Raw genomic sequence first — 138,968 nt, 5'->3', positions numbered from 1 at the left:
CTTACTCTGAGTCACCTGCTCTTCTCCAGCTCCCTGATACATGGCTGTCGAGCTGCTCTGGGAGAAAAGGACCGGGGTGCCTGACTTCTATCGGAGTCTTCTCATTATTTGGATGCTCCCTTTCCCTCTCTGTTTTTCCTTCTGAGCCCTTCCAGTATCCACCACGGACTTAGGGGAAAACCCTCTAGTTCCCTACATCCCACCACTTCCACCACTTAGGCAGCTCAAGCCCCACACCTGCTGGCTTGTCTCCATCTAATCTCTCAAGGCTGCTACTGTGGCTGCCCTCCTGATCAACCCGTCTTTAGCTCCTCCTGCGATCGTGATTGGTGTCATTTTAATAACATCAGACCTGGGGTTTCCCCTTCTCCTTCTCCTTCTCCATTGGCGGTTTCCTCCTCCTCGATACTGCCCTTCTTTGTCTACCTCCTCTCTCCCTTGATTCCATTTCCTCAGGCTTACATTGCTACATTCCATTTGTTTGTTTATCTATCTAACGTGTGTGTTTGTGTCTGTGTTTCTGTGTCTATGTGTCTGTGTTTATGTCTGTGTGTCCATGTGTCTGTGTCTATGTCTGTGTCTGTGTTTCTGTGTGTCTATGTGTTTGTGTGTGTGTCTGTGTTTCTGTGTCTATGTGTCTGTGTGTGTGTTTCTGTGTCTATGTGTCTGTGTGTATGTCTATGTGTCTGTATCTATGTCTGTGTGTCCATGTGTGTCTGTGTGTGTGTTTCTGTATGTCTTTGTGTTTGTGTGTCTGTGTGTCTGTGTTTCTATGTGTCTATGTATCTGTGTATGTGTGTCCGTGTGTGTCTGTGTCTGTGTTTCTGTGTGTCTATGTGTCTGTGTCTGTCTGTTTCTGTGTGTTTCTGTGTTTGTGTGTGTCTATGTGTCGTGTCTGTTTATCTGTCCGCGTGTGTCTGTCTATTGCAGTGTTGCAGTTTGCATGTGGAGATCAGAGGACGGCTTGCATCTCTCCCTCCACACATGAGTCCAGGAGATTGAGCTGACATCAACCGTCTTTGCCAGCCGAGCCATACATCTGGTACCTCTCCATGCTGGCTCTAAATGCCTGGTTGCTCTATGCCACTCATATCACCTCAAGCAGGGACTCGTTTTTTTTTGTTTGTTGGTTTGTTTGTTTGTTTAATTGGTTGGTTCTGTTTTGTTTTGAGACAGCATTTTACTGTGTATCTCCGGCTGGCCTAGAACTATGAAGACCAGGCTGTCCTCGAGCTCACAGAGATCTGCCTACTTCTGCCTCCTGAGTGCTGGAGTCAAAGGTGTGTGCCACTACATCCTGCTTGTTTTTGTTGTTGTTGTTTTGATTTGTTTAGAGTAAGGATCTCCTGTAGCCCAAGCTGAGAACTTACCAAAAAGTGGAGAACGACTTTGAACCCTTGACTCTCTGCTTCTACCTCCCTCCCAGTGCTGCTCTATGACAAAGTGGGGGTGATCTAGCCAGGCCTGGCTTTGTGCATATCAGATAAGCACGTGCCCAGTTCTCCAGCTGAGGACTTGATAATGCCTCTCTACCTGCCCTGGCAGGAGCCCAGGCTCCCTCTACAGGGAGGGTCCAAGAAGTGGAGATGCCCAGGATGCCGGCTCTGAGAGAACTGATGGACTTGACCTAGGAAGAAAGGTTCCTTAGTGACCCCTAAGTCTGCCCTAGGAGCTGTAGACAAAGAACAGTGACCAAGGAGCCTAGCCACTCTTGCCACCTGGACCAACAGGTGATCACCTGTAGTGGGAGAAGAAGATACCTTTGCCTTGTAAGCGGGGATTCTCTGAGATAGTTGTTATAATTTTGCTGGCCTTCCCTGTCAGTACCTTGTGCCTGTAAGAGACAAGCTCCTCCCACTCCAAGTCTCTCCTGCAAGCTGGTCTCCTGCTCTTCCTCCCCCTCTTGCTCCTCTCCTCTCCTGAGGAGGCAGCTTTCTGTCTTTCTCCCCTTCTCTTCTCTCTCCTCTTCCCTCTCTCCCTCTATTTCTCTCTCTTTCTCTTTCTTCCCCCATACCCTCCCATCCTTATACCTTCCCAGTACTCACTAAATACACTCTCCATACCCAAGCTCTTTCTGCATGGCACATCTGTCTGTCCCTTACCCACCACAGTCCCCACACCAGCAGTGGGACCTGCCAGGGTCACTTGCGCCCTTCATCTTAACAATAGCCACCTGCACAGTAAAGACGAGAAGTCGCTGCCGCCACGTGCAAAGTGCTGAAAGGACAAGAAGGAAAAGAGAAAGAAAGGGAATCTCACCCCAACGTGGGGCCTGGGCCACCCTCTACACACACACACACACACACACACACACACGCACGCACATGCACGCACTCACGCACGCATCTCCACATGCTCTCATGCAAAGCCTACAGTTCCCTAAAGCCTCTTGGCATTTTCTTTCTTTCTTTCTTTCTTTCTTTCTTTCTTTCTTTCTTTCTTTTCTTTTCTCTCTCTTTTTTTTTTTTGAGGCAGGGTTTCTCTGTGTAGCCCTGGCTATCCTGGAACTCACTCTGTAGACTAGGCTAACCTTGAACTCACAGAGATCCTCCTGCTTCTGCCTCCCTAGTGCTGGGATTAAAGGCATCCGCCATCATCACCCGACACCTCTTGGCATTTTCTGTGCTCCAGTACTTACAAGAAAAGCCAGAGAGAACTCTGGTCAGACATCCCAGCTTAAGAAAGTCCAAGAACTCATTAGCCTCAAAGTTTTTAAATGATGCAAAATACAGAGAATCCTCAGTTTCTCGCTACCTGGGGAACAAGCACCCCCCTCTCCCGAGAGGGCATGAATGCCCCCATGTCCTCTATCAGGGGCTGCTGGTTCTTAACCAGAAACAAGATGTGTGTCCTCTCACCTCTTCTGCCGTAGAAGAGACTTCACAGCCTGTTGACACCTGGATGTGAGCCCTGCAGCCGAACCAGGCAGACCAGGCTAGACCAGCGGACATGTAGGGAAGGCAGTAGAGTGGGGTAGTAGTTGCTCAGGTTTGTGGGTGAACCCTCCCTGGGAACATTACTAGGACCCCGCTGAGTCCAAGTGGACAGGCCCTTGGGTGTCTGAATCTTGGTACTGTCGGGGCTCCAGACAGGCTGCCTCCTGGTTACAGGGGCTGTCTAATCACCTCACTGGCTTGCAGTGTCCTGGATAGAGGCCAGAGTCCAGCTAATACATCAGAAAGAAAGGCTTTGTGTCCTTATATTCCCACAATGTAAGAGCTCTCTCTTCCACCCCTTGTCCTTACGTCCCCATGATGAAACAGCTCTCTCTTCTACCCCTTGTTGCATGCCACACACTTTCTTGGTACAAGGCTGTGGTGTCCTCAGAGCCAGGTGTGATGGTTTCAAAGAAAATGGCCAGCAGAGGGAGTGGTACTACTAGGAGGTGTGGCCTTGTTGATGAAAGAGTGTCACAGTAGGGTGGGCTTCAAGGTCTCATTTGTTCAAGCTTCTCTCAGAGTGACAGTCAGTTGACTTCCTGTTGCTTCTGAGTCAAGATGCAGGACTCTCAGCTCCAGCACCACGTCTGCCTGCACGCCACCATGCTCCTGTCATGATGATAAGGGACTGAACCTCTGAAACTGTGAGCCCCCTCAATTAAATGTTTTCCTTCATAATAGTTGCCATGGTCATGGTGCCTCTTTACAACAATAAAAACCCAAACTAAGACAGAAGTTGGTACCAGGGACTGGGGTATTGTGATAGTCCAGACCATGCTTCTGTTTGGGGTAATATGGACCTTGGGGCTGTGGATTAGAAAAGCCGTTGCTTGTATTAGGTGCTGCCTGGTTGCTGTCCTAGGATAGCATGGAAGAGAGCGATGCTGAGCAAGGGCTGATGAACTGGGGGGTGGGGGGGCACTGCCTCAAGATGATTCAGAGGAGAATTTTAGTATGCTGCTTAGAGATCATTCTTATGATATTTTGGTGAAAATAGTGGCTGCCTTTGTCTTTGTCCAAAGAGTCTGTCTGAGACTAAAGTGAAGAATTTTGGATTAATTTCATTGGCAGAAGAAATCTCAAAACAGCCTAGTATAGACTCTGTCCTGTGGTTTTTGGCGGCAACTCTAATGAAGATTTATAATGAAAAGGAACTAAAGAAAAGTTAGAGCCAGATGTAATGGTGCGTGCATTCGGAGGCAGAGGCAGGCGTATCTGTTGGTGGCCCTATCAGAGGAGCATCAGGTGGCAACTGAGGTTCAAGGAGTCAGCTCACCAGGGGGTCAATCCCTGAGGACTGAATCTCTGCTCAGCAAGGCCCCAGAACACAGACTCCAGAACGTCTTTGCTTCTGCTGTGCCATTGTTCCATGGTATCTGGCATGGTGTGGATGGGTGTGGAGAGATCCCCACTGTCTGTAATATAGCATGTTTATCTCGTGGAATCATCCAGTTCTACTGGGCATTTTTACCTGTGGATTATTATGAAGATGATTTCTTCTTAAGATGTACTGTCTAATTGATCATGAAAATGTCAGTTTAAGTAGAGTTTTGGTGATAAAAAAATGAAACAAGAAAGTGTCACACGGCTAGAACTCAGGAGTTTCTATTGAAGGGTCATATAGACTGTGGCTTAGGTTAATGATTGAGAAAAACGTTGAGTCCCGGTAGCACAGACAGTTTAAATTCTTGTAATCGTCATGTTGGGAGATGTGTTCACAGGTTTCAGAGTGCATCATAGCTGCACCAAAGCTTTGAAAATAACTTAGACTAATATGTTTTTGTCAGATAGCTTTGAGGTGAAAATCCCAACAAGACAATCTAAAGTTTGAGAAAGGCACATGGTTGAGTGGGGGACTCGTTAAGGTCAGGGGACAAGAACAAAGCAGCCCAATTATTAGTGACTGATGTGCCTCTCTTGCTAGGATTGGTTGATGACCAAACATGATGATTAATTCCTTATACCCAGTTTTGTCCTCAATCTCTTGATGACTGGGTATGCACCCTAAAGAATTAAGGTAGAGCTCACTGATTGTTTTCCATATCTAAAAGTTTATATTCATGATTCTTTTTAGATTCCTTCTAAGCTGACCTTTCAGGATAAGTAATAAAGTGATTGGTCCTTTCTTTGTAACCACAGGATGAAGCCTGCAGGTAAAAGAATACCTTGCTTGTTTACACGCTGTTAATCTATAACAAGTTGCTTGGAATAATGTGTTTTTCTCCTGTAAAATGTTTGCACATGTAAGGGAAATGGAAAACATAATGGTTTTTACTTTTATTCATTGTAATCATTCACTTGAAAAACAGAATGTACCCACATTGTAATTTTTATATTGGCTGAAAGAATGTTCTGGGGTATATAAGCTGTAAGGGAAAGAATAAATATAGAGTTAAAGTGAGTTAGGAGGAAAAGATAAAGAATAAGTTAGAAAGAATTAGAAGGAAACATAAAGAATAAAGATAGAATTTGAAGAAAAACATCAATAATGAGAAGGAAATCTCTAGCAAAATAAATAATAGAGAATATGGGAAAAGAATAAAGAAGAGGTCTGAAGAAACCCATCAAGAGAGTGTGTATGTGCGATACCTGCTGAGGAGAGCTCCTGGGAGGGAGTGGAACCAGCCCAGGAGAAAGAAGTGTGTTACAGTCAACAAAGCTGAACAGAGCTGGAGATTGGAGAGCTTTTCAGCGCAGTTTGGAGTTTGCCCAGCTGGTTTTCAGTCTTACTTTGGTCTAGTATTTCCTCACTATGCTCCCTTCCCTGTGTTTTGGAATGGTACTGTATATCCTGTGACATTATATGTTGGAAGTATGTAGTCTGCTTTTTGATTTTGATTTTTACAGGGGGTTATAGGTAAGAGACTGCCATGAGTCTCAGAAGAGACTTTGGACTTTGAAACAAGTTTAAGAATGTTATAGACTATTGGGACTTTTGAAGTTAAACTGAATGCATATTTTTTTACATTATGATATGGCTATAAGCCTTTGTGGGGGCAGGGAGTGGGATGTGGTGGTTTGAAAGAAAATGACCCCTAGAGGAAGTGGCAGTATTAGGAGGTGTGGCCTTGTTGGAGGAAGTGTATCACAGTGGAGGCTGGCTTTGGTACCCTTCTGCACGTTTCTCTCAGTATGACAGTCAGTCAACTTCCATTTGCCTCTGAGTTGAGATGTGGACTCTCAGCTCCAGCACCATGTCTGCCTGCAGGCCACCATGCTCCCCATCATGATGATAATGGACTGAACCTCATGGCAACCCATGGTCATGGCATCTCTTCATAGAAATAAAAACCCCAAGTAAGACAGCACGCAGTCTCAAGTTGCCACTGAAGCTTGAGGAATGACAGTTTGGGGCCAGCCAAGGGCACTGTGGCTAGTCTGCCATGTTCCCGGAACTCATCAAGTTCAAGCACACTAGAGAGCTGAGTTGCAAGAAGAGCACAGTTCTGGGATTGCTGTATGTAGACAGAGACATGAGGCCTCCAAAAAAGAATGTGCCAGATCTTGTTCTGGGTCATCTCTCCACTGTGGCATGGGACAGCCACGTGACTCCTTCAGCAGCAGGAAGTTCCCATATCATGACCTACACAACATCAGACATGGGGCTTCAAAATCAGAACTGCCAGCTACTGGATGACACCTGAAAAAATATTCCCCAAACTGACAATAGTAAAATCGGGGTTCATCCAATTATATACCAAGCAGGATCAGGGCTCACCAAAAAGGACAAAGTAGGCAATGCACTTTCCTGAATAGAGGCTGTGAAGAACAGTAACTGTTACACAGAATGGTTTTTTCAATTAGTAAAACTCCTTTGATAATAATCAAAATATATTGTATAAAAATCTATTTTCAGTAAGAGAAAGATAGAAAAAAATGTTAGGGGCGTTTGCTATGTATGTGTGATGTGGGATTCCCCTCTGTATCCTATGAATACCATTGGTTAATAAAGAAGCTACTTTTGGCCTCTTGCAGCGAAGAATAGGGCAAGGTGGGAATTCTGAGCAGAAGATGTAGAGAAAGAGTAGAGTCAATGAGACACCATGTAGCTGTTCTGCAGGAGACAGACACCAAATGGAACTTTACCCAGTAAGCCACAGTCACATGGTGACGCACAGATAATAGGAATGGGTTAATTTAAGAAATACGAGTTAGCCAAAAAATATGCCTAAGCTAATAGGCCAAGCAGTGTTTTAAGTAATACAGTTTCTGTGTGATTATGTAGGTCTGGGCAGCTGGGAACAAATGAGCAGTCTCTACCTACATATGTGTGCACAGCAATTTGGGGGGACTTTTGTTCAAATTGTATATAAAGAATTCTTCCAAGTCAGGCATGGTGGTCAACTCCTTTAACTCCAGCACTCAGGAAGCAGAGGCAGGCAGATCTCTGTGAGTTTGAGGCCTGGTTTACATAGAGAATTTCAGGTTAGTCAGAGCTACATAGTGAGATCCTACCTCAAAATAAACAAACAGCAAAAAATGGAGCTCTTTCAAATCAATAAGAAAAGGGCAGACATTCAAAGAGAAATGGACTCAAGAACAAGAAAAACTGTATGAGGACAGCTCGGAGGTCAGTGGACATACGGGAAGGCACCATGGAATGTGAATTAGAACCACAGTGTGATCTCAACTGGACTGGTTAGTATGGAGAAAGGGTTAATTTTGGCTATTACAAGGACACAAAAGAACAGGGCTCCTTGTGTTGCTGGTGACTAACAGTGTAACCACAATGATAAAGTACTAGATCATACCCATTAAAGTTGAGCAAATGCAGATCCACTCCTAAGAAGCACCCAATAAAAATGTATTCAGAGCCAGTCAGACACACATTTTTTGACCACCCATGAAGTACTATGCAACAGAGCCCCTATAGGCTTCATAGCTATTTTAGTCTGTATGTCAGATGACCATAAATTTCCCTAAGAACACAGTCCTCAGAATGCAGCCAGTGGTTCAGTGACACAAAACTGTAACAGGTCTCTCTTTGGACTGCTGCTCTCAAAAAATGCCATGGAGATGTTTTATTAAGTATGAAAGCCTGCCCTTGTCTTAGGCTCATTCCCAACTGGCTCTTAAAACTTAAATTAAGGGGCTGGAGAGATGGCTCAGCGGTTAAGAGCACTGACTGCTCTTCCAGAGGACCCGGGTTCAATTCCCAGAACCCACATGGCAGCTCACAACTGTCTGAAAATGCAGTTCCATGAGATCTGACACCTTCACACCAATACACATAAAATAAAGTTAAATAAATCATTAAAAAATTATAAAAAAAAATTTAAATTAACCAGTTTATATTAATCTACATCTTGCCATGTGGCTTGTTACCTCACCTCAGTACCACACATCTGACTTCATGTCTGACTGACAAACCTCCTTTCCCAGAGTTCCTATCTCTGCTTGGAAGTCCCACCTATCCTGTCCTTCCTAGCTATTGACTGTTCAACCCTTTATTAAAGCAATCAGGTACCTTAGGAAGGTGAGGTAAAAGAGAGACACATCATTACACAGTATACAAAACGATTATTCCAACATAATCCCCTTAGTCCAACAAAAGGCTCTTTCTCTAACATTAATAAACTTTATACAATAAAACAATCATCAGGTAAGAATTACATCCACAATGTCCAGTCTATTTGTATTGGCAACTTTGGAGAAAGCACACTATTATCTGTCCTATCTTAGTGAGTCCAAGGTTTTGTTATCTAAATCACTTTCTTTCATAACTTGCATTACCAGCCTAAAAATATATTCCCTAAAACATTTCTTAAATAACTTAAACTTTTATGTCTCTCGGCCTTTATAAAATTTGCATCTCTTTTGTGAGTTTCTTTTCTGAATTTAGTAATGTGAAAAATGGTAAATCTATAACTATCTAATCTTCAACCCCATCAGAAACCTGAGGAGGATAAAGTATTATCTGAGTAAACAGGAAGTCCAAAACTATAGAAGTGTCAGAGAGACCTGACGGTCACTCAAGATTCCCCTGTAACATTGAGGCATCCATCTTTGGCCTGCCTACAGGCCCAGAATCTCTGACAGACTTTTCTGTGAAGTAGGAATTTTGAAGGACTGGCCTACCTTAAATGCATCCTGCTTGTCCAATTTGGAAGGCATACAGTCAGCAGTTGAGACAGGGGAAGTTTCTTCCCAGTGGCTAGATTTTCCACATCGAAAGCAAACTCCATATGGAGGTTCTTCACTGCTCATCATCTTCTCTGAAGTAGATTGGTTCTGCAGGAGCAGATGTTTCTCACTGTCATGAAAAGCCTTATGTTATGAAAACATCTTAAATGTTATATTCTTTAGATCTCTGAAGTGTTTGAAGACCACTTATCTATCTAAAATATATTTTTGTTTAACCTTGAAGACATACCTACCAAGACTACAAGTTTGATTGTTATAGATGATTGAACTACTAGCCTGCCCCTCTTAATTATTCTAAACAGTTTGTAATAATACCTTTCAAGGACTAGAACTTTACATTTCAAATAAACTGCACATCTATAATACCTGAAATAAGAGTAGAAATATATATATGGTATATTATAACAAAAATAATCTTTGAAATTTGTATCAATATACAAAAATCCATACTAATGAAAAATATTTGAAACTAGTAGTTGATTTTTAGCTTAGAAGTAGATATTTAAACTAAAAAAATAAGTATATTTTTAAACTTCTATCCTATCATTCCTATATTCCTGCCTTTTTAACTAGGTAAGAGAGAAAAGATAGAGGAAACAAAAAGTAGAAAAGAGAGAGAAAGAAAGAAAGAAAGAAAAGAAAAGAAGAAAAAAAGAAAAGAAATCTCTTAATCTAACTTCCTTTGTTTAGTTTCTTCCCTGACCATGACTGACAACTTGCAACTAACCTCCCTAAATGATGACAAACATCCATAAACCACCGAACCACCCATCCCACCTCTTGGGAATGTGGGCATAGTGTTTTTCAAGTTACTTCCTGTTGTCTGGGGGTGATGGCATCTCTAGGGGACCCTGAGAAAATGGAGATAATGGTCAAGTCCTGTACCATTTGTTGTACAGTCTCTGTGTGACAGGAAACTGAAGCCCTGGCTGGAGTAGCCTGTAAGGCTGGACCATCTTAGATAACCACTTTAAAGTTGTTTAGATGCAGATTTTTGAGAAAACTGTAACAGGGGCATTCTGAGAGGCAGGATTACCTAGGCTACTAGTCTTTATTGGTCCTGGACCTTTTTTCTAAAAACACACAAACTATTAAAGGTAACATATCTACATTAACATAAATATGGAGTTGCAGTGTACACAGATCAGCTAAAGCTCTTTGCTCTGTGTTCGAGCAGGTAAAACACATTTGTCAGCTTACTGTAATACAAGTCTCCATCCATGCCATACGGAAGGGTGGCATGTAATAAAAAGTCATGAGGACTCTGCAGCTGACAAGATTTATGGTGTCTCATCCAGTTCCAGGGCTGTCCCATGTCACCTGTGGTGCAGTCTTTCTTGGTTTCTTTCTTCATGTCTGCAGTCAAGATTTTCAAGAAGTCTCCCCAGTCAGATCTGATCTTTATTAATTTTGGAACAAGCCATAGCTTTTTGTTACCTGTGGAAACAAAGGCACAACCTCTCCCCCAACACAACACATTTTTCTGACCTCCATTCTGAAGTTAAGACATTCTTAAACTATATAGGCGAATTCAATTCAGCAAGTTTTTCTACTATCCAATGTCTCTCAGCAGTTGCTGCTTTTTGCTCATTAGTATTTTAAAAACCTAGTTAATAAAGCACTTTATAGGGTGCAAATGTCTTGTGTTATGGTATTTCCCATCCTCATGTGGTTTATTCTTTTTATATTATTTTAGTCTCTCCTTAAAGACTTAACTTCATTATTTTCAAACTCTTTATTTTTTTCATGACTGTGTATACCCTTTCTTCAGCACCTAAGCACATGTTCAAGCATACTGTACCTGTTCCAAGGTTTTATTGGTCTCGACCAGGCTTTTTGTGTGATGTGGCTCCAGGAAAATGTTGTAAAGCCCTTCTGTGTCTCTGCTTAGCACATGGTGCTGGTGACTGGCTCTGTCCCCCGCCCCCCTTCCTGGGTCCATGAGAGCTGAACCTCGTGCCTATCCTCTCCTGCCTAGCTAGGGCCATTCAGCTCTTTATTAAGCCAATCAGAAGGTGCCTTAACCACGTGAGGTAAAACAAAGACATTTTCACACAGTATACAAAAGGATTATCCCAACACAAACAATGCTAGAATGCTCAGGGTGGGGCTGGAAGCCACCAGCACACATATTGATGTACTACTTCTCTATTCCTGAAATATTAGCCACACCTGTTGACAACCTTGAGAGAGCTTAACTCTCTGATCTAAATCTAAGTGGGACCTTTGTTTGATGTAGAAACCCAATAACCTTGAAGGAACAGAGGTAAGTTCCAAGTCTCTGACCTTAGGTCAACGTGGAAATAGGCTCACATTTTTGGACCTCCACATGATACCCACTTATGAAAGCTTACAGGGCAGTCAGAGTGGTAATATTCTTTTGTCCTGGGAAGGAGTTGACAGGGAAGGATATAGAGTGTGTGTGGGCAATGACTGGTGCTAGACTGGATGCTAGCCCTTCCCCTGGGTGGGAATAGCTGGAGCTCACAGCTCTAACCTCGATGCACTTTTCTGTATCTTGAATAGACTTCAGAAGGAGGCTGAGCATAGTGACCCTACAGCAGCATGCTTGTGATCAGCAGACAGAGGGTACTTGGTGCTCTTCAGAGCAATTTACCTACACAAGTGAGACATCTTTAGAAACCAAAGCAACATTATAAAAATACAGAGAAAAGTAAAGAAACATGTGATGGTCTATCTTGATTGTCAACTTGACAGAACTTAGAACCATTACAGAAATACACGTGATGGCTAAAGTTATGGCCTAAGTTTAAATTACTGCACTTAAGAGTACTACAAAACAAAGCTTCTTAACCTGTAAGTTTCACCTGACCAAGGACAGATAACTTCGTGTAATGCTGGGGACTGCTATTCATGTAAGCCATGTGTTTTTGCTTTCTGGAAACAGCCTTGGTTGCCACAAGTGCATAGGATGTGCTTGATCACACATAGGCCGGATGTACAAAGTCAGGAAGTTCCTCAGGATGTGTGCTTGTCCCCAGTTGAATGAGGTGGGAAGTATGTACCCTTGAGGGTTTTGCCTTTATAAGCCTCTGACTAATGTAATTTGATGCCATATTCTGGAGATCCTGGATATGGACCTGTCCTGTGTCCATCATCCTGGCTAGCATTAAATAACATTTGCTTCAAATTTCACTCAAAAATTGTGGTAATAGCCGGGCGGTGGTGGCGCACGCCTTTAATCTCAGCACTCGGGAGGCAGAGGCAGGCGGATCTCTGTGAGTTCGAGGCCAGCCTGGTCTACAAGAGCTAGTTCCAGGACAGGAACCAAAAGCTATGGAGAAACCCTGTCTCGAAAAATCAAAAAAAAAAAAATGTGGTAATGGTCTTGTTCTTGCCTGGTGGGATTAACATTTTCTAGAGGCCCCAGCAAGATCAGACCATCCACCTAAATTCTAAACCTTCACTACAGGACAACAGAGATGAATTTTTTAGGCTCAAATTTAACAGAAATAAAGCTATAAAAGCCTAATCTTTTAAAAAGCTACTAACTTATTGTAAGCTGTTATGTAATTCATTTACAAACAGAAGCTTTATGTATCCTCCTGTATTTGTTTTCAAGGTCCTCAAACTCTTCAGAGAGCTGCTGGATATGGCATTTTAATTATTTAATGGAAAAAATTTCCACAATTGAAAGAAATGCTAGCATCTAGTGTTGATGCTAAGGTCTCCAAAGAAGACTATGGGGGAGAGACAACACCATCTTGACTGTGGCAATGCTAACCACTGGGTAAAACTGTACCATGACTCTTTCTCCACAAGAACCTGCCCAAACTGTAGACAAGCAGGACACTGGAAAGTTGATTGTTCCACTTTGCTCAGACAAGGTAGGCCAGTCACCCAGTTCCTCCTCCACAGGAAAGTGTCTCAGTTCTTCTAGACCTGGTGGCCAAAGACTGATGCTTCCCCATGATGTCTGCCCCCAGATAAGCCATGGAGACCATGGGGGCCTAGGGTAACCATGTAGGTAGTGAATAAGTCTCTGTCATTTTTTGTTTATTCATAGGTCATTTGTTTTATATGTTCTGCTATAATTTATCCTTCTCGGATCTCTGATGGTGTTTATGGCTGACTGTGGCTTTATATGAACAACTGTGAGCAAACCATCTCCTTTCCAAGGCTGCAGCCACCTTGTTAGTTCATCTCATATATAAAAATCGGGTCTTGTTTTTTTTCTAGAGTTACTAGGTCTCCTTCTGAGAGAGGCAGATAGATTTGCCTTGCTAACAGGATTCATATTAAAAGATAAACAGGTTTAAGATGTGAGTTTGTACTATTCCTCTACTTAAAAGAACTTGTTTTCAATGACTGCTCTCAGTAATAACTACTCATATGTCTGGTAAATGATTAGAGGGAAAGAAAAAGGCCTAAAGTTTATAAAGTTCAGAGGGTCCAAGGGAGTGTTGTAAGGTAAGTACAAACTGTCAAGTTCTGAGTCTGTGAAAGCTTAAACTGTGAGGGTATAAAATGTGCAAGTGTAAGTTATAAAGGTATAAGGAAGTGATCTAAGGGATATAAAAGATTCAGAGAGAGAGAGAGAGAGAGAGAACTGTTTCAGATTTCTTTCCCCCTCTGTGCTATTGTTATATACTAAGATTTCAAAGGATCAGACTTTTAACATTGATCGATGGAATTCTGACAAGCTGGGAAAGCTCTGACTATACCTTCAGTCACAAGTTCAAGATTTTAAATCCTTTGGCTGTCTTCTAAGTATAGACTTAAAGGTGCTTCTCATCAGGCTAAAGGCATCTCTGTCCAGTCTAAATATTCAGTTGTCTGGACAGAGAAATGAGTGTTCATGCTTTTTAACCTAGGGCCATAGTTTTTGTGATGACTCCAAGGTGTGAGTCTACTCCAGCTGTTTTACAGACACCTGTGAGCTGCTTTTTCTACAGTGTGGATTTCAGTGCAGAATACACGCCACGGTAATGCTAGTATAAATTTCTATAAACTAAATATTCATGTAAGCATCAAAGAGTCAAAGGGGTCTTAAGGCTTGAGTCTACCTGCCACTGGTCAAAGGGACTCCAGAGAAGTACGCCCGTCATGTCAACCAATGACCTACATTTCCCTGCTTATTGCCTATTCTGGAGGTGGGGGGAGCTCCAAATGTAAGATTTTCCTTTAAGTTTCTTAACTTTAACTTCTGTCCCTAGTCTATACCTGTCTTAGCAGACTTCCACTTGACTGACAGACACCATTCAGGAACCATCTACATATAAACGATTCCAAACAGCTACAAGCCCTGGATTTACTGATGTGAACCAGTCTAGCCAACGTGATCGCTACTGTCTCTTCAGCTGGGTCAGCCAACAGATGCTTCTGATGAATGTCCCATTGTCTGAATCCCCTCCTGGCCTTTGACTAGCCTTCCTGGGCCCTGACAATGGCATCCTAATTTTATCAGGAAGTAGTTACAGAAGAGAGTACATAACCCCTTATGTTATTTTGAAAGGAAACCCCCTGGCAAAGGGGATAAAATGACTACCTATAATGCCTACTGACATACCAGGAAAGGCACCTGTTAAAACTAAGTAGACCAAGATCTGCCAATGGTAGATCCATTAGCTGAAGTTCTACAGTGTGATAGGACACTCAACCTGTTCTGTGTAGAACTAGGGGGTTATTTATGGCTTTAAGAGAAAATTGTTGTTTCTATGCAAAACCACTCATGAACCCTTAGAGATAATCTGGCTGTCCTCAAAAAACAATCTCAAGGGCTGGAGAGATGGCTCAGCTGTTAAGAGCACTGACTCTTCTTTCAGAGGTCCTGAGTTCAATTTCCAGCAACCACATGGTGGCTCACAGCCATCTATAATGAGAGCTGATGCCCTCTTCTGGGGTGCGGGTACACATGCAGGCAGAATACTGTATGCATAATAAATAAATGAATAAATCTTTTTAAAAAAATCTCAGTGGGGGGAGGGGGAGAAGGGTGGGAGGAGGGGGAGGGAAATGGGAGGCTGGGAGGAGGTGGAAACTTGTTTTTTTTTTCTCCTTTTCTCAATAAAAAAAAAGAAAAAAAAACAAATAAATAAAATGAAAGGCTTTGGAACACCAAAAAAAAAATCTCAAGAAAGGTGGACTTGAAATGGAATAAATGACTGGTTCCCAGTCTTATTTTCACGTTCTTCCTAGACAGTAACTCTGACGTCAGCCATCTCAGGGCCTTTGGCTCTTCTGCTACTTCTAATTGCACTTGGCTCTTTATCATTAATGCCTTAACTAGATACATAACTTCCCATCCGGGTGCCATTAAGTTAATGGTTCCTAGATCTTGATATAAACAGTACCTACCACAGAGTCAAGGATTTGACTCAGAATACAACTCAAGGAGGGGGAGTGTGAGGGCTAAAGTTATGTTTTGAATTTAAATTACTGTGCTTACGAGATCTATAAAACAAATATGCCTCTAACCTGTAAGCCCCACTTGCCCAAGTACAGATAACTGGATTCTGTGGGGTGCTGTTCATGTTTTCACTTCTGTAAGCAAGCATGGTTGCCCCCACTGCACAGAATGTGCTTGACCACACATAGGCAGGAGATAGACAGGTAGGCAGGAGCATGTCAGGATGTGAGCTTGCCCCCTGTTGCACAAAGGCAGAAGTATATAGCTTATAAAGGGTTTTTTGCTTTTCTAAGTCTCTGACTAATGCAGTTCAGGACCATATTCTGGGAATCCCGGTTACGAATCTGACTAATATCCACTGTCCTGGCCACTATTTAATAAAACTTGCTTCAAATTTGACTAAAAATGTGGTAATGGTCTTTTTCTCTCCCGGTGGGATTAACATCCACTCCTGGGTATGTCTATGATGGTGTTTTCTGAGAGAGTTAGCTAAGCAGGGAACTCACCTGAATGTGGGTGGCACCACCAAATGGGCTGGGGTCCCAGCCTAAATAAATATCTGACTGCGGATACAACACAGCCATCTCTCCTGCTGCCGTGAATATCGCTGAAGTGATGGGCTGCATCATCAAACTGAGTCAAGATAAACCTCCCTTCCTTACACTTAGGGAAGTATACATACACTTCCTTATGCTTTTGTCGGGACAATGAGAAAAGTTACTAATATGTTCCGGGGTCCAGTTTGCTTTTCCTGATGAATGAGAGTCAGGAAATGTCTAATAAACTAAAAACTAATAAAACCAAAGTTGTCTTCAGAGGACTGGGGAGATATCTCTGTAAGTGAAGTGCTTGCTTCACCAGTGTGAGATCTGGAGTTTGCATCCCCAGAACCCATGTAAAGGGGTGCAATGACTGTGTGACTCTCTACAATACAGTTCTCACTACTGTACCTTTCGTGAGGCTGGGCAAGGCCTGGAGATTAAAGGAACACACAAGAAACATGGGTCATTCATGAGGAGAGAATGCCAAATGCCATTTATTCAAGCTTATAAAAACCTTATATACTTAGCTGTGCACAATGGAAATCCCCCCAGGCAGGTGGGAAATCACCAGGCTCAAGAGTAAACAAAACCCCTAAGCTAACTACCAATGGGGACAGAGGGAGCACAGGAACAAACAGAATGTTTAGCCGGAAACTGCAACAAGATGATTGACCAGAAACTGTCCTCAAGATGAACCCCGGGAGGAGGGGTAGCCCTGTGGGCCTTACAGGTCCTCCTTTTATATAAATTACATGACTAGGCCTGTCTTAGGTGGCATTGGACATGAGGCAACACCCCTTACCCATCATGGGAAAGCGTCCAGGTCAAAACACATTTCCTGTCTTAGGTTGGGGCAGCCCCCCAAAGACCTTTCCCGCCATTGGCTCACTAGTCACCCATCACCATGTTCAGCCAGATTTTCACCAAAAGATCCTATGAGGCAATAGCTAAGAGGACTCACCGAATGGCGACACAATCAATTGCAAATGTAACTGCAATATTCCTTTGTGAATATAGCTATTAATATCATTTTGAGTGGCCAAGCATTTGCAACCTGCCCTGAAGAGGTATCCATTGTGCTAGCAGAAGCAACTGAGTGATTAATGGCAATTCCAGCAGCCATAGCCGCTGTGGCAGCCACAGCAATGGACACCATTATGGCTGCTGTAATGCCAAAATTTCTTCTTGCTAGATGCAGGATGAGTTGATTGATAGGTAGAGGAACAATCCTCTGCACTCGGACCACCACAGCCAGATCCTCAGGACCCCAGCAACTCCTCAGTTGACAACCTGCTCAGAACATTTTAAAACTCCAGAAATATTAGCAGGATGATGAACAACAACAAGAAAAAAGAAAGGGGCAGTGACTCAAACTCCTGCCCGGAAAGTACAGATTTTTTGCTGAATGGGATTTAAGAGTCCAGGGGGAGGTGGTAACACACGGCCCAAAGTACAGAAAGACTCCAATTGTAACTCAAGGGCTCAGGCCAGCAGCGACTGCCTGGGCTGGGCAAATTCTGCTAACAGAAATATCTACAACTGAGGAATTTTCCAAAGCCCTGTGATAATGTTTTGGGTGGTATCCAAAGGCACAATGAGTTCACCTGTACTAAAATTGGTAGGTAAGAAATAGAGCCATACAGGGCTATCCAATCCCACCAGCATCAGAAACAGAAGATTCTTCCTTTTCCAGTATCCATTTGATCTCTTGGCTCTGTTCTGTCCTCAGGCTCCAGGGCAGGTACTCAGGTACCCCTACTGGACTGTCAGCATCTGGACCATACCAGGTGCCATCTGCTAGATTCTTCCATTTGACATGAAGCATCCCAGAGAAACTGGCCGCCAATGCCAGTCAGCAGCAGTACAAGATTGAACATCAACAGTCAAAAAATTTAAAATGTATAAAATAAAAGACAAATGGTCTCTGGGGGTGGAACCATATTCCCCCTTTTTTGTCTTATGCAAATAGGCTTTGAGCATACAATGTGCTCACTCCACTATAGCTTGTCCTTAAGGATTATAAGGTATTCCTGTTTTATGAGAAATTGAGAACTCAGAGCAAAATTTAGCAGAGCCAGTAGTGGTATAGGGTGGCCCATTATCAGTTTTTACAGTTTATGGAACTCCTATATAGGCAAAAGCTTGGAGACAGTGACTTTTAACATCCCGTCATTTTTCTCCTGTATGGGCTAAGGCAAAAATAAGATGAGAATACGTATCCAATGGTTATGTGAACATATTGCATACACCCAAAAGAAGGAACATGGGTAATATCCATTTGCCATATGTGATTAGGGGTAAGCCCCTACAGATTAACTCCCAAATGGGGAACAGCTAAAAGTTCTGTGCACAGAGTGCATTTTTTAAACAATATCAGTGGCCTGCTCTAGAGATATCTTAAAATAAAATCTTAAAGATCCAGCATTGAGGTGAAAACGATTATGAGTTCTTTCTGCAGCTTCATAAGATTCTTGACTAACTGCACAAATCTGGTGAGTAAGCTGATCAGCCAATGCATTCCCTTTGCTAAAGGGACCAGGGAGGTCAGTATGAGCCCGCAAATGCCCTACATAAATGGAAACAGATTCAAACACAGCAATGTTTGAATAGCCAATAACTGCATCTAGACTCAAGATATCGGAGCAATATAAGCTACAGTTTCCAAAGGTGTGAGAATTCTGCTTACATATTGACTGTCAGTAAAAAGTCTAAATGGAATATAATGAATATGAACAGAGGCAAGCTTTTCCTCAATTAAAGTAATACATTGCCTTGCCTGAGGTGTCAACTTACAGAAAGAGGTTGGATCTGGATTCCCCTGCAGAATGCCAAAAAGTGGTTTTAAGGCTCCTGTAAGAATTCCCAAACTGGGTCAGACCCACTTGAGATCTCCAAGCAATTTTTCAAAATCATTCAAAGTGTGTAGTTTATCTAAATGAAGAGTAATTTTCTGTGGCTTCACTCCTGTCTGCAACAAGTACTGGAAACTGTTGTCTTACCTTTTCAGAGGCAATCATCAATCCAACATGTGCTAGGCATTCCTGCAAGTCAGCAAAAGCCTCAAGAACCATATCTGGGTCCTGTCCAGCTAATAGGATGTCATCCATATAATGAAAGATATACAGTTGAGAATACTTATACTTATGGGGGCAATAACCCAGGCCACAAACATTTGGCAGATGATAGGACAATTAGCCATTCCTTGTGGTAGTGTCACCCATTGGTAGTGTCTATATGGTTCTTTGAAATTTATAGACAGTACACTGAAGGCAAATTTATCAGAATCTTTTTGATGCAGTGGAATGGTGAAAAAAAAAACAACTCTTCAGGTCAATAACTAAAAGATGGTATCCTGCAGGAATACCCACAGGATAAGGGAGCCCAGGTTGAGTTGCCCCCATTATTTCCATAAATCATTTACTGCTTTTTGATCTTGCAGCAGTCTCCATTTACCAGATTTTTCCTTAATAACAAAGATAGGAGTATTCCAGGGAGAAGTGGATGGCACTATGCGTCCTGCCTCTAGTTGTTCCTGGACCGGGGTATGAGCAGCCTGCAATTTTTCTTTACTTTGGGGCCATTGTTCTAACCATACAGATTTTTCAGTTTTCCATTTTATGAAAATACTTTCTGGCTACTCTGCAATGGCCCCTAGGAAAAATTTCCCAACCCTGCACGCTGTCCAGGTGACTGTTGTATTATTTTCTTGTCTGCTAAAATTTGTGGGTCTCCCTGCAGATTTTTGCCCAATCCCTGCCCAGGGACAAAGCTCTGGTCTGTTAACATGTGCTGCACAGGTTCAGTGGTCAGAACTGCTTCCATAATTTGCAAAACATCTCTTCCCCACAAATTGAGAGGAAGGTGGGTGTTCCAGGACAAATGATCTAAAAATGCCCTTATGGCCTTCTTCATCCTTCCAATCTAAATATTGGGTACTGCACTCTGGAGAACTGGCCATTCCTACCCCCTGCAATGCCATAGAAGCTGGCTGTAGAGGCCAGGCTGTGGGCCAATGTTTTTTTTTTAGCAATCACAGAAGAATCAGCCCCCATATCTGGAAGGCTTTGGAACCTTTTCCATTGATTGTTAATGTAAGCGTGGGGTGGTTCTCTATACTAGAGACCCAAAAAGATCCAGGGAGTCCGTTGGAGCCAAACCCCATACTTCCCAAGCTTGCTAATTGTAATGCCTGCACTACAGGATGGTTCACGAGCTGGTCAAGGGCCTGGAGATTAAGAAACCTGCAAGAGATGTGGGTTATCCATGAGGAGAGAACGCCAAATGCCATTTATTCAAGCTTAGAAAAAACCTTATATACCTAGCTGCTGCACAATGAAAACCCCCAGGCACGGGGGAAATTACCAGGCTCAAGAGTAAACAAAACCCCTAAGCTAACCACCAATGGGGAGAGAAGGGTCACAGGAACAAACAGGATTTTTAGCCGGAAACTGCAACAAGATGTTTGGACAGAAACTATCCTCAAGATGAACCCCTGGAGGAGGGGTAGCCCTGTGGGCCCTGCAAAGGGGGATTTGTACAGGTCACCTGTAATTCCAGCACTCAGAAGGGGATCCCTGGGACAAGCTGGATGACTAGACTAAACATATTTGCAAGCTCTGGGTTCAGCAAGAAACTCTGCCTCAGTAAATAGTAAAGAATGCTCAAAGAAGACACCCAACACTGGCTTTGAGTCTCTACACACTCACATACACCTGTGTACCACACCCACCTGAACACATATTTAAAAATTGCCTATAGAGAAAATTTTCCTAAAGACATCTCAAATGCTAAAAGCCATAAATGAGGGGGTTGAAAAGATGGCTCAGGAATTAGGAGCACCTACTGCTCGTGGGGAGTTCAGATCTCAGCACCCACTGGGTGGCTCACCATTGCCTTTAACTCAGCTCCAGGGGATCCAACACCCTCTTCTGGTTTTCTTTGGAACTGTATTCATACACATAGTCACATACAAGGACACATACAGATACACATTCGGAGGGTCTTTGTAGCTTTGGCTGTCCTGGAATCACTATATAGACAGGATACCCTTGAACTCACAGAGATGCACCTGCCTCCACTTCCCAAATGCTGGGATTAAAGGTGTGCACCATTATGCCCCAGCTTATATACACATAATTAAAAAATAAAAATATGATTCTTTAAATGAGGGCTGAGGATGTAGTTCAGTTGGTAGAGTGCTTGCCTAGCATGCACGAAGTCCTATGTTCTAATCCCCAGCTCTGCATAAACTGGGCCTGGTAGTACACACCTTTAATGCCAGCATTTGGGAGGTAGTGGCAGGAAAATCAGAAGTTCAAGGCCACCATCTTTGGCCACACAATGAGCTCAAGGCCAGCCTGGAATAAGACCCTGTCTCAAAAGACAGAAGGAGAGGCAGGGAGATGATAGCGTAGAGATAACCAGTGAGTGTTATTCTTGTAGAGAACCTGAGTTTGGTTTTCAGCACTCAGCTCAGGTGCCTCACAGCCATGTGTAACTCCAGCTCCAGAGGACCCGACACCCTTTTCCAGCCTCCGAAGGCACCTGCACGCAGGTGCACCTACACACATATACACATAATTTTAAAATAAAGACAAATACTTTTTAAAAAAAAGAACAAACAAGCAACAAGAAAAGAACTGTTCCTGATAAGACCCGGACATTGCCGTCCTGAGTCTCACTCTTTCGGTCCTCCTCCCAGGTCTACACAGTGGCCTCAACAGCCACCTGAGAAGGGCATTTACACAAGGAAATCTGTAAAACGAGAAAAATAAACAGCTCGTATGTCTTACTCAGACTTGAACTTTTTTGAAGTCTCAGCTATGCCTCACTTACAGCATTGTTGTAAAGACATTCTTTGAGAAATGTGACTTAAAATTCCACAGGCCCGGGTACAGCCCTGTGTCCCTCTATAGACCTCCACGGGAACTCCCACCAGGATTTCACACTGCTGTTTCCTACACGATGCTCCATTTAAATACTTAACCAACTCACGAAGTTAGCTGGAGCCAAGGATCCAGCTTCACCTGTGTGGGTGTCCCTAAGGGGACAGGGATGCTGGCGATTGAGGGCTGTCTCCTAGCCGCTGCTGACAGTCAGTGTCTTTGTTCCTGATAAGATATTTACCCAGAATCCAGCAGTTCCATCCACTTAAATGCAAATGAACTGCAATTTGATGTTCCCTTCCTACACATAGTATCTACAAAGTTCCCCTCTGCCGTTTCATTCTGTCCAGCCCGCCTCTCTCTAGACTAAGTCTCGGCAATTTACCTACGGTTATTTCTTAGTTGTAGGATTGAGTTGATGTTAAAGCAACTTCTAGAACTGCTTTATTACACTTTTTGTATTCACCAATGTTTTCAATCCATCAAGTTTTTGTTTGTTTGTTGTTTGTTTGAAAAGGGGTGTCTCTATTATGCATACCTGGCTGTTCTGGAATTCATTATGGAGACCAGGCTGGCCTCAAACTCACAGAGATCCTCGTGCCTCTGCTTCCCAAGTGCTGGGATTAAAAGAGTGTGCTCCCACCACCCAGCTGCAAATTTCGTAAACTGGATGTGGTGAAGCGTGCCTTTAATCCTAGCACTCGGGAAGCAGAGGCACAAGGATCTCCGAGCTTGAGGATGACCTCAATACATAGTGAGTTCCAGGACAGTCAGGGCTACGTAGAGGCCCTGTATCAAAAACTCAAAGTAATACATTGATAGAAACATCAGGTGGACAGGAACTGCAAGTGAGGCAGCCTCTGGGAGGTGGGTAGGGAGTGGTTGGGGTGGGTCAGAGGCTCTCTGCTGACAGTCATAGCTTTTAGGTTGGTGGCTGTTAACACATTCCCAAGGTCTTACCCAACGGCCCCAAGGGTATTAGGCCTTACACAGAGGTGGGTGAGAAGACGCGGCTGAGAGAGTAGAGATAATTTCCCGAGCATCAGCAGCATTCCAATTGTCTGCAGTCTCGAAGTTCTGCGCAGTCAGTCAGCCTTGTATAATCTTCAGCAAAGACTGTATCTGGCGGCTTCAGTTTACATTACACAGCCCCGGCTGACTTCCAGCTTGTGACAATCCCAGTGCCTCAGCCTCCTGAGTGCGGGATTGCACCAACTCCACACACCTGGCTGAGATTCTTAACCTGTCAACAGTAAGGAAAATTCTCACACAGACAGTGGCTATGTTAATGGTTGCAGGAGCGCAGGCGCACTGGAGAGAGAGCCAGAATACTGCGTGGCCACACCCTCAAGATCACGGTCTGAAGGACCCTGCCCCGCTCTGAAAAGACCCATCTGCACCCCACAGGATGGGAACTCCAGACTGCAGAGACTCCTGACACTGCCTGGCCCAAGGCACTTTGAGACAAGCATGCCTTTCGGGAAGAGGACAGCTGAGGTTGCAGGTGCTGCTGGGAGGGTGGAACCCGTAGTGGACTGAGTTCAGAGCCTCCTGGAGATTCTAGATGCCTTGAAGCGGGGCAAGAGAGAGCCCCAGGGGCAGTTCCAGAGAGATCCCAGGGACAGTCCCTGGAGTACCTTGGTTTAGGTGAGGGGTGAGGGAAACAGGAGCTAGCTAGGTGGGAAGCTGCAGTGGAGAACACATCTTATTAAGTAGCCAGGGAGCTTCCTGACCCTCCTTGATCCTCCCTCCTTCCCCTCCCGGCCCTCTGCCTGCTCTTCCTGTAGAGACAGCTGGTGGAAACTCCTCTTCCCTCATTTTCCGGAGCATGACTCAGCCAGGCAGCTTCTCCTCCCCCACTGCCACCCCCAGCTGGATCTCCCCCCTCACCCATCAATTTCATATGTGGAGCCCTGCTGAAAGTCCCTTCCCGACCTCAGCCTGGGAGGAAAGAGCCCCCTGGGGAGACGCCACCAGCCTCCTGAGGCAGCTGCCCAGATGTGTGGTAGATCTTCAGATGACCACCCTGGTTCAAGAGAATAAAAAAAGACAGTCAGGTCAAGAAAGGCGGGAGCTTGGGGAGGCGTTTCCAGGAAGCACAAGGAAGCTGGAAAACACTGGGAGTTTTTCAGAAGTAGGAGGTGAGGCCTTTGTGGAATGCGACAGGACGACAGACTAACCTCGACCCCAGCGCTGCAGTGAGAGCCTTCCTCACCCTTCACCTCCTGCCCCTCATTCCACCCAGACAGTCCGGAAAACAGCTGCAGAAACTGACCTACAGTCAAGTCCCTTCCCCTAGGCCCAGGGCTGAAGGTGCCAGGACCATAGAACCCAGCCCAAGGCACCCAGCCTGAGGCACCACCAGCCCAGTCCTGTGAAGTACACTTGTGGCAGGTCTCCAGAGGCCCAGCTAAGAGGCTTTCTGCCAGGAGACACTCACAAGCCCAGCTGTATCCTGTGGCCACACGAGTGCCCCACTCCGAAGAACGCCCCTTAGCAGCTACGCTTGCGGCTTGTGTCCAGCTGGGCACACTCAAGTTTGTTACCTTCAAGGTCTCCTCCCTACCAGCCTCTCCCGTCTTTAGCCTCAGTTTCTCTATTTGTAGTTGGGAATAACAAGATCCCTGCTGTCCTGACTGCTGAGAAGACCTGAGCCTTTGACGACAGGGCCTGTGTCACCAAAGCCCAGATCAGCGCGAACCAGATGTGGTTTCCACCATTGAGCCAGCTCTTAGCCTCCAGGACCTTGAGTTCACTTGTCCATGGAGAGGTGGCCACATCTGCTGGGCGAAGCCATTCCTGAGACCCAGTGTCTGTCACCGCATGCGGAAGACCTGCTACAAGTGTGTGCCACCAAACAGGGGGATGGAGTGCCTGCCCTTGATCTGGACTTGAGCCCTAGCCCATGACCAGGTAGGTGAGAGTGGACTACAAGGCGAGGTCTGCTGTGCCCTCTGGTGCTATCTTTTCAGAACCAGGTCCAACGAGGGCTGCAGGGGCAAAGTCACTCCCCAGGGACCCCAGCCACTGGGACTGTGCTTTAAGGCTCACAGACTAAGAGGCTGCACAGTGGGGACTCAGCTTTATGCTAAGACTCAAACTTACTCATGCCCAGGGATCTGCCATTTGACATCCCCAGCCCTGCTTCCTGCCTCTTTTCGTCCCACTTTAGCTTCTCATCAGCAGGTCACAAAGCAGGGCCTTCCCCTGCTTCTACTCTTGGAAGGAATCCACCCTTTTGCGTTGATTCAGCCCATGGCCTGTGCCTTCCATGAGCCCCAGCTGAAGAGTTCCAGCTACCTCCATGCTGGACCTCAGTCAAGTCCTTAGCTGGGCTCCTTGCCACTTCTCCTGTCTCTACCTGACCTTGACATCTTGGCCACATCTGGGTAGGACCTGAAAGACTTGACACACATCTCCAGGTGGCTCTCCAGCAGCCTTTGGAGACTAGGAGCTGGGTCTTTATCATCATGTTCCAAGGTCTAAGAGGTCATAGCCCAGCTCCCAGCATCCTAGGTACCTGCCCGAGGTCAAGCATCTCATCAGGGACAGAGAGAAGGCCTAGACCATCGGAAACACAACTAACGGGCACTTCCTGCCTCTGAGAATTCCCTTGACAGGCCAAACCCCGGGGGGCAGGAGCTTCTGTAGCCCAGCCAGGGCATGCCTTAGTGGTCAGTCTGTGCCTGCCCTCCCCCATCCCATGATCCAGCAAACCACGAGTGTGGCTGCAGCAGGGAGGTGGGAGATGACTCAGGCCCTGCCTGAGTCAGCAGCTTCCAGAAAAGGGGACAACCATCCCTTCAACACAGGAAGGGCCTCAGCTCTGTTAGCTGCGTCAGGGCTGCTCAACTACAAGCACAGGAGCCCTGGAACACACACATGCACGCGCGCGCACACACGTGGACATGCAAGTGCACATACACACGCATGCACACACACGCACACACACATGTGTACACTGCCCATTACCAGGGACTGGACAGTGTGGGAAGAAAAGTAAGGCTGTGAAGTGGGGTCTCTGGACTGAAGGCTTCCTCTTTGGCCTCCCTGACCACAGACTACCCAACAGCACCCAGCAACACTTGAGATGGCATGGAGGAGACATGAGAAGGGAAAGGCCCCGTGCTTTAATTCTTCGCCATTTACGGATTGACACTTACAAATTTTGATATAATCGAGCAGTCCACCTGCAAAAAAAGCCACCCTGTCCTTCCCAGAAACATCACAAAGCAGACTGTTAAAGCAGACGAGAAACTAGTCCTCAAGTCCGCCTTCCTTGTGTCCTAGGGAAGTAAGTGGCGTCTCTGATCCAGGGTTTAGCTCTCCTAGCACCCCCTTCTCCAGTGGCAAGAAAATCTCTTCAAAGACAGAATTCTGTGGAGAAGAAAAAAGAACGGCTCAGCAGGCAAAGATGCTGCCACCAAATGGACCTAAGGACCCTGGTGGATGGAGACAAGTGATTCTGCACATGGACCATGTCACGTGTGCTCACACGTGTATGTATGTGTGTGTGCATGGAGACATACACGCACACAAATAAATGTGAAAAAGTCTTTTAAGAAAAAAGAGGGCCTGGGAAGATGGCTCAGCAGCTAAGCATGTGTGTAGTGTTCCTCGAGAAGAACCACGATGGGTGGCTCACAGTAGCCTGGAACCGCAGGAATCCATGCTTCTGGCCTCTGCAGGCACATGCACATCCTGTCCTGCCCTCCCCACACAATATAATTTAAATAAAGTATTTTTTTAAAGATAGATCAGCACATACACTCCCAAACATGTACACTTGGCTGCAGATAAAGGGATTCACAGCCTTGAAGCACGCAGGCGGTCACGGAGGCGCTTGGATGCAGCCCTCTCCTGACGTCCACGTTTGACTCTCTTGAAGGGCCTCCTGTCCTTTTGCTTTGGCAATAACTTTACTAGCTTTGTTTTACTTTGACTCATCCTGAAAATATTCGCTGCGGCAGAGTCCAAGGAGCAGGGTGCCCCTAACGGGAGCCCCGGGCTCGAGGGGCTCAGGCTCTGCTGGCTGGCAGCACTCGCGGTCTCTGTTCCTGACAACACACTGACTCACTCGGCAAAAATCCTGACTCCTTGAACTGGGCGCTGGAGGGGCAAACATCATAAACTGCTGCCAGAGGTGGGAAGGGAAAGGGGAGTGTCCTCATCCCTACGGAAGGAAAGAGAGCTTATGAGGAGGGCCTAAGGGCTAGGCAGCCCTTCACACCCTGCTCCCGCAGGAACTTTCTGAGTGTCTATCTATTGGACAGAGAAGCATTATCACTCAAAGTGTAAAGAAGAAGTTCTAGAAGGAGTCAACCCTCAGGGCTTGGCATAGCTTTCCCCAACTCCCAGACAGTAGATAAGGCAGTGGCCCCATCACAACTGGGGTCTGGTGCTGGAAGTGGGGTGGGATGCCCAGGAAGGACTCGCTATGGAAGGGCTCAGTCTAGCATCCAGCACCTGCCCACATCACCCATGGGACCCTGGGGCACAGCACACTGATATCCTGAAGTCCAGCGAATAGCATTGGATCCACCACTGTCCCTCTCTAAACCCTGATATCACCGGTCATGAAAGAGAAGTTGATGTCAATTTCACTTGCAAATAAAGCCAAGCTAATAAGGAGTTATTTGAAGCTAGGAGTGAGCCACCAGCTAGAGAGGCAGCAGTGATGCCGTAAGTGGAGCAAGGGAGTGGTAGATATGTTCAGGCCCTAGAAGGGGACGTGAGAGGAGAACAAAGGGGAGGAGAGCAGCGACCCAGGCAGAGTGCTGCTGACTGCCTATAGCATAAGGGATGATCCTCCAATCCAAGTCTGAAAACTCTTCGTCCCTGCCTGGAGAACTGACATACAAAGGACTCTTTCCCCTGAAGTGATGGGGCAAAACAGGGGCAAGTCGGCTAGCTGATAAAGGTTAAACCAAAGGCAAGGCTTCTGGGTGTTATTGCTTTGTGAATAGAGTGGCTGGTTTTGCTGTAGATTTTCACTGTAGCTGACTCTCCTTCTGCTACATATTTGGGAGTTAATTTCCACAGTTGAGAGCTGTTTCCTACACCTTTGGGACTTACTGATCATATTCCCCAGCTACAGGTGAAAACAGTTTCCCACTTCCCAGCCTTTGTTCTTCTCTCCTAGGTAAACGCAGAGATCTGCCTTCCTGCAATTATCTTGGTCAGCAGGCATTTGGTCAGTGTTCAAAACTGATCACTTAGAGGCCTGGGTCTCCTCTTTTTTTGGATTTTTCGAGACAGGGTTTCTCCATAGCTTTTGGTTCCTGTCCTGGAATTAGCTCTTGTAGACCAGGCTGGCCTCGAACTCACAGAGATCCGCCTGCCTCTGCCTCCCGAGTGCTGGGGATTAAAGGTGTGTGCCACCACCGCCCGGCTTGGGTCTCCTCTTTGTTTCTACCACTTAGAGCAATAAGTGTAAACTTCAGACCTAGGCCCATAGAAATTGCAGTGTCTGGTGAATGTGCTAACCAGATCAGGAGCCATTAGGTCCCCTGACTGTTTACATCAAGGTTACCGGGTATCCTCCATGCATGCTGGGAGAAAAAAAAAAACGGCTCACTGATTTAAAAAACAATCTGTGCCCTGCTCATACTTTTACTGAAAATAAACCTTTTAGCTTTATCTAGACACCTAAAAGTATAGCGTAGCATACTAGCCTTCCCCTTTAGAATTCCCTGATGATTTAATTCCTTTCTTAACTAACTCTCTCACCAGACGTGCAGTAGCCACTCCCACCTTTGAGCAACACTCATGGATCTGTGTGCGAGTGAGTGTGTGTGTGTGTGTGTGTGCGAGTGAGTGTGTGTGTGTGTGTGTGTGTGAAAACTCTTATCTGATTTTTATGGGAAAAAGGAATTCCAGTCCTGGAACCGGCTAGGGCTGGGGAATTGCTGGTTATAAGGGTACATATGACTGGGAACGTTTGTAACAAAGAGAACACGAAGGAATAAGGAATGAGAAAGAAAAAGAAGAAGAATGAAAAAGCATGGATAGACAGATCCTCTTGTGAGTAGATTTCTTAACCCTCAGTCTTTGCTTCCTTTCACTTATTGTGGTGTCTTTGATTGAACCCTGGGAGGGATCCTCAGAAGCTGGACTTTTAAGGACCCCAACACAAGCCACGTGCTACCTGGGCATGAGCAGGTAGGTGGGGTGTACAGGGAGCTGGGGCAGGGCCTGGAGGTTCCTGCCAGGCAGGTAAAGAAAGCTCTAGATTAGCATTCGCCCATGAACAAGGCAATGGGTCCCATCAAGCTAGGAAGCATGAGGGGCAGCCATAGCTTATGTCTTATGGCCATAAGACTGGAGGGCAGATGTTATATAAGAACTGGATGTTCTTAACTCACTTAATTCAGGCTGTGTATTATGCAACCAGCTCAAGCCTCAGGGGAAGCCAGAGTGGCTACGGGCCCACACCCCAGGCACAGGGATATTAGAAGCTATGCAACATCACCCTTGCCTTTTCCCAGGCCCTCCTAGGATTGAATATGAAGAGGAAGTCAACAAACCCTGGGGTTATCTGGGACTCACTGGACTTTGTTTAGACGAAGGGTTATGTCCAGGGTGTCTCAGTGTCACTCAGGAAAGTTACTACAGCACTCAGCACCAGACCAAGAAGGGACCATCCCTCCCCTAGGTCTAAATGTCCTCTGTAAAGCAGGGATCTCGGTGATCTGAGGCTGAGAGGGTCAAAGGAGCTGGGATTCAGAGGAGTGACAGCCGGGTGCTTAGATGGGTGTGGCTGTTCCCTGAAGATTAATCACAGGTAATCAAGTAACCGACTTAGATCTCTGATTTAAAGGGAATGAAAGCATGAGTGTGCCATTGTAGACGATATTAAAGTTTTTGTTAAATTTGTTTATTTGTTTATCTGTTTATTTATTTACTGTGTGGTGTTGGTGTGTACTTTCCACAGTGTGTGTGGATGGAGTCAAAAGACAACTTTTGTGAGTAGCTTCTCTCCTTCCACCACGCAAGTTCCACTCATTAGGCTTGCTGGCAAGCACCTTTACCCACTGAGCCATCTCGGCGGCCTATAGCAGTTTTAATTTTTAAAATTTATCTTAGATTTATTTTTTATAGTTGTTAGTGTTTTGCGCGTGCTCGTGTGTGTGTGTGTGTGTGTGTGTGTGTGTGTGTGTGTGTGTGTACATTTTCGTGCCTGCCACTTGTGGAGGTCAGAACCTTTGTAGCTGGAGTTAAAGATGACATGAACCACCATGTAGGTGCCGCAAAAGCAACAAGCATTCTCGCCTACCAAGCCATCTTTGTAACTCCCCACAGTAGGACTCTTAAGGAACTTGAAGACCACTCTATTTGATGTCAAGTCTGATGCTTGGTGTTCTGGCAAGATAGATCACATGTATTTCAATCATAAATGCACCTGAAAATGGAAGTGAGGCCCTAGAGAGTGACTGATAGCGTTTACTGGGTTAGTAAGCAGAATAACAGGACTGGTCAATTAAAGAGCCATCATGTGACTCTGTGTGCTGTCATAAAGTAATTGTCAGCCTTAAAAACTCGTGGGTGAGGTAACCCTGAATCCTAAACCATACAGTAATCTGAGACAGGGAGCAAGAGCAGGGGTAGGGGCAGAATAGCTGGGGTGCTCCGTAACCATTGGTAACCTCTTGATATCCCCCTGGTAACCACACAGCATCGCTCTCTTCCTATCCTACACACTGGGGCACATGCCCTTGTTCACTGTTTTCTTCACCTGGATTCTCAGAGTTTCTGGACCATCAGCCAGACATGGCAGGGCAGAGTGGGTTGTCCATGGTGACCAGGGGACCTGAAGGCGAGTATGGTAAGTGGGGAGAGACATTCAGGGAGCCCCCAGAGACGTGGTCTGTGGAGAGCAAGTTGGAAGTGCTGGGGTGCATTGGGAAGGGCTGAGAACAGCAAGGTCGTTGGGAGCCAGCCCACAGTGGCGTCCCTTCGTTTCAGTTATCAATACTATCACACCCCTTGCTTCCCCAGCCCTAGGTCAGCCCATGGCCAAAGCCAGCAGAGAGGACATGTAGGCTCTGTTCATATCACTTGAAGAGCACAGATGTGATTCTTTGCTCCAGCCATCTCCCTGCCCGGCCCTGCCTCCTAAAAATCTAAAGGTTCAAGGCTACTAAGAATAAGACTACTTTCCTTCAGAGGCCAGGGTGGAATCCAAGCACCCTCCACTCAAAGCCTCAATGGGACACAGCAAGGGATTTCATCATGTGCACATGTTCCCTCCCCACCCTCCATTTCCTAGCACCTAGGCTTCAGGTCCAGTGATTTCTTACAGAATTAACTGCAGAACCATCCTATTAGCAAAAGATGACCCAACCCCATCAAAAAGTTAAAGCTAAGGGGCTTCCCACCCCCATTGCACTAAGCATGTCTTTGGGCTATGCTCTGTGGGGGGGGGGGTAACCAGAGTCTCAGACAGGAGAAGAGAGACATGTGTGTGTCTGTGTGGAGGGGTAGAGTTAGGGTTGGGCTCAATGAAGATCAGCAGAAAGGCCCAAATTATGCTCTGGACATGGTTCTAGGTATTACCATGGCTGGCCAGGGGTGTGGGATAAGGAAGGCCACCAAGCAGTTAGTGATTCATACACATCAGTCTAGCTCAGAGTCCAACCGTGAGGTGTCTGAGGTGTCACCTTTATAGCAGAGGAAGAAGCCAGGAGGAAGAATGACAACCCAGTGCTGGGTGTCCACCTAAGAGCTAAGCCGACCAGGAAGCATGTCCGGATGTGTAGATGCATAGCCTAATGGCTGACTGCACCAACCCCATTGACCACCAGCAGTCTAATGCCTGTATAGGTTGTGATGTGTTTAATGAGGGTATATTTCAAAGCAATGAAAAATAATGAGTCTAGGACTTTTACTCCTAGATAGTATCCGCTAGACATGACGGGGAGAGGTATTTGTGAACTCTTAACAATATGGTTGCTCAGCAAGACCAGCATAATGACAATAGCAGTTGGCATGCTGGCTTGGCCAGGAGTAAGACCATAAGGTCCTACACCTAAGCAAAGAACTACAGTCGGCCAATGGCTGCCGGAGGAGAATCTGTTTCTTCTGGCAAACACAGCTCCCACACAGGTTTCCAATCCTAAGTGGTCAGCCCTGGACACATGTATGTACAAGCAAAGCTAAATGGACTCAGTAGGGACTAAAGAGATGGCTCGGCAGTTAAGAACACTGGTTGAGGTTCCAGTGTGCACTGGTTCAAGTCTCAGCCCCCACGTGGCAGCTCACAACCGTCTGTAACTCCGGCAGGTGATCAGCTTCCCTCTTCATTCGCATGGTACACAGACATGCAGGGCAGGCAGCAATGCACATACATGGAAGTAAAATAAAATAAATGTGTTTTAAATGGACTCGGTAGGTTGTGTATACACATGTGAATATATATGTGCAACAATACTAATTAAAGAGATCATGAATTTGGGGTGAACATGAGGGAGGGGCAGAAGTGATATAGATTTAGTGTTTATGCGTAAAGTTCTCCATGGAGGGGAGAAGAAAGGATGGGTTAGAATTACAGGGAAGCATACAATGAGCCACAGGTTTCTGTAGAAAAAAAAAACAATTAAATGCAAGGGTGAACGTGCCATAAAATTCTAGTCCTGCCCCCCCCCACCAAAAAAATCTGAAAATGAAGAGGCAAGAAGATAAATAACCTCATCTCTGGAGGTACAAATTTGGGGTCAGAGGACACAGTGAAACTTCCCGGGGTCTAGGATGTTTCATGTCTGGTAGCTTCCGTGGGAACACAAGAATGAAAACACACCAAGGTATAAACCAAGATCTGATTACACATCAGCTAAATACATACACTGTTTTATCATTTGTTATGTCCCATAAAGCTGCCGACATAATAAGACTGATATGTCTCAGCTACAGGCCATCAGCCAGGTGTGGCTAACAAAGACTTCTGAGAAAATACAAGTGTAGGTGTCTCTGAGCTTCTGGGTCCCATCGTCCCGGCTCGCGGCTCAATACGCCATTGCTCAGCACTGACTCAGGACGGCAGCATGAGATCTCACACATGAGCCACTCACTCTTCCTGCAGAAGACACGGAACGGCCCTTTTGAGCTTATGCCTGGGGTCACTTTAACAGTAAGATCACCAATAAGAAGCACAAAAATGCATGATCATGCCCTAAATAGATGGAGGAAATTTCCACCTGTCCATTGGTGACCCTGACTTTCTCAACATGTGCATGTCTGTGAAGGACTGCCAATGTACTTCCAGTATTGATCTCAGGGCTAATTTCAGTGAGCAGGCATATTTACAAACACGGAGTCTGCAGTTCTGAGATGCTCTGATGCGGTGTGCAATATCCAGACCAGGAGGATAAAGGCCTTGCCAGAGCCAAGCCCCTGGCTAACCAACCTGCACTCTGTCCCTTTCCAAAGATGCTTAGTCCTTGTTCCAACCTGCCCCCTCCCGGGGGTCAGAGATGAGCTCTCTCCAGCGTCTGCCTCCTGCAGACAGGCACTTAGGGACACACAGGGGAAAGGGTGAATGCCAAGGGCCGCTGTGAGTGGTGTGGGGGCCTTCGAGCTGCACAGCAGAGCTTATTTCGAAAGTCTGGGCCTGGGGCCAGAACCCACGGCAGCCTTCTCACTAAAGCCAAGGTAACTGAACTGGTCTTGTCTCTGTCAGAACACCTGTCCAGGGTAGATGGGCGGATCGGAGGGGAGGTGGGTGTGAGTGGGTGTGCGGACGAGCTTTCACTTGCTTCGTTCTAGAACAGCATCAGAAGGCATCTCAGGGCACCCAGGAGGAAGGGAAAAGAAATGGTTTCAAAGGCAAAAGATAAAAAACATTCCAGGAGCAGAGATGACGGAGGAAATGAAACCCAAGCCTGGCTGCTGCTGCTGCTGCATGGGATCCTAGAGTCAAGTATCCCTTCTGGGCCTTTCAAGGGGTCACCTGCTACACCTGCTCTTTGACTGGGCCTTGTACACCATGCTAACCATCCCACCCAGCTGGAAGACTTCTCTTTTGGAAACACCCACGCCTGCTTGCTTTGTTCCTGTGAAGCTCAAGCTGGCAATGCTGAGGTCTGCTCCTCCCTGGTTCCAATCCCAGAGAGTCTCTGCTTCCGGGTGAGGCAGTGGTGAGCTCTCCTCAGGCAGTGGCCTTGGCATGTCAGCTTGGGGGCACTCGCAGTGTGGGCAGGTTTGTGGCGTCTGCTGGGTGTGCTGTTGGCCCAGGGCATGGATGGCAGGTGTCTATAGGAATCTAGTGTTGGGGTGTGAGGAAGTACTGTGCACTCCAGCTGCAAGGGCAAACTCCCAGGCCAGGATATGTGCTGTCCATAGCTATGGCTTCTAGAACGAAATTCCTATAGTTATGAAGGGCCCAGTGTGCTGAGCATGACCAGAGAAGCACACTTCTGAGGCCGCTTTGTTCTTTCCTCTTAACCCTTGGGTGCAGAAAGCTCAGGATGGGCTTGATGTGTCTGGTAATGCAGAAAGAGAGAGAGAGAGATCAAGTATTGTGACACAGCCTGTAATCCTATTACATCCCAAGAGCTGAGACAGGAGAATCAAGATTTCTAGACTACATGGAACAACAACTCAATAAAATGAAGAAAAAGGAAAATGGGAAGGGGCTGGGAATATCAGCAATCATAGCAAGTAGTGTTCCTGGAGCCGAGATTTCCCTGCTCTACCAGATCCCCAGCTGAGGGCCAAGGGAAAGTCCCAGTTCTCCAGAAGCCATAGCCAGATCTCTGACCCCTCACCCAAGCTACCCACTATCTACTTTGCCCTCTTCAGCCTGCTCTGGCCTCTTGTGACCTGGCCTGACCTTGAGGTACAGCTCCATAGGCCCCCAGCAGTGCCCATATGGTACCTGCAATGTAACCTGGTCCTTGGGTCCAGCCAACCCCACTCAGGGAAGAAAATCTCCAAGCAGAAGCGGCGGGGGGGGGGGGGATTGGGGAGAAGAATGGCTCTCCACCTCTATCAGGGATACTGAGGAAGCCAATGGGGAGGATTTGGGGGGAGTGGCTCTCCACCTCTAACAGGGCTACTGAGGGAGCCAATGGGGAGGATTGGGGGGAGTGGCTCTCCACCTCCATCAATCAGGGCTACTGAGGGCAGAGGCCCCTGGAAAGATGGCACAGCTCCCTCAGAGCCTCTCAGGGTGGCTCAGGTAGATGAGGGATGGTGGTCAAGCTGAGGCCAGCAGTCCTCCAGGGTGGGGCTGAAGTCACATTCTTTCTTATGGATAAAGAAACACACCACTGACCAAAGGAAGTCCAGGACAGAGGTGAGTTCATCTGATGTCCCCTTTCCCAAAGGTGCCAGACCTAGGTGATATTGGGTAATCAGAACTGCAGTTTGGAAAAGGCAGGAAGGTCTCTGTGTCGAGGGTTACTGGGGGCTGACTGGCTTCTTAGGTAGAGGCTACGGGGACTGTGCATTCTAAGAACAAGCCAGCCCCAGTCTGGGAATGACCACAACTTACATCCCAGGCTGGACGGTGTCCAACAGCCAGTCAGCACCTGCCTTGGCGGGCTCCCCAGTGCACACCCTGCACTCAAGACCATCCCAGCACTGGCTGTCTATCAAAGACTATTTCTGCTTGGGACCCAGCCAGGGTTTCCAGGGACTGAGATGATGGGGCCCCCAAGGGACACAGAAGCGGGAGATGACATTTACAGGCAACCAAGGGTGGGCTTAATCCCATGTGGCTGAGGAGAATCCTGAGCACCCCACATGAGGTTATGCCCAGAATAGAAGTGGCTACAAGGTTAGACAGAGACCCAAAGCCCTTCACTCTGCCCATCGGCCACACATCCTCCACTCAGCTTGGGGTACTCGAGACACAAGGGAGGGGAGAACCTTTGTTCATGCTCATAAATTTTTAGAGGTACTGCTTCAAGCCGGAGAAACTGAAGCTGCACAGGGTCACAGCCCAGACTCAGGCCAGGGATTGCACTTCAGGTCCTCAGGACAGAACTGGAAACTGAAAGAGCTATCTCCCATAAAGGGCGAGGGTGGGGTATCCATCAGAGGACCCACAACCAGCAGCCCAGAGCAGGCCTCCCGTGGAGGAGGCAGAATGAAACCAGAGTGGGTGGGGAACCTGAACAGGTGGCCAGCGTAGGGGGCAGACCAGGAACGTGCTAGAGAGCCTGGGAGGGAACTGACAGTGAGGTCACAGGCAAAGGGGTCACTCTCGTCGGGTCCCCAGCCTGGCCCGGAATGTACCACTCCTTCCCATCTCTCCGCCCTTGCTGAAAAGCCAAACCCGGCTGGGCAGGGCCTCCTTGGAGACCCCACCCCGCCCCGCCCCGGGCAGTACCGCCTCCCACGTGGCCGCCGCCAGGCGGGGCCGCACCTCCCCTTCCTCCCTCCCGCCCCACCCGGCCCGCGAGCGCGGTTAGGTTAGACCGTGCGGAAAGCAGCCGCGGGGCCGCCGCCCGCAGCACCAGACGCTCCGGCGCCTGGACAGAGGAACCTCTGCACTATCTCTCGCTGCGCCCCCACCCGGTAAGTCTGAGGCGTCGGGCTAGTCTGGAACCATAGGGAAACTGAGTCTGGGGACGGTGAGCAAAACGATTGAGATTGAGGAGAGGGCTTCGAGCTGCCGCGTAGGCACCAGTGTAGCCAAGATTCCGGTCCGCGCTCTAAGCGCTAGACTACCGGCAGGGGAACGTCGCTCACTACCTACAGGGTGTTTGCCCAGGGTCTGACTGGTGGAGGAGTTCCCCCACCTTGCGGCTACCACATCCTGACCATGAATCAGCCACAGTTGAGAAAATAAACTTCAACTAGAGGTCCGCCTACAGAGTAGCACAATGTGGGTTTGCGGCCCCGCCTTGACGGCTAGCTTCTAAAGATGCCCCTGCAGACTCTTGCACCCTACTGGCCGACCTGAGGGAGTGGCACAGGTCTACTTCTTGTGGCAACATCTGTCAACCACCATCCTGGGCAAGGATGCTAGGAATGAAGGTGATCTTAGAAGGAAAGCTGAGTGACCCCAGCTATGCCTTGGTGGACTCCCCAGAGGACTATGGGGTGGAGCGCGGTCTGTAGGCCTATCTATCCAGGCCTCTAACCATGCAGGGTCCCATGTCACACAGCGGCAGGTTGGGCACACCATGAGTCAATGGCAAAATGTCCCTTATCCTGCCTGAGCTCCAGGCCAGTGCACCCTCTCGAACGCCCGCACACCCACGCTGAAGCTACAGTTGGGAATTCCCTTCTCACTAGTCCTCCTGTGGCGTTTGCCTTCTCTGGGCCTCAGTTTCTTCTCCCATTCTTGAAGGGTGGGGACAGTGGCTCAGACATGAGCAAACATCTAGATCTCTTCAGGGTGTCACCCAGGGCAGGGAGCATTTGGGGAGCAGACACTTGTAGCAAAAATGGGTGTTTGTTCCAAGGCTGGGGACTGAAAGGTCTCCCTGTCCCCACCCACTGGCTCAAGGGCAGCTGTCCAAGTTGACCTAGAAGGGTACTCCTACCAGGTAGGAGCTGAGCCTGCCAGTTCTACCCTCCCGCCCCTTCCCTAAACTCTCTAGCCCCAGTCCAGCCCTCCCAGAAAGGGCTGCCCTCCACCACCCTACCCAAGCAAGCTGCTAGCGAGGGTTCTGCTCCTGAACAGCAGCAACGAGTTAACCTTCAGGAGAGGCCCCTCACTTTGTGGGGGTGCTGATGGCTGTCGGAGCTAATTGCACACATCTCCCTGTGCTGGGACCTGAAAGCACCTACCTTAAATAGACTCGTTCACCTTCTACCAAAGTGCACTTGCTACAGAGGGAAAGTTTTCAGGCTCATGAGAGCTGTTGAGGGAGGCAGGGGAATTGTTAGATGCTGGGTGCAGGCAGGCTACTGCTGGCCCATTCTGGGCAGGAATGATGGCATTCTCTGGAGGAGGCACAACTCCTGGGCTCTGTGAGGGTGCTGATGTGTTGGTTCCCGGGGTCTAGGGGATACTACCTGACTCCCCTACTTCTGTCTTACACACATAAAGTGTTTAATAGGTGCACAGTTCCTCATCCAGCAGACGTTCTCTGTTGGAAAGGGCTGCCTGCCTCTTTCTAGAGTGAGTCTGTCTCCACAGAGATGCCCCTGTGGCCTGAAGCGGACTGAGGCGCGTCTGGCGTGTATAGAGAAGATGGATGGAGTCCCTGTCTCCGGAGGTGTTAGAATAGGAGCCCTATTATGTCGCCTCAACCTGGTAGCCTGACCTGAGTGAAGACAATCTTGTTAAGAAAGTTCAGACAGCCCGGGCCTTGAGCCAAAGTAGGATCTGTACGGAACTACCCACCTGCCCAGCACCCAGCACATGGTGCTTCCAGCTGTACAGGAACTGGGGAGGGGACCATGCCAGCTGCGCCAGTGTCCCCTTGTGGCCCTCTCCTAATGTGTGATTACATAGGAACAGGCAGGGGCTGATTAGGGTCTCTCCTCCGTTGGGGCCACCTCCACGATCCTTCAAGCATTGGCCCCGAGCCCTCCTTTCCTTCCCGTCTGAGCACAGACAAGCCAAGGGCTGTCGGGGCCCATCTGGCCCTTTGGCTCCCACTCTGTCTGGAGACTGTATGTGCTTCTGTCTATCCTGACAAGAGGCCCTTAGAATGACTGTGCTTTAGACATCAATTCCTTGTACCGACATCGCCCACCCCCAGGAGGTGGTACCCAGTGATATGCCACACAAAGCCTTCTTATCTCCCTAACCCTTATGGAGCTCTGAGAATGGTGCCCTACTATGTGGCCTTCAGCCTGGTAGCCTGACCTTAGTGAGCACACGCTCACCACAGGACAGCATCTCAGGACTGGCCACTGCAGCTCAGACGATCAGCCGGCCTTGCCCTGGTCAGGTAGCTCCTGCTGAGTCTCTAAATAGGATGAAGCAAGCTCACCCTCTAGGCTCCCTCTCCCCCCAGTGACTATAATAGGGCCGAATGCCCTAGACTCCTGGGACCTGGTTCATGGGGCACTGGTAGGTGGAGTGGGATGTGACTGAGGCGGGTGTCATAGTTAGGGTTTCTACACCAGTGATGAAACTTGACCAAAGCAACCTGAGGTTTATTTCTTCTTACAGCTCAGTAGGAACTCGGGGCAGGAACCTAAAGGCCGGAACTAAAGCAGAGGCCAGGAGGAGAGCTGCTTATTGGCTTGCTTCTCGTGGGCGTACTTATCCTGCTTTCTTACGGTACCCAGGACCACCTGCGTGGGGCAGCACCGCCCTCTGTGGTGCTACCACGTCAGTCTATCGAGAAAATGCCCTCTAGACTTGCCCGCAGGCAATCTGATGGAGGCATTTTTCTCAGCTGAGGAGCACCAGATAACGCAAGCTTGCATTAAGATAACGAAAAACCAATCAGGGCAGAGGTATGCACTGAAGCCCAGGGCCCTTCACCCCTGATGGAGGACAGGATGGCCAAGGCTGCTTTCCTAGCTCACCCTCACTATGGCTTTCCTTTCTGTAGGAGGTAGACGTGGGACAGAAGAGGGGATGGGAGAGTCCAGAGAGGATGCCAGGGAGATCGACCAGTCTCCTGCCTCTGGCTCACTCCTGCGGCATGTGGGCTTGAGGAGAGCTAGCTGGCCCTCTGCAGAGATCTTGGCAGAGTCCGAGTACCAGGGCAGCCCCCGCCTATGCTGCCACAGCATTCCACGTGTTTCCAGAGCTGGACTTGGTCAGAGCATCCCAGGTCCACGTGGGTACTGTGTTTCCATGGGCCCAGCCTCACCAGCGTGTGGCCTGCACTGACAGAGGTCAGGCTGATTGGGGCCTTGATGTGAGCCTCTTAGTGGATGGGAGGCCAGTGTAAAACTCGCATGAAGGAATGAAGCCAACATCGAAGCCACGTGCTAGGCCAGCCAGGCCCAGTGGGTGAGGAAGAACACTTCCTGCTTAGCACACCTCATGGCGGTAGGCGTGGCTTCCCTGGGACCCCTCCAAACTTTGCAAAGCAGACTGGCATATCTGCTGCTCCAGGCCCCTGCAACCCTGGGCCGTGGTTTCCATGTGCAAACTCATCCCTTCCTCATCACCCCTGTGTCCTCGTTCCTGCTGCAGACACAGCTCTACTGCTGTCTGTGCTCATAGCAGGGAGGTAGACGTCTGTTCCCACCTAGCCACAGCTGGGAGGAGGACGCTACCTGTCCCACACCTCTCTGCCCCACGTCATATACAGACATGAGTGGCCTGGTGCAAGACCTGTCTCCACAGAGGGAGGGCTGTGGAAGTATCGACAGGAGTAGGGGCTGGGCCCTGGCATGTTGCAGAACCCCGCAGCTGGTTGCAGGGAGATGGGAGGTCACCTCTGAGAAGAGTGAAGGCTGAGCCGTGGAGGTATGGTGCTTGCAGGCCTGATGGTTGTCATTCTGACAGTGCTAGATCAGCCAATCCATGCCGAGTGTCCAGGGCTCCCTGGTGACCATCCTGGTCACTGTACACATAAGAAAACCCAAGTCCAGAGTAGTCTTTCTCTTGCAGAAACCCTGGTGTCCTCATTTCCCAGCCAGTACGGTGAGCGTGCACTGAGGATCTTGCTCGCCCGGTTGGGCCTGACTGGCTCCCCCAGGCCAGGTGGCTGAGGAATTCTGAACAGGGCCCCAGAGACTGGAGCTCTGAGCTAAATAGATAGAGACTGTCAGGGCTGAGATGACCTTGTGCGGTGGTAGTTACAGTTAAAGCGGCATTTTTCCCTGACAACCAAGAAATCGTGGTACTGGCAGTGACGTGCTTGTATGAAGACAGAAACAGGAAGTCCATTGGGTTGTCAAGGAACCAGCAGGTCAGAGGTGAAGGCCTCCTCACTTGGAGGCAGCCTTGTCTTCTCCGTGAGACCCGGCTATGCCTCTGGCTATGCTGGAGGATGCAAGTGCTATCCCTCCCCCACTTTCAGTGTGTCTTTGTTCTCATTGCCCCTGGAAGGGAAGCTTGGAGCTAGACACTGGCGGAGGGTGGAGACTGGGATCTGGGATGTGGGTGGACAGGACAGCTTTCCCATCCTGGGCATGGACAGGGCTGAGCTCAGACCAGCACATAACACTTGCCACATGAATCCTGAAGAAAGTCTGTCTTGTCAAGGTTGGGAGAGGCCTTGCCGAAAACTTCTGAGGGGTCAGAGAGCACATGGGGCCTGTTGGAGAAGGACTTTCCAAGGGTGTCTGATTTTGGAGAGAGAAAACCCAAGCAGATGGATTGATTCTAGGGTGAGCCTGAGGTCCCCATGACCACGAACCCTCGAATTGAGCCCTTCAGATGGAGCTGGGGTGTGTAGCACCATAACCCTCGGTCACAACCCTGCCTTCCTTCCTGTGGAGCTTAGCAAACCCAGAACCCCAGGTCTGCATACCTCCTACCCCACCAGGGACGAGGTCACAGGAGGAGCGCCCTCACCGATGGAGCTGGCATTCCCCCATGCCTCTCTGCAGCTCCCAGTACTTAGTGAATGTCCAAGAGGGCCAGGCTGTCCTTGTACTTCATGCAGCTGGGGTGACATTGCAAGTCTAGGACAACTGGAGTCCCCATATCATCCCAGAGCGGGTGGAAGTGAAAGCAGCTCCCCGCTGTGGGTACCACCACCCTTCCTGTCTCCAGCTTGCCTGAGTGAAACTCCTGTAGAGGAAGGGGACACCGAGAGCACCCCAGCCTGCCCTCAGGGTCCCCCCACAGCTGCTCTGTGGACACCTTTCTTAGAGGGAGCAGGCACAGAGGGGACGGGAGCAGGAACAGGGTGTCCCCTGGCCCTAGCAGGTATTTCCTGTTTACTACTTCTGTTGCCGTTCAGTCAGGTGTCTTGGTGACAGTGTTAACTCCAGTGCTAAGAGCTCCTTCAGGCACACTCCCTCCCTGAGACTCCCACATACTAGGGTGGCCCAGTGGAATCCTCGCTCTCCTTGCACACCATAGGCAACCAATTGGGAACTGGAAGTCCGAGCTTCTGCACACTCATTCTGAGCTGCCCTGGCAAGTGGAAACGGACTAAGGTGCTGCTTGGCCAGCCTCTTGACTTGGCTTCATGCATATTTCCATGTATGTGGATATAGCGATGGCGGATGGATTGATTATTTTGCTTCCTGGGGACAGTGGATGGATTCTTTTGTTTCCTGAGGACAATGGATGGATTAATTCTTTTCTTCCTTGAGGCCTACTGTGCCTATAGGATATCTTACCTGAGTTGAGCCCTCGGCCAGCTGAGGCCCCTGAGGGGCTCACAGTCAGGAAGATGTGACCCCTGCTGGGAACCGAGACTGGTTGGGAGAGAAGGCAGTAGGGGTCCGGGTAGGACAGGGGCTGTCCTTGAGTACCGGAAGCTGCCGGGAATGTGTGCACTTCTGTAAAAGCAAGGGTTGTCAAGCAGTGGAAAATCTGGGCTTCTGGAAGGGCTAAAAATACAGTGTGGCAGCCCCTGCCACCCAGTTCCGGAATCCCGCTTCTGCCGTTTCTCCCTCCCACCCATGCAAGGCGAGCTCCCTCCTTTGTGTTTCCCCCAACCCCCAACTGGCTCTGGGCCCAGAAACACCCCGGCCTTCATTCTGGTGTTGGTTGGCAAGGTGCCCCCTCAGCTGCCTCTCTACCCTAGGCAGCAGCCCATCCAGGGGTCCCCTACCTGGTCTGTGCCTGCCCTAGCCACTTACCTCTGAATTGGCCCATCAACTCCCTAATGCTGGCAGTCCCTGTAGGGGTTGGGTGCAGATGACAGCGCCTCCTGACCCAGGGCTTAGGTGCAAAGCCTGGCCTGCTGCTGCTCAAGGGATACCTGAACTCTGGCATATCTGAAAGGCCCAGTGTAGCTAACTGTCTGCAGGGCCTTCTGGCTCCTGGAGCTATATTCCTTGTTTTCCTGGATGTAGCAATGAGGAAGTTGAGATGTGGAGTCATGTGACTCACTCAGATTCCCTAATGTATTGGAACACCACAGCCACCCTTTTGGAGACCAGGGGACCCGTGCAGGGCTTCCTGCTGTCTCTCCCTTGGTTTGTTTGCATGGCATGCTGGGTAAGCGGAGTTGGCCCTCCACACCCACTCAGCTCACGTCTGATTACTAGGCAGGGGCGGAAGCCTCTGGAGTTCCATGAGTCAGAGTAGCTGCCCAGGCATGTGGGGTGGAGGTGCGGACAGCGCCATGCCAGGCTGGCCTACAGCTTATGCAGGAGACAGCCAACTATTACTGAGAGCCACCCTCCCAAGCCGTGACCCTGAGGCTTACAGGCCCTGATCCTTTCTAGGAGTCCTGTCAATGCTCAGATCTGGGCTGGTCACCATTGACCCTGAGGGAGACCCTGCCTTCATGAGTAGTCTTGAAGTGGAAGGCCTGTACTTGTGGGGAAGTAACCCTTAAGAATCATTTCTGTGGGCTGGAGAGATGGCTCAGAGGTTAAGAGCACTGACTGCTCTTCCAGAGGTCCTGAGTTCAATTCCCAGCAACCACATGGTGGCTCACAGCCATCTATAATGAGATCTGGTGCCCTCTTCTGGCATGCAAGCATACATGGAAGGAATGTTGTATACATAAAAAAAAAAAAAAGAACCATGTGTGTGGGCTGGAGAGATGGCTCAGTGGTTAAGAACACTGGCTGCTTTTCCAGAGGACCCAGGGTTCAATTCCCAGCACTCACAGCAGCTCATAACTGCTTATAACTCCAGTTCCAGGAGATCCAGAATCTTCACACGGACATACATACAGACAAAACACCAGTGCACATAAAGATAACTTTAAAAAAAATCCAGGCCGTGGTGGTACACACCTCTAATTCCAGCGCTCAGGAGGCAGAGGCAGGCGGATCTCTATGAGTTTGAGGCCAGTCTGATCTAAAAGAGCACAGGCTTCAAAGCTGCAGAGAAACCCTGTCTCAAAAAACAAAACAAACAAACAAACACGTGCAAACTGGGCATGGCAAGACGCACCTTTAATCCCAGAACTCTGTAAGTTCGATGTCAGCCACAGCCAGCCAGGGCTACTGAGTGATGCCCTGTTTTTAAAAGAAAAAGAAAGAAAAGAAAAAGCAAAACAACAATAACAAAAACCTGAATAAAGGACAAGCTGCCCCGAGCCCTTGGATCTGGGAATTTTACGGGCAAAGGCCCTGCCCACTGCAGTCCCATTATTCTGAGTGAGTTGTGTAGGCAGGTGGGACAGTCTCCGTGTCCTGGTTCCATCTGCCAAAGACTGGCTGCAGAGCCAGCCCTTCTACCCTAGGATGCTGACTGGAAAAAACACCTAAAAATGGTCCCGTGCTGAGCCGTCCCTGACACCTTAGGCAAAACCAGGGTATCCAGCCCCTCCGAGTCTCTACCAGGTCTGACTCAGAGTTGAGCACTTGGCCCCAGAGCTGGGAGTGGGAGGACCAGGAAGGCACAGATGCCATTCAGACAGCTTCATGCCAGCTGTGGTGGCACACACCTCTAGTCCCAGCACTTCAGAGGCACGGGTAAGAGGTCAGGAGTGTGAGGGACAGTCTCAGCTACATACTAAGTTTGGGGCCAGCCAAGAGGACATGAAGTCCTATCACAAAGCAAAACAAAACCAGCTGCAAGTATTCCAGCTGCTCACTCTGACCGGCGGCACTAGCTCTGTGTGGGTCCCACTGTAACCGACCCACTTTGCAGATGAGAGCAGAGAGAGCATGTGTGAATTTCCCTGAGACACACAGACAATAAACAGGGAGGTTCTGCCCCAGCCTTGTTTGGCACCTGTATTTTCCTGGATATTATTCACCAGGTCTCCCATGGAAGGCAGAAGCTGGGTTCAGAGACTGCAGTAGTAAAGGGGTCACCCACAGCTGTGTTTGTCAGAAGTTTGACAGCAGGCAGGAGAGGGAGAGCTTTATAGTCTCGGGGGTGGGGTGGGGGGGTAGGATGCTTCATGGAGGCCATCCAAAAATGGGACATCCTATTGCTTAGACTTGCCTTTCTCTGATTGGTGCTAAGTTGTAAACATGCACACAGGTGAGACGGCTGTCAATCATTAATCGGATCTAATCTGTTGACCTTCCTGGCCAAAGCTGCTAGACTGTGGAGTATCCAGGTGTTGTCCACACTCGGCGTCATCCTACAGAGAGGTAGGAAGCCTGGCAGAGGAAGAAAGTGCTCCTCACTCTGGCATCCTGGTTTCCAGCCAGACTGGCTCTCCCGGGTGGACACAGTCATCAGTAGAGCTTTGGGGCATAGCCACCTTACCCCACAAACAAATTCCCAGGAAAGCGAGCATGAATCCAGGGCCCACCCCCACAGATGCAGGGAGGATCCCATCACGGAGTGAGTTCACAGTCCTTGGACAGATTACACATGGGGCAGGAGGACTGGAAAGTGCCAGAGGAGCATTTGTAAGGCAAGCAGGTACCCTGACCTTTGTATCTGGGGGCCTCAAGCCTGGGGCACAGTGACTCTGGTGATCCTGATGTCCCAGAAAGATTGGGTGGGTTCAGCACGGAAGACTGGAGCTCCTAGCCAAAGAACTCTGGATGCCAGAGGCCAGGTCTGGGTGAGTTCATACTCCAACCACTCAGCCTGTGCCAAGGGGACAGGGCCTCTGGCCAATGGAGGCAGGGATGGGGGTGGGGAGGCCAGTTCTAGGCACCTCTTTGGGCAGCACAGAAACTAGGGAGTGTGCAGAGGCCCCTCAGGCAGCTCCGTTCTGTGGTAAAGCTCCCACACTTACTACCAAGACCTACTTCAAGGGCGTAACGCTGCCCAAGAGAGACCAGTCCAGACCGGCAGCTGGCAGCAGGGATGAGAAGCTGGAGGCAGGGCCCCGAATGGGTAGGCAGAGATGGTCGGAAAGTCCTGCGCATCTGGGTGAGTAGACAGCTGGAAGCGCCTAGGATTTGGTGAAAGCAGAGATGGAGGGTAGTGGGTTCCTCCCCCAGTGAGGTGCAGCACAGGACCCAGGCTGGTCTTCCGGGACATTCCTCTGACCTACAGGTAGGAGGAACAACCCCAGTCGCAGGCAGAATCACGGTGGAGGAAACTGAGGCTCAAACAGGCTGTGACTGGACTGAAACCCCCATAGGTCTCCAGGCCTGTCTCTGCTGCTCACCAGGCTACTTGTAAGAGGGACCCACTGGCCACCAGCATCTGAACGGGTGAAGGATGGGAAGCCAGGCAGGGGCTCTGTTAGTACTGCTTGTCAGGCATGCTCTCTGAGAGCAGCAGGGCCTCCGGTAAGGACAGCAGACGCCTGGAAGCCAGAGCCACACTAGCAGAGTGCCTGAGCTCTCGCTCGACTCAGGCGATGATCTTCAGGGCACCTCTTCAGCCTGAGCTCGCCCCTTCCCTGGAGGAGAAGCCTTATACAAAGAGCACCAGCCTGCTAGCATTCAGTGGGCTCCAGGAACACTTGCAGGGCCCAGTTGCTGTGAGTGTGGCCACAGTGTAGCCTCCCTGAGCGCTGTCCACAGGCCTTCTCCCATTCAGCAGGTAAAAAGCCTGTCCTGCGTACAGCAGAGAATGCAGGCCCTTGGGATGAATACGGCTATGGGAGCTTGCCCCACCAAGCCCTTCCCCTCAGTGTTTTCCTCCCACGGCTCCATGATGCCTTTCTCAGATGCTAAATTTAAGATCCCAGCCATACATGGTTGCAGGAGAGCCTGGGATGCCCCTGACCTTTGACGCTGTCCCCAGGGGCTGTGATGGACAGCTTTACAGCCAGCGGGGTCTAGGGGCTGGCCCTGGAGAACTGCGTGGATGGAGGAGACAAGAGTACAGTTTGTCTACAGTTAGGCTTTGAGGAAAGACATGATTTGGAGAATGTTTTAGGCCAGACTTGTCCCTGCCCCACTTGGGGGGGCATTTCTGTAGTCGGAGTAGGGCCTGTTGCTGATGAGCCAAGTGAAGCTCTGTATGCCAAGGACTCACTTTCTTTCTGGGTGAACCCACTCCATTAAGCCCTGGACATCTCATCACATTGTGTCCTCAGCCTGCTCCTATGACTTGCCCCTCCTCCCACCCCCACTGTCCCCACCTCCCAGGCTGTGGGCATTGGGGAAGCAGCTGGAGCCAGATAAGGAGCCTCAGAGATGCATCGTCACCACGATGTCACAGCATTCCAGCTGGCATGGCTGCCTGCTGCCTACCCCAGGGTTTCCTAGTTGAACTGGGGCTTGTCAGGGCAACACAACTCACGCCCCCATACCCAGGCACAGAGGTCTAATGGAACTGTCTCTCACTGAGCCTTAGGGTCTTTGTGCATATGATAGGGCTTGCCTGTCTATCATGCGATCTAGGAACAAGAAGAGCCTTTATGAAACAAAGTAGCTGTCCCAAATTCCCATTATTGGACTACAAGCCAGAAACCTAAAAGAGAAACTGAGGCAGCAAACTGTGCCTCCATGTATCACTTATGGCCAAGCTGGCTTCTAACCTCTTAATCTGTGGGTCCTGTATATCTCCTGGTCAGGCTGATGGCTCTGTCCTGTATATCTCCTGGTCAGGCTGATGGCTCTGTCCTCCTCTGTCCCTGCAGGTCAGCAAGATGTCTGTGAAGGAAGGTGCACAGCGCAAGTGGGCAGCGCTGAAGGAGAAGCTGGGGCCGCAGGAGTCAGACCCCACGGAGGCCAACCTGGAGAGCGCGGAGCCTGAGCTGTGCATCCGGCTGCTGCAGATGCCCTCCGTGGTCAACTACTCGGGCCTGCGCAAGCGCCTGGAGAGCAGCGATGGCAGCTGGATGGTGCAGTTCCTGGAGCAGAGCGGCCTGGACCTGCTGTTGGAGGCGCTGGCGCGGCTGTCGGGGCGCGGCGTGGCCCGCATTGCGGACGCCCTGCTGCAGCTCACCTGCATCAGCTGTGTGCGTGCCGTCATGAACTCGCAGCAGGGCATTGAGTACATCCTCAGCAACCAGGGCTATGTGCGCCAACTCTCCCAGGGTGAGCTGGAGGCCATTGTGTGAGGGCAGGGCGTGGGGGCCCATCAGAGAAAACCCAGCCCTGAGGTGAGGAAGGTGGAGACAGCTCACCCCAGTCAGGCCCCGAGTCCTTCCACTAGCTGTTCCTAGTTGTTTCCTCAGTTCTGTGACCAGCAGCCTTCTGCTGGCTCTACCTACCCTCTGACCTCAGAACAGGTCCGCACGTACACTGCTTGGTTCCATGCCCTGTAATAGCACAGCACAGCCCTTCAGGCCTGGCCCTCACCTGCTAAGGACATCGCCCTCTGCCTTTCAGCCCCTTTCCTGGCCCACACCCCTCTCTCTATACCTAGTTGGCCACCCCTGGCCATGCCTCCTGCTTCTGCCTTTGCTATCTCAAGACCAGCTCTACCTTCTGGCTTCTTGCAGTGCCTTGGCTGTGGCAAGTGGATAGGAGTCTCTGTGTGTCCCTCAGTGGAAGCAGCTAGGTCCCACTGGGGCGCTAAGACCTTCTGGGGAGCAGCGACTAGGATGGTGGTGTTGGTGTGAGCTAGGAAACCAGAGGCTGCCGTATGTCTAGCCCGAGACCCACACCAGTTGTAGTCTGTCTCTCCAGCCTGGACCCGATTGTACCCCCACATCAAGCCCTTGTTATTCTCAGCACAGCCAGATGAGAAGCACCCCAAAACTTCCCTAGCTCAGGATGGAGAAGGAGAGGGCTCACAGGGATGAGGAGCCATCCCTTGCTGTCAAGTTTGGAACACACTGAGTCTGGAGCCAGCTGCAGGGGCTGGGCTGGGCTAGGCTCTGTAGACTCCAAATACCTCCCTTGCCATTCCCTGAAAGGACCTGTGTGTGTCCCAAGAGGCAAAGTCAGGGTTCTTGGAAAGAGGGGATGGGAAAGATCCTGGGCCGTAAGTTTAGCTGGGGTTGGCGTGCTAGGCACCAGCGCCAGAACCAGATCACAGGTATGTTAAAGATGGATGGGGGCAGCAGGACAATGGGCCTGCTGAGACATTCCTGACCCTTCACAGCCCTGGATACATCCAATGTGATGGTCAAGAAGCAGGTGTTTGAGCTGCTGGCTGCTCTGTGCATCTATTCACCTGAGGGCCACGCCCTGACGCTAGATGCCCTGGACCATTACAAGGTGAGTAGTGGGGTCTGGGTCAACGACACAGGATCTCCTGCTGGAGCACGTCCTGACCCTGCCCAACCTACAGACGGCGTGCAGCCAGCAGTACCGCTTCAGCGTCATCATGAATGAGCTGTCAGACAGCGACAACGTGCCCTATGTGGTCACCCTACTCAGCGTGATCAACGCCATCATTCTGGGTCCTGAGGATCTCCGCACTCGTGCCCAGCTGCGGAGCGAGTTCATTGGTAAGTGCCCTCATGTGCTGACCTCCAAAGTGCCTGCCTGCTGGGCCAGCCCAGCCTGTGCCTACCCCCTTGGGAAAGTGGGACTGTTAGCAAATCCTGCCCCTGCCCCACATCCCCTAGCACCACAAAGTAAGGCACTGTTCCAGGGTCTGAGTGCCTCCTACTGCCGTCGGTTCCTATGGCAGATAGGACATCACTGCTGAGGGTTCTGTTTCGTAGCTGGCTGGGTGGTAGGGGCAGATGGGTGGCCTGCTTTCAACTCCAGCTCTGCCCCTTCAAGCAGTGGCCACTGAATAAGCATTAGACTTTGCCCCCTCTGGAACTTTAAGACTCCCTGATGGTCTTAAAGGAGGGAGAGGGGAGATAACGGAGAGTCCTGATCATGTGACAAGGAGCTGGAGGCAGGGAGAAGCCAAAGGCAATTTCCAGACTTTCTAATCCCTTCTGTCTAACCCAGGGCTACAGCTGCTGGATATTCTGACCCGGCTACGGTGAGTCCCTGCTGTGGCTGCTTCTGCCAGCTGCTCCCTCCCCAGTCCTTCCTTGGGGTTTCAGCCATTTTGCCCAAGCAGTGTTTGCAGAGGGGTTGAGAGGTTTCTTCTAGGAGTGAACCTAGGACTCAGACACTGCCCACAGGAGCCAGAATGCCTGGTTAACTCAGGGTCCAGATGCACAGCAGGCCATAGTGGTGGTGCAGAATTCACTTCTATGAACAGTTGCTCGCCTTGCTCCGAAGCTCGGGTATAACACAGCCTGGAGTCTGTGTTGACCCTGGTGTCTCCAAAGGGAGCCTGTCCAGTTGAGAACCCCGATCCTGACTACACTCAAGACGGACCCACTGGGGCTCTTTACTTCCAGGAAGTCAGCATGAGCAGCCATAGAGACTCTACTGTTGTGAAACTAGCCCAGTGCAAGGCTCTGGGACCTGTCCCCAGGTGGGCAGTGAGGAGGTCAGTTAGTGGCCAGGCTGAGGTAGTGGCAGCACCCAGCCCCAGTATATACACTTGACAGCTGACTCAGGCCAGGCCCATCCCCTCTCATGTTTCATGGTGGCCTGCCTCAAGTATGATCTTGACTGTGTTTTTTTTTTAACCTCTAACATGAGGGCCCAACCCCATCCTATACCTGTCATGAGAATCTGCCCTACCCCATGCCTGGACATACCCAGGTGACCCCTAGGCAGCCTGGCAGGGTGAGAAACTCAGATCCATTCTTGCTGAAGTCGCTGGCTGCAGCTCACTGGGCCTGGCTAGGAACGCTGCCCAGTGTGCTCAGGTGGGCGGCGTAGAGGTGGCTGCATGCAGCCTGGACTGTAAGGAAAGGTCCGGTGGGACAGAGACTCAACTGGCGGTCCTCATCCCCTAGAGACCTAGAGGATGCTGACCTGCTGATCCAGCTGGAAGCCTTTGAAGAGGCCAAAGCAGAGGATGAGGAGGAACTGCAGCGTGTTTGCGACGGTATCAACATGAACAGCCACCAGGAAGTCTTCGCCTCCCTGTTCCACAAGGTGCAGTCCCACCATGGCCAGGCACAGAGCTAGGGTCATAGGTAGGGACTGGGTTGTCCTGGAGATGGGGTCGTAATGCAAGACAAGCTTCCAGAGGTCAAAGTTGTCCAAACTGACTGTGTCTTCCTGTGCCTCCGCTAGGTAGTGATTACTGGGGACTTCAGGTAACTTAATGCCAGGTGAGGGGTCAGGAGTCTGAGTTTACATGCCCCCCCCAGTCTTAGTCACTGAATGCAGCAGCTCTCATCTCGGGGTGACAGTAATAGGTAGAAACCAGGGGTACCATTTAACATCTTACAGCATATAGGGTGATCCTCATACCACCAGTACCACAAAGAGCTCTGCATCTGTGCCACCCATCACCCGGGCTTCAGGTGAAGGGGCTTTAGGACAGGACGCCCCTGGTGCATGGGCTGGTGGGTAGCCACCTGCCCTAGGGCGGGGATGACCATCTACCTTTCTATTTTGGTTACTGCAGGTGAGCTGTTCCCCAGCGTCAGCCCAGCTGCTGTCGGTGCTGCAGGGTCTCATGCACCTGGAGCCTGCCGGCCGCTCAGGCCAGCTGCTCTGGGAGGCCCTGGAGAACCTGGTGAACCGGGCTGTGCTCCTGGCCAGCGATGGTGAGAAACTGGGAGGGGCAAGGCATGCAGGGGGGCACAGCCTGTTGGGAAGACCCTGAGATCCTCAGCCATGTGGGAGGTGATGTCCCTTTGCCTTGTTCCCATCTCTGCACACTTCCTTCCTGCAGCCCAGGCTTGCACCCTGGAGGAGGTAGTTGAGCGACTGCTGTCCATCAAAGGGCGGCCCCGACCAAGCCCCCTGGACAAGGCCCACAAGAGTGTCCAGGCCAACCTAGGCCAGAATCGGGACAGTTCCTCCCTAAACACTACTACTCCCACAGCTAAAGTGGAGGGCCAGCAGCTGGCAGTGGCTTCTACCTGCCAGCATGTGGGCAGCAGCCAGAGCCCCAGTGATGACATAGCTCCACAGACAGCCCTCCAACAGGCAGCCTCACCTCTACCTACCCCACCGCTCTCCAGCTCCACCCCTGTGCTCCCTCCACCCCCACCCCCCCTGCCAGGCCAAGGGACCATATCTCCCCCAGCACCCCCTCCACCCCCACCATTGCCACCCCCCTTGCCAGGCTCAAGGACCATATCTCCTCTACCCCCACCACCACCTCCTTTACCAGGCTCAGAGGCCATGTCCCCCCCAGCACCTCCACCACCTCCACCTCTGTCTGACTCCTGGAGGACCCAGCCCCCGCCCCCACCCCCACCCCCACTCCCTGGCATGGGTGGTCCATCTCTTCCTCCTCCCCCTCCCCCACTACCTGGAACAGGCGGGATTCCTCCCCCACCTCCTCCCCTGCCTGGTTTCTCTGTCCCCTCCATGGTGGGTGGTGTGGAGGAGATCATTGTGGCTCAGGTGGCCCCCGGCCTGGACTCAGCCTGGGTCCCCAGTCACCGGAGGGTGAATCCACCCACACTGCGTATGAAGAAGCTGAACTGGCAGAAGCTGCCGTCCAATGTGGCACGAGGTAAGCCCTCGTTCCAAGCCAGCCTCTGGGGAGGGTAGGTACACACTGGTCATTCCTCCTGTGAGTATCCACATTCACTTAGTCAAGACAGCCAGGCCCCTGTCGGAGTCCAGTTCTTACGTGTCTTGCATGGGAAGAAGCCACCACCTCAGAGCCCTGTGGGTCACAGGTGTCTGCTGCCGAAGGCCCTGCCCTCCTCTGAAGGCTATCTGTAGTGCCCTAGGTGTCAGGTGCTGATGCTCAGAGAAGGCCAGCCGGAGAGCCCAGGTCGCCTGCCAGCGTGGGTGTGTGTGCCCATGTGCATGCACACAGCCTGAAACAGCTTGGAGGTTTCCTTTATCAGATATGCCACCCAGGCTGGGCTCCAGGCTCCTGCTCAGTCCCCAGAGACCTCAGCACACCTGCCTTTGGACGCGCCGGCCCACATTAAGGCGAAGTTTCAGCAGGGTACCTTGTCCATCCCTCCCCTGCAGAACGCAACTCCATGTGGGCAACACTGAGCAGCCCTTGCACAGAGGTGGTGGAACCTGACTTCTCCAGCATTGAGCAGCTCTTCTCCTTCCCCACGGCTAAGCCCAAGGAGCCCTCTGCTGCCCCCATCAGGAAGGAACCCAAAGAGGTAAGGTGGACTCTGACCATTTCCTGCGGGGATAGAATGACCTGCTATGCCCACCCTCCAAATACCAGCTAAAAGGTGGGTTTTCTAGGTAACTTTTCTGGACTCCAAAAAGAGCCTGAACCTCAACATCTTCCTGAAGCAATTTAAATGGTGAGTGAGGGACATCACGTTACTGTCAAATTCAGCCCCAGGCAAGCGGCCAGCTCTGCCCTGAGCTTCCCAGGTCTGCCCAGCAGCGCCCTCTGCAGACTGGCCATGTCTGTACATGCTTCATTCCCAGGGCAGGAGATAGTGTATGATAGCTGCCACAGACCGTCTCATCGAAAATTCTAGAGGCCAGGGTGGAAGTGAGGCCCAGAAAATCCCTGAGGTAGACTCCTAGGCCATAAGCAAGCTGTGACCAATTCAAGGGAAGACTAGGTAGACCCTGCCTGCCAGTTTCTAAACCCTTACTCTTCCAAGATGCCCATCAGCCACCCCCACCTCTGAGAATGGTAGGGGACAAGGGGAAGAGGGAAAGTCATCATGCTTCTTGACCCCTGCCCTCACCCTCCCCAGCTCCAATGAAGAAGTCACTGCAATGATCCGGGCTGGAGACACAACCAAGTTTGATGTAGAGGTTCTCAAACAGCTCCTAAAGCTCCTTCCAGAAAAGCATGAGGTGAGCAGGGGCCCAAATCAACCAAAGAAGCAGGGATAGTGAGGTCCTGACCCGCCTCGTCCCTGTGGAGAACCACCTCACCCCCTTGGAGAGCCACTGGAAGGCTGGGAGCCACCACGGACCTTGATGAGGAGATGCAGGGAGGCAGGTGTCGGGCAGGCAGACATGGTTCCTACATGTGGCATCCGTGCAGATTGAGAACCTGCGGGCGTTCACGGAGGAGCGAGCCAAACTGGCCAGTGCTGACCAGTTCTACATTCTCCTCTTGGACATTCCCTGGTGAGCAGCCCTGGGCTCCTGCTTAGCCTGTGGGGGGGGGGGAGATGGAGAGAGTAGGGTAGGGGCCAAGCTTAGGAGCGGAGGAAGGGGTCAGGAAGGCAGCTGTACACAGTCCCTAGGGCTCCGAGAATGAGTCATCTCTAAGTGTCACCGTGTTCCTCGTCCTCTCTGAGAAAGCAGAGGTGACCTCTTAAGTCCTGAGGCCAGAGTCTTCCTGAGAAGCTTCCTAAGCTGCCTCCTTGTCCAGGCCCTATTTCTGTCCTGGGCACAGGCCTAGAAATGTGCACGTTCCCCAGCCAGGCCATGGGGACCCCTCCCCCAGACCACCCACCAAGGGCAGAGCATGTTCCCAGTGGCAAGCGTGGTGGAGCCTCCGGGCCCTAACCCCCTGCTCTGCCACACCAGCTACCAGCTGCGGGTGGAGTGCATGATGCTGTGTGAGGGCACGGCCATCGTACTGGACATGGTGCGGCCCAAGGCCCAGCTGGTGCTCACCGCCTGCGAGAGTGAGTGGGGCCCAAAAGCCTATGGGGCTGGGAGGGACAGGCCTGCCACGCGTCAACCCCTGCTGTAGCCATGGCATGGCCATCGAGAGCTGTGAAGTTGCTGGCTTTCTCCGCCAAAGCCCATGGTCACCTCTACCGTGTCCACATGATACACACACACACTTTTGTACACTCAGTACAGTAACTTCCACAGTAAGTTACTGCACATATGAGTGAGGATACATAGTCCATACCCACAGGTATAGCATGCATGCAGATATATTCATATGCAGTCACTCACAGCACACAGAAACACAAAGGCATATATGCATTCCTCTCCCGTGAATAAAGAATGACAGAGACCTGCTTAGCCACCAGATCAGGGACATAGATGGGCTCCAGTGGCCCAGGGACAGCTCACTCCTCTCCGGCACACAGCATGGTGCATGGCTGCTCCCATCTCAGCCACTGAGCCAGGAGTGTTCTCCCTGCAGCCTAAGGGACAGGGACCTGAGAATGAGGGTGGCCACGGATCGGAAGGGGCTCCTCTAGCATTCCAGAATCCTCACCCACAGGACCTGTAATGGCCGTACACCTGCTGGAGTTGAGGGCTCAGCAAACGTGGCCATGGCAGGAAGTGTTTCGAGAGTCCCTATACCTATTGGTATAGGAGTGCATAGTCCCAGGTATCCCCTGCCTTGTGTCCTTTCTGGTGCTGTGATAGGCCCGGGGTCAGGAAGCCAAGCAAACAGCCACACTCTGGGATACATGGAGACTTTGGGCTTTACTTCAACCCTGTTCCTCCATCACAGGCCTGCTCACCAGCCAACGGCTGCCTGTCTTCTGCCAGCTGATCCTCAAGATTGGGAATTTCCTCAACTATGTAAGTCAAAATTGTCCTGTGACCTACCTCCCACCACACCCTGGGAGTCAAGGGACTCACCCCACACCCTGAGAGTCAGTCAGGGGACTCATTCTACATCTGGGATTCAGGGGGCTCTCACACACCCTGGGAGTCGGGGCGCTCACCACACACCCTGGGAGTCAGGGCGCTCACCCCACACCCTGGGAGTCGGGGGCTCACCACACACCCTCTGGGAGTCAGGGGCTCACCCCACCCCCTGGGAGTCGGGGGGCTCATCCCATACTCCAGGAGTCAAGGGACTCACCCCACACCCTGAGAGTTAGTCAGGGGACTCATTCTACACCTGGGAGTCAGGGGCTCACCACACACCCTGGGAGTCAGGGGCTCACCACACACCCTGGGAGTCAGGGGCTCACCCCACACCCTGGGAGTCGGGGGCTCACCCAGACCCTGGGAGTCGGGGGGCTCACCCCGCACCCTGGGAGTTGGGGGGCTCACCCCGCACCCTGGGAGTCGGACGCTCACCCCACACCCTGAGAGTCAGGGGCTCACCCCACACCCTGGGAGTCGGGGGCTCACCACACACCCTCTGGGAGTCAGGGGCTCACCCCACCCCCTGGGAGTCGGGGGGCTCATCCCATACTCCAGGAGTCAAGGGACTCACCCCACACCCTGAGAGTTAGTCAGGGGACTCATTCTACACCTGGGAGTCAGGGGCTCACCACACACCCTGGGAGTCAGGGGCTCACCACACACCCTGGGAGTCAGGGGCTCACCCCACACCCTGGGAGTCGGGGGCTCACCCAGACCCTGGGAGTCGGGGGGCTCACCCCGCACCCTGGGAGTTGGGGGGCTCACCCCGCACCCTGGGAGTCGGACGCTCACCCCACACCCTGAGAGTCAGTCAGGGGATTCATTCTACACCCTGGGAGTTGGGGTGCTCACCCCACACCCTGGGAGTCGGGGGGCTCACCACACACCCCTGGGAGTCGGGGGGCTCACCCACACCCTGAGAGCAGGGGGGCTCACCCCATACCCTGGGAGCGGGGGGCTCACCACACACCCTGAGAGTCGGGGGGCTCACCCCACACCCTGGGAGTCGGGGGGCTCACCACACACCGTGGGAGTCGGGGGGCTCACCCCACACCCTGAGAGTCGGGGGGCTCACCCCACACCCTGAGAGTCGGGGGGCTCACCACACCCCAGGGGTTGAGGGACTCATCCCATACCCTGGGAGTCGGAGGGGAGTTGGGACTCACCCCCTGTCCCTCACAGGGCAGCCACACAGGAGATGCAGACGGTTTCAAGATTAGCACGTTGCTGAAGCTCACAGAGACCAAGTCCCAGCAGAGTCGCGTGACGTTGCTGCACCATGTGCTGGAGGTGACCTCCGGGAACCTGTGGATGGGGTGTCCCCTACTCTTACCAGACCTTACTCTGGCCTTAGGCCTGTTAATTATTCTAGAGACTGAGCCTCAACACTGCCCATCCCCAGCAGGCCTTACCTACCCCTCCCCCATAAACATCGGGACAGGCCCTCTACTGTCACCCACCTCTGGAAAGCAAAACTGTTACAAGACCACAGGCCCCTGGCAGGATTTTAGAGGCCCCAAAGGGTCAAAGAGTTGGTGGAGGTTCTACCCATGCTTGTACAGGGTAATATCCACAGGCTCAGTGGGGTCAACAGGATCTTACTGGGCATCTTGTGTTACAGGAAGTAGAGAAAAGCCACCCAGACCTTCTACAGCTGCCGCGGGACTTGGAACCGCCCTCTCAAGCTGCAGGGTGGGTGCTCCTGCTAGCCTAATGCATTAGCAGCTTGGGCCCCAACCTCTGATCCCAGCTGCCTTGCCATAGAGCCTGGCCACAGTGGTGCCTCAGGACCCCCTACCCCAGAGAATGCCGACTTTCACTTTGGGACAGGACTGTGTCCGCTCTAACTGTGACCTAGATCAGAAAGTGAAGTCTGGAAGGGATGGGGTGACAGTCTGGCACAGCATCTCTACAAAGTGAGCCTTCCTAACAGCCTAAGCTAGGTCCCGCCACCTCATGATTCAGTGAGGAAACCGAGGCTCAGGGAAGTGGTGTTGTCATCCTGGAGTCTCCCCACCCAGCGGAGAGGCTAACTGGACACACCAGCTCCATAGTCTATGCTCCCATCATGCTCCACTGCCCTGGGAGCTTTTGGTCCAGCAGCTGCTGGGCCTTCGAGCTAGTCAAACAAGAGTGACAGTGGGCCTAGCAGCTGGGCAGAGGTTCCCAGGTGTGCTCAGTATGAAACAGAGCCCACTCTACAGTGAGGGGTCAGTATCCTGTCAGTCTGACTGATCTGAGCGTCACTAGGATAGGCACCTAACCTAGCATCCAGGGTCATCAGGATTGGCTGGCTTCTGGGACCTGCAGTGTGAGAATTGTGGTGGACCCAGGGTTGGCAGGGGGTGCGTGAAGAGGGCTGATACAGTCCCAGGGACTGTGCAGACAGGGCCCACTGTGACAGGTGTCAGCTGATGCCTGATTTACCTTGCCCATCTTGCCCCTCCGTGCCTTTCAGAATCAACCTGGAGATCATCCGCTCAGAGGCCAGCACCAACCTGAAGAAGCTTCTGGAAACAGAGCGGAAGGTGTCCGCCTCAATCCCTGAGGTGAAAAAACAGTATGCTGAGCGCCTCCAGGTAAGGCTGGCCAGTGGGTGTCCTGTGGTTGGCAGAAGAGGCTTCTTCTCAGTACACTCGAGGGAGTAGATGGGTGAGCAGCTTCACTGTGAGCACAGGCCAAGGGGACAAGAGAGCCTGAGTCAGCAGAACCGCTTCTCTGCTTCCTGTCCTAGTCTTTCCTGTAGGGTATGGACTCCGTGGCCCTAGGCTAAAGCTCCCAGGAACATCCAGCATACCCCAAGCCCTACTCTACATGGGCTCAAGGGTCCTGGGCGTAAGGTCTCACCAGCATGCTCCCCTGGCTCACCGTGGAGTGACTGTGGCTTATGTCCCCAGGCCAGCATCGAGGCCTCTCAGGCATTAGACAAGGTATTTGAGGCCATTGAGCAGAAGAAGCTGGAGCTGGCCGACTACCTGTGTGAAGACGCCCAGCAGCTGTCTCTAGAGGACACGTTCAACACCATGAAGACTTTCCGAGACCTCTTCACCCGTGCCCTGAAGGTGTGGTGGGCCCAGGGGAGTTAGGTGATGCCTGAGACCAGAGTAGGGTTCCCAGCCCCTCTGTTCCCAGCTGTGATAGGTGCAGCCGTGAGCCCCCACCGTACTTGTCCCTCAGTATTCCCGCTGTGGGTTACTGGGATGGATGACGAGGCTCCTGTCTGTCTGAGCAGGAGAACAAGGACCGGAAGGAACAGATGGCGAAGGCAGAGAGGAGGAAACAGCAGTTGGCAGAGGAGGAGGCACGGAGGCCGAGGGGCGAGGATGGGAAGCCTGGTGGGTCTCGGGGACAGGTGGAGCTGCTGTCCTTCCTCTCCCAAGCCTTGCCGTGCTTCTCTGGCTCTCTTGGGGATCCCTGGGGTGGCCTGGGGTCTCTGGGCTGCCCTCTGACGTCTGTGGCTCTGCAGTCAGGAAGGGGCCTGGGAAACAAGAAGAGGTCTGTGTCATCGATGCCCTGCTGGCCGACATCAGGAAGGGCTTCCAGCTACGGAAGACAGCCCGGGGCCGAGGGGACGCTGAAGCGGGCAGCAGAGTGGCTCCAACAGACCCTCCAAAGGCCCCAGAGCCTGGTGAGACCCGAGCCTGTGACCTTCCCATGCCCTCCCACCTATGCTTACCTCTAGGAAGCCTTCTGTGACCTGAGGCTCTTTGGGAACCCTACACACACGTCCCTGGAGACACTAAAGTGGGGAGCGTGGTGGAGGTCCCGTTGGCACAGCTCTGAAAAGGCCCCCTGAGAGGGCTGTGCCTTTGGGTGGCCAGGAGGTGTGGAAGTTGTGGTCCGCTGATAGACAACGCAAGTTCTGGGCACCTGAGATGTTAAGACAAGCAGACCTTAGGAAGGGCTCCACTATTGGAGCTCTGATGAAAACGGTTGGATTTTGTGGCCCATTGGGTATCCTCCCAGTCTCCCGTGTGTGGCCAGACTGAAGATACTGCCCTGCCTTGACCCATAAGAAGCCATGCTGGAGGGTCCCTGAGACTGAAGTTTGGAGTAGTTTAGGAGGGCTCAGAGTCAGGAACACTTCCAAGAGTGGGACCAAAATGCCCCCACTTCATGTCATTGACACATCCCTCCATCCACAGCAGCTGCCAGTATCCCTATACAAGGCACAGACCACCCTATCTCAGAGCCAAGCTTGGATACGACAGCAGCCGGCGAGCCACAGGGCTGGGACCTTGTGGACGCTTTAGCCCCCAGCCCCCAGCCCTCCAAGGAGGAAGGTGGCCCCCCAACCCTGGAGAGGCGCTCTTCCTGGTATGTGGATGCCAGTGACTTCCTGGTCCCTGAAGATACCCCGAATGCCCAGCCCTCTGAGGGCGTCTGGCCAGTGACTCTGGGAGATGCTCAGGCCTTGAAGCCCCTCGAGTTCTCTAGCAATAAACCTCCTGGAATCGAGAGCTCACAGCAGGATGCTATGGATGCTGAAGCCTTGAGGGGTGTCCACCAAGCCAAGGCTGACAGCATGAGAGAGGGAGCAGAGGATACAGCTGAGCGCGGCCACAGCACCCACCTCCCCTGCACAGGCCCTGGAGAGGATGAGGACGAGGACGACACAGCCCCAGAGTCTGCGCTTGACACGTCCTTGGACAGGTCCTTTTCTGAGGATGCAGTGACAGATTCCTCAGGGTCTGGCACCCTCCCCAGGGTTCGAGGCCGGGTCTCAAAGGGGACGAGCAAGCGAAGGAAGAAACGTCCCTCAAGAAACCAAGAAGGTAAGTGGGAAACGGGCTGCGGTGAGCAAGGCTGGGGGCGCCTGGGTCTGGGCATGTGGTTAGAGCTGATTGTCCCACTACAGGGCCTGGGACCTCTCCCTGCCATCCAGCTGGTCCCTCCCCTATCCCTGCGGGTACTACAGGCTCAACCAGCGTCCAGGAGACAGGGTGATTCAGTGGGTCACAGCACCTCACACAGAGGCCGCTTTGGGGGCCACCACTTGCGTCACCCTTGCCTGCAAATTCCTGCCTTCACACCCCTTCTGCAGGGAGTGGAGCAGGGTGGTGGACCTTGGCTCTTGTTGCTGCAGGGTGATCTGGCATTAAGATCCTGGGTGCAGCTGCCATTGTCACTGTGACCCAGAGAATCTGGGCTTCGGACAGGCGATTTATCTCTGCTCCTGACCAAGAGTGTTGCCATGGCTAGCTTGGCCCCCACAGATCCCACCACCCTGAGCTCAGAGCTGCCCACCTGTGATGAGCTGATGAGTGTGTTTCTTTTATTTGGAAGCAGAGTTTGTCCCTGATTCTGATGATAATAAAACAAAAAGGCTGTGTGTGATCCAGTGAGGTACGTATGCAGCCTGGCTTATGTTGACTAATGGTGGCAGCGGGTGCTGGGGCCTCCGCCTGCTGCCTGACCCTCCTGGGCACTAACCTAGCTTCTCTATAGCCCTCTGGGTATTATCAGCAAATCCCAACCTTGGCTCTTGGTAATGGTGCCCTTGCTGTTCCTGCCTTGTTGGAGAAGGCCCAGCTGCCAAGCCTTGCCTGCCCCAGGGTCTTCTCTCCCCCAGCTGGACACAACCTCAGAGCTGGACTCCAAATGGGCTTCCAAGGAAGGGTAGATAAAGCCACGCTTCTTGTAGGGAGTGGGATCTCAGGCCTTTGTGGGTACAGCGTGGGATCTTCGGAGATGACTGTTTCTTGGTCCTGCAGGACAGACTGAGGTTGTTCCTATCTGTGCCTCGGCCCTGGGGTCATGGTAACTCTGCAGCTTTACTAACCCCAACTCCCCAGAAGACACGGTCCCTCTGCATGGAGCCAACCCTCCCAAGACTATCCCAGCTCTTCCATGGTACAGGTTAAGGCCAAACACATGCCCAAAGAGACTGGAAGGAAATGGATGTCTCAAGTACAGCTGCTGCCAGAGGCAAAGGTGCCTGGGCCTCCCGTTCCTGTACCCAGGAGCAGAAAGGGATCAGTTTAGATGCCAGGTCTTCCTTGTATGTGCCATAGAGGTCTTCTGGACCCCACTCATGGCAAGACAGCCAGTGACATGACCCTAGAGGTTAGAGATGCTGTTGGACCAGCTTGGGCCCTGCTCCGTGGCCAGGCTTCGTGGATGGAGGAAGGCCCAGCTTAGGACAAAAGATCCTGGCCCGTCATGAGCCGTGAGTCCAGGCTGAACTAGTGCCAAGCACCTCCGGCTGTGCTCAGGGACCGTGGGTCTGCCTGGCACTTAGAACCCGCTGGCCACTGGGCATAAGTCTCAGGATCGAGGTACAAGGATGCTATTGGTTCATTGCAGGCAAGACCCACAGGGAGGTCAGAACTCCATTCCTCTTGGGGCCCAGCATCACGGTGTCTTCCCTCACTTTTTCAGTGGTGTTAATCCTGCACATGGTCTGCCCCATTGTATAATGCACTTTGATGGAGACCAGCTCCTGTGTCCCTGGACAGCAGCCTCTCCATGCTGCGTACCACTGTTCTAACTAACCCGGACTTGCTACTCCCCTGCCTTGGTTGTTGGTTCATTTCCTCACTCCCTGTGGATGGCCTGATAACGCCCTGGGTGAAGTTTTGGCTGCTAGCTGCTGCTCCACTCATTTTCTCTCGTCTTGAACAGATTCTCAAACCCAAGCCTCCAGGGGAGCCTGGACCCCTACCTACCACTGGTGGAAAAGCAGGCTTTTTAGGAAGCACATAGAGTGTTGGGATCAGGGTTCCTACGGGGACAGGCTGGTGGCAGTTAAGTGTGTGACTGCCAGTCCAGGACCCTCCTTGGTCAGCACCTAGCCAGAGAGAAAGCAGGAAGGACCAAGTCCAGCTCAAAGGGCCCAGTGCAGGTTGGTGAGAATAGAGAGTGGGTGTGGGGTCTGAGAGGTGAGAAGTAGACCCCACGGACCCCACTGCAGGTGGAATCGAGCTAAGGCACCAAGCCTGGCTGGGACAGCCTCTGCAGGGGCAGCCTGCTTGTATCACCTTGGCTCCATCCACTCAGATGAACTCTGCTGCCCCGGAGAAGAACCTGGGATCAGAGTGGACCTGGATACACATCATAACCTTGGCATTGAGACCCATAGAGGGCAGCTGTAGCTTTCTGAGGAAGGTTGCTCCTGACTTTGTCATTTCCTTCCCCACAGGCCTCAGGTCCAGGCCCAAAGCTAAGTGAGTGTCCTGAACGGCTCAGTACAGCAGCAGATGCTGGATTGCTGCCTGGAGAGGCTCTTCGTGGCCAGGCTGGGACTGGGCCCCCGAGAAACCGAAACTCCGTGCCTTACCCAGCCGGGATCCTTGAAAACCTTGGCCATTGATGCTAGGACCTGACCTGGCATCACCCTGGACCACCTGCACGCTCATAGGCTCACAATCCGCTTTGCAAACCCTTACCCACCCCTACCGCATGCACCGCAGGGGTGGGAGGGAGATACAAACTCCTGCAGTGGGCTGCAGCATCCCCAGCCTGCCTCCGTGGCGCAGTAGATTTTTAGCTGAGTGCTGTTTTCTGCATCTTTCTTCTGCTGTGGCTGAATTGGGGATGGCAAGGGCTCCAGGGAGGCTTGCTGGCAGTGCTGTGGGAAGATCCTGGCTGGCAGGCCCCAAGGAACAAGAAGAGCTGAATAATGAGAGGGGACCACAACAGCTGCCATTTCCCTCAGTGTCGGCCCAGCGAGGAGCAGGCTGCCCCTGCTCGGCTCCCCTGTCCCCACTCCAGGTGTGCACTGTTGAGTTTGGAGCCCAGTGGGGATTTTAACCAATAAAAAGAAACCTTGTCTGTCATGACCACTGTGTTTACACCATGGGACGAGGGGCAACATTGTGGAGAGGGCCTTCGCCTTGTAGCTCAGGTGGGACTACATGGAGGCAAGTGAAAGGCTAGGTGCAGCATGCAGGGTTGCTTGACGGGTAGAAAGATGGGCGGGTGAGCCAGTGCAGGAGTGGTGGCACACGAGTGGTCAGGACCATCTCCTCTCTTTCTAGACGTGGAAAAGGAGCAGGTGAGGAAGCACCAACCTGGAGTTTGTATCCAAGGGCAGGGCCTGGGCCCCATGCATGCTGCCACCCAGCCTGAATGATCTGGGTCTCCAGACGCAGCCCTCACCCCTCATGCCGCCCAGCAGACAGCAGAGTGAGACATGCGCTGACAGTCGTCTTCAGCAGCGTGTCCCCCACCACTGGAAGAGGATGAGCCAGAAAGGGGTGGTGGGCTGGATGGGTGCAGCACATAGCTAAGCTTCCAAACCCCCCAGTGGGTAACGGGCAGCAGATGCTGGATGTACTGCCTGGAGAGGCTCTTCGGGGCCAGGCTGGGACTGAGCCCCGGAGAAACAAACTCCGTGCCTGGACCAGGTGATGTTTGGGACAACCGTGAGCAAGTGCAGGCCATGTTCCTCAGAGACCCTTGGTAAAGTAAAGAAGGGAGTTGCCCTGTCCCCCAGGCCCCTGCCATTGGGGATCCCAGCCCGAGAGGGACATAGGGGCCTGGGGCATGGAGGCAATGTTGGGACTCACATCACGGCCCAAGCTCAAGCTCCTGCTGGCCTGGCCCAGCCCCCTGGAAGCCACTGGCTGTCTGCCAGCAGCCGGGGCAGAGTGTCCCTAAAGATTATCCAGGGAGTGTGTTCCCAGACTCCCAGGAAGGTCACAGTCCAGCCTGGGACAGTCAGCTGCAGTCCTCCCTTGCTTTGTTCAGACTCGGCTGCTCACCAGGCACCTGCTGAGGGTTCCTAAGCCCTGGGGAGGTGGTGGGAACTAAGGCCAGACAAGGCAAATGCTCAGCAGCCCCGGCTACCCTGGCGTGGTAGCTGATTTGCATTCTGCAAACCTCACTCCACATACTGCAAACCTTTTTTGCCTATCTAAAGGCTGTGTGGTGGTTAGCAATTTATGATGAAAGGAACTAAAGAGATGGCTCAGCAGTTAAGCACACTGGTTGCTCTTACAGAGGACCCAGGTTCCTGTCCCAGCACCCTCACAGGTGCGAACAGCCATCTGTAATTCCAGTCCTAGCATCTGTGGGCAAGAGGCATGCACATGGTGCACAGACATACATGCAGGCAAGATGTGCACACAAAAACAGTTTTTAAAAAACTCCATGATCAAGTCAGACATGATGGCACACAACTTTAATCCCAGCACTGGGTGGGGGGTGGGCAGTCAGACACAGGTTGATCTCTGTAAGGTGGAGGCCAGCCTGGTCTGCAGAGTGAGTTCCAAGACAGGACTAACAGAGAAACCCTGTCTCAAAAAAACAGAAACAAAAACAAAAAATTCCATGATCAAAGTTTTCCATTACCACAGAATTCTTTCACACCCCTGAGCATCCACTATTCTGGCCCTGCCCCTACGATTTGCCCATACCAAGCATATTGTATAATGGAAGCATTCAACATGTTTCTCTCTGTGGCTGGCTGCTTCCAGTTGTTCTCGAGATGCACGGAGCCGTGCTTCCTATTTCATGGTTGAGTCACAGTCTGTGACACGGCTGGATTGTGCTTTCCACTTAACTGCCTCTGCGTGTGGGTCATTCCGCGAGGGTGTGGGGATGGTGCTAAGCGCAGCGTGTGCCTGCCAGGCCGAGAGTGGACTGTTTCATCTCTGCTCTACACACCCACCTGGACTGCATTCCCAAAGCTGCTGCCTTATTCCTACCAGGGATATTTTTAATGTTTTCTTAATGGGGAAGGCGATATTTGCCTCTCTCCTACCACGTGGATCCAGAGGGTGGAGCTCAGGTTGTCGGCTTTGGTGCCTTTCCGATCCAAAATATTCAAACCATCTTGCTGGCCCCTCAGGCTATTGTTTCTAAGCAACTTATCTCTGCTTTTCTCACTCTGGAGCTCCCAGATATTAAAGTAAAATTGAGAAGTGAATTGTCGACTTTTGGGTAGAATGCCTACCTTATCAGTCAAACCTGCTGAAGCCTCAAGTGAGGCCAGCATTTCACTGGCCTGCAGACAGAGGGCTGCTCCCCTAGCCTTCTGTCCCCACTGCTTGCTGAAAGTCAACCTAGTGGCTGACAGGTGTGGAAGAAGCCAGCCCTGTGGCAACGATGAAGCACCTGGCACCTGCAGGCTGACGGGTACCAGTTCGTGTGCAGCGTCTGTGTCACGGTCGCATGGTGATCCAGAGAGAACCATAGGTGGTCCGTGCCTACACACCCTCTCCCTAAGGCCATGCAAAACACTGTTGAAGCCACTTGTCTGAGGTCACACAGCTGCAAAACCAGACCCCCCCCCCAAACTTAGTGGCTGTTACACTGCCCACCACCCTGGAATGGCTCGATGAGGGGGTGGGGTGCTAATTCCGGCTGAGCCTCATGACTGTCAGGGCTCAGCTGTTGAGCTTGACTGAAGCTATTTTTATAAAAAACCTTCCCCCTTCTATCTGGGCCTTTGGCTATTTATAGTCCCTGGCTTAAGAGAGTCAGTGTCCCAGGACCCACCTAAGCCCCCATAGCAGATCCCTCTGAGCCCCTGACCCGTGTCTCTCCCCCAGAACCCCAGGAAAGGGTAAGGAGTCCCGCTTACAGCAACACCTCCCGGAGAACAAGGGCAAACTAACTCTCTCTCTTTCTCTCTCTCTCTCTCTCTCTCTCTCTCTCTCTCTCTCTCTCTCGACAGGGTTTCTCTATGTAGCCCCAGCAGTCATGGGTCCAGGCTGCCCTTGAATTCACAGAGATCCTCCTGCCTCTACCTTCTGAGTGCCAGGATTTCAGGCATGTGCCACCACCACCCTGCTGCAACATGGGCCTTCTTAATTCCTAATTTCTCTCACCTGGAGACAAAACTCATTAATCCTTGCATCATTCTAGCCTCTCTCCTGCCTCACTCCTCAGAAACTTCTGTGCCCCCCACCCCCACCTCCTATGACCCTCATCCTCTCCCGTGCACCCCGACTCCGTTCCTGCATCAGCTGCCTCTGCTTCACTTTCCAGGAGTAAGCTCCCCTCCGGTTTTCCTGTCTGCCCCAGCTGCTTCTCAGGAGCTCTTGGTCTGGACCACTGACTCTATCCCACTTCTATTAGTTTGTCTGCTCCCCACTGTGGCCGAGTGAGGGAAGCAAGGATATGTAGTCTGCACATAAAGGCTGAAGCTCTCTTCTGGAGGTAGTCCCTGGCTGCTTCACCCACAGCAACTGAAGGATAGCGAGTGTCTATGTCCCCTGTGAAACAGGGACACATTACAGTCACCTGCATACAGGGAGGAAGGAGGGAGGTAGCAGCAGTGTGACTGAGGCTGAGTAGGAGCAGCATCTCTTCCCCAAGCTGGGGGGTGAGGGCCAGGCCCCAAGAGGGTGTGTCAAGTCTCCCTGGTCTTGTGACAGATCTGGGAACTGGTCCCAGGACCGGAAGGAGCCTGATGGTTCTACAGACCTGTTCAGGGGTCAGTCAGCACACTCTGGAAGCACATATGAGCCCCCGGGGGTGGGGCAGTCCTCCCAGCCCCAAGGCCTTCCTTTGTCCCTGTTTCCATCCTGGACTGACCTGCTTCATCCACCACCCAGGAGCGAGCAAGAGCAAGGCGAAGCAGTGCACCCCGGTGGGCTCCCAGGAGTGGTAGAGGCTATCGTCACCGAAGTCTGGTGTTGGTCTCTGGGAAACCTGGACCCTGTTGTACTCCTGTGTCTCTCAAGTTGATCTGATCGGGTTGTTTGGGGTGCTTCATCTTACTCTTGGGACTAGAATCCAGTGGCGAGCTACAACCATCCCAGAGCTGCATGCCACCTCCACAGCATGTCCTGGGCCCAGAGGGGTGACTATGTGGCTCTGTGGAGAGAGGCTATCCTCAGCTAAGGTGACTTTCTGGGCGGCCCTCAGGAGACCGGTGCCCAGTCCTCAACTCGAAGTTCACCATGGGAGAGCAGGCGATCCCGCAGGCAGATCCTCCAGGTTAGCGGCAAGGACGCACTTTTAATTCTGCTTTTGCTAACGCTCTCTTGCCCGGTAAAAGACAGCCAGCCACCTTTGCAGTTCCTGCAACCACAAACCCTGGCAGTCTAGGGGCAGAAGACTAACGTGTCCGGGTCACACAACACTGACCCACCTTGCGTTCCTGGATCTCTGGGTTATTTGCTTGCCGGAATTGTGTTGGGGGTGTCTGCGCCCTAAACGCGCCACCAGCTACGACAGCGGCAGGGGCGGAGAGCTGAGGCCACAGGTCACCCAGGCGCGTCACCGCACGCGCAGGACCCGCCCCCGGCCCGCCCCCAGCTCAAGGCGGCCGCATTTAATGGTGAGAGCGCGCTGGCGGCGGCTGGCTCTTTTGTGGCCCAGCGCAGCGGACCGGCTAAGCCAGCATGTCGGGGACCCGAGCCTCCAACGACCGGCCCCCCGGCGCGGGCGGAGTCAAGCGGGGGCGGCTACAGCAGGAGGTGGCGGCGACAGGCTCCCGCGTGACCGTGGTGCTGGGCGCGCAGTGGGGGGACGAGGGCAAAGGCAAGGTGGTGGACCTTCTGGCCACGGACGCCGACATCGTCAGTCGCTGCCAGGTGCGGGCCAGGCGCCGAGTCCCTCCCCAACCCGCCCAGCGAGCCTCTCCCCTTCCCTGGGATCCAGATGAACCCTGTCCTTCTGTGTCCAGAGTGGGTCACTGCCTTTTGGATTCCTCCCCTCCAGGAGCACCTTCCCCTTCCCCAATGCCTAAACCCTTCCTCCCCCCCCCCCACACCCTCTCACGCAAAGTTCTTGTCCTCCCACCCACCCATCCCCTCCCCAGGGCGATGGCAGGGGCCCCGAGCTAAAAATACAAGTTGCTGAGTAGGAGACATGGGATCCTTAGGGATAGGGTGTTCCAGGGCAGTGATGGTGGGCCCTCTGGTGGGGAGAGCCCCACGGGGGTGAGTCAAGGTCCCCTAAGACACCGCAGTGGCTGAGAGCTGCTTTCTGGGCAGAGGGTGGGCTCCTGAAGCAGAGTTCACAGGGGTCCTGGATGACATGGGGAAAGGAGGAGCCACAGATTTCCAGGCAGGGTGATCTAGTGGTGCTCAGAGAAGGCCAGAGACGGACTTCGTGCTCTTGGCCGGCTGCAGACTGCTCTGAGCACCCAGGCTTGTGCTGACTGGCTCTGGACAGTGGGCTAGTAGCCTGGCCTCCTTAGGTCCCTGGGGGTGCCATACTGCTGCTGGCAGTCACACTGTTTCTGGGCTGTTAGCTCTAACAGAAAGGGTTCAGGATGAGGGAACACATCCTGTTATGACTGGATTTGGAGCCACACTTACGGCTGCTGACCTAAATGGAGGCAGGACACCTGCTGGAGTTCCTTCTCCCTGGTTCTGTGGCTTTCTTGCTCAGTTCCTTTTGAACTCGGAGCAGGGATTCAGAGTCTGTGGGCTCAGGAGGCAGAGCTTGGGGCTGAGGATTTCTGGAAAGTTCTCCTATTCTCTTGCCCTGTTCACCCCTCCCTCCTGAAGTCTCTAGGTCCTGAGGACTCCTACTCCCTATGCCTTGCATGCTTTGTCCAGCTGAGTGTGTGGAGCCGGAGTATGTACACTCCCAGGGCTCTGTACGCCTTCTTTCCACATCCTCACCCTTCCCCTGGTCATTTGCTCCTGTTGTGTCTACAACCCCTCCTTCCAACTTGCTGATTCTGGTCAGCACTGTCAGAGAAGCCCACACTATGGTGTGCTTGATGGCCCCAGGTTCCCCCTCCAGCTGTGGACACAGTTCTGGTGGGGATGGTCCTTCCCTGCTCTATCTATGCCCAAGTCAACATGCCAGGCCCAGATCCCCACTACTGGACAGGGCCTGCAGAGATAAGAGCCAGCTGGAGCACACCATCCACTCAGACGGGTTTTCTCTCCCACCCCCTGACCTCCCAGCAGACCCAAGCAGGTGCTCCCCTAGAGAACAAGGGAAGGGAGACATGGTTCCCTTTCGGTCTCTAATGAACTAGCAGGTCAGGAGTCACTGATAGCTCCTCTACAGGTAGGGACACTGAGGCTCAGGGTTGCAGAATGAAACTCACTGTCCCTTTGGGTCCTCTATAGCCTTTACCTACCACAAGCCACCATGATGGCACAGGCCTGCCCTCCTTCCCTTGACTCCATGGAGAAGGCAACTGAGCCAGAATTCCATCAGGCACTACTTAGCCCCCTCTGGAAGGCACCGCAGGTCCTTTTCCTATGGGTACCCAGCCCTGGTCATTGCAAAATCTTTGGTCAGTGCAGTAAAATCCTTCCTGCGCTTGTCTCTCTCCTCAGTTGGATCCCTTTTGCCTGCCACTGGCCTCACATCTTCTCTGGTCTTCTGTCTCCATGGCCAGCCCTATGTGATCAGAGGTTGGCAGGGTGGGAGTCTAGGCAAATTGTCTCTGACTTTGGATGGGTGCATGAGCCAAGTGAAGGTCCAGAGGCCAGCCTGAAGCGTTGGACCCACTGGCTAGAACAAGATTGCAAGTCAAAGTCTCCCCTATCCCCCCACCCAGCAAGTTGGCTACTTAAAGAGGCTACAGTCAACTAAGCTACTGGTTCCTTGGGCTCCTGGAGAATGACCTGGCCTAGCACCTGGGCTCATCACTGCTCTAAGTGGCAGTTGTGACCCCAGGGATACCCTGGTCTCTGGCAGGCACAGGCAGTCTGCTAACGCTCCGTGCCAACAGGGCTATCCTCCAAATCCGGCTTGCACACCTTTCTGTGGCCACAGACACTTGTTGTAGCTCTCCACTTTACCTACGCTGGTCTCTGACTCTGCCCAGTCCTGACAGCTGCTCTTCTTTCTTGTTTTGCCATCGTGATTAATTGGGGTCTATGGGGCAGAATGCAGCGTTGAGCCCCCAGGAGCACCCTCCAGCTAGCGCCTCTGGGCTTCGGTCCTGCCTGCTTCTTTTCTTTGCCTATAGGTCCCTGCTCTGGCATGGTTCCTACTCCACCCCTGCTCTTGACACTATGGGCATCCTTGCTCCACCCTGAATCTCTGAGACTGCTGAGGGCTGCATTGTCCTCCTCCCGGGGTCCCCTACTGCTCTTTCACCCTTCACCCCCTTCTAGGCAAGCCTTTCCGACCTTCTGCTCAAGGGAACATTGCAGCTCTAGGCCTTCACTTGTCTCTTGTGCTGGGAGATTTGTTTTCTCTTCCTCTTCCTTGGAACCTTTGCCCAGGCACCTCTGCCCAGGTTTCCTCTTTCTGTGTCCTCCATGTTTCTTCCTCTGCTGCCTGACTGGCCAGCTGTGTCAACTGCTCCCTCAGATGAGCCTAGTGTACCTGTTACTTCATGGGCATCTTGACCTCCATCTCCTGACACACTCCACTGCTGGCCTAGGCTCTTTCCTCCATGCCCATAGTACTCTTTCTCCGATACTTGTGGTGCCCTGCCTGGCATTGCCAGACTGCCATGCAGGCCTGTTGGGATTTAAAACTCTTCTTCCATGTGGTTGGAGGGTCAGAATCCTCAAAGTGTTAGGTCATGCTCAGTACTGGGCTGCTTTGGGGGCTTGCTTGGTATGAACCTACATACCATTCCCATGTCTGAGGCTTCTGCCCAGCTGAGGTCACCCTTGTGGAAGGGTTGGCCTCAGGCGGTGGTGGATAGCCATGACCACAGGCCATGAATCCCAGGGCTTTCTCTAACAGTGTAGCACTCTTGGAGCTGAAGCTCTGTGTGAGGACCTGTCTCGCGGTCTGCAGGTATTCTGGCACTTTGTCCATGCATGGTCTTGGGTCTTAGGATGCTCCAGGAGTCTCTGGCAGGTAAGAGGAGTCACTGCTTTGTGCTGAGAATGCCTGGTGTTGATTCCAGAAGCATGTCTCTCTATGGCTATACTTATTGATGACTTTGATGGCCAAACAGTATTTCCAGGAGAGGACTCTCAGGGTCACACAGCCCCACATTACCCTGGGCAGGACCTTCACACTCCTGCCCAAACCTATTCCTCCCTGTAAGAAAAGAAGTAAGTGAGCTACAGGTCTGTGAGCAGATCTGGGAAGGAAGTGAAGGCCTTGACCACCCCCCATAGCCTTTAGAAGGCAGGCCTTGAGAGGAGGGGCATCAACAGGTTAGAAATCTGGCACAGGGCAGGTCCCAGGGCAGGAGCTGTGGCAGACACGGACAGGAACAGGACGGTGACTAAACCTGTGACATGTTAGTGGCCAGGTTCGGTCCTGCAGTCACATAGCACCATCCAAGGCCTAAAGGACAGCCAGACTGACAGAGGGGTGGAGAAACCCCTGCAGGTGCTGTAAGAGTGGAGATGAGCTAAGGTAAACTGGAACCCAGTGCTGCGGAAGTCCTGGGAGCTAAACACTGTTCCTTAGACTGCCCCTTGGGTGCACAGCGCAGTAACACACGTCACTCCGACATAGCCCTTCCCTGCTGGCCGTGAGGAGGACAGAGGAATCCTAGTTATCTCTGCCATCTCATTGTACCCTACCTTACTAGGGCCGCAGGTACCAAGCCAGAATAGGGATTGAGGAGGACTAGGAAGGCAGGAGCCCAGAGCACCCTCTGGTGGAAGGCAAAGGCCACCGCTCCCTGTTCAAGGACCTGCAAGGCAAGGAAGGTCCTGGCCTAGAGTACAAAGGTGGGAGAGGCTAAGGAAGATCTCAGGGATGTGTTATAGGTACCCTGCGTCCACACACAGATCTCCTGGGTAGAGGTGCCAAGCTGGCCATGGAGGTCTATTTCAGGTCTCTGCCGAGCAGGGCTCTGGGTCTGTCCTGGAAGGAGATGCCAGGACACCAGCTGGTTGCATGCAACTTTGAGGTCCTCTGCTTAGCTTAGGTCTATGCACTGATAGAGTCTTGAATAGTCAGGAGCTGTGTCCAGACAGCCACAAGATGGATGGCTGTAGGAAGAGCATTCTGGATGTTGGGGTTGGAGCTCAGGGTTGTAGGGGCAGGTAGGCTCTCCAGCTATAAGATAGGCATGGGTAGGCAGAGGAAATGAGTATTGGTTTCTGCAGTGTATGTCCACAACCAATGCGTATGCAGCCCATTTAGAAGGTGACCCTACAGGTCTGCACCAGAACCCTTCCCTGTCTCACACTAGAGATATTGGGTCACAGCTACAGGGCATGGCAGAGGTCCAGACCAAGCTGATCTGGGATAGAATCTTGTTTGGCCCTGGTCCCTCTTTGTTTGTCCAAGACAAAGGTCTCTTGTCTTAAAATCTTGGATACCAGGGGCTGGGGGTTCTGGGTGACTAGCCAGGCTGTCGGAGACTGCTAGGGGGATAGCAGTGACACGGGAGACTCAGAATTATGCTGTAGAGGAGGATCCTGTAGACACCAAGTGGTGTTGCTGTGCCCAGCAGGCTCCATGATGCCCCTGACTGTGGGTTTGCAGCCTGATCTGAGTTCCTGTGGGACAGACATCCCCTTACCTGGCCGGTGGTGAAAGGTGTCACGATGTACCATGGTGACCATGCCTCCAAGGGCACTGTTCCACACTATTCCACACTGTTCCATACTGTAAGTGGAGAGAAACTGCCCTTGCTGATGGATCCTGAAGGCTGTAGCCAGGATCCATTTGCAAACATAGACAGCTGGTCATCTTCCAGTGGACCTTCAGGAAGGGTCCTGAACAAGAGCTTGGCTCTAACATCTCAGGTCCTCCTTAGTGTTCAGCACCTGTCGTCATCCTAAGCAGAAGGCTCCCACAGCAGGGCAGGGCCACAGCAGGCCTTTGGGCTATTCCTGACATACATTGGCCAGTGGCCACTTAGCACACTGCTGGATTTTTCCCCGTATTGAGGGTCAGTGAGATGCTGGGCTCTAAGATGCCCTAGAGCAGTCTGAGGCTGGCAGACCTCTCCATCCCCTGGAGCTGGAGCTGACAGTACCACAGGTAGTGTTTCCTCACTTGTGCAGACCCCCACAGGGTCCTCAAGAGCCTGCCCACTTAAGGGAACTGCTGAACCTCAGAACCAGAGTTGACCTCGCTTCTCCTCACCCCACCTCCCACATGGGGGCTGAGTCTGATCAGCTGTACCAGGCAGGTCTGAATGTCCCCCACCTTTTCAGGTGACTCCCATCATGCCCAAATTTTATTGAATGTCTGGACCAGGTTAGTAAAGCCAAAGAAAAGGCACGGGAGGTCTTGTCTCCATCTCCACCCGTGCAGCCCATCAGTCTGAAACCATCACCCTGGGCTCCACAGGGCTGCTGAACCCCAGTGTCCTGGGATGGTATATGCCTTAGCAGTGGCCTGTGCCTAATGCCTGGGTGTTGTAGTGGGCACTGGCGCTGAGGTCATCTGATATCTGTTGGCCCGTGATGCTCATGCTTGTTCCCAGGCACCCGGATTTACCCCAACACAGACAGGCGGGTGGCTTGCTGTCTGTGTTCTCAAGCCAGCTGACATGGCCCTGGGCACTCGAAGAGAGGGTGGGACAGAGCATCCCACCTAGGGTGTCTGGGCTCCCTGGCCCTAACCACAGTGGAATGCAGGTTGGCCACCTTGCTGTCCCTGCAGGCCTGCCAGCCCAAGAAAAGCTCATCACCCTAGGCTCTGTTGCAAACTTATCTTCTCTAGGGGCCTCAGTTTCCCTATCTGTTCTTGGACACCACCTTGACTGCCTCAGGCAGGAAACAGCATTGTGGGTGTTCACATATTTTGGGAACTGAAAGGGGGCGATGGCAGTTTTGCATCTGCTGTGGCTGGAGTCTCCAAACTCTAAGGCTTGCCAAGGTTCCTCAGGGGCCATTCTGATGGTCTGACCTCACAAGTTCAGGCATCTGCCATAACCAACTGATGGCAAATTCAAAGCCAGAGCTGCAGGTATCTCCCTCAGCTCCACCTCCTTCATGCCCTACCCATAAGTCCTCTCTTCTTCCCAGCAGCCCCTCTGGGCTCTTCTTGCAGTTCACCTTCTAGCGCTCTATCTGGCGTGCTCCATGTCACTTTCTCCTACTCCATGGGCAGTCCAGACAGCTAAGTACTTCAGGTTTCCCAAGGAGGTACCTTTATGTTCCTGGAGCCACCTAAAAACCAGGAGCTCCTGCGAGTCATGTTAAAGCGAGAAGCCTCCTAGGTGGTTTCTACCCTCTACACGATGAATAGCCACAGCAGAATTGTGTCTCAGAGGTTTCAGAACAGACTGCACAAGTGTGCCTTCCCTAACAGTTGGGTACCTGGGCCCGTGCCATGAAGTTGGCCTCTGGTTGACCCATCTCTTTCATCTGATGTCATCTACATGGTGCTAAACTTCTCAGAGAGCAAGCAAGGAGCAGGAAGCTTAGGCATACAGGTCTGTGGCCTACCTTAAACCATGTGGAAAATGAAGTCATTGGAGGGAAAGCCCCTCACACAGGATCTCAGCATCAGCGTTCTCTGCCGCCTGCCTCAACAGAGGAGCTGATAGGCATTGTGCATACAGCTGGTCACAAAGGGAGGTGAACCTTCACTGAGGGTCTTGCTTGGGTAGGCAAGGGAGATAAGGGAGCTGAAACCACCTCAGCTCTTTCAGCAAGGTAAACACAGTGACATGTGTCTGGCCTGTGTGTCTTCCAGGAGATGGGCCAGGGAGGTGATCTGGAGCTGAGCTTCAGAGTCCCTAGGCTGAAATGAGCGCCACAGGGGTCAATACTAGAGGCCAAACCCAAGTGCTGAGCCCCATTGCACCATCAGGGGGACCACAGTGCTACCTGCAGGTGGAATTTGGTACTGCAGGTCATAACTCTATTGACCTTTGAAAGCCTGACCACAGTTTGTCAGCAGTGGTTCTCAACCTGTGGGTCGCAACCCCTTTGGGGTCCTATATCAGATATTTTCATTATCATTTATAACAGTAGCAAATTACAGTTATGAAGTAGCAAAGACATAACTTTATGGTGTGGTCACCACAACATGAGGGTTGTGTTAAAGGGCCACAGCGTGAGGAAGGTTGAGAACCCCTGCTCTAGAAGGTACCATATGCAGAGGGTATGAGGTGCCTGGCTTAGAGGACATCAAGTCAGCTTGGGAGCTAAGTCTTCCACTCCCTATACCAATCTATGTTCCCATTTGTAGACATCCACGTAGTGTGGCCTTACACCTATTCATGGCTTCGGCCTGACCTGTTGTGTCTTGCCTCCAGCACACCCAAACTACAAGTTCCTGCTGGACAGAAACTTATTAAGGAGCCCCTGCAACCCCATGTGGGTGACAGGCTACCACAGTCAAAGGCAAGAAAGCTTTGGTGACCCACCACCATGGTCTCTTTTTTTGCTGGCATCAGCAACCTCTGGGAGCCTGGGGACACAGTGTCCAGGGTGTGGAGCTGTGTGCTTGTGGTCAGGTGGCTGACTAATGGAGGAAGGATGCTGGAGCCTGAAGCCTGGCCTTGGTGCTCGGCTCTCTCCCCACCCTGAAAACCCCAACTCAATTGACCTACCCTATCATCTTGAATTCCAACAAGGAGCCCCCCTGGAACAGGGTGACCTAGGAATCACCTTTTCATTTTTATCCAGGACAGAACCCTGCTAAAGAGGGCCACAAGTTGGGCTGTGGGGTCTGGATCTGTTCTTTCCACAGGGATTGATCCTCAGTTCCTCACTCCTCCCTGGTGGAGAGGGATGCTCGGTAAGGTCCACCTACCAAGGCTGTACTGAGCCCTGGGGCAAGGCTGGGCCAGAGCACCCCCCACCTAATCCCTGGTCATCCCAGAATCAGACACTAACTCAGCCCAAAGCCCTGACCACTGACTTATATTGCCCAAGCGGTACCACTGCATAATACTGGGGCCTCTAGCACCATGTAGGGACAGAGCTGGCTCTGGAATTGTCTGCAACACTCAGGTACCAGCCACTCACTCGGGTCTCTGTTCCTAGGGGGGCAACAACGCTGGGCACACAGTAGTGGTGGACGGCAAGGAGTATGACTTTCACCTGCTACCCAGTGGCATCATCAACACCAAGGCCGTGTCATTCATTGGTGAGTGCCCTGCTAGCCTCAGCCTGACTTCCTGAAGGAGTATCCTAGTATGTGTGGAGAGCCTGGGAGGTCTCTTTGTACAAACCCTAGGGCTGGACCTCAGCCGGCCTGCCCTGTGTGCTCATCTGGAGCTCCCCACCCAGAAACTGTCCTCAGAGTATGGTCGCACTGGGAGTCAGAGGGGGCAGGAAGCTCTGTGGAATATAGAGAGCACGTGTGTGTGTGTGTGTGTGTGTGAGAGAGAGAGAGAGAGACAGACAGACAGACAGACAGACAGACAGACAGACAGAGAGCAAGTGTATGCATGTGTGTGTGTGTGTGAGACAGAGAGAGAGAGGGAGAGAGAGGTGTATGAGAGAGAGACAGAGAGCAAGAGTGTGCATGTGTGTGTGTGTGTGTGTGAGAGAGAGAGAGAGAGAGAGAGAGAGAGAGAGAGAGAGAGAGAGGTGTATGAGAGAGAGACAGAGAGCAAGAGTGTGCATGTGTGTGTGTGTGAGAGAGAGAGGGGAGTATGAGAGAGACAGAGAGCAAGAGAGAGAGAGAGAGAGAGAGAGAAAGTGTGTGTGAGAGAGAGAAAGTGTGTGTGTGTGAGAGAGAGAGGTGTATGAGAGAGAGCAAGAGTGTGTGTGTATGTGTGTATCTTTAAGTTCATATATGTATGTGTGTGTGTGTTTGTATGTGTGGGGTGAGTATACAAAAGTGTGCCTTCAGAGTACATGGGTCTGGGAACAGCCTGGGCATATGTCCTGATACTGCCTGGGCTGTCACAGCCATTACCACTCGGACAGTTACTCCAGATGCCTGAGAAGGCTTCTCTGCTTGGTCTCTCTAGGTGGTGCTATCTCAGCCCCAGCCCCGCTTGTCCTCATTTTTCTAGCTCTGACCGACATACTTGAGGCTTAGCTGACCCCATATCTCAGTCAGCAAAGGCAAGGTACTGCCTGTCCCTGACCAGCAGATAGCACAGATCTGGCCCACTGTGTAGGAGCAGAGGGAGGAAATCTGAAAGGTAGGGGCTAGGGTGGGTAGGGTCAGAGCTCAGACTTCTTAGACCCCTCCTCTCAAGTACATGCTGTCTCTAGCCCTCCCGGTAGAGTCAGGTGGTGGTGATGTTCACCTTCCACAGTGAGGAGCCCCAGCTGCTAAGGTGGCCTGTCTACCTGTGTGCCTAGCGGAACAGCGGGACAGTGGTGCTGTCCATCCTTCGGGAAGGCTGCAGGAAACAACCTGCCAGCCTGGTTCTCCTTCATCCAGAACCCTCCTCAGTGGAACAAGGCAGCATAGTGGAGATGCACATGGCACATGCTTCCTAGCCTAGAGGATGGCTTGGAACCCACAGCAGGAGGGCGGCTGGCAATTATCTGGGAGCTCACTCGAGAGCAGAGGGGCCATGGTCACCACAAAGGGTGCCCAGAGCAGCCACTCCAGCTCATGTTGCCCCTCAGCTTGCGACACTCCTTGCCTTTGCTGTGGGGTTATTTCAAGATGCTGTGGCATTTGGGTGACCTTTTGTGTTCTCTGTGGCTTGTGGAATCTCTGAGTCACTCTGATTTGGCTAGTCTCTCACCTCCCTCTGCCAAACCTATGCCATGGCCAGCCCCATGAGGCTGGTATAGGATTCCTCCAGGAGCAATGGTGGTCTCTGCTTGCTAGGATCTCCTCGGTCCAGACCCTATCCTGGCATGCCATGTGGTCCTCAGCAAGGCCACCTTCACCTTCTGAGCTTCTGACTCTAACTGTGTGAACCAACTCTGAAGATCCCATATTTGTTTTTCCATGATAAAGAACAGCTCCCGGGGTGCTGATAAGATTCTGAGAACCTTTAAGGTCCACGTTTCTCCATTGTTCTTATTTTCTTATTTTTATATAATTTCAATGAATGGAACTGCTTCATTGAACCATAATTTACATATTATAAAATCTACCCACTGTAGGGACTGGAGAGATGGCTCAATGGTTCAAAACACCAGCTGCTCTTCCAGAGGACCTATGTCTGAGTCCCACGTGGCAGCTCACAACCATCTGTAACTTCAGTTCCAGGATACCTGATACCCTCTTCTGGCCTCCATGGGCACCAGACCACGTGTGCATGTATATGCAGGCAAAACGCCCCTACACATAAAATAAAATAGAATAATTTTTTTAATTATCCACAGTGAAGGCACAGTTTTGAGGCCGCCACAGTTGATTTCAGAATGTCTGGGGATAGTAGAATGCTTTGGTCACTCAGAAGCTCCCTGTGTCGCTGGCCTTCTTCAGTTGTCATCTAGGCAGTAGTTTCGTTGCTGTTTTGCTTTGCTTTGCTTTTTGAGACAGGGTCTTTGTAGCCCAGGTCAGTCTTGAACTTGCTCCAAAGCCAAGCCTAGCCTTGAATTCCTTATTCTCACCCTGAGTGTTGCGTTAATTTGGGATTTTGAGGCATGAAACCAAGACTGGCCCCAAACTCATGATCTTCCTGCCTCAGCCTCCCAAGTGCAGTTCACGCTTCTTGTGGGCTTTGACTGCTGTTCTGGGGTCAACTGAGGAGATGCAAACTCACATCCCCTTAGATCAGGATGTCCTGGTGAGTTGGGCAGAGGGGAGCTCTGGAGGCACAGATGGTGGGAGCAGCAGGAGCAGGAGACCCTGGCATCCAGGTGCCTTCCTCAGGGCTAGAGGGAGGACTTCTTGCTAGGATGACTTGGAGCGGAGTCGGCATCACGTCCCTGTACAGCCCCTCTGTTCTGGTTTGCTGTGGTCTCCAGGTCTCCACATAGAAGATTTAGCCTCTACTCTCATTTGTTTTCTGATGCTATGATAAAGCACTCTGACTGAATGGGGAGGAAAAGGGTTTATTTCACTTACATTTCCAGGTCTCAGTGCATCACTGAAGGAAGTTGGGGCAGGAACTTAAGGAGGATCTGAAACAAAACCATAGTGGAGCTCTGTTCACCGGATCCCTCACCTTCTGATCATTCATGCTCAGCTTTCTTTCCCTTCCTTCCTTCCTTCCTTCCTTCCTTCCTTCCTTCCTTCCTTCCTTCCTTCCTTCTTTCCCTTCCTTCCTTCCTTCCTTCTTTCCTTCCTTCCTTCCTTCCTTCTTTCCCTTCCTTCCTTCCTTCTTTCCCTTCCTTCCTTCCTTCTTTCCCTTCCTTCCTTCCTTCTTTCCTTCCCTTCCTTCCTTCCTTCCTTCCTTCTTTCCCTTCCTTCCTCCCTTCCTTCCTTCTTTCCCTTCCTTCCTTCTTTCCCTTCCTTCCTTCTTTCCTTTCCTTCCCTTCCCTTCCCTTCCTTCCTTCCTTCCTTCCTTCCTTCCTTCCTTTCTTTCTTTATTTTCTTCTCCTCATCCTCTTCGTTTTTTTGAGACAGGATCTTGCTAATGTAGACCAGGCTAGCCTCAACTCATAGAGATCTGCCTATCTCTTCCTCCAGGCCACTGTGACTAATGGCATGCTCCACCAGACCCAGCCTCAACTAACTTTCTTATACAGTCCAAGCTCCCCTGCCTAGACATGGCACCGTGCACGGTGAGTTAGGCCCGCTTACATCAATTAGCAGTCAAGATAATATCCCGTAGACATGTTCACAGGCAATCTGATCAAGGGGTTCTTCAGCTGAGGTTTCTTTTTCTTGGGTAATTCTAGGTTGTCAAGTAAATGAAGAAACTAACCAGGACCACCCCCATAACTGCCCTTGCTTCACACCAGCTGGGGGCTGAGTGGACAGCCTCCTCGGACACTCCTTCATTTGCCTGCATTTGAGGGTCCTTTCAGACCTCCTGGCTTGACAGCTCACTTCCCTTAGCTCTGAGAAACAGCCCAGCATTTGACAGCACAGGTCTTTATCCACTCCCCCTCCAGAAGTCTTGCTAGCCTTCAAGATTTGTCATTAATAATAAGCTGCTGTCACCATCAGGGCAGGCTCAGTGCTCAGCCCCCTCAGGCAAACACCCAGGAGAGAGGTGTATGGGGCCATCACACCACTAGCGGCAGAACCCTCCTTCCCCCGCACCTACACTGTGGAGTCCTAACCACCGGCTCGCCCCTCCACTTCCCCGATCCCAGAAGCTGCTCCACTACTTTCTGTCTTCATGAGCATGGCACCTCAAGATCTCACCTAAGTGGGTCATGGGGTTCACGTCTTCAGTGTCTAAGCCCAGTGTCCCCAACTGTAACCGTGCTGTTGCATGTGATGGAATGACCTTTCTCATGCAGCGCCTGGGTCTGGGCACTTGAGTCTCTTGCCGCTGCCATCTGTCAATACCATCTGAAGCATAAATGTCCAAGACCTAGGACATGATCCTGTCCCTTGTGTTGCAGGCAATGGTGTGGTCATCCACTTGCCGGGCTTGTTTGAAGAGGCGGAGAAGAATGAGAAGAAGGGTAGGTCATCTCCCCACCCACAGGCCCATGGCCTGCTGAGGTCCTAGCTGACTGCTCACTGCATGCTAACTGTGCAGAGTGGAGTCCTCACTCAAGGGCAGCAGCTGGGCAACCCACAATCTCCAAAACTACTGTAGGCCACTGCCTTGGCATCTCCAGCCCCTGGAGTTCCAAGGCCCAGGCCATCCAGGAAGGAGGTTGATGCAGGGGGAGCTCTAGCATGGCTATGGTGCCTTGTGGGTTTGGAGTTCAGAAGCCTCGGTAAGGAACAGGTGCCAGGGCAGGGCCGTGGCTGCTGGGCAATGCATGTGGTCCTTTGGAACCTGGCGACACTGAAGCCAACAGTACTTGGGAGAATGGCCCTCATCATCTAAGATTGCACATACCTGTGATCTCTGCCTGTCCCCACAGGTCTGAAGGACTGGGAGAAGAGGCTCATCATCTCTGATCGGGCCCACCTTGGTAAGGTTCCCATGGGGCTCTGGGGGTGGCCCTTCCTTGCTCCCTCCACCCAGAGCTCAGGAGACCCTGGAGGACCTGCCTAGTCCCATATGCTGCTGAGCTTACTCTTTTTAATGGGTCTCAAGGTAGGAGCTAGGTCAAAGCTAGAGACATATTTGGTTACCTCTTTGTGGAACCTGGGACTCTGGGATCCCAGTACCTACTCCCAGCCAGGGACCTGCTAACCCCTTCTCCTGATACCGTTCAGAAAATGAGGTCCCTCACACACTGTCCTCTCTCCTCTCCTATCCACGTGCCGGCCGCTGCAACAGTGTTTGACTTCCACCAGGCGGTGGATGGGCTGCAGGAGGTACAGCGTCAAGCCCAGGAGGGGAAGAAGTAAGTTCCTCATGCCACACTCTTCCTCTTCCTGGGACCCCAGCTTCACAATCTGGTGACCTGGGTACAGGTGCTGTCTGAGCAGGAGAGAAGACAATCATCAACCCACTTAGGGTCCCTTGAGAATAAAACCTGAAAGAACAATAGGGTCGTCCAGCCTTGGGTCGGCTCATCATCTCACCCTGTCACACCCTGGCTTGGTTGACTGTCCCTGCTGTCTCCTGCCATAGCAACACCACCCTGACCATGTACACATCTCACAGGAAAACCTAAGAAACACTGAAATGGCCTGACTGTCTCTGCTTGGCAAACAGCCACCCCGCACCCAACTCCGGCTCTTTCGTGTAATGTTTGCACTTTTGTCCATTCAGAAATGTTTGTTAGGACCCCAGATATGCCAGGGGGCATGTGGGAAGCAGTCACCAGCCACATGCACACTGCACGGGCACACGGAGCTCACATACATGCCAAGGCACATTTGCTTATACAATTGTGCATGTGAGCACTCATGTGTATTTGCACATGGGTGCACGTGTGCCTGCACACCTGTGTATACACACTCACACTCACACGTGTGCCTGCACACCTGTGTATACACACTCACACTCACACGTGTGCCTGCACACCTGTGTATACACACTCACACTCACACGTGTGCCTGCACACCTGTGTATACACACTCACACTCACACGTGTGCCTGCACACCTGTGTATACACACTCACACGTGTGCCTGCACACCTGTGTATACACACTCACACGTGTGCCTGCACTTGCATAGGTACATTCACACAGCACACTTGCAGTCACATATACACACTAGCACACATAGATCTCACATGAAAGCACAGAGCAAGACACAGGAGGCAGCAGTATTTGATTGACTGGGGTCATGTGCAGACCTTAGGGCTAGGTGTGTAGCTCCGACACTCCTGCAGTGTCCTTGCTGCCAAACAAGAGGGCAGCCAGAGCACAAATGCAAATGCTTAGAGGTCGGAAGACGGGAGAAGCCCTGATAATGGAACCCACCTTCCTGCCCCGTGATCTGTGTGCTCGAGCTGTCCAGGTGTCTCTGCAGCAGCTGAGCCCCAGACCCCGCTACCTCCACTTAGCGGCCTCCCTCACCTTCCGTCCTTGATTCATGAGGTGGGGCCTGAGTCTGCTGGGAGCTGGGGTGGGGTCAGCAGAGCTCCTCAGCAGCGCCTTCTCACATCTTTCAGCATTGGCACCACCAAGAAGGGGATTGGACCAACTTACTCCTCTAAAGCTGCCCGGACGGGCCTCCGCATCTGTGACCTCCTGTCGGATTTCGACGAGTTTTCCGCCAGGTGAGTCTGCCCCACCCTCCCACAGCTCAGAGGTAAAGGTGGTGGGAGACAATGAAGGGAAGCAGCACCCCCGGGTCCAGTGTGCACCCTCAGAGGGTCACGGTGAGGGTTGCCTGCGCAGATTCAAGAACCTGGCCCACCAGCACCAGTCCATGTTCCCCACCCTGGAAATAGATGTGGAAGGTCAACTCAAGAGGCTCAAGGTAAACTGGCCACCACTGGCCAGGTGCTGGGTACGTGGGGGTGGGGCAGACCCCTCTGAGGCAAGGGAGCTGCCACCGAGCACCCAAGTCCCAGGTAGGCACTACTGCCAGCTGTCAGTTTTGGGGGGCTGTGTAGACCCTGCCCCTCTGCAGCTTCATATGGTCGCATGGTCTGTCCTCTCAGGGTTTTGCTGAGCGGATCAGACCCATGGTTCGAGACGGTGTCTACTTCATGTATGAGGCACTCCATGGCCCCCCCAAGAAGATCCTAGTGGAAGGAGCCAACGCAGCCCTCCTTGACATTGATTTCGGTGAGTCCTCCTCCAGGCAGTTCCATCCTGAGGGCTCTCACATGGCCTTCTGTATCTGCCTGGGACTACGAAAACTCATGGAACAGTTGAGTGAAACAGGTCACCTTCCAAGGCCACAGTGCTGCCCATACCACTGTCAGCCATTTCCTGCTTGCCCAACCAGAGGCTGAACTAAGGCAAGGCTGAGAGGCCAGAAATAGGACAAGAAAGCCTTGCAAGGCTGGGTACCTCAAGTCCCCAGCCCTGTGTCATACCAGTCTACTGCCCTCATTGTTGGGGAGGCCAGGCCACCTCAGTACAGGCTCCTATGTGAGCCACACAGCATCCTGTGTAGGCCATTGTCCCAGGTAGGACCTCGGCTGATGGCTCTAGTAATTCCCACAGAGGGAGTCCAACTGCCCTTTGCTGAGAAGGTCCCTTGGGTCCTGGGATCTACAAAGGGTGATTGGTAGTCACTGACTATTCTGTCCTGCAGGGACCTACCCCTTTGTGACTTCTTCCAACTGCACCGTGGGCGGCGTGTGCACAGGCCTGGGCATCCCACCTCAGAACATAGGTGATGTCTATGGTGTAGTAAAGGCCTACACCACCCGTGTGGGCATTGGGGCCTTCCCCACGGAGCAGATCAACGTGAGTTCCAGCACAGGGGTTGCACGGTGGGCAGGTGGAACTGCAGGCATGCTGAGGGGACTCTAAAAAAAAATTCTCCATGTCCTACTGGGGTCTTTTTACAGCACAGGCTCAGAGGTGAGGGTGTTAGGGGCTTTGAAGGACAGTCTGTTTCCATACCATCAGCAACACAGTTCACAAAATGTGTGTGTGTGTGTGTGTGTGTGTGTGTGTGTGTGTGTGTGTGTGTCTGAAACTCCACTGTTCCACCAAGGCCCACAGACAAGTGGGAATCCTTCGGCACTAACTTGGAGTTGAGGCTGAGCACAGTGCCCTCTCCTCAGCTCTCTAGTCTTGGAGCAATTCTGGAAGCTGTTGAGGTCTTAGAATCTTCCGGGCCTTCCTTCCCTGACACCCGATTGGGATGGGTCACAGCTCTTGTCCCGGAAAAGAGCCTAAGTTGGGGCTATTTTTAGGATGGGAATAAATCCTGCCCCCTACCCCAAGTTGCAGGACAAGACCCACCCTCACTTACCCACATGTAAACAAGAGGAAAGAAGATGAGCTGCCCGAGCCCCAACAAACAGGCCAGACCTCTGGGGTGCTCTGGAAAAAGTGCTGCCTTCTTAGAGTCGTGCTGGGGAGCAGAGCCCCGTGTGTGTGCCTCAGCTTGACGGAGATGGAGAAGAGAGGAAGCCAGGAGCACAGGAGAGAGTGGGCACCCACCACGCCTGTCCTGGCCAGTGCCCAACATGGCCGGCACAAACAGTCCTTTATTCTCACATAGGAAATTGGAGATCTGCTACAGAACCGTGGCCATGAGTGGGGGGTGACCACAGGCAGGAAGAGACGCTGCGGCTGGCTGGACCTGATGATCCTCAGATACGCTCACATGGTTAATGGCTTCACTGCGTAAGCAGCCCTTCTGTACACTAGCACCAGAAAAGCTATATCACATAGGAGACTTCTCTGATCCCAGTGCCCACGGGGCAAGTGAAACTCACCTCAGGGGTTGGGGTCCCCACATGTGTATGGAGTCTTTCCACCCCACCAAGCCCCCACCCCCAAGCAAGGCCAGCACCAGGGAGTGGCAAGGAGGACATACGTGTGAAGCAAACAGCACAGGGACGCTCTTCCATCCTGACCAATCTAAAATCACTGCAGGGGCCATCTGAGAGTTAGTGTGAGCTGGCTGTTTGTGCAGCACGGTGTGGGGCCAAGTGCAAGGTGAGAGTGATCCCGAGCTGAGCTACCAGGCCTGAACAGAGCAGGCTTAAAAAAAAGGGCATGTTTGGGAGGATGTGGGGGTGATGGCCCCTGGCTTTGTCTGCAGAGCTTGGGGACATTCTACAAAGTACAGTGGTAGTTTATAGGCCAGAAGCACTTGTCACTTCTAGAAGACTTGTCCACAGGAGGAATCCTGAGAAGGATTTGGGAAGAGGCACAAGCCTGGGTTGGGGGAGCATATAGGCAGGCAGGGTCTGGATGCTTCTAGTAGGGCGGGGAGACAGACCAGCCCTGTAGCTCCCATGTACCTCTGGGAGCTGACTTAACACTCCTGAGGAGACAGAACCCCAGTGAGAGAGGCTCCCTATGAAGAACCTGAAACCCTCCCCCTAGTCAGGAGACATGGGAGGGGGTCACGGTTGGATAAGACCTAAAGCAAGGTATCCCTGCAGCAACAGCAGGGGCTTCCCAGGCCCCCCACCTCTGTAAGACTGCAAGGAAAAGCTTCCAAGGATGCGTTTGGTTGGAATGCTAGAACAGTTTTCTGCAAGAGTGTCAGGGAGCTCAAAGTAGACCACAGGGGGCCTCTGCAGGTTTGATTGCCCAGGACCCTCTCCTGGGGACAGAAAAGGGGGTTGTAGAATGCTGGCTTCCCAGCTGCTTCCCCAGCTATGAAACGGGGCCAAGGCTTCTCCACCAGCATTAGGAAGTGTCTGCTGGCTTCAAGACTTAACCAGAGCCTTCCTGGGTGCAAGCAGCTGACAGGTAGCTAGAAGTAAACCGTGTGGCTGGTGAAGAGGTGTCTGAGGCCTTGTGAAGTAGATGCAAGGTGGCAAGGGTCTGCACCCTACATCCTGCCAAGCAGGCACAGCCAGATGAGATCATCTGTGAAGGCTGTGTGGAAAGGGAGAGAGCAAAAAAGAGAGGGAAGGAAGGAAACCAGTACAAGGCAGTGCTGAAGGTCAAGGAAGGCCACTGCCATGTTGCACTGGTCACAGCTCTGGAGTGGTGTTCAAGTAGATCCATCCTGGAAAAGTGGAAGGGAAAGTGGGTACCATGCTCAGAGCCCTAGGCCCCACATGCCCCAAGCAACATGAACAACATGGTGGGAGCCCAGGCAAGAGAGAAAGCTCAGATTTCAGGAATGCTCCAGCTGCAGGAGATGAACAGAGGAGATGTCTCTGTGCTCCAGCCCCTGCAGTGACTGCATTTTGCAAGGAATCACCTAATCTTTACCGTGTTCAGTGCAAACAGCAGGAGAAAGGAGAGGGTGAAAACCAGACGGAAGCCATGACGGTATGCTATTCCTCTGATCTGGGTACAGGCTGGCCTTGACCAAGCTGGACATCCTGGATGTCCTGAGCGAGATTAAAGTTGGCATCTCCTACAAGCTCAATGGGAAGAGGATTCCTTATTTCCCTGGTATGTGAGATGAGCCCGGGGTTTTCCCGGCTGTGGGACCCTCCTTGAGCAATAGAAAAGACATTCACTAATTTTTAGGTGGCTAGGGGAGAGGGGCTTAGACTCTATGATGAGGGTCACTGCTTGCTTCCAAAGATGGGCAGACACCTGGTGTAGTCCCTCAGTTTCTCTGGGAAACTCCAGGCCTTCTGGTGGCTTGGACGTGTCTTGGGGCAGGGCTGAAACTCAAGGCAGTTGAGAGCCCACCCTGCCACTTGCCCTAGCTTCCTGGGGACCCTCAGCAGCCTCAGAAAGGCCTGCCTCCAAGGAGACAGACAGCCTGGAGAGTCAGGAGACCTGAGAGGCTCAGAAAAATCTGGATCGCTATGAAACATAATACATTTCAGAGAGAAAACCTGCTCTGTGGGTGGATTCCTTCTTTTGTGAGTTCCTGCTGCTAGGGCTAGAACACAGGGCCCACCTATGCTAACAGGTGCTTAGGCCCTGAGCTATGTCCTCATCCCTGGGTGGTATCTAAGGATCTGGCATGGCTTCTGCACCCACGCATCCTGTCTTTTGTTAAACACTGTTTTTGGCTTTTAGTTTCTTGTGCATCTGACCTATAAAGGCCTGTCAGCCTCAGGTCAGAGGCGCATCTTCTCAGCCGAGACTCCCTCCCCTGCAGCATATTACAGACAAATGGTCTCTTGCTTGTCACCTCTCAGTAAACCCACACAGACTCAGTAGTTCCCCTTAGCTGGCAGAGCCATGTGCATCCTTGAGGCCTAGTCCTCTGGCCCTTCTGACCCCTGACCTTTGAAAGGGTGACCCTTCAAGTTGATAGAGTCCTGCTGGTGGCTCAGGGCTCTGTGGTGATCTGGAATACCCAGGAAGTCATTATCTGGCTCTGAGGCTTGAGAACCCTTCTAGGAGGCTGCCTATCCAAAATATTCCATCAGCAGGAAATTCATCCACTATAAACCATGGTGCCCCGGGACAGAGTTGGCGGTGCCAGGGAAGAAGAGAGTTCTATTTCTTTAAGGATACCTTGGCTTCAGGACTCCAGAATCCATTATCATTTCCAGCTGTGCCTTGGAGTCCCTCCATTGACATTCTGCAGACACTGGGCAGATCAGTCAGCCAGTGTCTCAGAGCTGGTCATGCTTCCTGGCTGGAAGGAACACAGCCGATGTTTGAGCCCCGCTACAATCCCCTGCTCACTGCCCAATGCTAAAAAGCCAGCAGGGTCCACTTGTCCTCAGCAGCTTCCTGCCTGCCGACTCTCTAGGTCAGATGACAATCATCCCCAGAAGCCAGACCATCTGTGGGACCCTTCTGACCCCACTCTCTCCTGCCCCCAGCTAACCAGGAGATTCTGCAGAAGGTGGAGGTAGAGTATGAAACACTGCCTGGATGGAAAGCAGACACCACTGGTGCCAGGAAGTGGGACGATCTTCCACCGCAGGCCCAGAGCTATGTGCGGTTCGTGGAGAATCACCTGGGAGTTGCAAGTATGTGCCATGGGTCCGTTCTTTCTACCCCCAGGCCCGAGGCCTTGGATACCCTAAGGGGCTGGTATCCCAGCACAAGGCCTAGTAAAAAATAAGACCCCCCCAGGTAGTAACCCCATGAACAGAACAGATAGGAAGAGGTGGAGCTGGGAACAGATGCCATCTCGGGAGGGTCCCTTCCACAGCTCCAGCCAGGTTGGGACCCAGCGACCCTGACTAGTGTGTAGTTTAGGGTGCAAAGAAGCAGGCAGGATGTCCCTGTCCTGTGGCTGCGTTTACTCTGTCACCCAGAGAAGACTCAGGGCTGCATCCACATGACTCAAGCAAAGAGAAGGATAGGGCAGGGTGCTACTTTCTGATGCCTATGGATGAATGGCCTGTTATAGGGCCCACAGTACAGTTTAAAACACTCCCCTTCTGGGACAGGAGAGGTGGCTCAGCAGTTAAGAGCGTCGTTGCTCTTGTACAAACCAGGGTTTGGTTCTCAGTGCCCACATGGCAGCTTACAGCATCTGTACCTCCAGTTCCAAGGGATCCTCTGTCTTCTCCTAGCCTCTGTGGGCACCAGGCTTGTATATGGTACATATACATGCATGCAAGCAAAACACTTATCACATAAGATAAAATTTTTTAAATTCTAAAAATTATTTAAAAAATTCTCCATTTGGTGAACCAGCGGCACCTTTGCCAGGGGAATGAAAACCACATGATGCAGTGTTAAGCTTTGTAACATGCATGCATGTGTGCAGAGGACCACCCCACCTCAGGAGTCACCTTAGGAACCAGGCATGCTAGCTACCTCTTTCTTTTTTTTTTATTTATTTTTATTTATTTATTAAAGATTTCTGCCTCCTCCCCGCCACCGCCTCCCATTTCCCTCCCTCTCCCCCGATCAAGTCCCCCTCCCTCCTCAGTCCAAAGAGCAATCAGGGTTCCCTGCCCTGTGGGAAGTCCAAGAACCACCCACCTCCATCCAGGTCTAGTAAGGTGAGCATCCAAACTGTCTAGGCTCCCACAAAGCCAGTACATGCAGTAGGATCAAAAACCCATTGCCATTGTTCTTGAGTTCTCAGTAGTCCTCATTGTCCGCTATGTTCAGCGAGTCCGGTTTTATCCCATGATTTTTCAGACCCAGGCCAGCTGGCCTTGGTGAGTTCCCTATAAAACATCCGGACTGAAATCTCAAGGTCCAAATCAGGAGCAGATGGAGAGAGAGCACGAGCAAGGAACTCAGGACTGCGAGGGGTCACCCACACACTAGCTACCTCTTTCTAAGACAGAAGTTCTCGCTGGTCTAGAGCTCAGAGAGCAGGCTAGACTGGCTGGCCAGTGAGCCTCAAGGCTCTGTCTCCACCTCCCCAGTATTGGGATTAACATATGCCACCAGCCCAGCATCTTAACTTGGGCTTTTAGGATCAATGCAGGTGCTCGAGCTAACAAGGAAGCTCTACCAATGGGGCTGTTTCCCCAAGCCCCGAGGAACATATTTTTTCATGGTTTCTCTGTTGTGCTCTTTGCTGCTTTTTCAGTCAAATGGGTCGGCGTTGGGAAGTCTAGAGAGTCCATGATCCAGCTGTTTTAGATGCCAAGCAGAAGTCAGCAGGCCACACTGCACCGCACCGCCCTGAGCAGCTGCAGCCAAGACCCTCAGCAGTGCAGTCAACACCTTCAACAAGACAATCTGAAGCCGCTTCCCATACATTTATTTTTCTATGCACGTCTTCAGCTTGACCCACCGAATTCTATGACAATGTAAAGTGTGTGAAAGGAGCACTGTGCGCACTTTTTAAAAATCTGCTTTTAAAATGAGCCTACGTGCTCAAAACAGAGGCCTTCAGTGACTGATTGTCAATGGCATGTGTTTAGTTGGAGCTGTGTCGTAATAAACGTACACCCAGGAGCCACCGGGAAGTTATCACACCTGTCTTGACTTTTCCTTGTCACTCTTAATCACTTAATGGCAACCTTTCCCGGTGACCATGGTCTGTCTGCATGATGCCACTCCCAGAGAGCAAATCCCAAGTCACTGTATGAGGAGCGCTGCCCAAAGCATGGGGTCTGTGAGACCCGAATCAGAAGCCAGCAGAGCCAGGGTCACACAAAGAGCAACTTACTGCGGACTTATAAATACCAAAGCAGGAGGGGCCACTTCCCAGGGCGGGTGTGGGGAAAGATGTGCACAAAGCCAGACAAAAGTGGGCCAGGGTTATCTGGAAGGCACCTGCCTTTAAAACACTACTATTGTCCACTGTCAATCAGGAAATGGTCCGTGTCTGTGGCCTGCACTTCACACGGGGATGGCTTAGTGACACTGTCCTGCAGAGCTTGGGAGAGTGCCAGAGCAATAACGGGTGTTATAACCAAAATGTCATTACAGCTGCATTCCTACAGCCTTGGTGTATGGAGCCACAGCACTGGGCTTGCTCAGAAAGCAAATGCATCAGGCCCATGAAAGACAGACCTGGTATATTACGTTTTCCAGAACTAACCATCTGAGAGAGAACATACAGAGAATACACAGTCCAGAGCTGCCAGGGATCCAGGAACAACAGTCTTTCCTGCCTCCTGGGACAGAGCAGCCCAGACAGCACCTTGTCGTTTTAGCCAGACACACTGGGTCACTGTCCCTGGGAACTTCTCCAGACTGAAGCAGACAAGTCTTAACTAGCACTGCCTCTGCCTTGTGCTCACTGGTACACCGAGGGGCCTCTTTGTATTTAATATGCCAGAGTTTGGGGTACATTATTAAGCTATCCCAGTCTAGGGACATATCTCATTGTGTTTTCACCTTTATGACAAAATAACTAAGAGAGAGAGAGAGACTTTATTTTAGATCACAGTTCCAGGCTGCTCCTGTAGGTCTGTGGTGGAGCAGATGCATCGTGGTGGAAAGGCTTCAGGAAGGAAGCAGAGAAACAGGATGAGGACAGGGATACCATACACCCTTCAGATACACTGTCAGGGGGGCACCTCCTCCAACTGGGTCTCACCGAAAAGCCTATTCCGCCATCAACTCACTGAAGTATTGATTCATCTACTGAAGTTAGCCATAGTGATCCGAACACCCCTCAATCACGCTGCCATCGTATGGAACCTCTGAGGGGAGACTTCATATTCACACCAGACCACCCACGAAAGGCTCACACTAAACTTCCCTGACCCATCAGGTGGGGTTAGAGATTAAGGCCTTTTTTCAGAGCTCCCCTAAAGACCATGTGGGAGGAAAATCACGAAAAACCCTATTCCTAACACCTTGGGAAGCTGCTGGTTTGTTTAGAGGAAAGCACACGACCCCTCCCCCTCTAACACATTCACATCATGGAACAGGGAGCCCCACTCCCAAGTGCCACCAACACTGAGTGAGCATAAATGGCCTGATCCAGGTTGTCTACAGGAACTAAATTCATCATAGCCAAAACTTGCCAAGGGACCTGGTGTCTAACAGGCTGATGAACAAACTTTAGGCTCCCTAGGCAGGAGAACAAGCAGTATGAAAAGGAACCAGCTGTCAACAGATTTGAGCTACGGGAGCAAACTCAGAACTATGAGACAGCAGCCAGACATAATGGCATACACAGAATGAGTCTTCCTGCGTGAGATTCGGATGCCATTTGGTGGGAGTCCTAGAAAAAGAGTAAGAAAGCCCAATGTTAGAAATTTTAAAAGCATATTCAGGCTCTAGCCTCCATCTGAAGGAAACAGACAGAAGAAACTAAGAAATAATTATACCTCTCTAACTCAGAATGGCAGTCAGACCCAGTGGAACCCCATGATAGCTTGCAGGGACTGCATTTGGAAGTGGGAATTCGGTGCAGGGAGTTCATTATCTTAATGTGAGCAGCTTTGCTAGTGGTGGTTCCCTAGCCAGGTCCCCGACTGTCTGTCCCACTGGATTTAAGCCTGATAGTAGGAGACAAATGTGTGTCTCCACATAGAGTCAGTTCCTTACAGCTCTGCAACAAGGGACACCACCCACGGGAAAGGAAGCACAGAAGTCAGTAGTTAGTCACTGAAAAGTTTCTACACCCCATAAGCCTCTCCACTGACACAGCAATCCAGATCGGACCAAATCAAACCAAATTTGAAACAGCCCAGGTTTAATGGGTAAAATGCTTTCAGGTGATTTTCCAGCCCCCCAGAGAGGAGATGGGAGAGACTGAAAAACCAGTCTGATTTCTGGGGGACAGCTTGAATACCCTGTGGGCGTGGTCTTGAGCACCTCTGGGGAAGGGCTGCACGGTTTGGAGAGAGATGGAGAGGGGATTTGGGGTGGAACTTCTACCAGAACATTCCAGACTCTTTATGCCAGAGGCTGGGGTGAAGCTTCCACCAGAACAGTGAATTTTATCAGGTGTTTATTACAGGGTTTACCCTGTACACTTACTTGGCTCTGGTATTGTGTCCCCTATTTATGTTGAAGACCTAGCTCCTAAGACCTCAGAATGTTACTTTTTGAGACAGCGTTTCTTTTTGTAACAGTCCCAGCTGTCTTGGAACTAGATCCCGTAGGCCAGATTGGCCTTGAACTCACAGAGATTCACCTGTATCCGCCTCCTGAGAGCTGGGATGAAAGGCGTGAGCAATACATCTGGCTCCTGGATATAGTCTTAACAAGTTAAAATGGGGTACTTAAGGTGGAACCTAATTCAAAGTACATGCAGTAGGGTCAAAACTCAGTGTCATTGTCCTTGGCTTCTCAGCAGCCCTCATTGTCCACCATATTCAGTGAGTCCGGTTTTATCCCATGCATTTTCAGTCCCAGTCCAGCTGGCCTTGGTGATCTCCTAATAGATCAGCCCCACCGTCTCAGTGGGTGGGTGCCCCCCTCGTGGTCTTGACTTCCTTGCTCATGTTCTCCCTCCTTCTGTTCTTCATTACTGCATGTACTGGCTTTGTGGGAGCCTAGCCGATTTGGATGCTCACCTTTCTAGACCTGGATGGAGGGGGGAGGACCTTGGACTGCCCACAGGGCAGGGAACCCTGACTGCTCTTTGGACTGGAGAGGGAGGGGGAGGGGAGTGGGGCGTGGAGAGGGGGAGGGGGAAGGGAGGCGGGGAGGAGGCGGAAATTTTTAATTAAAAAAAATTTTAAAAAATTATTGTTTTTATGAGATGAGGACACAGACACCCCATCCAGTAAGGACACAAAAGATCGTCTGCAGATCGAGGAAGATGAGAGGCCTGTAGAGAACCCAATTTCAGATCTCCAAAATCTGGAGAATAAATGCCTGCTGAGCATGCTTCCGGTCTCCCGCTCTCCGAGACGAGAGCAAAACTTACTGCACCTCAGCAAATAGCCCTTACGTTCAGATCGTGTGGAAATACAACACGAGGACTGAGGACTGAGAAGGTCCTCAGCATCGCTGCTTTGCCCGAGTTCACTATGTTAGAAGACCCTATGGCAGTTTAAAATCCGCTCTGACCAGAGGACCCACGGTGACGCTGTAAACCCTCCCCCAAGGTCAGGCCTCAGGGATGCAGGAGGAACTCTGAGGAGAAGATGGGTGCCAGGATTCACCACGCCCGGACAAAGTGCGCCACCCTACTGCTGGTGACTCGTAACCCAGAAATACCATCCATCACAGTTGCTTAGCGACAACGGGGACATTCTTCTTTCCGCCGGCGGAGGCCTATCCCAGACCTCGGACTACTTTACCGAGAGTCCCACCCTGCTTAAGTCCCACCCCTGCGTTAGCCTCCCCGCTCATTTCCCGCGCCACACCCGCCAGAGCCCCGCCTCTTAATTCTCGGCCTATCCTGAGCAGTGTCACGCACTAGCCCTGCCCACCATCACCTATCCTGCTCCACGCCACGCACAGATCCCGCCCACCGGGCCATCCCCCTTGGCCTTTCCCGCGCCTCTGAGTCCCACCCACTGCCTCCCTCGACCTATCCCGCGCCCTGGAGCCCAGCCCCCAGCCTTTCCCCGGCCTATCCAGCGCCGCTCCCTCATCCGCCCCGCCCTCCTCGGCGGTGTGAACGCGCTGTGACGTGTGTTGGGCGCGCAGTGCGCAGCTGTGGTCTGTGTTTGGTACCCACTGCCATGCCCAAGCGGAGCTGCCCGTTCGCGGACGCTTCCCCGCTGCAGCTCAAGGTCCATGTGGGCCCGAGAGAGTTGAGCCGCGGTGTGTTCGCCGAACGCTACTCGCGCGAGGTCTTCGGTGAGTGCGGGGTTCTGTGGTAGAGCAGGCCGTGCTGCACGCGTGGGGCAGCGGGAGACCCCAACTGGCCTGAGCGTCGCGACCTCAGGGGGTAGAGGCGGCCAGAGGCCGCTCCGGGAAAATCCGAGTCGAAGCCGACTACTGCCGAGTGGTCCAGCCTGGCGCAGGACAGGCGGAGGGCCTGGACCGGGTGGGCGCGAAGGCGTGCGCTGCAGTAGGCCCTCTCAAGTGGGCTTTCTAGCGGATGGATGTTGTTGAGCATTGCTTTGCCGTAATGACTCTCTGGGGTAGATGCAACGCGATTTACCTTGCTTAGAGCAAAGTTTTCACCTATAATTCTGAGTGGTACCACTGTGCCTTCGAATGTGCCATAAAGCCCGGGCTTCAGAAGTACAAACTCCCTATTCAGCCCCAAGTGTGTAGCTAATTGGCCTTTTCCCTTTCTGTACTCTGCCGACACCTCGGGGGTGATGAAGTGTGAGAACTGAACAGCAAACCGTCGTGCCCTCGAAAAAATGGAGACATGGCGGCCGGGGTGGGGGGGGGGTTGTGACCTATGCCTTTGATGCCAGCACTCACGAGGCAAAGGCAGGCGGAGCTCTTGAGTTCGAGGCCAGCGTGGGCTATTAGTGAGATGTCTTAAAACAGCAATAACAATAGATCAGCCCCACTGTCTCAGTGGGTGGGTGCACCCCTCGTGGTCCTGACTTCCTTGCTCATGTTCTCCCTCCTTCTGCTCCTCATTGGGACCTTGGGAGCTCAGTCCGGTGCTCCAGTGTGGGTCTCTGTCTCTATCTCCATACATCACCAGATGAAGGTTCTATGGTGATATGCAAGATATTCGTCAGTATTGCTATAGGATAGGGTCATTTCAGGTTCCCTATCCTCAGCTGCCCAAGGAACTAACTGGGGACATCGCCTTGGGCTCCTGGGAGCCACTCTAGGTTCAAGTCTCTGGCCAACCCTAAGGTGGCTCCCTTAACTAAGATTTGTGCTTCCCTGCTCCCCTATCCAACCTTCCTTTATCCCAATCATCCTGTTTCCCCAAGTTCCCCCCATCCTCCCCTTCTCACTTTTCTCTCCCCTTACCCCCATCCCACCCCACCCCCAAGATCCCAATTTTTTCCCCGGCAATTTTGTCTACTTTCCATAGCCAGGAGGATAACTATATGTTTTTCTTTGGGTTCACCTTCTTATTAGCTTCTTTAGGATCACCAATTATAGACTCCGTGACCTTTATTTATGGCTAGAAACCAATTATGAGTGAGTACTGGACTGTGACTGAAAAAACATGGGATAAAACCGGACTCTCTGAACATGGCGAACAATGAGGGCTGATGAGAAGCCAAGGACAATGGCACGGGGTTTTGATCCTACTTCATGTTCTGTCTTTGTGGGAGCCTAGCCAGTTTGGATGTTCACCTTCCTAGACATGGACGGAGGGGGGAGGACCTTGGACTTTCCACAGGGCAGGGAACCCTGACTTCTCTTTGGACTGGAGAGGGAGGGGCAGAGAAGTAGGGGGAGGGGGAAAAGGGTAGAAGGAGGGGGAGGGAAATGGGAGGCTGGGAGGAGGGGGAAACTTTTTTTCTTTTTCTCAATAAAAAATTAAAAAAAAAAACAAACAGCAATAACAAAATGCAAACAGGATCTAGAAGATGGCTAAGCCTGACCCTGAGTCAGATCCCAAGAACACACTGTAGGAGAGAAATCAGCTCCTGAAAGTTGTCTTTTGACCTCCACATTCACAATGAATAAGTCAAATTTCATTTTTTTTTCCATGTAAACAAGGAGTTCAAAAGAAGACCTACGTATAATTGGAACCTCAACCCGGCTCTACCTTTTTAAGGACTTATGTCCTGGAGCACTTGCCAGAGCCAGTCAGAGCCAGGTCAGGGAGGGGTGCTGGGTTCTGGGGTGTTGTATAGTAAAACAGGACACACAGTGTGAGGCCTGAAGGATGAATACCAAGCCTCAGCCCACACTCTGGACTCTTCTGTGGGTCAGGAGTTCTTGAGGACAAAGGTTACTCTCCACACCGGACTCTTTCTATTCCCCAAACAATGTATCTTAAGCTGACCTTGAACTTAAACAGTCCTACTATTCAGCCTCCTGAATGCTAGGATGTGCCCCACATCCACTTGCTGTCTTAGAGTAGGAGGTGGCACCGAGTGTAGCTAGGCTGATAACAGCCACTCTCTTTGAATTTTTGCTTGATGTTGCTGCTGCCAACTTCACAGAGAGCCCTGGGTCTGGCAGGTCTCCCCTGGCTGTGGCTGTATGTGGGAGTGAGTTTTTCTGGGACTAGCAACACTGTTTCACTTTGAGGTTTCCTGGGCCTGTTGCCAAGCGGGAAGCCACTGTTAAAGGTGTGAGCAGCCACTTATCCTGGGATGGTGGGTGGGAGGGCCTGGCAGATTCTGACAGACTTCGTCAAGAGGTTGCTGGCCATGTTCCCTATAGTAAGTACAGTTGTTCACTGGCCTGACAGTGATTGTCGGTGTTGTTTTAAACCTGTGTCTGTTTCCTGCCTCCTTGGGGCACTTGCTGTTGAGAATGAATGCTTTAGGGCCAGAGTTTTCTCTGGTTGTAAGACGAGCTCTCAGGAGTGCTGGGAGGATGAGGAGGAGATTTGCTGTGGCTGCTGAAATTGGCTAATGAAAGGAGCAGCAGTGTTGTGCACAGCCGGGCGGAAGGGTTGGGCTGCATGATCTGCAGACTGCTCTGGGAGGACACAACAGTGGAACCAGAGGAAGGAGAGCAGGAGAGCCTTTTCAGCTTGGAGGCAGGGAGACCCTGGCAGTGTCACGACTGAGGGGACAGGCACGAAGAGGGACTCTGTGCCTTGCAGGGTCATAGAACGGCTGTGCAAGGGCTTTGCTGTTGGCAGTATTGTCTTTAGAAAGACTCTTCTTCCCCCAGAAAGAACCAAGCAGCTCCTTTTCCAAGGGGCCCAAGCCTATAGAGATCATGTATTGGGAGAAGGCTGTTCCATCATCCACCTGCCGGAGTCACTGAAGCCTGGCCTGGCTGGGGCCCCTCAAGCTACAAGGGGACAGATGTTGATTGGACCTGATGGCCGACTGACACGGTGCCAAACTCAAGCTTCAGAAGCTGGTGAGTGGCTGCCAGTGGTACTTGCTGGCTATTGCACCTAGGAAAGACCTTGGCAAATGTTCTGTTCAGGGACTATGACTACCTGAGCAAGCAGGATCCACTCAGAGCAGTGGTTCTCAACCTGTGGCTTGCAACCCTTTAGCAAACCTCTATCTCCAAAAATATTTACAGTACAGTTCTTAACAATAGCAAAATTATAGTCATAAAGTAGCAACAAAAATCATATTATGGTTGGGGATAACCACAACATGAGGAACTGTATTAAAGGGTTGCAGCATTAGGAAGGAAGAAGGTTCGGAAGCTTCCTTTTGTTGGGAAGTCTGCCCCTCACAGACATCCAGGAGTAGAATTTAAAAGCTTCAGACTGTTGTATCAGAACAACAGGGCTCTCTTGGTGTAGAAGAATTGTCTGTATTCTGTCAATCATATCTTAAATAAACGCTGATTGGCTGGTAGCCAGGTAGGAAGTATAGGTGGTAAGACCAGACAGGAAGTAGAGGTGGGGCATTGAGAACAGGAGAATTCTGGGAAGCAGGAAGCTCCCTCGCCAGTTCTGCCCAGACCACCAAAGAAGCAAGATGTGACTTGCCCCGCTGAAAAAGGTACTGAGCCATGTGGCTAACATAGATAAGAATAATGGATTAGTATAAGCTATAAGAGCTAATAAGAAGGCTGAGCTAATGGACCAATCAATTTATAATCTTATGGAGACCTCTGTGTGATTTTCTTTGGGGCTAAATGGCTTTGGGAACTGGGCAGGACAGAAACCCCAATAAACCTGGTCCTCATATTTCAGAATGGCGCCCAGCGTGGGACAACTGCATTCACATAAAGCCCTAAAGAGTTTGGGAAGTAATTCTAGACAGAAAAGAATAAAGCATGGCTTCTTGGTAGCAATAATTTCTCAGGTCTGCTGTGCTTGCTAGAGGCAAGCAAGCACTCTCATCTAAGAGAGGCTTCCTGACTCAGCTTTAGCTGTAAAACCTTGCAGCTCTTATAAGAGGTCCTGCCATGAAACAGTTAAATGGTGTTGATGAAAAGCTGAATGCATGCTTTCTGGTTTTCAGCGGTAGCAGGAAAAAAAGTTGTGCTGTTTTAAAATGCCGGTTTTCTGGGCCGTCCTGCCAGGGCAAACTCTAACTTGTTCAGGCATGCAGTCTGACTGTGGAGCATTTAAGTGTGGTTTGTGAGCACACTGCTGCAGCTTGCTTGCTGGCAGAGACTTTGAAACACCATAGAATTGTGGCAGTAAACATGGCTACAGCCAGTACCTCCACCATGAGGCTGGAATCACAGAAAGCTAAGGAATGGGCTGGATCCAGCTGTCAAAGCCACAGCTTTAATCCTACCCATATTGCTTAGTAAATTAAAGACTCGTGTGATCAGAAAAAGAGAGATATACAGTAAAGATAGATTCAAAGATGAAGAAAAGCTATAAATTGTTTACTGTGTGTTTAAAAATATATGCAGGCTTAGGAGAGAAAAGAAAAAGGTTAAAATCCTTAAAATAAAAAAGAAAGAGTAGTTGGTTATGGTGGTACACACCTTTAATCCCAATGCCTGGGGGGCAGAGGCAGACAGATCTCTGTGAGTTCAAGGTGTGGTAGCACACACCTTTAATCCCAGCACTGGGGAGGCAGAGACAGGCGGATCTCTATGAATTCAAAGATAGCCTGGTCTACAGAGAGAGTTCCAGAACAGCCAAAGATACACAGAGAACCTGTCCCAAAAAGTAAAAGTAAAAATAAAGGTTAAAATAAAGCCACGTAAAGTTGGAAAACATACAGAGAATCTTGATACTGTACGTTATTATGCTCTCTTTGAATTGTTTGAATGATGAGGAAGGAGCAACAGCTGCTAAAAGATAATTTGCTTATAAATACTGCTGAATTAGTCCAAGATAGGTATTTTGAAAATACCTTGGCTTCAAAATTGAAGTCAAAAGGTGTGTTACTTTGGAGAAGAGATTTTGCTTTTGTTTCCACAGGAAATGAGAGACTGTGGATTCATTCTGAGTTAAGAAAAATTAGGTTTGATCAAGGAAGACCACCTGAGAAATCTCCAGTAGGAACAGATGGCCCAGATGTCTGAGTTCTACATCCAGAACAGATTCAAGACTGCTTCCTGAAATGATCAAGACTCATAAGATACTCCAGTCAGGACTTGATCATAATTTAAATTTCTTTAGGTCCCCATAAGATTATCAGCGCCCCCAGCCAGCTGGAAGTAGCTTAGAATACTAGACCCACATTCCCAAAAAATGGACTATGGATATTTTCCTTTGTTTAAAAAAAAGAGAGAGAGAGAGAAGCCGGGTGGTGGTGGCGCACGCCTTTAATCCCAGCACTCGGGAGGCAGAGGCAGGCGGATCTCTGTGAGTTTGAGGCCAGCCTGGTCTACAAGAGCTAGTTCCAGGACAGGAACCAAAAAGCTATGGAAAAACCCTGTCTCGAAAATCCAAAAAAAAAAAAAAAAAAAAAGAGGGGGAAGTGGTGTGGGAGATTGTCTGTATTCTGCCAATCATATCTTAAATAAACACTGATTGGGTGGTAGCCAGGTAGGAAGTATAGATGGGAAAACCAGACAGGAAGTAGAGGGTGGGGCATTGAGAACAGGAGAATTCTGGGAAGCAGAAAGCTCCCTCACCAGTTTTGCCCAGACCACCAAAGAAGCAGGATGTGACTTGCCCCGCTGAAAAAGTTACTGAGCCATGTGGCTAACATAGATAAGAATAATGGATTAATATAAGCTACAAGAGCTAATAAGAAGGCTGAGCTAATGGACCAATCAGTTTATAATCTTATGGAGACCTCTGTGTGATTTTCTTTGGGGCTAAAAGGCTATGGGAACTGGGCAGGACAGAAACCCCAACAAGCCTGGCCCTCATGTTACACTCTCCTGTGTCCCATCTGTAGTAGGAACATACTGGTCCATTGCCTGTTGAGACATGGTTCTCATGTGACTGGTGAGAACCGGCCTCTGCCACAGCCCTGAATCTGGGTGGCCCCCGAGGCAGCACAGAAACCTCCTAGCTGACCAGTGAAACAGGGGACCACATCTTGAGACCTAGACAGAGGCACGGAGTTCTGATAGAGTACTCCAGGAAGAGTGGACCCATTCGTGGTAGGACCAGGCAGGTGGTCTGTCTGGAGTCCGTGACCAGTCCTGGGAATGCCTCTAGGTGGCTGACAGGTGTCAGGACTCAGTTGCTGGGAAAGGTCTGTGCACACTGCTCTCTTGCTCTTCCAGTGTATTTCCAGTTTTGACAGCCTGGGTGTTTTTTCCTCACAGGACTGCCTGGGACAGCACCCATTGTTTGTTCATCCTGCGTGAGATCTGTGGATGGGAACGCAGTCTGCAGCCAGTGCGACCGGGCCCTGTGTGGACGATGTATATATACCTGCTGGAGCTGCGGTGCCTTGGCCTGTATACTGTGTGGCCTTGCAGAGTGAGTGCTGCAGAAATCATGGTCTCTCTCCTGGGTGGGCTCTCTGTAGGCACCATTTACCATCATGTTACAGTACAGGACTTGGTGGTAAATGCTCTCTGCTCAGCTCTTCTCAAGACTCAGTGACTCTTGTTTTGTTTTGTTTTTCGTTTTTCGAGACAGGGTTTCTCTGTAGCTTTGGAGCCTGTCCTGGAACTAGCTCTTGTAGACCAGGCTGACCTCGAACTCCCAGAGATCCGCCTTCCTCTGCCTCCCGAGTGCTGGGATTAAAGGCATGCGCCACCACCGCCCGGCTTTCAGTGACTCTTTTGAAAGAAGTTCATGTTTCTCAAGTGACTGTGGACTACTTAAAGCAGCTGCCTGGCTTAAACAGCCTTGTGGTCTGGTCTTCTGAGTCCTTATTAGAACTCCAATAGTCTACACTGTTTCTCAGCTTCAGTTTTTACCCAGTGTGCCTATCATTTGGGGATTGCCTCACATGTGCCACTGTGTCCACTCAGGTCAGGCCTGCCCTCGGGAAAGGGGCACTGCAGCCGGCTGGGTCAGCTCTTTGTTTGGAAGTGCTTGGTCAGTGAGTGGATACTGCGGAGCCCTGCCCCCTTGTCCCATCCAAATGTGTGTGGAATCAGTACGATGGATCCAGACAAGCTCAGACCCAACATTTATAAAACTAATGGATCAGATGGAAAACCACACATCACATGGCAGATCCTTGCCACCACTCTACAGTGGTTTGGAGGAACCAGGAGTGCCATGCAGATGTGCTCTGGGGAAAAGATTTAGATGCCTGTAGGGCTGGTCATGCTGACGCTGGGAGGGAGGATTTGCCAGGCTGCCTCCCAGCTTCTGATGGCTGCTTGCTCTTCGTGTTCCTGTCAATGGCCATCTTGTTCCTGTCTTCGTGTCACATCTCTGTGTGTCTCATGACATCTGCTCACCTATCTGGGAAACTAGGACTAGAGCCTAGATGTCAGGTCCACAGGATGTTTGCACCTCCTCCCAGAGACAGTGGCATCCCCAACTGTCCCTGAAAAGCTACCACCTCCTGAGTCTGTCTTCCAACAAGTTCACATGCTGAGGTGTCCTAGGATTAAGGGCTTCAGTAAGTAGGGAGCATTCAGCCTCTTAGGCGGCTTTTCTTTCTCTTGAAAATGCAGCTATGCTGATGACGGTGAGAAGACACTTTGCACCAGCTGTGCTATGTTTGAAGACTGATGTGGCCATGGACAACCAAGATGCTCACACTGAAGAGAGAGGAGGAGGCTTTTTTATGCATTATGTTTTGTACCCCAGTAACGAGTGAATAAACCTCTTTATATTTGCACGAGGACTCCCTTTCTTCTGTCAGCCGTGCTCAGGGCAGCAGTGACAGCTTCAGGGGCCAGCTTTCCCAGCAGCACGCACCTTATCTCCTGTATGGTGTGACTCCTGCTTATTGCAACCCACCTGACAGGCAAGCCAGGCCCAGAGAACTCTTTCCTGTCCTCCTGCAGCTGGATCTCAGGAGGCTGGCTGCCTCTCACCCTGAATGGCCACTGTCACATGACCAGCCCTTTTCAATACCCACGTAGCCGGGCCCCAGGTGATTTACTAAACTGTTGCCCTCCAGAGGTTTGGCCCAGTGGAGTCCTGTTGATGCTAGGGGTATGACGGTCCTCACTGCATCTTCAGAGATATGTTTTGTTGTGTTTTGTTTGAGACAGGGTTTCTCTGTGTAGCCCTGTCTGTCCTAGAACTCACTCTGTAGGCCAGGGTGGCCTCAAACTCACAGAGATCCTACTGCCTCTGCCTTCCGAGTGCTGGGATCAAAGGTGTGCGCCACCACTGACAGCCAGAGATGTAGTTTATGCAGGGCTTTGGAAGGAGTTCACAGAGGTAAAATGGCCTGGGAGGTAGTGGTGGGCCAGGTACTCCAGCCCCCTGGCTCTGCTAATTAGAAGGGTTTGGCTGGTGGGAGGGTAGACAGCACAGAGCTCCCCTCACCCCACCCTGTAAGGACAGCTATGGCTGTTGGTCCCCATGCACATCAGTGAGGTGTTGCCCTAAATGAGGTTGGTTAGCTTCCTGGTATGATTGGACAGTTGACCCATAGCCCCTTTATAAGCAGGAGGGTTGGAGGCTGCAGGTGGAGAGAGCCTTACTGCTGTGGATAATGGGATCCTGGCTAGTTCTGAGGGTTAGGTAGTGCTGAAAGCTGCTGGTCTGTAGCAGTTAGGCTGCTAATAGCAGGGCTGGGAAGGAGGGGCATCCAATTAGGCCAGCCAGTGAAGCTCTGTCTGAGGATGGGATTTGAGGTACTCCCCAGAGTGAGCAAGGACAGACGGACGGATGGGTGTGTTTGCAGCAAGGGCTCACTATTAGCTCTGGCTGTCCTCGAACTAGACAAGGCTGGTCTCAAACTCAACAGAGATCCATCTGCCTCTGCCTCCTGAGTGCTGAGATTAAAGGCGTGTGCCACTATTCCTGGCAATCTTCTGGATCTTAAACATTCTGAGGCTGTCTTAAGTGCTAAAGCCATCAACACTAGTCTGCAGGTATCAGAAAGGAGCTGGCTGCTGGGGGCTTGCCAGGTACCCACAGGAACCAAAGCAAACCCTGGCCCCACACCACACTGTCACTCCCATGGCTTCTGATGCTGCTTCATCCTGCTGTAGCTTTCTCTCGGGCCCTCCATTCTGTCCTCTAGCCTGCTTAGCCATGTTTTTCATGAGTCCTGTTGTAGCCCATCTCTCTCACCAGCTAGGAGCATTGCATAGCCCCCACCACCTTCAGGCTGTCCTCATAAGTAGCTGACTGGCTCTAAATGTAAAACACTGGAGATTTTACCTCTCCTGCCCCCCTAGGGTTCAGTCCACTCCCGAGCATGCTAAGCATGCTTGCTCCTTGGCTCCACTCACTTCTGTGGCTGGAGGCTCTTCCTCTGGATGTCCCCGTGGTTCAGGTTAGGCTCAGAAGCATCCTAATGCCTTAATGCACAGCCCCGTTGACTTTTCTGATTCCACCATTCAGAATATGATATATTTGTTAACCCTTCAGCTGTGATGTGGGTGGGTTCCCAAGAGCTATGACTTCGCTTGAAATGGCACCTTATGTGTCACAGACTTGTGATCTGCCCAACATCCTTCCATGGAGCAGCGATGACTTAGAAATGGTTTGACCCATGCCTGTCTTAGTCTCCCAAGCATTAGGATGATGATCAAATGCCACCACCATGTCTGGCTTTTTATATGTATTCTGGGGATCAAAATCAGGTCATGTTTACACCATAGGCATTTTTACCAAAGGAGCACACCAGCCCTTATACAACTTTTTAAAAGAAGAAAGTACCAAGACATTAGATAGCACCCAATGTCGAATGGTAACTCCAAAGAAGGGAATGAGATGAGCCCAGGGTGCAGTTCCTGCCTACAGGATGCCCAGCTGTGGTGTGGGAGGGGATTCAGAGAACCTATGAAAAGGATTGAGATTTTGGGGATTAGAGCTAGCGTGGCCAGAGTTTGCACACCAGATTGCCAGTGTAACCTGTACACTGGAACAGGGCACCCTTGAAAGGGTTAACGTGTCAGGTTTTGTTGTTGGGGTTTTTCGTTTTGTTTTTCGGTTTTTCGAGATAGGGTTTCTCTGTAACTTCGGAGCCTGTCCTGTCTGTAGACCAGGCTGACTCGAACTCACAGAGAATCTCCCTGCTTCTGCATCCTGAGTGCTGGGATTAAAGGCCTGTGCCACCACCACCTGGGAAGAGTTAATGTTTTTGAGAACCAGGAAGAGGACAAGAAGCAGTCGACATTCCTAGCAAAAAAGGGATACGGGGAGGATCCTCACCAGGGCCTCCCATCTCCTCGTGGAAACTGCATGAAGTGCTGCTGGCATTGGACTGATGTGTAGCAGCTTCCTGCAGGACTTCACTGTCCTGTCTTGGGGGAGCTCTTTAAGACAGGATGTTGAGAAGTGGTGAAACACTCCTGCAGGGAAGCTCAGCAAGTAAACTCAAGGGTTTCAGAAGTCCCTGAAACTAACCAGATTCCCTAGGTCTGTCCCAAGCATTCTCAGGTCCGATGAACTACCTGGAACAAGCAAAATCCCCCAAAGCTCTGTCAAAGAGGCTCAGACTACTCTTCAGCCTGTAGTTTATGCAGTGTGTGTGTGAGCTGTCACCGATGCTTTGGTGACGCAGCTGTCTCCTGAGTCACTTCTGTTCTTATAAACAACCCTTCCCTTACTTATTTTATTGAGACAGGGTTTCTCTGTGTAGCTTTGGTACCTGTCCTAGAACTCGCTCTGTAGACCAGGCTGGCCTCAAACTCACAGAGATCCACCTGCCTCTGCCTCCGAAGATTAAAGGCGTGCACCACCACTGTCCGGCCACCTATATTCTATAGAACTAGGTTCACCAGGTGGTATCTGTACTTTGGTCTATCATTGGTTCCCTAGCTGGGGTAAATAGACATTTGCTTGCATCACCCCAGGAACAGTATCATACAAATACTCAACCATATTCCAGCACATAACTCTGATGTTGGATTCCCCTCTGTATGCTGTGAATACCATTGGTTAATAAAGCTGTTTCCGGCCAATGGCTTAACAAAATATAGCCAGGCTGAAAAAGATGTAGAGAGAGTAGGTAGAGTCAGAGAGATGCCATGTAGCCACCAGCTGGAACTTTGCCTATAGGCCATGACTTCATGGTGATGCACAGATTAATGGAGATGGGTTAGTTTAGGATAAAAGAGCTAGCTAGCAATATGCTATAAGATCTTGGTCTATTGATAGAAATTTAAGGTCATTTTTGTTATGTATATATTTCTTCTCTTGATTAAGGTATTGTGTTTGTGCAGCTCATTTTAAAATGTAATGGATAATTAAGAAATATAGGTTAACAGATCATCATCTATAATAGTCAAGCTTATAGTCATGTTAGGTTTTCTAGATATATATAGATATATTTCAGTTAGATAATCTTCAAATCTTTCAGAGACCTTCAGAATATGGCATTTAAAATGTTTTAAAAGCTGGGGATTTTTCATGACAGTGAAGCTCATCTGCTCCTGGCAGCACCAATCTACTTCAAGAGGATGATAGGCACCAAAAAGGCTCCTTATGGAGTTTGTTGGCCATTTGGGCAAGAAAGTGCTCTTTCCTGGACTGCTTGGTGTTATGCTGTGTGAGCTGGACATGTAGGACCCACGGAGAGATGACTGGTGAGCTTGGGGTTCCTGTTTCATGAAAGGGTCTGCCAGACATTCTGCAGGACACAGAAGAAAGTGACTGACAAACTGCCAATATAGGAGGAACTATCTTTGAAATTTCCTGCTTCATGGAAAAGTCTGCTGGATACTATGGGCCTATAGGCTGAAAATGGTTGCTGCAACATTACAGAAGAACTTCGGGTGACAATCCAGGCAGAGAGATGTCTCTGTCAATTCTAGAGTTTTGGAAGTTGCTTACAATGTACTTCCTGTTAACATAAGTAATAATATATCCTTCTTTGATGGAGTTGAAGAAAAGACAGTTACAATTATCAATTATAATTTTCCTTAGTTATGACAAAAGACAAAGCAGATATAAATATTGTAACTGTAATTCTTGCTTGATACCTGTTTTATGTAATTTTACTATGTTAAGATTAAAACCTTCCTTTTTATTTACAGAAAAGGGAAGGTGATGTGGGAGTCTCCTCTGTATGCTGTGAATACCATTGGTTAATAAAGAAGCTGCTTTCGGCCATTGGCTTAACAGAATATAGCCGGGCTGGAAAAGATATATATAGAAAGAGAGTAGGCAGAATTAGTGAAAAGCCATATAGCCACCACCAGAGATGGATGCCCCCGCTGGAGCCTGCCAAAACTTTGCCGGCAACCCATAACTTCATGGTGATGTACACATGAATGGAGATGGGATAGTTTAGGATATAAGAGCTAGTTAGCAATATGCTTAAGCTATTGTCCAAACAGTATTGCAAACAGTAACAGTTTCTGAGTGGTTATTTCAGATCTAAGTGGCCAGGAACCAACGAGCATCTTTCCCCAACACAACTTGGGTGTCACAATACAAGTACTCAACCTTTATCCTAGAACATATCCAAAAGGTCTTTCACCTAAGTCCCCAGAAGACAAACAGTAAACTCTCCTTTCCTGGCCTCAGTAAGTCGTTTCCCTAAATGGAAACTAAAACCATTAAGCAATTACTCCTCGTTCCTACCGGTCCCCACCCTGGCAAAAACTATTCAACTTTCTATAAACTGGACTACTTTAGAGAACTCATGTAAGCTTACCAGACCCTTCCATGGCTGCAAGGTCTAGCCCCTTATCTGCTCTGGTTGTAGGGTAGCCCAGGTCTGCCTTTGGTGAGCATCCCCTAGACACCTGGCTCTTGCCTACAGTGGTTCTATTGGGCAGCTGTGTGAGTGACAGTGGGCTCATTGACCATCACTGTATTCACTCCACTAAGAGCGTTGCCCACCTGTGAGGGAGGCATCCAAAGACCCTTCCTCTGTACTAGAGACATCCCCAAGAGCTCTTGTGGAAAGAACAGCTTGCTGGTTTATTTTAGATAAGGTTTTACTCTTAGTCTGAGGGTCATGGAGAGCACTATTTGTCATGTGTACGTTTGCTCCACCCCCACCCCTTTTTGATAGGGTCTTGCTGTGTAGGCCTGGCTGGGCTTACACTCGAGAGCTATCTGCCTCCACCTTCTGAGTGCTGGACTAAAGGTGTGCACCGTCACCTGGATCTGGTGCCTATTCTCACTAGATCCTTAGTAACTTCAAGGAACAGTATGCAGTGCTCTGTACACCTCCAGGAGGGCTCTAGAAGTCACCACTAGTATGGCTTGTGGTCACCCAGAGAAAAATTTAGGCTGTTCTAGGGGTGGATATTCTCATCTCCCAGAGGTCAAGACCACCACCAACTCCTACTTTTCCAAGAGCCAGACACTATCTCAGTAAGGCCACCAGCTACTGGGTTCCCACACCCACAGGGAGCCCAGCACTTGGATGCCTCTAATGGTTTGACTCATCTCTTGCTGCAGTAGCCACCAGTAGCCACCAGGTGGCACCAACAGCATATTCAGTATATCTTGGAGGCTGCTTGAACACTCTTAAGAGTATGACCTTGGCTCCGGTCACCTCCATCCAAACCCATAATGGCCCCATTTTGTTCAGTCACAGACATGCTATGTGATTTCAATCAGGGCCTCTTGAGCCCTTTTTGAACTGTATCCCCAGCAAGTTGTGATCCTTCCTGCCTACTGCTCTGTCCAGACACATAGCAGCTAGGGCTCGCCAGTGGCTTGGATAGCATCCTTTGGGGAGGGTCAAGAGGACAGTGGACTCCAGAAATCGGGATCTTGTCATCAGGAGTGTCTTACTGGAGGGATATCTTCCCCTGAAGGCTATCCCTGGAGCGAGCCTTAGGGATGAGGTCCCAGGTGACCCTTGCCACTTCAAACCCACAAACAGGGTTCACACTTCACACCATCCAGAAAAGCAAACCACAAACATGAAAAGCAATTTTTATTGAATTTGGAGGGACAGTTTCTTATTATAATAGTAAAAATGCTGAAGTTGAATGTTGTAAAAAACGACATGGTGCAGCAATGGCCACAGTGTCTGGCCAGGGGACAGCTGGAGAAGTAAAGCATCTAAGGACAGCGCTAAGGGACGAGCTCGTGTGAGGCAGACACTTCTGTCGCCGTGATTAACCCCGAAAAATGCCTTTCAACAGCATGACACACAGCGACAGACTGAATTCTTGTTCCTCTGTCAACCTAGGTGAGCCCTGGCCATCCCATGAGCCCTAGTGCTGAGGCTGCTCTGCCTCCTCCCATCATAGGGAGAGCCAGCTAGCATACCACAGTGAGGTGCTTCTGGTGCCCTCCATTTGGACTTTGGCCCTGGACCCTAACGACAGGTGGCAGCTCGAGTGGCCAGGTCAATGGGGGCAGTGACAGGACCCACCCAGACCCATGAGCCCACATTGCACATGGTCGCAGAAGTCCTTAATATTTTCCTACATGAATCTAATTGTTCTGGGCACTGAGGCCACATCTGGCCTCCAATTGGATGAAATAAATTAAGGAAAACCCCAGGATAATTTTCCTCCTGACCTGGCTGGGAGGTAGGCTGCTGCCCACAGTAGAAACACTCTCCCCTGGTCCTGGAGGCTGGCAAGGTTCCTCCCCAGCACATCCGAGAAACAAAACCATCAGTTACAGATGATCCGTGCGGGGCTTCTGGACTCGGCAATGCAAAGGAGTGATAGCTGCCAGCCATTGCCCCAGGCCTCAGGCTGTGCCACTGGCTGAGTACGAAAACTGGGGAAAGTGTGGCCTCCGCTCGCTGTCTACACACTCCATGCTGTCATCTGTGGGACATAAGAGGTGGCTCAGACCCAGACTTGGAACAGCACACCCACCCGCCACAGAACGGAGGATATGAGGAGGCCCTCAGAGTGCTCACTCCCAGCTTAGTTACTCCACCGTCCAAAGGAGCTTTTTAAAAGTGTGCATTTGGAGCTGGAGAGAAGGCTGAGCGGTTAGAGCATGGGCTGCTCTGAGAGAACCCAGGCTCAATTCCCAGCACCCACATCGCATCTCATAACTCTAGTTCCAAAACAGAGTCAATAAAAGCTTGGCACTGAGGCACCTTAGAGTGGGGTGGCCCTCACCTTGATCAGGCGGTGTGATAGTGATCATCTGGGCTGTGAACTCCTCATCAAAATATCTGGTGTCAGTCTCAGAGGTGACCTGGGGCTTGAAAGGTGGGCTCAGCTGTGGAGGGACACAAGATGATGGGTGTCAGCTGTTCCAAATTCCAATCACAATGTTCCAGCCCTCTCCATCTCCAGGTAGTGCTGACTCCATAGGGGTGAGCCACTAGCAAAGGGTGCAGCTATAGATGAAACTGGGAAGGGCAGGCCCACAGGGACAGAAGACAGCAACCGTGCCCATCTCCCGGTGGCAGGAATAGTCCTGTCTTTTTTCTGTTTGTCATTTTTTTCTTGCAAGTTTTCTCATACATAGGGAAGGAGACAAAGATGACCAGATTCAGGGGAGCTCACTTGCCTCACTGACAGCCCAGGGACAAGAGGCAATCCAGAAAATGATGTGTATATAAGTTGCTAATGTCCCCTAGAGTCCCACAGGCAAGGATCCTCAAATACCATCTCCCCAAAGTCTGGCGTAAGGGCAGTGCTACATGTCAGCTCAAGGAATCTATAGTTGGGATAGGCAGGAGAGGTGTGCCAGCCACACCCCCATATGGTCAGAGGGCAGGGCTCCAGCTGCTGGTCCCATGTAGCCTAGAAAGAACATTCAAGGTAGGAGAGCTGGTTACACTAAAGGCAGGCTTGGTGACAGGGCACCCAACACATACAGTGTTGAGCCCACCTACCAAGCCTCATCAGCTACTCAGGGCCAAGGCTGCTTAGGAGCCAAAGGGCACCCCACCTATGGAAGAGTACAAGGGGTTCTGCTCTCTGCCAGTGACCTCCACTATGCCAAAAAAAAAAAATTGTCTAGGAGAATGGGGTGGGGCTCTCTCTGGAGCTGGAGATACCTAAATATTAGCTGCCACCCTCGGCTAGCTTTCAACTCATGGCACGGGAGCCCTCCAGGGAAAAGCAAGAGTGAGGGTGCAGGAGCAGGCAATGCAGGAGTCCAATCAAGGCCTGGACAGACCTAGCAACTGAGTGAGTGAGGCCTGCAGGGCAGCAAAGTGGCCCTATCCTGTGTGAGCATCCTATGCACATCCCTGTGGTTCTGGGGGGCATGTGATTACCACAGAGCTGTGAGCCTGTCGTGGGCATCTGAACCAGTGAAAACTTAAGAGTGTATGTGCGTGTGCACACACGTGATCCAGAAAGGAGCACAGTGGCCAGATGCACACCTTCTTCTCATATACATCCTGCCACACGATGTTGGCAAAGAAGCGATGCTGCATGATCTCCTTGGCATCCTCAGAGCCCCCGCCAAGCCTGTGGGTGGGAGACGGGTCCAAGGTCAGAAACTGCATGCAAGGTGACAGGCTCGTGGGGATGGTCGCAGGGTGGAGCTTTCTGAGCAGTTGTGGGTATCCCCTAGCTGCCTGACCACCCCCTGGGTCTGCCCTGGCTGCATGTGACTGAGCCTGTGCAGGGCAGTATGGTGGGTCCAGTGGGAAGCAGTACTGTCCAGAGGCTGAGCCTGAAGCACTGATGGCCCTTACCTCTGTGTGGGGTCCTTCTTGAGCAGCCCAGAGAGCAGGGACTTGGCCTCAGGGCCAAGTGTACGCGGGAAGCGGATCTCCTCCATGAGGATAAGCTCGAACAGCTTCTCGTGGTCCTGGTTGTAGAACGGCAGGCGGCCACACATCATCTCATACATGACCACGCCCAGCCCCCACCAATCCACTGCACGGCCATAGTCGTTGTCCTCCAGCACCTGGATGGGGGACTCTGTCACCATGTGTCTGCGATATGGGGGGGTGGGGGAACACACAAGAAGTGGCAGAGCACCTCAGGGGCCAGGTACTCAGGGGTTCCGCAGAAGGTCTTCATGGTGGCACCATCCTTGATACCCTCCTTGCACAGCCCAAAGTCTGTTATCTTGATGTGCCCGTCCTTGTCCAGCATGAGGTTCTCCAGCTGTGTAGGAAGCCTCAGTTAGCGTGGCCAGGCCCCCGGTCCCCACTTCCCCCAGTCTGTGGACACACCTTAAGGTCCCGGTATACCACGTTCTTCTCGGAGTGCAGATAGTCCAAGGCCGACACAATCTCCGCACCATAGAAGCGGGCCCGGTCCTCAGAAAACACACGCTCACGAGACAGGTGGAAGAAGAGCTGTGGGGTGGAAAGTGCTGAGGAGGCCCCACACATGACCCACAAGGCAGAGGGAAGGTTAGAGATTACCCCCAAAGAGAACCAGGGATCTGGAGATTCTAACTCAGCAGAAACAGAACATCCCAAAGCAAGCGATCATGGGCTTGCTCACGTGGCCAGGGGTGCTGCAGAGAGGTTCCAAGGCTCTCAGAGGGACAAGTTTACCCACCAAGTACCCTGCACTGAAGTTGCCTATGGCCCTACCTCGCCCCCATTGGCATATTCCATGACAAAGCAGAGGCGGTCATGGGTCTGGAATGAGTACTTCAGGGCCTGCAATGAAGCACAGCAAGCTTTAGCACGGACGAAGCATTAACATCCTGGTATTACACAGCCACCCCCAAGATACATCAGGGCACATTTCAGTGTCCTGAGACAAGGTAACACTTGTCTCAAGTGTTATTCCACGCCATCCTGTCCTGCAAATCCTTCTGCCTCAGCCTCCCAAGAGCAAGGGCCACAAGAGGGAAATGGCATACATCAAATGGCATATTTTGAGATGAGAGACACGGGGTCTGAGATCAAATGCAGATGGCTTAGAAGTTGACTGTACCAAGTTCTGGGGTCACCAAAAGCCTCCAGGCGGAGGAGTCTGGCACAACAGCGTTCCTAGCCCTGGTGTGCTGAGCCACCCCAGCAGCCGTCCCCTCATGGACTACAGGTGGCCCTGTTTAAAGGCATCAAGCCCAAAATGCTGACCCTGGAGCCAATCGAGCTGTTATACCTGACCTTCACTCACCAAACCCTGAGGAAACCTGGCCTCCAAAGGAATCAGCTTAAAGATGGGTCCGAGCGGAGTAAGGGGATGAAAGTCAGAAGACCAAAGTCATGCCTCCTTCCCTGCACACGACTGTTGTGAGCACGCTTCCTGCCCCTCGCCAGCACCTCACACCCATCCTTCCCTCAGTCCGCCTAAAGCCCTTGAAGGCAGCACCACGTGACTGACCCACTCTATCCCACTCGGCCCTACCTCAGATGGACTCAGACTGACGGCCACTACTTACTGTAAGGAAAGGATGCCTAGAGTTCTGCAGGACACGGTTCTCAGTCAGTGTGTGGGCAACCTCATCCTAGAGGGCAAAACCAAGTGAGCACTCATCTTCCCTGCATTCCTCTCACCCGCCCTCCAGCACCACCCACCGCGCACCTTGGCAACGATGACCTCCTTCTTGAGGATCTTCATGGCATAGTAGCGGCCTGTGGCCTTCTCCTTTACCAGGATCACCTTCCCAAAGGTACCCTTGCCCAGTAGCTTTAGGTACTCAAACTCGTTCATGGTCTGTGGATAGTAGACAGTTAGGCTTGCTCACCACAGCTAGCGTACGGGGAGAAATATCTATGCCACTGCCTTCAGCTTGACAGTGTCTAGAGCAAACAAGACTCCAAATTACCCACAGCAAACTCAAGAGAGCTTGAGACAAGGCAGGCCCATTCTCACATCTATTGGCCTGCAGTGAAATTTAGTCAGAGCACTGGGGCTTGGGAGGTGGTGGACATCTTCATTTTCATTTTTTTTTTTTTAGCACTGTGGCTTCATGCATGCCAGACAAGCATCCTGCCAATTGAGGTTTATCTTCAACCCATGTAAGGGCAGCCAGGGCAGCCAGGGCAGCCAGACCCAAACAGGGAGTCAGTCAGTCAGGGATACAGGGCTTGCCAGATTCCTCCAGCAGAAACAGAGCCCGGACTCACCACACGGTGCTTGGGCTTAGCCAGGGACACCTCCATGTCCTCAGCCCCTGAGTTGTCACTGGGAGAACCTGATGGGAAGTCCATCGTCTCTTCCTCCTGCCTCTTGAGTCCATCAGCCACAGTCTGGATGGCGGTGGTCCACTCTTCCCTGCAGCAGTCAAGTGAGGCCTTAGGCACCAGGCAAGGGCTCTGCCATGGCTTTTACCCACCAATTGCCTGGCTACCTGTTCCTGAAGCTGCAGGCAACCACCCAGAACCTGGGTCTGCATACACTAAGGAGTATCAGAAAGCCTTAAGGTACTAGGGACAATGGCTTCTCCCATCATTTCGCCACCTACACCCTGCAAGTGAGAGCAGCAGCCTAGTTCTCCAGAATGGGTGCAGCAGAGGCCTTTGGCTCTCAAGCAGGGGGCCCTCCCCACCCCTTCCCACTCACCGCTCCTCGGGCGTCTCCACATGGAAGGTGCGCTCAATGACTGTGGTCCACTGCAGGCAGCGGATGATGAAGGTGTTGGGCTTTGGCCGCTCTGTCTTCATCAGCTGGCATTCTAAAGGAGAGCTCAGGGATGCATCTATTTGCTCCTCCATGAAATCCTTACAGTCCTGGCCAGACAGACCCTATCCCCCAGAGCTCACCCACCCTATCCCAGGAAGGTGCATTCCATCCTCCCTTAAAAAAAATTATTTATTTTGAGGGCTGGAGTGATGGCTCATTGGTTTAGAGCACTAACCGCTCTTCCAGAGGACCCAAGTTCAATTACCAGCACCCATATGGCAGCTCACAACCATCTGTAACTCCAGTTCCTGGGATCTGACACCATCTTCTGGTCTCCACAAGTACCAAGCACATGCGTATATAAACACACAACAAACACCCTTACACATAAAATAATTTTTTTCATTTTTAACAAATTGTTTATTTTTGACATTGGATCTTTGTTGTATAGTCCTGGAACACTCCATGTAGACTGGAAGCCTCAGACTATGGCAAGCATCCCGCCTCCCCCTCCTAAGTGCTAAGTTTACAGGTTGAGCTACCATCCTGGCTTTTTTGCTTTCTGAGGTTTTGACTGGCCTGGTTTAGCTGGTCCTGAGCTTGAGGCAATCATGCCCTGGCCTCCTGAGTGCTAGGATTACAGCATGAGCCGCCACACCTAGCTCCAGCCCCTCTTCTAGTCCTAATCTCCCTAAAGGAACAGAGAGCCAAGTTCTGGCAGCTGGGATGCTCTGCTCCAAGGTGAGGCCCTATAAGAAGGTGTTAGGTAGATCAGTTAGTCCTACACTGCAATTATTTCTAGAGTTCCTCTTTCCTTCAGCTTCTGACCCTTAACCTCATGCTGGGCCTCAGGGAGGGAGGAACACTGATGTCCCCAGGAGGGACAGGAGCACACAACCCACCCACCCTGTCTGCTACAGGAGTATCTTGCTGTTTCCCCAGTCACATATAGAGTCCCTGGAAAAATTACACACATATGCAGCGCCCACACTAGAAGCATACACTAGAATATGGATACTCAGAACATGCACACCTGCTGCAAGCCTGGTGCACACACCTAGAATCTGCACACTTATAAGGGTGGATCCCTGGGACAGCCAGGGCCCTGAGGGTATGTGTGCAGCGAGAGGGCTTCCTGGCAAGACTCTGTAAGGCAGGAGGGGCTGAGAGGCCTCCCACATTCCATCGTCTGGGTCCTGGCAATATGAAGGGCCTCCAGGCTCCAATGAATGAGCAGGGGGCAGTCTGCCAAGCCAGGGGCCAAGAGGGGCTTGAGGCCCAGCCTTGGGGAAGGCCTGTGTCAACATGGAGTGGGGGATGGGGGTGGAAAATCACTCTGAGCCTTGCCCTCAGCACATATGGGATAGCTTGTTAGGCAAGCAGATGAATACAAGCACCAAGCTGGGGGTCTCAACCCCTCCCACCAAAACCCACCTCCAAGAAAAAGCCCTTGAACTGATGAACACATCCTACCCTGCTCTGTTCCCTGCTGGTATACCCACCTCCTGAGGCCCAAGCCCTGCCCATTGCTCGGCAGCCCCCTTGGCTGGTGCCCATATACCTATGGGTCTGCTCCAGAGAGGCCCCTTTCCTACCTCTTGCAATAACTAAGCTAGGATTCCTTCCCCATCCTTCTGCAGAGGCAGCAAACTATGTTAAACCTCAAGCCTCTGGGGCAGATGTGGGGACTGGCCAAGTCAAGGAAAATGGACATCTCTAGGATCTGAGGCAGATCAAACAGCTACCTGCAGAGCAGAACATATCAAGAAGGTGCTGGGGGCAGAGTGCAGACCACACTACGGCGGACATACACTGTACTCCAGACTGGAGCCCAAGGATGACCCCAGAGTCTGCCATTAGTAAACTCATGGCTCAGGCTTATTGCTACTTATCACTATCAAACTCAACCACACCTACAAAACTAGCTGAGCCCTTGGCCAATCCCAGGCATAACACAATGTGGCACAGAGAACAAGGACATAGCTTCTTAAATTGCAAGCTCTCAAAGATAGTGTCACAATATCCCTCACCGTATCACCCTCACCAGTCTTGGAATAGGACTGACTCCCACTGGCACTCCAGCTAAGGGGACCACAAGACCCACAGGGAAAAGGACTTCTGATGGCCTTCCCAAGAATTACAGAAATAGGGCTGGAGAGATGGCTCAGTGGTTAAGAGCATTGCCTGCTCTTCCAAAGGTCCTGAGTTCAATTCCCAGCAACCACATGGTGGCTCACAACCATCTGTAAAGAGGTCTGGTGCCCTCTTCTGGCCTTCAGGCATACAGACAGACAGAATATTGTATACATAATAAATAAATAAATTTTAAAAAAAAGAATTACAGAAATAGTTCCTAAGATGTTACAGACTCCTAGAACTAGGAGCCCCTCCTCCCATTGTCTACCCAAGAGTTCCCAGTGAATGCCCTTGAGTGGCTGTTTAGTGCCATTAGGGGACCCTGATCAGCCCACTCTCTGAATCAGGTCCAGTCATCACATGCTGGAACCTCCAGCTTTCCTAGCAAGGGCTCCCTGGGCCAGTCAGAGCTGGCCACTCACCAGTCCTAGAGGAGGTAACTCAAGAGCTAGCACTGCCCAGCACCCTAGGACAAAACCTAGGGGGCTCTCCTGAGTTTTCTCAGTGGGCATAGAGAGTTTCAGCTTCCATACTGGCCTGCCTAGCCACCTCACTCAACCCAAGACACTTACGTGCCACTGAGAAGTTGTTGAGAGGGGACTCACGCTGCTCCACATCCTGAGGCCGTTCCTTGTAGCCAATAAAGGTGCCATCATTCTTGAGGAGGAAGTAGCGTGGCCGCCAGGTTTTAATGTATTCCCCTGCAGGGGTTGGGAACATAAGGAGTTGCACAGTGAACACCACTGCAGTGGCCCAGACACCTGAGAGGACCCAAGCACACAGATTCAGGTGAAGGGCGCAGTGTGAGGTGGGGAAGGGATCTGGACCACTTCAGCCTCCCCTGAAGGCACTGCCACTAGGGCAAAGCTGCCAGTGCACGTTGTTGGGAGCATCTTCTAGGGCTCTGCCTGTGTAGCAGACTCAGGAGGTGCCGCGGCTGGAACAGGGGGCCTTGGATCCTAGCTGAGACCTGTGCTGTACCCAGCTGAGTTCTGCCCTGGTCACCCAGGTACGCAAAACACTGTTCCCTCCAGTTTTGCAACATCAGCCATAAGCAGGCACCACACTCAGGAATCAGAGCAGATGTCCTCTGTGATCTCCCAGCGACTGTCATTTTTCATACTGACACCCGGAAAAAATGTTTAATTTACATTTTGCCGAGCAAAGGAGTCTGAACAACAGGGAACTAACTAATTAGGCAACTTCTTCATCTGAGGGGACACTAGGCTGAGGACAGGAGAGGCAGCCCACAGGGCTGGGGTCCCTGGGCTCTATCTGGAATAAAGTCTGTTTGCCCCACTGAGCCCTAAACAAGGGGACCTGGAGGGATGTGTTGTGAGCAACTGCTTGGACCAGGCTACCTACCACCAGGTGCTCCACGGCACAGACCAAGTCACAAGGTCAAACACCCTGGTCTCAGGCACCAGGGAGGCTGGCCAGCTTTCCTTCTCTATCCTCTTACAGTGTGTACCAAATCGAGGTTTCCAGGTGAAATACAGTCTACCCAGTCTAGTACATTAGCACAGACCCCCTCTAGGCTCTCAGGACCTGCCAGGGTACAAGTAGCTGGGGCTCTGGGGCAGCATAATGCAGGGCTCCACACATGATCCACCTCCCCCATCTCCACCATCTAGCCACTTCCAGTCGACACCCTGGGAGACATTGCCAAACACCAGCCTTAATCTGCAAGATGCTACAGTATGACCCTAACCGGGATGAGAGGAAACCTAAGAGATGGAGGAAGGCTCTTGGTGAGAGCAGTGAATAAAGCCACTACCAGGCCAACACCCCCACTGCAGGGGCTGGCAGTTATCAGAGCGAGGGATCAGGGCACTGCAGGTCTCCTAAGCCGGCCATCAGCACTGACAAAGACCCCAGTACCACAATGGAAAGAGCAAGCATGAGCTCCTCCTGACTGTGGCTGGTGCTCCTCCAGGGCATAGACAAGATTATTCTGCTTCTCTTCAAGGGTCTACAGTTCACATGCAACCACCAGGACACCTGTGAACCCTTTCTGCCTCCCATCTTTAGCTCCCAGAAGCCCAGCTACCTCCCACAGCCACTGGGGGCCTTGAAGCAATGGCCAAAGTCAACCCTCCCTCACTGAGGAGGAGGCTCTAAGGCCTCAGCAACTTGCCTACACAACAGGAACAGAACAGGGATCTTACCCAGTCTGCAAGGTCCCCTGAGCCCCTACAGGCACCAGCCCTGCTCCTGACCAGGTGGAACACGCCTGCAAGTATTCACATGCCCAGGAGTCCCACGACAGCCCCCCCCCCACACACACACAGGGCCTAGAAGATGCAGTGGGTAGGCAGGGGCTTTGGTAACATAGCAGAGCCACTGGGGGGGTGAGCAGCCCACCCCATCCTGCTCCTTCCTAGGCCACCCACTGTGCGTGCCCACCCGCTAGCACCAGTCTGGAGCTGTCGGCCCCTGATGGAGTGCCTCCCATCTCACCAGCTGCTGCTCCCCGGGACACTAACTGAGTATGGAAGCTGATGAGCAACGCACCCGTGCCCCAGAAATCCATCTTGATTTACCAACTGCTGCCCACCTTCCTGTGCCCAGTACAGGCTCCCAGTACAGGCCCCCACATGAAGACTACCACCCTGACCTCTTAGCCTAAATGACCAGCCCCAGGCCAGGTAGATTTTGGAATGTGGACTTGGAGGTATAGGCAGGGGCACTCACCAGGCAGAGGAGAAGGCAGGTATCCAGAAAGGCCTAGGTGCCCTTCCCCTCCCAGGTCTCACAGAGGCCACATGGCCAAGGAGAAAGGTAAAGTGAGGTGACCTCGTCATATCTTTCCCTGTGACAGCCTCCTTCTAGAGGAAAGGGGGCCACAGCTCTGGCACACAGATCTCTTTCTTCATCTCCTGCCTGAAGGTCTAGCCAGGTGGTCAGTGGGGTACCAGCTGAGCCAGCTGCAGCCAGGGATGTGGCCTGCATGCTAACAAGTTCAGTGTAGACAGACCCCCCCCAGGCCCCACCCCTCTGCAGAACTCTATCAACATATGATAAACAATACAAGAGATGGCTTCCCTGGTCCCTCATGGACTCATGGTATCTAGGAATACCATGGGGTCTCTTTTGGCGACATGAACTTCGGCAGGCCTCCCCCAAGCTCTTCATACTCCAGCGAGAAGGGACTGGTACTGAGCCATTCTGGTCTCTGCAGAAGTGCTAGGTTCTGGCCCAACCAGGATCTTCTTGACTGCCTTACTCCATCTGGATGCTTGATACCCTGACCAGGCAAGGAGAGTCCAGCTGGGGACGCAGAGCACCAGCTGGAGCGCTCCACCTGTCACACAGCCTCTGGGAATGCAGGTACACATGGCCCACTAGAGGTGCCGCGCTACAACTGGAGTTTCCTTATCAGGCCTGTGTTCACACAGACATGGGCAGATGATAAATGACTAGGTGCCGCCTTCACAGTGTGGTCCCAATGGCCCTTGAGGCCATAAGCCTAAAAACATCTTCTCAGTGAGCAACAAAAACAGCAAACAGCGGACAGGGGGGCTAAGCCCACGCAACACAGTAGACCCAGCTCCCCACTAAGCTCATGTGTACATCCATCCACACACCTCTATGCAGAGGTGGTTGTTAGTACCCACCTCACCCAAAGGCCTACCCTACCTTCTTGCAACAAGGCCAGTAGCACCTAGGAGGAGGCAAGGGCTTCCTCAGGCGCACCCACCTTTCCAAGACCAGATCCTGTCCAATCCTGGAGGAAAGGATACCTAGAGATGCCACCCACTGACGTCCACATGGCCTAGCATCTGTGAGGGTTAACCTCCAAATCCCTTCATCAGGGTCTCCTGGACCTGAATCATCCAGAAGGAAACAGGGAAGCTGGGCAAGGTAGTGTACACCTTTAATCCTAGCACTCAGAAGGCTGAGGCAGGAGGATCTCTTACAGTTCAAGGCCAGCCTAGTATACACAGTGAAGTAACACACCAGCCAAGACTATACAGAGATCCTGTTTTAAAAAATAAAAGAAGCTGGGCGGTGGTGGTGTACCCCTTTAATCCCAGCAGTTGGGAGGCAGAGGCTGGCAGATCTCTATAAGTTCGAGGCCAGCCTGGTCTACAGATGGAGTTATAGGGCAGACTCCAAAGCTACACAGAAAAACCCTCTCTCAATAAAGAAAGAAAGAGAGAGAGAGACAGAGAGAGAGAGGAGAGGAGAGGAGAGGAGAGGAGAGGAGAGGAGAGAGAAGAGAGGAGAAGGAAGGGTGAAGGGGATGCTGATGTTGGTCTTAACACAGTACCTCCACAAGAGGCTTCCCCTGCTTGGCCCCCGACAGCAGAGCACTCTAACAGGGCAACGTAAGAGCCAAAGCCATGACCTATACTTCCAGACACATCCTAGGGTCACCAATGTCCTAGGCACAACTAGAGTCCTCTGATACTGGCCTGGTCCCTGATCACTGTGAGCATTTTCTCCAAGTCCCTGGTTCTTGGGGAACTGCTGGATATGCTGGGTAAACACTTTGCTGCAGTGGCAGTGGCAGGCGGCAGCTGGCAAGGCGCCAGGCGGCACCGAGCTGTTTCTCCACAGCAAAGTGAGCCCCAGCAGGCCTGGGGAGCAGGCGCCAGCTGACAGCAGCGACCAAACGTCCCCCACCGCCAGCACATCCATCCCACCGACAGCTGCCGGGTGCCCATTTACCTTCTCCAGCACATTGAGCAAGCGGTCTGCTAATAGCAGCCCACTGGGGCCGCTAGCCCAGCTCTAGCTGCCTTCTGGGCAGTGGGTGGTCAGCAGCTGGCAAGGTCATCACCAACAGCCTCCCAGGCTCCCTGAAGGCCCTGAAGGTCCATGTCTCTGGACATCCCCCCCACACACACAATAGACTCAATGAGCAAGAGCTGGGCAAAGGCAAGGGTGGAAGGGTGAGACTCCAGGTCTGGTGTCACCAGGTACACCACGGGCCCTGCCTTTCTGAGAGGTCTCACAGGGCGGGGGACCAGTGGCCAGTCTGGGCCTGCAGAAGGCTGGCCCTCCACTGAGCCCCATAGCCCACAACATTAAAATCTCTAGGAGGAGGTAGGGCTCACTGTATCCACTAGCTCTCTGGAGAAGCTGAGGAGACAAAGGGGCTCTAGAGGTCACAGCAAGGTCGAAAGTAAGCAGAGCTGTGGGTCTGCCAGGACAAACTGTCACAGGCAGGCATCAGCTGAGAATGGCCAAGATACAGCAACCACCCAACCACAGCGCCTCACAAATGTAGTGACGGACTCCATGCGCCTGCCTGCTGCTCCGGGGTCTATTTCACATGGTGGTGCCCAGGTCTCCAGCCTCCTAGAACCCACTGGGTGTCTATGGCACTTCCCCACAACTGCCACCTCCGATCCCCTCCCTGGGTCACAGGGAGTATTTGGTGCACATGCCTACCTCCTCCACAGCACTGCTCCCACCCTCCCTGGACCAGAAAAGGCCAGTCTAGAGTCTCACCCTGCCATACATCCAACTCATGCCGAGCCTCCTGGACCACTCAGATCATCCCATTCAGCTTAGTCCCACAGTCTTTGTGCAAGCCATGGAGCCTCTGTCCTGTTGCCTGGTTTTTAGATCTCTATGACAGTCCAACACCACAGCTGCCATCCTACTTCCCCAGACACACGACACAGCTGAGACCCCACACTGTTCCTATGCTGAGTCCAAAAGCTGTGCCCTCCCTCTCTACCTCATCTGTGGCATAGCCCAAGAAGCCCAGACAGTTCTATAAGATGGCTTAGCAGGTAAGAGCACTTGTCCTCAAGCCTGATGACTCAAGTTTGATCCCTCGATCCACATCACAAGGTATCCTCAGAACATATGTATATTGTAGCACATGTGAGCGCTCCTCCCCTGTGCGTGTGTGTGTGCAAGCATACAGACACACACACACATACTTAAAAAGGGGGGGGGGCATTCAGACAGAGCAGAGAGGCTGTGCTGGGAAACAGAGCCAGCCCCAGCCTTGCCTTCACCCCACAGATAACAGAGACTACAAGGACCAGCCGGACCCTGGCCAAGGGCAGGAAGCCTTCTCTAAAACAGTGTCTTAGGGACCACTACCTCCTAAGTCCTATGCCAAGAGCCCAAAAGGGTGAGGTGGGGAACTCATGCGAGTTCAGACCAATCTATGCTGCAAAGTAAGACCCTGTCTCCAAAAACAACTACTGAAGGAATGAGGTGGGCGTGGGGAGAAGCAGGCAAAGGACAGGTCCCTGAGCATCAGAAGAGATCACTGAGAGGCTACTGGTTGCTCCTCCATCCACCTGCCTGGGTTGGGCCTAGGTCTTGGCTGGGAAGGCTCTTCTGAGGAAGTGCTGGGTGTGGGTGAAACACCAGCCATAGTGGGGTGGCTAGGACAGTCTCAACTACTGTTACAGGAGGGCCTAAGGGTTGGTGCTGGCTCTGGGCCTGGCCTGGGTGTGACTGGGCAGAGAGAACTGCTAGCCAAGAACAGGAGAGTTCTCCCTGCTACCCATGGCACTTCTAGGAACCAGCCTGATGCAACCACTCAAGCTTCTCCTAGCAGAGGCAGGAGTTCATGGCTCTGCCCATCCATGTAGCACCCCCTCTCCTCCTAGGGCTCAGTGTACCTCTGTACAGGACACTCTGCCACCCTGCAGAACTGGCAGGGCAAAAAAGCTGTCCCAGGCCCAGCAGCTCAGTGGAGTCCCATATCCACACATTTCCCCATCTCCTTGGGACCTCCACGTGGTTCAGCCCCACAGAGACAATTCCAACTAGAGGACAGTGATCGGGAAGCCAGAGAAGTGCTGCCCACTCCGGAATCACCAGGTTGGGCCAGCAGTGACCCCTCACACCCCAGTGGAAGGCCGCCCAGCTTCCTCTTTTGTTGTTTGGTTTTAAGGGAGAACTCAACATGCTCACAAAACAGGAAACTCAGCCCAGCACCAGCCAAGACTCAGCCACAGCCACACACTACAGTGGACTGTCCCTCCAGGGGTGGGCCCAAAGCATTCAGCTGCCACCCTCTGTCCAGTTCTCTAGCGGGTGCCACATGTTTACCTCTCTCAGGCTAAGCCCCCCCCCCCAGCACAACTCCTGTTCCTAAATGCTGACCTGCCCACTAGGCTCAGGACCACTGACTCTCCCCAGAAATCATGAGTTCAGCACTTACTGATCCAGACCCAAAGCAAGAGAGCCCTATACCATATTCCAGCTTCTCTCCACCCCTATCTGAACCTCCTCTACCTGACAGGCATTGACAGCTAGATGGTCCCTAACCTGCTGGGCCCCTCAACTACCAGTTTGCTGAGTGGGTGAGCCTACAAGTTGGCCCTGCAGCCGGTATATGCTACCTACTCCCAACAGTCCCTCCATCTACTGTGTCAGTGTCCTCTCCTGACCCACCTGTTCCAGCCACCTGCTATGGGCTGGGGGACACAACAATGACTAACCTGACCAAGTAGATGGCTATAGGACAGTTTCTCTGTACACAGCCCAGCAGGTATCAGGGATTTGGGGGAACAACCCAAAAGGGTAACACAGATAAGTCTGTGGCCTCAGTACAGAGCTCATTTGCAAGCTGAGGACTGAAATCAGCGGTCACAAAAGTTCAGCCACCTGCAATTTAACCCCAGGTTGGCTATCAAAACACTGTCAGAGTTCGCTGACCCCCAAATCTCTGCAACTGGGGACATGTGACCAGTACTGAGTCCTGGCATGTCCACTCTCCTGGGTGACGCTGCCGTCCTCACTGCCCATCCACCTGCTCATCAGACCAGTGACCTTGCTGCCCGCTCATCTTTAGTTCAAGCCCACTGCCTTCCATAGGTCTATGGACCCCTTGAAGGATGCCCAGAGGCTTTCAGGTCCAGCTGCAGATCAATAGTTAGAATGTCTGCTCTGGCACTGGGCACTTGGCTGGGCACCCTCTGGTCCAGGACACAAATAGAGCTCCCAAGAAGTAGTTTGGGAACTCTTCTTGAGGGGTGAACTCCCACGGAGTAGGAGAAACCTGGACCTGGTATCTCTGTAGATACAGAATGAAGGGGAGGAACATCCTCTCTATATGCCCAAAAAGCCCTGAAAGCATGGCCAGCCCATGGGGAGCTTGGGAGTTTAGCTGAGAACCAATGTATGTTCTCCAAGTCCCTTGCTGGACATGGGAGACCTAACAGATGGGTTCAATTACCAGTCAGAAGTACTCTAACCTACAGAGCCAACAAAGTAGAAGATATGGGGGGGGGGCGTACCCAGGTGTACAAGAGATCCTGGGAAACTGAGGGACAATTGTAGTAGCCTTTCTTCCCTGCCTACCCCAGCCAGGTCAGAGTGGCCTCAGGTTAGAGGTTGACCTAACGTGTTCTGGCTTCAACTCAAGACAGGGAGAGAGCTAGAATCCCAAACCAATGATGCGGGTATGAGTTGGAACCCATAACATATATAGCTAAGGGTGTTCAGAAGGGAGAAATAATGGTCACCAAGACAGGCTTTTCCCAGCAAGGAGCAGTAGGCCAAGCAGTGGGACGAGGCTGGGCCAGAGCAGGACACAGTAGGAGAACCCAAAGCAGGAATGACAATATGGATGTCATCATCCCCATCAGAGCCCTTACTACCTGGGCTGGAGCTAGAGGAGGATAAGGGACCACGAGAATGGCCTGAGGCTGGTCACCAGGCAGCTGTCCCCAGAGGCTGCTGAGGGTGGGAAGCTCCTACCCCAGACAGGTGTTCCCTGTCCATTCCACAGGGTAGGTGTCATGTCTAGTTGGGCCATCCCACAGATAACAGTCTCCTCCCCACCCACTCACCACCATTTTCATGCCATAAATGTGGAAATCAAGGCCTAAGGAACTCAATGACCTTCTCCTGGAGAGGCACGATGACACAGCTGTCAAATCAGGTTCAAACACAGCCTCTGGATACCCACAGGGCCTGATGTCCTGTCCCACCTGGCCCCCTCAGAAGGCTCAGCCATAAGGAGCAATACAACACCCCCTAGGCCTCAGAAGGGTTCCTGCCTGGAGAATGTACCAGTAACTTGAGGACCGGCAAGACTGGCCCTAACTCTAACAGCCATACATATCCATCTGTCCATGAAATAAGCTGTGTGTGGCCAGGGTAGAGGAGAAACAGGAGCCAAAGGGGATGAGCCCCACTTCCAAAGAAGACTGACAGGTGGGGCAGACAGTAGAACATGAGCCCAGGAGCAGAGCTCACCAGGCAGGACTCCTAGGGGGCCAGGGAAGGAGGCCCTGGGGAGACAGGAAGGCAGGTGGGGGCTGGACAGACTGGAGCCAGATGAGCGGCACAGGTCAGATTCTTCCCAGTAGCTGCCATAATGAGACCTCTCAACAGCTGACCACATCTTCCATGGCTGCTTGAGTCCTCCTGAGTCTCCATCCAGAAAACCTCCCCCACCTCTTAGCGCCTGTGGCTCTCAGGCCTGTTCTGCCAGAGCTCTGTCTATCCCGCATCTCAAGTCCTAACACCAACTACACCAACTTCTGTCCCCACTCCCCATCTTCTGTGTCTGCGTCCTCCTCCGCCCACCAAGATCACAATTCCCTTTGCTAGAGAGCCAGAAGGAGGAATGGGAGGGGTGACTCGCATTGGCAAGGATCACAAGAACTTCCGATGGGAGCAGGTCTGCAGGAAGAGGAAGTCAGGAGGGGCTGAGATGCCCGCCTCGGAGAAAGAGCAAGTGACTGTCCTGGGGAACCGGCTTTGAAACTCACTGCTGGCAGGAAGGGGCTGGTGGGTAAGCTGGAACGTGAGGGGCCCTGGCCTAGGAAGAGCCAGTTAGCTCTTCAGTTCTGATGCTAGCATGCCCCTGCTGGGCCCCTGCTGATGAGGAGCCCCCTGACTTCAGGAATCCAGGACGGAGATGGGCACGGGGCCAAGCGGAACAACCCTGCCCTGCCTGCCCTCAGGAGCCCTTGGGCAGTGCCCAGGCTACCAGCCTGCCAGCCCTGGAACAGCAGCCATGTCCTTGCTGCCTTCCAGGAAAGCCAGGAATGAGGCTGAAGCAGTCGGCCCCACCCCCAAGCCGCTCAAAGCAAGCCCTGCACAGGGCCTCAGCCTCTGGCCAAGAGGCCCCAGGAGGAGGCCATGACCTCCATACTATGGGAAAAGCTGGGCCTGCACACTCCTCCTGAGGCCGACCTAAAGCCCCATGGTGGGGAGGTGCCACTCTTGAGCAGGCCTCAACACAGCAAGTACTCTTGGATATGGCCACAAAGTTGCCAGCTAGGGCAGTATAGCTCCTCCCCCAAGTTCTACACCCAAGAGCTGGGCAGACCCAGGCCCAGCCCTGCTCCTGCAACGCACAGGCACTGACCTCGTTTGTGCAGCCAGCCCTCCTTCACAATGGCTACGTCGTTCATGGTATCCGTGGCCCCCACAGACTGGGGTAACTCAGGGATGCTCAGAGTGTCTTCTCAGCAGGCTGAGCCCAGCTGGCCTGGCCGCAGCGTCTAGAAGAAGTCAAGAAAGCATATGAGGCAGAATCCAGCTTGGGGTCAGCTTTAGTGAGTTCCAGACGACCCCCATTACCCACGCCCCCTCATGGGGCTTACCCCTCTCTGGCCCTGGTTCCCTCTACACCTTTACCCTGACAGTGTCCTTATTTATCTCAAAACACTGCTGTGTGAGACCCACCTCCATAGCCGCCACACCCAAAGCCAGGCATGACAGTCTAGGATGCAGGGCTAAGGCCCACCCCTACCCTCCTGGCCTCTGCTGAAACACTGTATCCCCAGAAGGCCTTTCCTGACAGTCAGCTTGCAGGATCTGCTACCCAGCAAACAGTCCACCTCCTCCAGGCAGTCAGCCCTGACTGCTTCTGCGTTGCCCCATACTAGCAAGGGGTGTTCGTTGGCTGTCCTCGTCCTGCATTCTCATCACCCTCTAGTTGAGGACGCCTAACGCAGAACACAGGGTTCCTACCTGCTCGGATTAGGAACACAGGAATGTAAACACTGTAAAGGCTCCAGGCAGAGCAGGCAATTCAGTCTTTCCTTCAGGGCAACAAGCAAAACCTGCTCCAGTAAAACCCCAGACTCTCTCAAAAACAGGTCCCTGCTCCTCTGAAGTCGCCTCACTCATCGGGCTAAGGTGTACTGGGCATCTGTGGTTTTGCCTAGCCTTCACTCTAACCAGGGACAAAGAGACGTCTAGACAGTGAGCAGTTAAGGAGCACTCAGGGCAGAGCAGTTACAGCCACAGTTACAGCATTCAGCCCACACATGGGGCAGGCAACATACAAGGCCTAGGGTCCTGCAGTGGCCCACCAGCTAGCCTGTGTCGAAGCACACTTGGCCAGCTCATCTTGTAAAGTTCCCGCACCACTGCTTCTAGGCTGGAGGATCTCCTGGGCATCTCTCAAGCCCCAGTCTTAATCGCCAAGTCTGCGCACTCTGGGAACTGCATTCGGCACTCCTTTACCAGAGAACTGGTGAGGTCCTTCCACCTGGGTCCTGGGAAAGGCCCAGGAAAGACCAGGTCAGTGTGGAAGAGATGCCAGCTGGGGTCTACTGCAGCAGACCCAGACAACGCCCTAGGGACCTCTTTAGCCTAGAAGGCACAATCCAGCACCCAGAGTCACTGTTACTTTGCTTTGACTGAAGCTAAATGTGACAAAAGGAAGGCCTCGCTGCCATGTGTCAAATGCCAAATACCTGACCCAAGAAGGAAAGCTCCCACCCCTCCCTCAACAAGCAGGCAGCAATGGAAAGCCAGGATGAAAAAGACAGCCAAAAAGGAACCCCAGGTGATGGCTGTCACAGTGGGTGTGGCCTGGAGGCAGAGGGTTGAACTGCAAGACCTCTCTCTGGATGCCCCCCACCCCCACCCAGACCCAAGGTCTGCTGATGACAGTCAGCTGTCCAGCGCCCTGTAAAAATAAATTTATATGCATGGAGTGAAGAGACACGGCAATGTTAACCAATGTCCACATCAAGCAGCCCTGAGCATGGGACCTTCTTCCCTCTGTGCCCCTGGAGGGCCTTGCTCTAAGGGCACATGGTTGCTATTGTTAAGTCTTAAGAGTTCAGCCCCTCTGGGACACCGGGCCCACACACACACAGCTGGGGCCCCTCCAAGGCGATTAGCCCTTCACTTGAGTGGTGGTTCTAAGCAGTCAAGGCTAGCCACTGGAGCAAGACCAGGGGCCAGGGGGAGGAGAGTCTGGCCACAGAGCAGAGCCACCACAACCTAACTCAAAAATCAGTCCTCTTTAGACAAATCCATCAGCTCAACGAGTATCCTGAATCCCAGATACTGTGATTCTTGCCCACGCGTCCTCCAGGCCCCAGCACCTCCAGAAACTACCTAGTCCAGGAAGCACTTTCCGGGCCCAGGAGGGCTAGCAGTCCTTTGTGGGCTAGCCTGGGCACAGTGCCCACCGCGCACCCGGGCACAGTGCCACCGCGCACAACTTTCTGTCCGTGGGAAATGAGTTCTCCTTCCCAGGGCCCTCCCACCACACGCAGGCCGCGGGGCGAGCCTTTCTCCTACCCTCGCTGGCCGAGTGCCCAGACAGCCCCAGGCCCCGGGGCGCACCGGCCCCCACTGCGCACGCTAACAGGGCCCCTCTCCCGCGGCCTTGCCCCGCGGGGCGGCCACCCAAGGTCACGCGGCGGCCGCCCGCACCCTCGCCGGCGTGGGCCTCCTGCGCGATCAGCCCGGCCCCGCGCTCCCCGCCCAGGCCTCCGTTCGGCCACTTCCTGCTCTGTTCGGAGGCGCGGCGCGACGCGGCCGGGAACAAAGCGGGGTGGCCGCGGCCCGGAACAGGGCGCGGCGCGGGCACTCACCGGGCCGCCGCGTGCGGGCGACGGGGCCTAGCCGGGCCGCGGCCTCGGGCGCCCGCCGCTCCGCATCCCGCGGGCGGGCGCTGGGCGGGGCCGGCTGGAGGCAGCGGCGGCCGAGCGCGCGCTGCTGGCCGGGTCTAGGTCGCCGCGGTGCCGGCCGCCGGGCGCTGCTCGGTCCGCTCCGCCTGTCCCGGACTCGCGTGCGCTACCGCGCTGGGCCGGCCGCCCGCCGCCTCGGTGCTGCCGCCGCCGCCGGCCGCCGGCCCGCCTTCTCCCCGCCCCGCGCCCGCGCCGCCCGCCCACATCCGCCTCCGCCGCCCCGGGCGCCCCCGGCGCGGCCCGCGGCCAGGGCGAGGCACCCCGTGAGCGCGAGCGCGGTCCCGCGGGCGCCGCCTCGGGTGGCCCCAAGCCAGGGCCACGCGGGTAACGGAGCCCCGCCGGGGATCCAGAGCTCCAGCTCTGGCCTAGGTTCCCCGTTTTTGAACGACCTGGCACTTATCGGCCTAGCTCTCCAGACCCCACGGAGGCGGCGTGGGGAGTGGATCAGTTTGACTTTCTCAAGAGGCCCAACTATCCCCATCTTGGGAGCCGGGAGAGGCCGGACACCGGTGTCCTAAAGGCCACACAACACAAAAAGGAAGGCTACTGGGGGCTCAGTCAACTCAGTACTGTCTGCCACAGAGACTGATAGGGACTCGGCAGGTGACAGGGAGAAGGGGACACACCTGGACATCCAGAGGGGCCGGTGTATGTTGGGGCCGACTCAAGGGGAGGGCTCATTCAGCCAAGACCTCGCTGTGGATTCGGATGGGCGAGGCACGGGAGGGGGGGCGGGAGGACGAGGGGGGGCGGTTCCTTATGGTGTCCCGGAATTGAAGAGTCAAGGTGGCTCCGGCGTCTAACCCACCCTCCGTCCCCCCCCCCTTCAGCCTGCCCCAGAAGTTCCTGCGCAGAGCCCCTCCCTCATCCCTGAGGCCCAAATTAATAATACCTTCACGTGTTTGGTATTTTTTCCCAGGGGGTATTTTTTGTTTTTCATCCAAGGGTCAGAGTTCACCTAGAGTGTAAACAGGAGGGCAGATTAAGTCCACGCTAGCGTCCAGGATGGAGTCGCCGCTAAAATCGGCGCTCTTTCTCAGCCTGCTGGGGTTGACCTAGGAAACACACCCTTCTCCGGGAAAACTCTCCTCAGCAGGGGCACACACGCCTGGGGGTGGGGTGGGGGGAGGTCTGTTCGTCCTGCACTTCAGCTGCCCCAGCTCAGAGCGCCTCCTGGACGCTAAGTCAGAGGCCCAGCAGGTCTGTGCTGTTCCAGCTGTATCCCTGACCTGAGGGTTACCCTCAGAGACTGACAGTCAAACACACCCCTCACTCAGCCAGCAAACTTTCACCCAAGGCCCCCTGACCCTCCTCCCAAGCTTCCCTAAACCCAGTGCTACACAGGGCTGGGCCACTGGGAGCCAGCAGGCCGCCCTCTTGTGGAAGACATAGCAATTCCAGGCTCTTCTCTACTCTCTCTTGGGTGCTCTTTCTGAAAGCCACTGTTGTGACAGTCCTACCTGTGGTGAGCCGTTTCTATGCAGTGCCCAGTCCTGCATTTCTTCCTTCCTTGTGTCCAAGGTCTTCCTGTGGACAGAGTGTTCAATGCAACTCCCTCTTCTGGGCCGGCACTTTAGCAACACCCCTCTGGGGACTCCTAGACAGAGTCACACGTGAGAAACAAGCCTCAGAGCCCTGCCTTACTGTGACTTGCCAGCTGGAGAGGTTCTCTGTACCACCTGGACTGGGACTTTGTGACAGCCTTCTGTCATCTGTATTCCACAGACCACTGGCTAGTGGAGAAGGATCTTGGAATGCCAGGTAGCAGGTTCTCAGCACAGACGATGGACAGGCCTGAGCAACATGGTGTGACGCCGAAGGTCTCCAGGCCCTGTAGGCGGCAGGCTCACTGTCTTTGTACTCTATGACTTCTCTGTCCTAGAAGCAAGCGAGGGGCGAGGCTTTGGGCACTGCTAGATGCTCAGCATGGAGGAAGGAGCTGGCAGGTGTCACTTTCCAGTCATTTTCTCAAAACCTGTTCTGCAGCAGGTAGAGGATCCATCTATGCGCACAGAAGCATGGCCCGGTAAAGGAACAGGGGTGCACTTTTCCTGACAACCTTTGACTCCCTACACAAAGCCAGACAGAAATAGAGAATGGGTTGCAGGCCAGGAGGGACCAAGGAGGAAACTCTAGCTAAAGTGACCTTCATGCAAAGACAGGAATGAAGAGGAGCCAGCGATGGATGGAGACTTTGGGAATGAACTAAAGGCCTATCACCTTATAATATGTCATTCCCCAAAGTTAATTGTCATAGATCCTAGAGTGTACTTTGATTTCCATATTGTTAATGGGGGATATTTAAAGCTATAGGTGGTGGTTCTCAACCTGTGAATCTCTAAACGACTCTTTCACAAGGGTCACCTAAGACCATCAGAAAACACAGGTATTTACACTACAATTTATGATAGTAGCAAAGTTAAAGTTACTAAGTAGCAACAAAAATAATTTCATGGCCTGGGGTCACCACGACATGAGGAGCTGTATTAAAGGGTTGCAGCATTAAGGAGGGTGGAGGAGCACTGCCCTAGAATCATAGCAACCCTGAGAGGACCTGAGGCAGAGGTAGGCTCTAGCCCAGGCAGGCTCAGAGAGGGTCGGTAGGGTCAGGGTTACCCTGAATACCCTGAATACATGATGTGGGCCTTTCTTGCTGAGGCAGAGTAGGGGACGGTCAGAGGAGGGAACTGGCCCTCCTCAGGCAAGGCTCCTAAGTTGGGGACAGCCAAGTTCTGCTGCCCCTCAGCCATGCTGTGCCTGGGTAAATGTAGTGTGACTTGTTCCTTGCTCAAGTTGCCAGATTTAGGAAATAACTCATATAGCGAGTCAAATTTGCATTTCAGATACACTGTTTTTCCAGGATGGGCAGTTGAGACAGGGCCTTGCCACATAGCTCAAGCTGGTCTAGAACTCAAAATACCCCTGCTTCGGCCTCTGTTTGGTGTAACAATGTGGTTTTCTTCCCTGTGGAGTCTTGATCCCCCGGGGCCCCTACAGCCCCTTAGGCTTCCAATCCATCAACTTTGAATAGGACCCTGAAGGCTCCCCCAACAGTCAGGAGGTCTCCCTCACACTTGGGCTTTCTCTTCTGTGTGTCTAAGGAGCAGGCCCTCTACACACAGAATGTGCTTGTCTAGTCTACCCAAGCACCTGACCTCACCCTGTCTACTGTAACCCAGCCCATTGAGGACACCCTACCCTGTACAAACCTCCTTCCCACTTGCCTTCTAGCACTCTGGGTGGTGCCCACCCAACATTCTTGGTCCCTGGGCTTCTAGCAAATGCAAGGTGGAAATTCAGAAGCCGTAGAATTGTAAATGAGAGCATCTAATTGACAGCTAATTGTGAGCGATGTCTCAACTTCAAACCCCCTCAGTCAAGGATACCCCACACTTGCAGCCTTGGGAGAGAAGACTTCCCAGGCACCAGTTCAGCCTCAGCCCCTCCAAACCCAGAGCTCTATCGTTCTTGCCATTTCCTCGCCTCTAAAGAACCAGGTGTCCCCACTCACACCTTCCTGACCGGGACTCCTCCGAAACACCCTGCCCAGGGTGCCACCCTGGCCTCTCTAACATGTACTGTGACCTTGCCTGCCTGACTCTGGGGGTCTCCTGCTGCTCCTCTGTGGTTGTGTATCTTCCACCCATCCCACCATATCTGCCCTATCCAGTGCCTTCTGACACAGATCTTAGTGCACCTGGCTACCAGCCTCGGGTCTGCAGAGGATGGTAATCCTGTGTCAGAGACCACGGCTCTGCCCTGTCCCAGATACGTTAACCAGAGCTCAAGGGAATATTTCCTAGGAAGACGTGAATTCTTTTTGAGACTTGCCGTCTAAGGGTAAGCGCCCTGACCCATGAGCATCCAAAAGGGGGGCCAAGGTCACTGTCCTGGCTACAGCGGGTGCACTGGTCCTGGGAGAAGTGGACGCCTGGAAGGCGTCCCTTTGTCCACCCGGGCAGTCAGGACCCCATAGAGGGCACAGAGGTCCAGGAAACAAGTATCGCGAGAGGGTCCTGCACCCCCTCCCGCCACAGAGCGCGGGCTGGTTTCTAGCGGGACCGACCGGGTGGGGCGGACAGAGTAGGGATAGTGAGGTGACCTCAGCGGTTCCGCAGCTCCGGGAAGTCGCCTGGCCCGCCCCCTCCTGCCCCAGCCGGGAGTTTCGCTCTCCGGGGCGGGGCTAGTAGCAGGCGTTGCCCTGTCGGCCAAGTTGGTGAGCGCCCCGCCCGGCGCCGTCCGAGTCCCCGCGCCCTCCCGGCCGGGGCGCTTCGCTCGCAGCTCCGTGCGGTCCGAGCCGCACGGGACAGCTTGCAGTACGAGCGGATAGCGGCGCGTGCAGCGGAGGTGAGCGCAGGGGCGGGTTCCCGGCTCCGCCTGCCGCTCCGGGCCGCTCCCCGCGGCCGCGCTGCCATAAATGGGGCCGACGGCAGCGGTGGCAGCTGGCGGCGGCGCGGGCAGGCGGCAACTCCGGCGTCGGGGGGCGCGGCAGGCGGGCGGGCGGGCGAGGCTGCCAGAAGTCCCGACTTCTATCCGCGCGACTCGGCCCCTCCGCTGCGCCCCGAGCCCCGCCCCGGCGGCAGAGCGGCTTCTGTTTACTTTCGATCGAGTTTTTCCTGCTCCGGGCAGGTGCCCGGGCAGCTCGGGGTTGGCATTTGCGCGCGTCACTCCCGCGCCTCTCTGCGCGCTGCCTGCACCAGGGAAGGGCGCGTCGGGGCTAGCGGCGGTCACGGCATCCCCGGCGTGTTGACAGGAGTCCCGTTTGTGCCCAGGTGATGACTGCGGCGGCATGGAGTTCCCGGAGCACGGCGTACGGCTGCTGGGCCGCCTGAGGCAGCAGCGCGAGCTGGGCTTCCTGTGCGACTGCACTGTCTTGGTGGGCGACGCGCGTTTCCCTGCGCACCGCGCTGTACTGGCAGCGTGCAGTGTCTACTTCCATCTCTTCTACAGGGACCAGCCCGAGAGCAGCCGCGACACGGTGCGGCTCAACGGCGACATCGTCACAGTGCCCGCCTTCAGCCGCCTGCTGGACTTCATGTACGAGGGCCGCCTGGACCTGCACAGCCTGCCTGTCGAGGACGTCCTGGCTGCCGCCAGCTACTTACACATGTATGATATCGTCAAAGTCTGCAAGGGCAGGCTTAGGAAGAAAGACCCAGATCTGGAGACCCGCGCTCTGGGGACAGAGCTTCCTGGTCAGCCACCACACTCCCTGCCTTCCTGGTCCCCTGACTTCTGCCAAGCCGCACCAAATGCCAAACCCCCACCTCTAGGGGTCAAGGCTGCCCATCCCTTGCCAACATTTGGACCTCCATCTTGGCAGGTCACAGGGGAGCCAACTGGGGCCCTGGACCTGTCACTGAAGCCTAGTCCAAGACCGGAGCAGGTTCACCCACCCTGTATCCTCCAGAAATCCCTCTACAGCTCGATGCAGCAAGGGATCCAGCCTCTGGTGAAGGTTGAGCAAGATTCATTCTCTGAACAAGATAGCAGGAGCCCACGGAGCACCAACCGATCCCCACCACCCATCTGCGCTTCTGCAGCCCAAGACTTGGCAGAGGACTTGGAACCACTGAATGTCCAAGAGACAGGCAGCCAGCAACTTGGACTGGATGCAGAGCCAGTGGGGGACAGCGAGGAACTGGGTCCCAACAGGCATCTTTGCATTTGCCCGCTGTGCTGCAAGCTGTTCCCTAGCACCCATGCACTGCAGTTGCATCTCAGTGCCCACTTCCGAGAGCGGGACAGTGTCCGTGCCAGACTCTCTCCTGAGGGGGCCGTACCCACATGCCCACTCTGCAGCAAGACCTTCTCCTGCACATACACACTGAAGAGGCATGAACGGACACACTCGGGGGAGAAGCCCTATACATGTGTGCAGTGTGGCAAGAGCTTCCAGTACTCACACAACTTAAGCCGGCATGCTGTGGTCCACACACGGGAGAAGCCCCATGCCTGCCGCTGGTGTGAGCGCCGATTCACACAGTCTGGGGACCTGTATCGCCATGTCCGCAAGTTCCACTATGGCCTCGTCAAGTCCTTGCTGGTGTGAAGTGTTTTTCTGTATCCCCCACGGTGGAGGAAGGGACAGGGCACGGGTCTCCTGGGTGGGACTCTGGGACAGAAGCAGCCCAGGTGGGTGGAAGCCCGACCTCAAGACTAGCAGGTTCCACCTGGGGACCTGAATGAATGCTGCTGCTTTTTAGATGGGCTGCCTCCCCCCACCCTTCACTCTCCACCTCACACAGGTTGTACCCTGCCCAATTAGGGACAGTCTTCCTCAGTGTCCTCTCCAGCAAGGGGTCCCACCTGCCCATTCACTGGGCCTGGGCTTCACAGTGTGAGGTAACAGTTTTTCTTGGCCCCAGGGCTTCCCTGACACCCTGCTGGGATACTTGAGAGTGTCCTTGTGTGCCAGCGCCATCATAAAATGACTCGCTTGTCAAAGAAGTCATTAATGCAGGTGCCCGACAGGGTGCACTGAATGAACAGCCCACTCCGGGTGAGTGGCAGCAGGACCCCTGTTGAGAAGGCCACAGGCACAAGTACCAGCAGGGGCTGTAGAGACACAGCTGACCTTGAAGGAGACCCAGCTCCTGCAAGGACCCTGGAGCGTCCTGAAGGTGGCTAAAGCTGGGTGTCCCCGGAGTGACTGTTCCTGGAATGGAATGGAGGTGGGACTTTGGGCAAAGAAGGGAATTTGGGAAGGGATTTTCTTTATATCAAAAGAGCCTTCTCAAGGCCACCATATGTCTGCTACTGGGAGAGGACCCTCCAAGTGTCCCTGCTGGTCGCAAGGCTGGAAATGGCAGATCCGGCCGTGAGCCAAGCTTCACATGTTGAAGCTAATGCTGTGTTCCAGCAGGCCTGACCCTGGGAGTCTCTCCTGCTTTCTAAGGGTCTCCCTGGTGCTGCAGTCATTCCTAGGCCCCAAACACAAGGCCAAATCTTGTGCAGCTTAACAAGAGCAATGTTTGCTGTGCCACCTCCTGTTGTGGGGCACGGGTAGGAACAGCTGTCACAGGGAGGCAGGGGAGGCACACTCCCCCTTCATCGGCATTCTTGGAAGGAAGGCTGGCACCCCTGAAATGTGAAGGTCTTCATTCTCTGCCTTTGTATTGGATATGGGCCACCTTACTTTGACACTTGCTCCCCAAGCAAATCTTGCTGTCCTAGAAGCTTGATGGTTTTAGGAAGGGGTGTGGCAGGATGGGGATGGCCTCAACCTTGCCTGAAACAACCTGTCCCTCTCCCCAGCAGGGCTGTCTGCAGAGGACAGACATGGGCCAAGTCTGTCATTATGTCTTCTGCTAACACTTGATTTATTTATTTGTCTGCTTGGTCTGGAGTGACGTGACAATTGGTCTCCCCATGGTGGACTGAACCATTGTTCATGTCCTGACCCTCTCTGTGCTCTCCTAATATGTCCATGACTGGCCGGGAAGCTGATGCCTGTCCGTGATGCTCCAAGACTGGAGGTCCAGGGCAGGCTGCAGTCTAGAGAGCTGGAGAAGAGGCAATGATGTCCTGGCTTCTGACTCCACTGGTGATTTATGAGCTGAGGTTTCTCCCTCTCTCATGTATGTGTCTGTCTGTCTGTGTCTATTTGTCTATGTGTTTGCAGTACTACAAGAGCAGGCAGAGCACCGCTGTGTTGGTTTTCCCCGAGTGCCTGCTTTCCCAGGGCAGGGAATCTGCCCTGAGTCAACACTGGACTCATTGTCTTCGGTGCAGTTACTGTGAAGCTAGGAATAAGTGACTGGTTCTAAGTTTCTAACTGGCACCGTTCAGTTGCCTGTATGCATATGTCTGACACACTACCTGTGTAGAGTACAGGACAGATGTGTGGAGGAGTCCAGGTGCATTCTGCTGTGTGGGGTTCCTAGGACCTCAGCTACTGTCCCTGCCTGTGGTCTCACTGCTGCTCTGCCCCTGGAGGGACCACTGGGAAATGACCACAGGACAATTCTTCCCACGTAGGTTTGCACAGCTCTGCTTGTGGTCAGCCTGCACCGCTCCTAGAAAAGAGGACCATCTTCTATTCACATGTTCTGGCGGTCACATGACAGTGTAATAAAGCCAACCACAGGTGAAGATGGCTATGGCTATTCTTGGGGTTAGGAAAGGTGGGCATTGCTGGGCTGGGGAGTGGAGCAGTGGACAACCTTGGCACTCAGCCCATGAGGTATTCATGCCCTGTGGGATGAGTGGACTGGGACAGGCCTGGTGACAGGCACCCTCTTTCCCCAGCTGCCCCCTCCACACACACACAGAGCGAGAGAGCTGGGGTTTGGGAAAGGAGTCCCACGGAGGCAGTGTGATGTGAGGAAGGGGCAGGACCCTGGCTCTCTACCTCCTCCAAATCATCCAGCCAACCCCCAACTGCCTCCACTTGACTCTCCTCTCACCCCCTTCCCTCCACAGTCCCTTCACACTTCTTTTGGGCTGGGGCTGTACCAAAGGTTTTCTTGTTCCCCTCACTCTGCCTGGTCCCTCTGTAATGGGTGGCCGGGCTCCAGGCTGATGATCTGGGCCCTATGCCAGCTCCCCTACACCTCCCTGGGCTAGCCACTGCATAGGAGTACAGATGTCCCCCTGAGCCCTCCAGGCTTTATCTACCTTCTTACCATGCCTCTGGGAAGGCACAGTACAATGGCCTCAGCATGTGACATCAGCTTCATTCTGCTTGGGCCAAGTTCAGGGAAGGGTGGGGGCTGTGCTTGTCACAGGGGCCCTGAGGTCAGTCTAAGCTGGCACCGGGAAGGCCTGATAGTTCCTGGGCCAACTCCTGTGCCTTACCCAGTTTTGGCTCCAGATGTAAGTCCCAAGAGGAGGTGCCTGACCCTCCTTTGCCCCACTGCCTCCCACTAAGCCTGGATGGGAGCCATTGTCCTGCAGGAGGCCATGTCATGTTCCCAGTTGAGCCCATGACTCAGCCCAAGCTTCTTCCCATCCAGGGGGAGGCAGCAGCTGTTGCCATGCCATGGGAAAGAGAAGAGGGGGACTTGTCCCCTAGGAGGGGAGGCTTCCTGGGCCCCTCTGATCTGCTGCTCTGATCACTAAGCTTCTCACTCTATTTCTGGGCAGCATGGGCCTCTTGGCATCCTCCTTGGAGGTATTCATTTTGACCTGTTGGCCAGATGGTAAACTGAGGCTGGTATAAAGGATTGGCAATAGCCCAAAATCTCAGCCAGTGGATGACAAGTTCAGGACTTGCCTGCCTCCTCCAGTAGTGCTGAGTGCCTCAGCTGTGTGGCAGAGTGAGAAGCACAGACCCTAGTGACCAGAGACCTGGGGCCCCCAGGGAACTGGCACTCAGCACAACATCAAGAACAAAGCTGGAGGGCTGGAAAGATGGCCTGCTCTTCCAAAGGTCCTGAGTTCAATTCCCAGCAACCACATGGTGGCTCACAACCATCTGTAATGAGGTCTGGTGCCCTCTTCTGGCCTGCAGGCATACACACAGGCAGAATATTGCTTACATAATAAACAAACAAACAAACAAAGCTGGAGAGAGTGAAGAGGTGTCCCAAAGCCTCCCCAGGAACCGGCAAGGGGCCCACAAGGTAACACAGAACAACGGTGCAGGGGGTGAGACGTGCTGTGAGAAGGGGTGTGGGAAGGTTGAGGCCTGGGGAAACAGGTGGACCAGAGGCCAGCTGCTGGATCCTCCACTTCCCTAGCTCTTAGCCTCAGAGGCACTGAGCTGTCCACCACGCAACATCCACTTGGCCCCACCCCTTTCTAGTATTCCAAAATAGCACAAGGTGTTTTTAAAGATATCCTCAAGGGGAGGCTGGAGAGATGGCTCAGCGTGAAGAGCACTGCCTGCTCTTCCAAAGGTCCTGAGTTCAATTCCCGGGAACCACATGGTGGCTCACAACCATCTGTAATGAGGTCTGGTGCCCTCTTCTGGCCTGCAATCATACACGTAGAAAGAATATTGTATACATAATAGATAAATAAATAAAAAATAAATAAAAGATATCCTCAAGGAAGGTAGGAAAAACACACCGCAGGTACCGTTCTACACTTGACCATCTCAGGACGGGAGGGAGTGAGCATCGAGCTGCTCTGTGTCTCTGTACTGGGCTCTGTATCTATTCCCAGCTCAGTCCCATTTTCTTTCCAGAAAAGCCCAGTGTGTATAGCATCATAATCATCCCACCTCTGTATCCACTGCCCCACGTCTACCATCATCATCATCATCATCATCATCATCCCACCTCTGCATCCACTGCCCCACGTCTACCATCATCATCATCATCATCACCCCACCTCTGTATCCACTGCCTCATGTCTACCATCATCATCATCATCACCCCACCTCTGTATCCACTCCTCACGTCTACCATCATCATCATCATCATCCCACCTCTGTATCCACTGCCCCACGTCTACCATCATCATCATCATCCTACCT

The 138,968-nt window shown here is 52.2% G+C and overlaps 5 protein-coding genes and 1 long non-coding RNA gene across 22 annotated transcripts; 4 read left to right on the top strand and 2 right to left on the bottom strand.

Moving 5' to 3' along the window:
• The first annotated feature begins 36,260 nt into the window (after positions 1–36,260).
• Positions 36,261–62,919, top strand: Inf2 (inverted formin 2). Of its 13 annotated transcripts, none has more exons than XR_012907787.1 (24): positions 36,261–36,397; positions 44,817–44,929; positions 47,332–47,731; positions 48,744–48,859; positions 48,933–49,092; positions 49,550–49,583; positions 50,458–50,599; positions 51,078–51,219; positions 51,348–52,139; positions 52,613–52,758; positions 52,847–52,908; positions 53,317–53,419; positions 53,613–53,698; positions 54,104–54,204; positions 54,996–55,066; positions 56,324–56,431; positions 56,763–56,833; positions 57,600–57,720; positions 58,039–58,203; positions 58,374–58,476; positions 58,608–58,769; positions 59,287–59,458; positions 59,728–59,916; positions 62,283–62,919. XR_012907787.1 is itself a non-coding variant. In XM_075948873.1 (24 exons), the coding sequence occupies exons 3-23, from the start codon at positions 47,341–47,343 to the stop codon at positions 60,484–60,486; spliced, it is 3,762 nt and encodes a 1,253-aa protein (XP_075804988.1). In that variant the 5' UTR covers positions 36,280–36,397; positions 44,817–44,929; positions 47,332–47,340; the 3' UTR covers position 60,487; positions 62,283–62,919. The 13 variants fall into 13 exon arrangements, 10 of the variants coding, with proteins under 10 accessions (XP_075804994.1, XP_075804989.1, XP_075804992.1 ...); XR_012907786.1 differs by lacking the exon at positions 44,817–44,929 and adding an exon at positions 60,431–60,487 and having other exon boundaries at positions 36,278–36,397; XM_075948873.1 differs by adding an exon at positions 60,431–60,487 and having other exon boundaries at positions 36,280–36,397; positions 59,287–59,916.
• A 1,331-nt stretch (positions 62,920–64,250) lies between these two features.
• Positions 64,251–67,409, bottom strand: LOC142834857 (uncharacterized). The gene is made up of 3 exons (XR_012907688.1): positions 66,626–67,409; positions 65,040–65,307; positions 64,251–64,377 (listed from the first exon to the last, which is right to left on the bottom strand). It is a non-coding gene; the product is annotated as an uncharacterized LOC142834857 (long non-coding RNA).
• Adss1 (adenylosuccinate synthase 1) lies at positions 67,358–89,692 on the top strand. Its single transcript, XM_075947761.1, has 13 exons — positions 67,358–67,629; positions 75,883–75,985; positions 80,281–80,343; positions 80,755–80,805; positions 81,117–81,183; positions 82,403–82,510; positions 82,632–82,713; positions 82,898–83,024; positions 83,500–83,654; positions 84,421–84,545; positions 86,185–86,282; positions 87,623–87,772; positions 89,302–89,692. Exons 1-13 carry the CDS (start codon positions 67,438–67,440, stop codon positions 89,352–89,354), a joined length of 1,374 nt encoding a protein of 457 aa, XP_075803876.1. The 5' UTR covers positions 67,358–67,437; the 3' UTR covers positions 89,355–89,692.
• Positions 89,693–93,745: 4,053 nt separating this feature from the next.
• Siva1 (SIVA1 apoptosis inducing factor) lies at positions 93,746–106,228 on the top strand. 2 transcript variants are annotated; one of them, XM_075948012.1, is made up of 4 exons: positions 93,757–93,932; positions 96,855–97,049; positions 100,341–100,497; positions 101,655–106,228. In XM_075948012.1, the coding sequence occupies exons 1-4, from the start codon at positions 93,815–93,817 to the stop codon at positions 101,710–101,712; spliced, it is 528 nt and encodes a 175-aa protein (XP_075804127.1). In that variant the 5' UTR covers positions 93,757–93,814; the 3' UTR covers positions 101,713–106,228. The 2 variants fall into 2 exon arrangements, with proteins under 2 accessions (XP_075804128.1, XP_075804127.1); XM_075948013.1 differs by lacking the exon at positions 96,855–97,049 and having other exon boundaries at positions 93,746–93,932; positions 101,655–101,836.
• Positions 106,229–107,990: 1,762 nt separating this feature from the next.
• Akt1 (AKT serine/threonine kinase 1) lies at positions 107,991–129,278 on the bottom strand. Of its 3 annotated transcripts, none has more exons than XM_075947273.1 (14): positions 129,172–129,278; positions 125,977–126,112; positions 116,246–116,374; positions 113,478–113,589; positions 113,042–113,189; positions 112,497–112,628; positions 112,354–112,419; positions 111,554–111,622; positions 111,185–111,310; positions 110,988–111,116; positions 110,699–110,913; positions 110,381–110,468; positions 109,161–109,263; positions 107,991–108,857 (listed from the first exon to the last, which is right to left on the bottom strand). In XM_075947273.1, exons 2-14 carry the CDS (start codon positions 126,020–126,022, stop codon positions 108,778–108,780), a joined length of 1,443 nt encoding a protein of 480 aa, XP_075803388.1. In that variant the 5' UTR covers positions 126,023–126,112; positions 129,172–129,278; the 3' UTR covers positions 107,991–108,777. The 3 variants fall into 3 exon arrangements, with proteins under 3 accessions (XP_075803388.1, XP_075803385.1, XP_075803386.1); XM_075947270.1 differs by lacking the exon at positions 129,172–129,278 and adding an exon at positions 128,450–128,591; XM_075947271.1 differs by lacking the exon at positions 129,172–129,278 and adding an exon at positions 128,154–128,279.
• A 3,462-nt stretch (positions 129,279–132,740) lies between these two features.
• On the top strand, positions 132,741–136,637 carry Zbtb42 (zinc finger and BTB domain containing 42). 2 transcript variants are annotated; one of them, XM_075948036.1, is made up of 2 exons: positions 132,741–132,892; positions 133,496–136,637. In XM_075948036.1, exon 2 carries the CDS (start codon positions 133,581–133,583, stop codon positions 134,595–134,597), a length of 1,017 nt encoding a protein of 338 aa, XP_075804151.1. In that variant the 5' UTR covers positions 132,741–132,892; positions 133,496–133,580; the 3' UTR covers positions 134,598–136,637. The 2 variants fall into 2 exon arrangements, with proteins under 2 accessions (XP_075804151.1, XP_075804150.1); XM_075948035.1 differs by lacking the exon at positions 132,741–132,892 and having other exon boundaries at positions 133,244–134,743.
• The last annotated feature ends 2,331 nt before the right edge of the window (positions 136,638–138,968 follow it).

Source organism: Microtus pennsylvanicus, chromosome 14 (genome assembly GCF_037038515.1).
Source record: "Microtus pennsylvanicus isolate mMicPen1 chromosome 14, mMicPen1.hap1, whole genome shotgun sequence".
Taxonomy (NCBI): Eukaryota; Metazoa; Chordata; class Mammalia; order Rodentia; family Cricetidae; genus Microtus; species Microtus pennsylvanicus.
The sequence above is the reverse complement of the archived record's forward strand: the minus strand, read 5'-3'. Positions and strand labels throughout refer to the sequence as shown.

Bases quoted from the DNA above. Each gene is read 5' to 3' on its own strand.
- Siva1 (XM_075948012.1), top strand. From the start codon at position 93,815: ATGCCCAAGCGGAGCTGCCCGTTCGCGGACGCTTCCCCGCTGCAGCTC. The intron at 97,050-100,340 runs GTGAGTGGCTGC...TTTTCCTCACAG, and splicing joins AACTCAAGCTTCAGAAGCTG to GACTGCCTGGGACAGCACCC. The intron at 100,498-101,654 runs GTGAGTGCTGCA...TTGAAAATGCAG, and splicing joins ATACTGTGTGGCCTTGCAGA to CTATGCTGATGACGGTGAGA.
- Akt1 (XM_075947273.1), bottom strand. From the start codon at position 126,022: ATGAACGACGTAGCCATTGTGAAGGAGGGCTGGCTGCACAAACGAG. The intron at 116,375-125,976 runs GTCAGTGCCTGT...CAACCCCTGCAG, and splicing joins GGGCTGGCTGCACAAACGAG to GGGAATACATTAAAACCTGG. The intron at 113,190-113,477 runs GTGAGTGGGAAG...TGACTGCTGCAG, and splicing joins GTGGAGACGCCCGAGGAGCG to GGAAGAGTGGACCACCGCCA.
- Adss1 (XM_075947761.1), top strand. From the start codon at position 67,438: ATGTCGGGGACCCGAGCCTCCAACGACCGGCCCCCCGGCGCGGGCGGA. The intron at 80,344-80,754 runs GTAGGTCATCTC...CTGTCCCCACAG, and splicing joins GGAGAAGAATGAGAAGAAGG to GTCTGAAGGACTGGGAGAAG. The intron at 80,806-81,116 runs GTAAGGTTCCCA...CCGCTGCAACAG, and splicing joins CTCTGATCGGGCCCACCTTG to TGTTTGACTTCCACCAGGCG.
- Inf2 (XM_075948879.1), top strand. From the start codon at position 47,341: ATGTCTGTGAAGGAAGGTGCACAGCGCAAGTGGGCAGCGCTGAAGGAG. The intron at 51,220-51,347 runs GTGAGAAACTGG...TCCTTCCTGCAG, and splicing joins TGTGCTCCTGGCCAGCGATG to CCCAGGCTTGCACCCTGGAG. The intron at 58,477-58,607 runs GTGGGTCTCGGG...GTGGCTCTGCAG, and splicing joins GGGCGAGGATGGGAAGCCTG to TCAGGAAGGGGCCTGGGAAA.
- Zbtb42 (XM_075948035.1), top strand. From the start codon at position 133,335: ATGGAGTTCCCGGAGCACGGCGTACGGCTGCTGGGCCGCCTGAGGCAG.